Below are 144,179 nucleotides of genomic sequence, written 5' to 3'. Positions count from 1 at the left end.
CTTTTTTTCACGTAATTTATTAATATTTGTTTTTTCCTACATAATTCAAATTAATATTACGTAATCAAATGAATTATTATAATTATTTACTATGTTACTTTCAATTTAATTAATTGAAATTATTGCTTTCAGTGTTGTCTCATTTACAAAACTCCTACACATATTGAATTTCTCTTTGTGATAACGATTTTAATACTTTTATTACTAAATTAATCAAGAATCATAAATGAATCCTAGCGCTTGATCATAATGGAATGTTCCTGAAACATTATTTGATCCTATTCGTTATTGTTATCCATAAGTCCGCATGTTATGTCTTTTTATCTCAATGACCTTCGGAATTTCTTAAGGGTCATTTGGTCAGGAAGTGCCCGCACTTTTGGGTCCATTGTTCTAGTACTAGTACTCATCCCTCCTTTTATCTTTCTTTCTCCCTCGCTTTTCCTTCCTTTCCTGCTGTTCCTTTCTCCTCTTTTCCTTTGTTTAAATCATTTAAAATTTTGTGGAAAGTATGCCCTATAAATTATCAATCTTTCGATATTTCGATTTCTAGAGTGATATAGATATATTCAGGAAATCTAAAAATAAAATACAATAAGCGAAGAAAACTTTAAAAGATTAGACCGATAACTTTGAATATAACTTTTTCGAATAATTTTGAATAATGCAGTTAGACTCATTGCGATATTTATGCTCCCACCTATCAATTTGATTGAAATGATTCATAATATAAATAACGCGTAATGATATAATTATTTGTGCTTAAGTATGTTATAACATGTATTACATTTTTGTGGTTTTTTTTGTGTGTGTGTTTAGATATTGCTTTATTTGAAATTTGAATTTTAAATTAAATTGGCATATTAGAAGCTTTAGCTATATTTATGATCATTTTTCTTTTTTCTTCAATTTTAACAAATTTTAACCACGATGAAAAATGAAAAAAAAAGGATTAAAAAACTTTAGAAAAATATTATCCTAAAGATTGATAGTAATTATTGATGAATATTAAAGCAGATTAAAAAGCATTTCTCTTTTTTCTTTCCTTTTTCTCTTTAATTTCCTCTTTTCTTTAAAATTAGTTATTTTTCAAACTAGTTATGGCTTTCTTATCTTTATCTTTTTTCTCTGTTCATTTCAGTGTAAATTTCGATAAACTATTTAAAAATGACAATAAAATTAATGGTAAAAAAAGAAAAAGGAAGATGAGGGAAAGAAAAAGATGAAGAAAAGGAGGGAGGATGAGGAGGAAGAGGAGGATGATGATGATAAAGAGGAGGAAGAGGGAAAAAGGGGGAGGGAGAGAGAGGAAAGATTACAGATTTCACTGTGTAAATTTCATAAAATTAAATGATTCATTTGATGGAATTTTCACAATGATAAAACCAGGTGAAGTTGATCGTGATTTTACTTCAACAAATCATTAACTAGTGCTGATAACAATCGGAATATATTCCGAAATTATCCGTTAAAATTTCATCGTTTTAATATTGTCAGTAGTCACTGAAAAGATTAATGCTATTTTTCAAAAATTTTCAGGATTATTCTATTTTCTTTTTCCATTTTCTTTCTCTCTTTCTCTTTCCGCTTCTCTCCCACCCTCTCTCTCTTCCTCTTTCTTTCCTTCATATATTAAATTTTCATCTTAAATTTCCTAATTATTATAATTTTAGGAAAATGAATGGTTTACAGATAAAATGATCGTTGAATTATCGTGTAATAGCAAGTTCTAATTAAGTTCAAATATGTTAATAGTTTTAATTTTCATTTTAAACGATAAAATAGTATTATTAAACATTTAATTTATAATATTAATTTAATGATGTGTAGATTTTTTTGAAATTACAGCTGTACGACAGCAAAACCAATTATAGCTGGCGGTCATATCTTTACTTTATCGTTTTACTCTTTCTTTTTCTTCCTATAATAACGGTGGTGATGATGATGATGATGATGATGATGACGATGATGATGATAATGATGAGGATAATGATGATGTTAATATTATGTATTTTATTGAATCAACCTTACCTGCTCATTATTTTTATCTTTCAGCCGATCTCAGGTTTCTTCATATTTTTTCTCAAATTACTTTCTCTCAGATTACTTTCATACATATTAGAACTATACAGATTGGCAATAATTGGAAATTTTTTTAATTTTCAAATAGTCCTATTCTTTTTTTTTTCTCTTTTTTTTTTTTTTTTAAAGGAAAAAAAAAGCAAGTTAAAATTGAAGAAAAAACGTTTTATTTAAAAAGAAATTTAAATTCATACAAAATTTGTCTATAATTTAAATTAAAAATTTTTATTGTATGATAAAAGAAAAGGTATTTCACATTGTTAGGTCAAGTAACTCAAGGTAGCGGGATTAAAGTGAAGATCTCCGATATGCCATTTCCTGTACCAAATGCGCAACAACTTAATCAAATTGTTTGGACAATGTTAGGCACTGCTACTAAGGTTATATGCAAAATTTTTGTTTAATTTTTTTTATAACAAAGAGAAATTTCAAAAGTTTTAATACAATTTGTTAAAAGCATAAAATTTATTTTTAATTTATGGTTTACAAGCGAAGAAAAAATTTTTGAAAAAAAGTTTTTTAATATATTTTTGTTAAATTAACCATAAAAGAAAAAAGCAAACATTTAATTTCGTTTTTTTTTTTTTTTCAGGAAGCAATTTATTGTGTATCCGAAGCACCTGTATCACAATTGCGTTTTGTTTGTGTTGATTGTTATCAAAAAAATATCACAGATATGGTTAATGTTTTAAGTAGTGCTCAAGATCTTACACGTGAAGCTGGTTTCCCTGTAAATTTCTTCGTTTTTTTTTTTTTTTTAAATCATTAATTAATTTTGATAAATTTTGTTTATTTCAAAATCATCGTAATATATACTAACTTTTACTACTAATTGCAATAAATTTTGTAAAAATTGCAAAATCCAAGATATACAAGTTAGTTGAATAAAAGTATAGGAAATGAAGTCATTTAAAGAAATGAATGCTAACAAATTTTTATTTAGTATATTAACCTTGAATTGAATTTATATATTAAATTATTGAGCAGAATTTATTTGCACTCTTCCTCTTTATTATCATTTAATTTTTTGATCTTATTTTTGTTAAATTATCCAATATTTCTATAAGGATTATTTGAAATGACTAGACTCTCTTTGCTCTTAATCAACATTAACTATAATTTCTTTAGTATTATTTCACCGGTGAAAGACCTTTTTCAAAGGACATCACAAGATTATATGTAAATTATTAGAGATAATTACCACTTTTATCTTATTTCAGTAAAATTTTAAAAAGTTATCTATTGTATAAGTCTAAATGTTCCACTTTTCATTGCATAATAAAGGAAAATTTAAATTAAATGTAGTGAAAATGTCTGAAGTAATTCTAATACATTTTAATGCCTTTATCTATTTGTTTAACAATAAGTAATTCAATTCCTACCATTTATATCACTGTAAATTTCTCATAATTTTTATCAATATTTAATCTTTTTATAGTGGTATTTTGTTAGTTTTCAAAATAAAATCATACAGTTTAGCAATAATTATTTGCAGTCTTTGTTTTACAAAATTCTTCAAAATGAACATTAATTCTTTTATGCAAATTTTTAATTTAGACTGTAGCATTACGTGGTATAGCAGTAAACACAAATTGGACAGGTGCAACAATCATGTGTCAAGCAGCACTAAATGGTGGTACCATTGATTCAGCTCCAGCTATAATCGATGTACGATACCTGAAACAACCACATGTAGTTGATACATCAGGTCAAGGACCAATACTAATTGCTAATCAGGTGAATAGTTTCCATTTTTAAATTAATTTTTGAACTAATTCTTCAAAATGAACATTAATTCTTTTATGCAAATTTTTAAATTATTAATTGATTTTTTTTTTATTTTTTTTATTTTAATTTCATCCTTTTTTTAGTAAATACTATAATTTATTTTATCCTAATTTTAAATATTTTTTTAGACTGTAGCATTACGTGATATAAAAATCTTTGTCTTCAGAAAAAACATTAAGATTCTCTAATAATATTATGCTAAAAATATGCTAGTTTTTTTTTTTTTTTTTGTTTTCAAATATTATATATATATATGTGTTTTCAGGGTTATCGATTTTTTGTTGAATGTATACGCACAAATAATGGATTATGTCAACAAAATGGTCGACGAAAAACATTACGTTGTGCGGTACAATCTCATCCACCAGCTACCATATTTAGGTGGCTTAAAAATGGCATTGTTGTTAGGTAAATTTTTTTCATTTTTTTTTATTTCTAATTAGTAATTATTATTTATTAAATTAACTTTGAAAAAACAATCAAAAATAATAATGCGGAGTCTAGATTAATTATTAATTAAAGCTTATTATAAATATTTTTAAATTTAAAAATTTTGAAATTTAAATCAAAATGAATTTAATTGTTTTTCCAAATTCATAATACATTAATATAAAATTTAAAATTGCAATTTTTAATGTTGTAATATTGTAATATTATAGTGGTAATGGTGCCGATATTACAATTGGTACAGAAATGATTGGTCAATCAATTCAATGTTCGGCTAATAATGGTCTTTTTTCGGACGGTGAAATGCCCACTTCACAAGCTGTACAAATTGATCCCTATAGTAAGCTTTATATATTTATTTATTTATTTAAATTTGAGTCAAACTTTAGAATTACCAAATCTAAAATTTAAAAATTGGAGAAAAAATAAAGAAAGGAAGACATAGAAACAAAAATATGAAGAAAAAAAACGAGAGTGGAAATTTTTTTACTTGTTATATTTCATAATTTTAACATTTCACATAAATGAAATGAATGATGTTTAAAAAGAGGAAGAAAAAAACTTACGAGATTTTGGATCAAAATTTGATTTTTTAAAATTTTAACTTAATTAATTTCAGGAAGATAACTGATATTAATTTAAATTTATAGCAGCAGCACGATTGGTACAGGATAATTTTCAAGCAATGCAAAATGTAGCACCATTTCAAAGTGGCAGTCGTATTGATATGAATCAGCAGATTAACTTAGGTTGCCAGGTGGAAGGTAATCCACGACCGGTTGTTTTCTGGAAATTGAAAAAATCAAGTGGTCAGGTAGTTGATGCAGCTTGTCCACAAGGTTTCGAAGGGCAATATCAGGAAGCACCATTAGAACAACGCACTAATATTGTTTGTTATTATTATTTTTTAGCTTCATTAATTAAAAGATAGATATAAATATTTTTAAAATTTGACCATTAATTTAGGCAAAAAAGTCCATCCTGAACAATCTTATCATAGTAATACATGAATGATACAATGGAATGAAATTGAAATATAGCAAATGTATTTATTTTAAATTATTTAAAATAAGCTTAGCCAAAAGAAAATGATCCGAATTATGGGTAGTAGTGGTGATTTAACATTATGATCACATTTTCAATATGTCATTACATAATCATTTCTATTGATCAAAATAATTCTAATAAATTTTTTCATTCTCTTTTTTTTTTTTTTTGAATTCTGTTTCATTTTTATTTTTAGTCTTTTAATTATTTTGTATTTTTAGCGTCTTAATGCAATTTGCTCATTACGAATAGCAAATTATACATTTTCGGGACAGTACTGGTGTGCTGCATGTTCATTTGTATCACAAGGTGCACCAGAATGTTCACCATCACTTGATTCACCTGGTACTACCTATTTAAATGTACAAGTGCAAGGACCACCAACTCAGTCGGATACTTTACCTTCCGTTCAAAAGGTTTCATCTCTTTCATTTTACTGATATTGCTTTTCTCTCCTTTTTATTTTATTCTTTTTTTTTTTTTTTTTTTTTACAACTAATTAAATGTGTTATTATTTCAAACAATTATATACATAAATTATTTGAAATCGTTGTTTTTTTATAATTTTATGTTTCATTTTTATGTTTAGAATATAAATAATATAAACTTAAACAAAATTTAGATAAAAGTATAAAGTAGTATAAGTCTGGAATATAAACAGTGAAAGTTTATTTTTTCCTTTAAAAAAAAACTGTAAATTAGTAAGAAGCTATACTTTAATTTTATTAAATAAATATTATTTATGATTATTTGTGATTGCGTATTGTTTCTGTCTACTAAATTATTAAATCCGAAAATTTAAATACTAAAATTTTTTAAAAAATAAAAAACTTTTGTAGCTTCCCAGTTCAGACAGTGCGGTTGTTGTGGTTCATTATTGTGCGGAACCATTACCTAAGCTACCCCGTGATATCGTCTTTTCGGTCGATCAAAATGAGCTACAAATTGGACAAACATGGCAAAATTTCCGATTTGAAAGTACCACCCAGAATAACACCGTACCAAACTGTCATCTAGCAAAATTACTCATTTCACCGATATCTGATACAGATACCAATCGACAAGTGGTTTTAAAAGTTCAAAATACATATGGCAGTAAACAGTAAGTTTTTTTTTTGCTTCCCTTCTTAATCGCTTTCGCATATATTTTGTAATTTATTGAAAATTTTCTAAATTCACAAGAAAAAAAAGAAGAAAGGAATGAAATTTTCTTTCTTTTGCTTTAAGTTGATTAGATACTTTGAAATAAAAAAGAGTTAAAAATATTCTTGAAAATTTCGAATTCATCTTGGTACTAAAAATGATGTAGTATTGTAATTTAAATTAGGTGATAAATTTTAATTACTTTATTTTTCTAGCATTACTGTACCACTTGGTGCTTTATTTGGTGGTCAGTCAACAACAATGAGTTCATTCCCAAGCTGGTTTATGGCACTATTAATGATGATAATTTTTGGTGTATCACTATCATTATTAATAATGTTTTGTATCAAAAAGAGTTTATTCTGTTTTGGAAGTAAGTTAAATAATTTTTTATTAATTAATTAATGATTTGATTCAGTTGGAATTTTCAATCCTGCACTTTTTTTTTTCCACAATTTATTTTATTTTATTAAAGATTCTCTTGTTCCGCATAATTATTCGAATTCACTGAACAATTTAGACTAAGAAACTTACAAGAATCGTTGAAATTTTAATTAAACTAATCTTTGGTTTAGTTTTAATTAACTTTTTTTCAATAAATGAAAGATTAAAATTTTTAAACTGTTGTACATCTCAATTTTTAGAAGTGAAACCGACAGTAAATTCTTATGATGACAAAAAGAAAAAAACGAAGTAATTTTTTATATTGAAACATTTGCCCATCATTTCAAAAAATTTTCGGAAATATAAAGAAGGTCAGATGAAAGCTTAATACCAAAAAGAAAAATTTTTTCAAACATTTTAGTTAATTTTATAGAAAATTTTTTTCCCATTAACAAATGTAACAATTCAATTTTTCGTTTTTCTCTTTATCAAATTCACACTCCATCTTTTTATCTTTGTTCTTTTTTTTTTTCAGTATGCGTGAAACGTACCGAGAAGATGGTCCTCGGTCATTGTATCAAGCATCCGGTCAACCAGTCGAGGTAATACGAAATGAGAGTAGAACCGACTCTGCTTATCGTCTATATCTAAGCAAGGAGGCGGTTGTTTGATACTGTCCCTTTATTCATCCTCTTTACCTCTTCCGTACAATTTTTTTTCTAATTCAAAAAAGAAATTTAATCCTGTATCTCTCTAAACTAATAATTGCAATATATAAATGTTAAAATTTAATTTCTCATCCATTTCATGAAATTAAAGTTTTAAATTAGAAAAGAGAAAGAAAAATGTATTTTTTTTTTTTCAAAATTGGTTTTTATCATCGAAGTTAGCATTTATTTACATATCTTTCTCTCTTCTTTCATGGACATTCATATATTAGCTTGAAAATTTTCCAATAACTTTGACATTTTTATATGAATTTCAGTGTCCGCTAGATTATGAGTCAGCCGTGCAAGCAGCTTATTGTGATTCTCGAATGTCCTCTGTTTAATTATCTTTTCATCCTTCTATTAAAACAGGCTAAAACAAAAATAAAAAAAACAACAAAAAAACAGAAAATATACATAAAAAAGTAAATAATTTGCTCTTATTTTTCACGTAAGTCACAAATTTCCTAATTTGCTTATTAATTAATTTCAATTTAATCTATTTTCTTTCTTTCTTTTTATATCGAATTGATAGCTGCAAAACTAATGAATGTTGTCATATAAATAGAAATTCTATTATTTCATCCATTATCAGTTTTTTTCTAACTTCAAAATAATTGCAAACTACATGGAAATTGAGTTCTAGGGAAAAAAACAAAAATTTTTACTTCCTTTTTTATTTTAAATAGTGATTTTTAGAATTTGAATCAATTGCATTTGTAATATTTATTATTATTCTTAATAGCAGTAGTGTTATCATTATTATTATTATGATTATTATAATTCGCTATGAATCAGCATGCTCAACAGAAATCTAGAAGAAAGTTATTTTGATTTTCACAAATTTTATGGAATTTTTCCTTTCTTCGTTTTTTTTTTACAAAAAAAAAAAATTTATCAGTCTTTTAAATTGCTTGTTGTTTCATTTCCAGAGCAAATCTCGTTAGTTTTGCTATTATCAATTTATGAATTGAAAGTTTTTTATTTTTTTTTAAAAAAAAAAGTTTTCTAATATATGAGAAAATAAACATTCATTTAAATAGCTCTTATGTTATTTTTTTTCTTAAATTCATTAATGAGTGAATGCCATTACTATTCATCGGAGATGAAAAAAAAAGAAACGAAATTATTTACCTCTTTTTTACCTTCATTTTATACATACTTTTATTTGTACAGTTTTTTTCCCTCTCTTCTTTTTACCTTTTTTTGTTTTTTGTTTTTTTTTTTTGTTTTTCCAAATTATTAGTTGAATGAAATATTATGGTGCCACTGTTAAGACTATCTCATTAATATTATTATTACTATTATTAGTAGTATTATTGTTACCATTACTATTAATTATGATGATTTTTTGTATCACCATTTCTGATAAAAAAGTGTACGATTATGGATGCAAAGGTTAAAAGTTTCCTTCCCTTTTCCCTTTTTTCCCTCTTCTTTTTTTTCAGCAATCTAAAATTGTATATAAATTTCACTTTTAGATTGATGAAAATATATAATATAATTAATTATTGATACTATATCCATGAAAAGAAAAACAATACGCAAAAATTCATTTTAACAATGTAGAGAAAATTTTGTCACTATATTTTTTTTGTCTACAAAATTTAATTTTTAATGTGAATATTTTGATTACAATTTTTTTTATTTCCTTTGTATCCTTGCTTTTTTCTCATCACTTTCTTTTTTTTTCCAAATTATGTTGAAAAAAAAAAAGAAAATACTAAAGAAATATGCTAATTCTTTGTATCTACCGGAACCATTTTGTTTACGTATGTGCTATTGTCAAAAAATGTTTCCTTTATTACATGAAAGGTAAAATTCAATAGTTATTACTTGCATATGAAAAAAAGTCATTGTTATATATCAGTAGGTTATATTTAAAAAAAACAAAAAACAAAACAAAAAGGAAAAGGAAATGAAACGGAAAATATTTTCATTTCTACTAAATATTGTATTTCGTGATATAATATTTTCGTTATGATATTTTGTAAAATTGATTGGAAGTTTAGTTTTTTAAAAGAAAAATTTTATTTCCATAATTGATAAAAGAAAGCATTTTTCCCTAGGAATGGAAAAAGAAAAGAAAGGGAAAAGGGATTTTTTAAATTTCTTTTCGTCATATCTTCACCCCTTTCCCTAAATCTCTGCGCTTCTTTAACTCTTTAAGTTATCCGGTTTTCTCCATTTTTCAGTTTTATTTTCTGCAGTACCAATGAAATTTGTGTACTCAGGGACTGTTAGTTACACACATCCATTTTTTTTTTTTACAGATTTCACAGACCTCATACTACATATGCTTGTTTGGTTGCGAAATATTCGTTTTGAGGATTTGGTTTTTTTTTGTTTGAGAGTTTTTTTAATGAGATCAATTTTAGAAAGATAATGATAAAGGATAGAAAATAACAGATCTGTTATAATATGCCTTGGATTTGTCATTTATCTGTTTAAATTGGTACGCATTAATTCTCAAAATAGCAATGCAACCAATGAACATACCTGTATCTTGTGCAAACGCACTTTTGCTATCGTCTGTTTCAACTTTGCTCGAATATTTGTATATTGGCAAATGAAAAGCTGCTGCAGTATGATAATGCTCATCAGTTCATTAATTAGTTAAATGAGAAAAATGCTTAAATGCTAGCATCGTAGTTCTCATTTCCCTCAGATATTTACGTAAGGCAACCATAATATCATAAAACACAAAATAACATAACCTATGTAATTCCTAAAAAAATTTAGGAAAATTTAAAAAAATTTAAATTATGAAAGGATAATCACTGAGATTTTCCATTGCATAGTTTATTTATTGCCGAATGATCAATCATTTACAAGGGTGCAACGTCTACCGGTAGAACTGTATAACATTTTTGAAATGAATTTCAGAGATGAAATGCCATTCATGAATTCTACAATAACTTTTACAAATAAAATGATTAAAGCGGCTATGAAGAGAAGAAAAGTAATTATTCCTACTGGAAACTTATCGAGATAATCGATTTCGTTTTTTTTTTTTCCTAGATTGTACAAGCATTAACACAATGATTTCAACACAGAACTATGGCGAAAAAGAAAAAATGAAAAATGCAATGTGATTTTTCTGATAAACTTCGATGAAACTGCCTTTATTTATTTTTTAAAAAAAATGAAGTATTAACGGCCGTTACAATAACATCATTAAAGCTGAGTCACGATTAAGAGATTATAAAAGATCGCAAAAAAAAGTTGACTTAATAGTGATTAGAACGAAGTGGCGCAGAAGCGAAAACTTGAGTCAAAACTGAAAATCAAGTTTGAAAAGAAAGCAAAAATTCAGAATACATTAGATACAAATGGAAAACTACCCGATAAGTCACGTGACTATGTTGAAAAAGAAAACACAATAGTGACATCTGTATACTACTCACTACTAGCTCAAATGAAAATTTACAGTGAAAAGGGTAACAAATCACGATAACAAAAACATACCAATACTTGCAAAAAAAAAAAAAAATCTCCATAAGTCAAGGAGAAAATTCCTTTTAGAATTGAAACCAAGCAGAAAGATAGAAGAAAAATTCTGAAATTAATATATCCCCTAGGAGTGGGAAAGAAAAGAGCAACCCTTTTTTTATATAATGCACAGGATTTTGGCAATTACTACCATATAATCCACTCTGCAACAGCACAGCACTGCTAATATTAATCAAATTTAGGACAGCAAACAAATGAACCAACAAATGTCAAAAAACTGCATCGAGATGTTACGAAACGATTAGTTGAAGCTTAATTCATTTGGTCATCTCGAAAAAACGCATTGCCATACAAGAACGTTAATGCAAATGCAAACAAAAAGATTTAGTATCCTGAAATAACTAAAACATTAAGAAAAAGCTCAAAGCTAATAAACAACAATTATGAAGATTATACAGACCTTAGGATAACAGAATAACGATATGTCAGAAAGAACTAGTACCAAAAAGCTTCTCAAGATTACTCCCTTTAGATTGATGTTTGACCATACCATCCAGTATTCAAAATGTTGGTTATATATACTTGTTTTTAATTACCATATTTCTCAAGTATCAAAACACATACACCAAGAAGTTTGAAAATGATCTGTCCTATGGAGAATCAACTGGTGTCGCCCACGAATCCAGATAACGTTCAAAATCGATGATTGGTCGCATGTCCTCAGAATGGCGCCCAACTTCCCTCCATGCACGAAATGAACGAGCGCATAACAGACGTTGATTTTCAAGGCGTCTTTGTCGAACGACACTATATTTTCTGCAATGAACATTTGAATATATTTTAAATCGGGATCATAATATTTTTCAAGAACTTTATTAAGCAGAAACATTTTGGCAAATGTAAATTACGGATTTTTCTGAACTTTACAAAAACTCATTTTTCCTGTTGAGTTTCAAATTATATATACCGAGACTATCATATGAAAAAAAAAAATCACCTTCGCAAGCTTACTGCTGCAGCAAAAAATGAGCTAACGCCACTTACTGCAATGGACACTGATCCTGCTCCTACTGTTACACCCGAAAATGGATTCATCGAATAAATCATTGCTCCCATAAGAAAAGTTATTATACACGCTAACACTGCCAGCATCACTGAAATTTCAATGTTTCTTCTAAAGTTTTTGAAGTATGCACTCGAAGACTTTCGAGAAATATAGGAACAGCTTACTGCTACTCATTTCGAGGATTGTATTTCGCTTAAGCCAATTAAGAAATCCTGATGATGTTGAAATGGTGCTCAAAATGCAGGCTAAAGTGGATTTTACAACAATAACAAAACAGAAAGCGATCAAGACATAGAATAAATTGGCGATCAAAGGTGTGAGACAATCCATACGCACTGCAAAACAGGATTATGAGGAAAAGACTAGAAAATTACAATTTGAGATCCCAAGATAAAAAAAAAAATGAGTAGAATGCATTACGATGCAAACTTAATCAAAAATTGTGCTACTCGCTATACTTATATATGACAAGTTACAAATTTACGAAAATGTATGCGAGTAATTCCACACATTTAACAACTTTTTCTATCAGTTTTTTTCCGATTACAGTTATTGAAGTGCTACGATTAGAATAAATTTTAAAAGTTAGATAAAAACTAGGTAGAAAACTGAATAACCATTTCCATCAAAGCGATATGTTGTATGATAAACACCTTTCATATTTACAAAGAATCCGAATTTAGCGGTACGCCAGAAATGTCGAATGTCAACCCTATAAACTCAAAATAGTTACGAAATGTGGTAATAAACCTGGATTCCCGTGCAAATATTCTTAGTTCAGATTCCAAAAACTAAAAAGTATTGCAGATTTTTCCAGCATTTTCATAACATCCACATCATTAATTGCAGCAAGATTTCACTACTTTTTTAATCCTTTTTTAGGCTTATTCTGTCATGTTTCCACCAATTTACAATCCAGAAAGTTTGAACCAATTTGATTGGCTAAATTTACTACGCGTGCCGAAAAAAGTCAATCTCCTACTTACCAGTTCTTTTCAGCTTAAGTTTACATAAGTACACCAGGATATTGCTCTGATATATTCTCTTTTTCTGGCTCAAAATAGTTTCCAGTTCTCATTGTTTATACATGCTTGAGCTTCAGAAACGTCTTTAAATAAGTTAGTGCAAGAGAAATAAATCATCAATCCACAAGAATGAATTCGTCATCAATATACGAGACGATCTATTCTAAAAGTTCTGATATCACAGAACATAACACTCCCAAGATCTCAAAAACATTAAAAAAAAACCCTTTGCAGCGACCCGCTTGTGCAAACGATGAAGCGTAACTGAAATGGTTATCGCTGCGCACTGAACTGTTGTCATCCAGCTGAGCTACATTTCGGCTTTCTTTGCTGTTATCATTGATGCGAATCCACTCATCACTGACTAAAGCACAGATCGCCTAAAATACCAATTATCTAAAAAATCACAAATTTCTGGTACTAAATAATCCATGAAAAAAACTAGTGAAACAAGTTTCATCCTTTTACCATAATAATCTCAACTAATGAAATATAATAAACCCTGAGATTGGTCTAAAATCCATATAGAATTAGTCAAGGTGAATTATACTATATTTATCGTATTAAATACCTACTAATATTGATCAGTGTTGTCACTACGGACAGCGACAAATTCTTTGCATCATTTTGAAACATTTTTGCTACAAAAAGTCAAGAAAAAGAAAAGAAAATCTGTTACGAAATATAACAGAAATGACTTAACGAAATAGCGGCTAATAGACTGAATAGCGCAGAGAGAAAATCCGCTTCAGATGCATCAAAATACTTGCATTTTAATCCGATCAACATGAACTAAAAATATATTCCAAACTTCGTTTAATGAAGAAAACTATTAAAATTATTATACCATTTGTAATTTAATTGATTAATTCAGAAATAAATCAATTATCTTTTCGAAATAGCCAACAAACAACCACCTCAGAGTCAACACAACGAGAAAATCGAGAATCATTCTGGATTAGCTACGCTAACTCTAATCGAGGTCGCTGTGCAAAATGCTTCCCAGTGATAGAGTAAAATATTCGGATTTTTGAATTTAATTTCTTCCAAAATTCTACTTGAAATGTCTGTTTATTATCAAATTACAATAACCTCTTTATAACCTTTTAACAATTAATCATTTTTGAAGGCGTTTTTGAAGAAATCATTTGAAAAATTACCAATATTAGGAAAACATATCATTGTATTTTGCAACTGTATTATTATTTCCATGTTTATTTATTCATTCATTTATTATTATGATATTATTATTATTGTTGGTATTATAATATATATATTGTAACATTTGGTAGAATTGTTTGTTTAAAATGATTAAATCTACTTTCTGATATATATCACAAAATACTACTTTATATATATATATATATCCGTATTCACTGTAAATTAATAACTCACTTTTAATTTTGTCAGATCTTTTTTTCTTGTTTTCTTCCTCTTTTATCTTTAGTATTCATAAGTTTTTAACAAAAGATGAGAAGAAAAAGAAAGGAAAAGAGAGAGGGAAAGGAAGAGAAAAAAATAGAAAGAATAAAAGATTTATAAAGTAATCAGAATGTTTCCATTATTTTCTTCATCTGTTCTTCATATCTGTAAGCCTGAAATGTCTTGTAATTTAATTCTGGTAATCAGTGAAAGATAAAGGCTGGTTTTGTTTTTGATAAGATTTATTATATTGTCATTTCAACCGTAACTTTTTAATTTTAACATTTAATTGATGAATTTCAAATAACTTTTAAGGGTTGTGCTATTTTAGTGTTTACAGAAGCGATTTCTCGATTCGCAAGGTAAATTAATAATAAATGATTGTTGTCTGGAAAGGAACTGTGTAAAGTTCAACGGAATTGTGAAATGAGGGCGATGTAGTGCAGGAGGAAGAGGAATTAGAGAGAGGAAGGAGGGACACTACCATAAAAGATGAAGGATTGTTGTCATTAGTTAATGTGGTAGATGATTTGTTTCAAAAACATTGAAATTCCTTTCATTCTTCTCTTCTATCTTTTAGCTTCTTTATATTCTGCACTTAATTGAAATATTTCCGGATTGAAGGAGAGAAATTGACAATTTTGAGGAAGGAAAATAAAATGAAAAAAGAAAGGAAAGATGTTCCTTTAAAACAAAAAAAGTAATCAGTAATTTGATTTTTCATTTCTTCTTATCCTCCTACTACCCGCTCTTACTTTCCCTCCTTTTTTTCCCACTATCCCTGACTAACTCCAGTTCAAACTCGAAAAATATGATTGTAAAGATTGAGATGATTGCAATGGAGGAAAGGGAAGAGTATAGAGGGCAATATGACCGACTAAATGATTGTTTGACAATTCATATAGGTACGAGAATCATCAAATTATCATCACCATTTTGTATCACATCATTAAATATTGTTCAGAGGTTATCAGCAAAAAGTGTCAAAGGAGGAAGACGAGGAGAAAGAGAAGGACGGTATTGAAGAAATGAAATTTTGTCAACTGATTTGTTGACCAACAGGAAAGTGATGAGCATCGAGACTATTTAACAAAAATTTTTCATCAGGTACTGCTTGCTACACCTTCATTCGTCTAAAAATATCGCCTCCAGCTCAATCAAAATCTCTCCGTCGTTGTAATATTTGTTGGTTGATGGTTTAACGGGGTCGGGTGAAAATCCCGATGGGTTGTCCTCAATCCCTCTTGCTATGCTCTATCCTCTCGTTCTAACTCTTTCGGTATCCGTAAAATCCCCTCCACAATCTCCTCCTCTACCACTTCCTAGTTTCCTGTCACCCTGCTACTTCCTCCGCCCTACTCCCCTCATCGCTTCCCTCTGTCCTCCCTTTCTCACCCATTCCCTCTACCCCTTCCTCCTTTTCCTCCTCTCCTGCCAACCGCAAAACAAAATTCCATTATGGTCTGACGATGCATTACGAAATGCCAAATTTTAGAATTGTGTAAATTTTTCAAAATTTACGGAATCCATTTAAAAAATCGATTCAGCCTTGTTCTAAAACGATAAGCAATTAATTTTTAAACTGACAAACTCTAAAATAGATTTTAATCCATTTTTAATTATTTCAGATCAAACCTTACCTTGTTAGCTTTTAATAAGCAGGTGTATTTATCACTCTCATTTCTGTTTCTTTTTTTCAATGACTAAAAATTAAACCATAGGATTTAGCCCCCAAAAAACTGTATTATCATTCCAAGTTGTGTTCTCCAATCAGTTACTCTTTACATATATATATATATATATATATATATAAGAATATGTAAAATTGATTTAAAACAATATTAAACATATTAGAAAGCTGTAAACTTCGTTTAATTGCAGTCTCGTTTTATTAACCTAAAATGAATTAAAAGCGACAACCAAATTATAATATTGTAATGCGGTGGAAATTAATGATTCATATTTTACCACAGACTTATTACGGCAAGAATATTAGTACCATTAGTGAATCATACCATACTATATTTCAGTATAGTTGCTGATGCCAGCTGAACTTGTTCAATATTTCAGTAATATTTCATTTCATTATAATATGACATAAAATGTATATATATATATATATATTCTGTATAACTAAGAAATTAGATTTTAAAAATAGGGAGAAATTAAATGAAAGAGGTAAACGGGTAGCAAAGAAAACAAAAGTAATTGAGGTCGACATAAATCGAGATTCCCGGCCTCCTCTCACTCCAACAGTATTACAGCAACTGAGAAAAGGAGCGTTTTTGAACAGCCGGAGGGGATATTTTAAGGTAAGAGAAACGAAATAGACTATATTAAGATGGGACGAGGTTTCACGGAAGAAGGATGACAATTTGGGTGGCAAGGAGAGGGGATAATGAAGACGAGGCGAAGACGAGGTTAGAATGCCTTTTATGCGACAGTCTCATCATTCTTTCTTGAACGAAATATTACTACCTATCACCACCGGTCTGATATCAAATTACCACATTCCTCTGAAGTTACGAAAATTCTCGATAACTCAAAAGTTGATGGCAATTTAATCGAGTTGACAAAATCACCAAAACTCATGGATACCTTTTTGACAAATTTATAATCAACCAAATAGCAAATAATGACAAAAAACCTTTCTCTTGCATGGCTTAATTAACAATTTTACAACTTTGACTTTAACTCAATCATTTGGTATTTACTCTTCATTCTCCTCTTATTGATATACTTTGTCTCTTTTCAAAATTATCCCTTATTGCAAGTGCAAGCAAATTAAAATGACACCAAGCTGTAAATTAAAATAACCATAAATTAAGTAAAGTATAATATATATATATATATATATAATGAATGGAAATCAAAAACTTGCACACAAAATTTATGCACTTTTTTAATACATAAAAAAACAATTAATGTAAGATAATGCAATTAGTTAACATAAGAGAAGGGAAAAAACACAAATATATTAGTGAAAACAAAAAAAAAAAAGGAACAAATGGCAAATAAACGGCACATCTAAGTGAGGGGGAGAGAGAAAAAAGGAGACAGAGAAAATTATCCATAAATTTTGAATAGTCAAAAAAAAAAAGAATCAGACTTTCTTTTTTTTAAATATCAAGAAATCAATTGAAGGGAAAAAAACAAAAACGAAATAAATAACGAAATAAATTTGGGTCATCTAAAATTATCCGAATGATAACATACTGATTAGAAGAAAGAGTAACTAGTGATTAGGAAAAAGAAAAATCAATTATCACAAAGATGTAAAGTAATCAAAGTAATTTATTTTTGATTACTTGTAAAGTAATCAGAAATAAAAAAATGTAAAGCATTTTACAATTATCGCATTATCTTATCTCTCCTCCTATCCTAATCATATCGTATCATTCCGAGACTAATTTCAAACAAAACAAACAAAGAGATACAATTCAATCCAATTTTAGATATATATTATTATTATAACCAATGGCTGCGCTTTTACAACTACTCAAAACATTTCAAATAACTTCAGAAATCCTTTGTCATTATTTTTTTTTTGCCTATTGATAATTTGAGTTATTCCTCAAATTTCACTGCTTTTTTCTCCTGCAATAACAAGAATAAATAAAATTTACTCCACCCTTATTTTCTAATTATAAATATTATTTTATCATCTTTATAGTATCCTTCTCATTCATTCCATTTGTTTCATTTCATTCATCATTTTTAAAATTACGTTCAAAAAAAAAAAATCAAGATAGTAAAAAAGGATATAAAATAGAAGGAAAATAAATGGTAAAATAAAAAAAAACTCCCTCATATCATCCAATCTACAAAATATATTTCACTAGCTTTGCTGTTTATTCATTTCAAAATAGTTCCTTTTTTTCTTCCCTCCTCTCTTCCCCCTTCTCCACCTCTCTCCACCACCTCCTCTCACTATCATCCTCCTCCTCTTCCTCTTCCATTCCTTCTCTTCCACACTTCTCTCTACTCTTTCATCCCAAAAACCATACCTTATCACAAAAGATAGTAGGAATGAGAAAGGAAAGGGCGCCATGCAAATTAATCGTATTCAGAAGGAAAGCATATCAACAATTTTTCCGACTTAGCTATAACAGTAAAAAGAAAAAACAGATGGATGAAAAGGAGGTACGGAAAGCGAGAGAGAAACGATATAAGGGAGGAGGAAGAGGAGAAGATGAAGAGATAAAATAGAAGAACTACCTCACATTTATCTGGAATTTATTCCTGAAAGCAATTCAATCATTTATTTTAGTCCTTATCAATCTATCATTATCTCATTTATATTCATCCTTCTATTCATCCAATCATAAACTTTCTCTTTTCATTCTGATTAAATAAGTACTGCTTTATTCCTTTCTTCCCCCTCTCTTTTCTTTTATCCTCTCTCCAAATAAAATCTCCATTTATTTACTATCATTTTTTTTTCTCTAAAATATTCACTCCTCACAACTTCTTTCTTCCTTTTCCTCTCCCAACCCTTTCAATTAATTACCGAACTTTTATGATAAATGATATTTTTCTAATCAAAAAAAGAAAACTATAAATATGACTAAAATTTCCCTATCTTTCTCTTTTCTTTTTACCTCCTTTTCTCTTCCGATTTCTTCCCTCTTTTCCTACCATTTTTGGTAATAAATAAAAATTCATTTAAATTAAAAAGAAATCTTTATCTGACTTTTCATAATCAATGAAGGTTCGGTGTTCAAACCCTTCAATTAACCATTATCTTTTCAAAAAAAAGATGAAAATAGGAGAAAGAAAAGAGATAGTTGGAAAAGGAATGAATCAGCTAGTTGCATTAAACAGCATAACACGGAATTTAATGCCATCTCATATTGAAATGAAAATTTCAAACCCTCCTTTGAAAATAGGCAAATGCAAAAAAAAGGCATTATCAAATTTGCACAAATAAAAATGTTCCATATCACACAGTTCACAATGAAAAACGCAAACAAACCTACACCTATACCTACACCTGTACCCACGCCTTTTACCCATACCTTTATTTATATTCACATATACACAACTAAAATGAAGCAGAAGCCATAAAATCTCGTTCCTGATTCCATCACCATTATAATATACAGTTTTCCGGAAAAAAATTGTCCAATACAATAAAAAAATATTTAAACGAAAAAAAGACAAACTTTGGTGTATTACGCCAAAAATTTCTCAGAATCATAAGCTCATCTAATATAAACCATGCCTTTTCTTTTACTGTCCCATTTTAAAAAAATAACTTTTAAATTTAAATTTTCATCTAAAAATATTTGACTTCAATATATATATTCAAATCCATATAATGTAATTATAAATTTTGCATTTCTGATTAAAATTAATACGCATAATAATAACTAAATTATTTTTAACTTTTGTTTGCTTCAATTAAAAAAAAAAACGAGAAAAGAAAAAGAAAAGTCTTTCATTTTATAGTAACCACCTCACTTCGTGGGCTTTTCGTTTTGTAGAGCTTAGATTCTGAGAAAAAGACTGCAAGGAAAAGAAAAAACAGACAAACAAAGATAAGAATCGTTTTTATAATATGAAGATTTTTTTTAAAAAAAAAACTATAAAATACCAATAAAATGATACAAGGATTATTGTTTGAACCGAGATGAAATAATTCGATTATCAAGAAATAAATTGATAATTTTAGGGGAAAAAAATTTAAAAAAAATAAAAGACAAATTGAGCGTCCAGCGCAGACGAAGGCACATTATTTTCGACATGTACTGATGATTAACTGGACAGTAGTGATAGGATAAGGATAGTGAAGATAATCATATCATAACGGTGATAATGGCAACACTACGAAAAGAGAAGGCACATTTTACAGAAAGCACTTTTTTTTCTTTTACTTGTGGATGGAAGGGGAAGAAGAGGAAAAAGAATATAATGAATAATTATTGATAAAAATAAATAGAAAAACAGTGCTAACAAATAACTGGTAGAAAAATAAATGAAAAAGAAACAATTTAGTAACAAAATTCCAAAAAAAAAAAATCAATGAAGTCAAAGTTTGAATAAAATATTTGAATTTGTAATAGAAATTGCAAGAAATGAAAATAAAAAATGGATGTTCCAGAAAAAAACTTCCGGAAAAAGCGATAATGGCACATATTTTCAATGGATTATCAAATTGATAGAAATGGCAACATGATAGTTGAAATAGCAGCAAAAAATAAAATTACACTGCAAAAAAACTTTTTGCAGGGATATATCTTAATATAAAATAAATTTAAAACATACCCGCCATAGTAAAAAAAAAAAAAAAAAGAAAAAAGGAATTCCTAAAATTTTATAATCTATTATATAACAGCTGAAAATTTGAATAAATTTCCGACATTAGAGAAAAAATAAAATACCGAATCATTTTATAACCTTAAAATTTTATCGTATTACAAAATGTACAAGCAAAATATAGCATTTTTTTTTTTTTTTTTTTTTTTATGTTAAATATGAAAAAAAAAAAAAAAAAACAGAAACTAACGGAACAAATGAAAAAAGATTAAACAGCAAACAAATGGAGCAGTAATATTTTGAAAAAAAAAATTAATTAATTAAAATTCCAAACGTGAAACTGAAAATAGAACTGAATTAAACTGATAAACAACTCTGTGCCCTCCAAAAGAAGTTATTTTCAGCAATGATAAACACATGTGACTCTCTTTTTTTTCGCTCAAAATTTTCAAATTTCGCTCTCCTCTTCTTGCTCATTGTCAAGCTTAATTGTTGGTTTATCAGCGCCCAAGCGTAGCAAGAAATCATCGCTGCTTAATGCGCTTGTTATGTCCGTACCCTTCAATTAGATGCTTCTTAAAAAAAAAAATTTTTTTTCAGGACGATAAAACAAGAAAGAAAAGTTGAAATAATATTTTACAAACTTTTAAATGTAAATATATAAAATATTCCATCATTTCTCTTTTTTTTTTCACTGATAATTCATAAATAATCTGATTTTATCATAATAATTAAAGTTTGGGAAAGTTGTAATGACCAAAGCTCACTACTAGTAACTACATGATGATAAACTATTACAGTAATTTATTGCAGTCTATTACACTTACAGCCTATTTTAATATTTTTTATTTTAAACTATTACAGTCCGTTACAGTAAATTGCACGAAATTTCTTGATTAATCAACTGAAAAAGGTAATTTCATTAAATTAGTAATAATAATAATTATTATTATTATCACTATTATTGCTACTACTTGTATTACTATTACTATTGGTATACGACAACCATAACATGAATATCTAAATACCATAATCATAATTTTCCAATAATTAATTTAATTAAAAAAAGAAAAGAATATAAGCATATATACATGTTAAAGTAAAAAGAATAATACTTACCAAAGCATTAGCAATATGTGTTTTCTTATGGCGTAATAAATTATCTTTTCTGTTGAACCTGAAGTAAACAAAAAGCAAAAAGTACCCAATTTGAATATCAATTAATCTGTTGTAACAAGATGAACAATAATGTCAAAAAATATTTGATATATCAAATTCAAAGCTAACTTACATATCGGTCCTATAAAAAGATTTTATAGTTTTATGTCATTTCACGTTTTATTTATTTCTAAATGTCACAAAAAAAAAAAAAAAAAAAAGAAAGAAAAAAAAACTATTCCACATGTATGTTATTACATTGATATATATTGATATATTAGAATATTTTGGGAGTTTCAGAAAATTTAACATCAAATTTTTAGAAATCTTAGAATGGCCAGAAAATATCGTCCACTTTAACCTTTGTTTCAGCATATGAGTATATATACATACCTTTCTGATACCTTTTGCCGTATATTTTACTTTTAGAAAAAGAAAAAATGAGGCAAAAAAATCTTTCTGATACCTTTTGCCACAGAATGGACAACAATGAGGCCGTAATCCAGTATGTATAAATTGATGCTTCTTCAATAAAAATTTATTTGCAAATCGCTTATGACAACTGGTGTGTTCACATGTGAATGGTTTCTCTGCTAAAAATAAAAAAAAGGAATTTGAAATTTGTAACAAAAAAAGTTTGAAATCTATAGCAAAAGAAAAGAAAAGAAAATTCTTCCTGAACAACTCCACATTTAAAATTATCAATTATTGAAGGTTTAGACAATTGTGAATTATTAGAAACTAATGCAAGCAATGTTTACAGATTAACTATGGAAATTACATTTCAGGCAAATTAATATAAATTGTTTTTCTAAAATTTCTTTTTTTTCTGAAATCAAATTTTGAACTGTTCAAAAAAAAAAAAAAAAAAATCGTACTCGACTGAAATATTGTGTAAACTTAATATTCATGAAAAAACATTTTTTTTTTTTTTTTTCGAGTAGAAAAACTATTGGATGTGACTTCTCAGACTTTTAAATCCATTTTTTTTTTTTACCTTTCTCATTTAATACTTTTTGCATTTTCAAATAAATTAAAATTAATATAAGATAATAACCGAGATCAGCAGCAGTATACATGGTATCATCTACATTATTGGATGAATCGCTTGGTGAAGGACTTGATTCATTTGAATTCTTTTCAGCCAATTCAATACTTCCATCTTCTAAGCTATCACCAAATTCCGTTACGGAATCGTTCTTGGAACTGAAAAAAAAAAAAAAAAAAAGAGGTGAAAATCGTTCCTCTATTTAATTTTCAAGTTAAAAAAAAGCAATAATTTATCTAGCGCAAATCAAAGATATTTTTCTTATATTAAAATCACTTATAATCTAAAAGAAACCGAAAATAATCCACCCAAAAATTTAAGTTTTCGATTAATATACAAAAAAATTAGTATTAACTTTATATAATTTTATATTTCATACTTTTTTAAAGTGCAAATAATGACCAATGAATATAGAGCACTCAATTATCAAGTCAATTAAACGAAATTAATGCCAAACGTATTTATTAACCGGATATGACCTTGGGACTTTTTAAGTGGAAAAGAAAAACGTAGGGATGAGATGATGCGGAGAAAAGAAAATTTTATCATCTTAATTAATCAGACATTTCAGAAAGAAAAGAAAAAAAAGCACCACTAATACATTACTGATAAAAATCATTAGTTGTCCAACAATTTCACCAAATTTATGATCTTAACCACTGAATGATACAATATAATGATCATTAGCCTAGTTAACTATTTTCGCTAATTGTCGATTTTATCAATTTAAACTTATTTATTATTTGACACTTTACAACTAAGCAACACTGTCAAATATAATTAATTAATAATTAGTTTGTAGTAATTACACCTTATTTTCTATTTTGATAATCGCAAAGAAAAAAAAAATTGAATATCAATTTTCGAAAAAAAAATCTCCGAAGTATAATTATTTTATTTCATTATTTCACTTTTTGAATTCTTAAAAGTTTATTTAATAATCATAATTATAGTACATATAAAAAAAAATAATAATTCATTAATTTTTTTGAAAAAAAAAAAAGGAAAGAAGAAATCAGAGGAAGAAAGAATGAAAATATGAGTGGGACAGAGAGAATGGGGAGGATATAAAGAGAAAGAGAGAAGGGAATAGAAAGAAAAAGAAGGCACATTTTATATAAGTATAAAAGAAATTAATGAACAAACAGGTTGAAAAATGAAGATACTTCCCCATTTATTCTCTTTAAACACTTTATCAACTGATAGATGACAAGGTCAAAAGTTCCTCAGACTAACATTATCAAATATGTTTGATTTGTGCTGTAATAACTCTATCATTCATTTGTTTCCCGCATTTTCTTAACTTCAACTTTTTCTTCTTTTTACCTCCTTTTTTTTACAGCAGTATAAAATATATGGTATATAAATGATTTATAAAATAATTTTGCTACAAATATGCATGAAATAGAAGTAAGATGCAAATAAAAGTAATATGATGGGATGAGTAAAATACATAAGTATAATAAAATAAATTTAATTTTGTAAAATTTTTATAAATTAAAATTCCTTCACAACAATTTTTATTTTACATAACTGACAGAGAGAAAATTTGATAAAGGCATTACTGAGAATTGGAAAATAATAAACAAAAGTGAAAATTTAACTAGGATGAAGTTTTATTACTTCTTGAAATTATAATTAATTTCAAACAAATAACCATTTAAATAATGCGGTCTAACATTTTAATGCAATAAAAAAAAGCCAAAATTTTTTTAGTTTCTTTTCGTTTTTTTAATAAAAATTTCTGTCATTTTACGTTAAAAGAATATTGTTTTGAAGAATTTTTTCTTTCATTTTTTTTCTTTTTAAAAAGGGAAGTTTTAATATAATTCTAAATACTACATACAAAAAAAAAAAAAAAATCCTTTTTCTGATATATTGCAGAATGATGTAATAATTGCACCTCAGTTACGGCAAATGAGATACATTAATTCATTATTTCCATCCATTTTATTAAAAAAAGAAAGAAAAAAATTGGAAGAAGAGTGGTGTGAAGGAAGAGAGAGAAAAGAAAATAGGAGGGAATGAATTGTAAAATTGAACGAAGTACATTTAAGTAAATTACGTATAAGTGATTTTGTTTCAATAGAAATACTCAAAATTTATGGTCATAAAACTAATAAATTCTCAGTTAATGATCAAGAATGACATCTTAAATTTAGTAATAATCAGAAATGATAATTTAAAAGAATTTAACAAAATAACCGCGAGATTTCGTCGTTTTTCTCTTTCTTTTTTTAAATTATTATCATAAATTAAGACAAATTCATCCAGTCTCTATCTCTTTCGTTTTCGCTTTCTTCTCTAGCATTTCATTTACCTCCCATTAAAATGAAAAAATCAATTTGTAACTTTCAGTAGTAATTATATCATATTATGAAATTAAAAATTAATCGACTGTATGCTTATTAAAATATTCCAATAATTCACAGCTGATAAATAAAATGTTTTGAAGTAAAATAAGAGAGGAAGAGAGATAATTTGAAGACAGGTAATCTATTATTTCAAGAGATTAAAATTGTAGAATAGCTGAAAAGAAAAAACGATAATTTAATCAAATTAAACATTCAACATCTAATGCTTCATTTCCAAATTTAAAAGTATGATCGTCCTCTTCCGCCATTACCTTCCCAATTCAATAAAGAAAAAGCCAAATATTGAACAGAATAGAATTTACAATTCGAATCACGAACTTTCGCTTTTTCTTTTTCCTTATTTTTTTTTTTTAAAGAAAGTGAATTTTGAAACAATATGTAAATTATAAATTTTCAACAATGATTTGATGAAATATGAAACTGATATCTCTTAGAGTTAAAAATTACACATAACAAACTGATAAGGAGAAGTGAAATCTGAAAATTTTTTTGAAATTGATGTTATGGAAAACTTTATCTAATACTGTTTAAAAACTACAAAAAAAAGAAGGGGAAGAAGGTTATTCAATTTCGAAATAATGGAAATTGACATTCTGTTACAAAAGTTTTTGGAGGAAATTACGGTAGTAACAAAAAAAAAAAACTAATAAAGGACGTAGAGAATACGAGGACAGAAGGATGAGGAAGAGGAGGAGGAGAATGAGGATGTAGAGAATGAAGAAGAGGAGCAACAAGAGGAGAAGGAGGAGGAGGAGGTGAAGGAAGAAGAGGAGGTATATGGTATGTAACAGGATTTTCAGGAATGTTGTCGGAACATCATTTTTCAAAAACTTTTCACCAATATACAGACATACACAGACGAAATGAGTTTTAATAGAATTTTTGAGTGTAAATTACGGTAGTTTCGCGCATTATAAATAATCTAATTTATAAGTCTTCCTATAAATGTAGCAATTAATTATGTTAATAAAAGCAGTAAAATATTTATTAAAGAAGTGATAAGTAATAATAATAATTAATTATTATTATATTAATAATTATTGTTGACAGTAGTATTAGTATAAATAAGGAAAATAACGATAGTAATTAGTATACAAGAAATTATAATATTAATATGATAATATATAAATGTCATTACTGTGTTGATATTATATTATAATCAACAAATAGTACAAATAAATTACTATAATATTAATGACAGAAAAAGTCAATGCAATCGTACTAAATTATAGGATGACTATCATCAATTTATGATATCTTTCATCAATATTGTAATATATCATAGAAGAAAGAGAGGGAGAAAGAGAGAGAGGAAAAAAGAGAATAAGCTAGTTTTCAGATCAATTCTCTTTCTTTTTCTTTTTTTTTCTTCCCTTCATTATCCCTCTATCTCCACCATTGGTATTCCCTATATCATTCATTTGTGATTTCAACTCTTACATTTTTTTCTATTTAAATTATTCTTGTAATTATATAATCCATAGTTTCTCTAAAATATTCTATTACTACAATGAATTTTTGATTGAATACAAGTAATTAATTTAATTTTTTTTGCTAAAACATTTTTTTCTCATAAATTTCTTCCTACCACTACCTTTTCCTAAATATTTTACATTATTTCAATCTTTTCTTTTTTCTTAAAAAAAAAACAGTATTATACAAATAACAATAGCAGATACTGATAAGAAGAAATGATAATGATAATTAGCTAATAACCTGATAAACGATAAAATAAAAATAACAAAAGAATAAAAATAAAAAGTTGCTATGACAATATGGTTTTATCAATAATTATATGATGGAGTTGTTAGGATGTAGTAAGTCTATTAACTATATATAGCGATATTTACAATTATAAAAATAATAATAAAGATGTAAATACTGTAGCAATAATATTAGGAACCAAAAGACGGACAAAATTTGTAAACTTCATTAAATTATTGAAAATTTTAATTTCACAAAATAGGAATGGCCGTTCATTTTGTAAGGTAAGCGATATTAAACGAACAATCGTGCGGTCGGAACGAGCTGCTTAGAATTTCTTCTTTTTTTTCTTTTTTTTTTCTTTTCAATTTTAAAACAATCTGCTACTGCTCCTCCCAAGGGTAATCACATTAATCGCGAAAAATGAAACTGCAAACAATCTTTAAATATTTTCTGCAGCAGAACAAAAACACACAGAGTAATAATTAATATAATAATAGTAGTAATAACAATAAGTAATAATAATAATAATAATAATAATAATAATAATAATGATAATAATAATGAAAAATTGCACAAATCAGTCATTATGTTAAAAATTATTTAATTAAAATGAATTTTATGTCATATAATTCGTTAGTTACTTAGCGTATCCTTCTGCTGTCCTTTTTTTTTTTTCAAATATCTTAGAAAAATTCGCGGAAAAGCAATAATTAAATTTTATAAGTGAGAAAAATTGGAACAACTAACATTTCCATTCAGAAAAAAGAAATATGAGTAGTAATAATTATAAATACAAAATATAGAATTTTAGGATTACAAAAAAATAAATCATAAGATGAAAAACATGAAAGGAGAGAGAGAGAGAGAGAGTGAGAGACAGAGGAAAAGGATCGTAGTCAAGATCAGAAAAAAAACAAGAGTCAAGACGACGACCATTAATAGAAAATGAAAAACACAGAAATACAAGGTAAAAAAAAAAAAACAGCGGAAAGAAATGAATGGTGTGCGAATTGATTAACAGAAGAATAATCATCTCTCATAATCATAATTATGATTACAATCGTAATCATAAAATTAAAATTACCCATTACCATTTAGATATTAAATAATGTTAGTTTTTTTTTTGTTTTCTCTCTCATACTTGAAATGGTTGAAGAGAGGAAGAGAGGGGAAGGAAAAAAGAGGTAAAAACCGGAACAGAGAAATGTAAAGTGTGATAAAATACTTAACTTACCGATGATCATTTTGCATCGTTTTGTTGATTGATGGAAAGATTGATGAGGGTGACGAAATAGCAGTTACCGCCGCCGCTGCAGCAGCAGCACCGGACATTGTACGAAGCATACTGACATATGCAACCGGATCAATCATTTGTGTATGCCAAATAGCCTTAGCCGGTGGTGTTAATTGTTCCGGTGGTACCACTAAGCTTGCAGTAGTAGTAGTAATGGTAATGGATGATGATAATGATGATGATGATAATGGTAATAATAATGATGATGATGATGATGATGAGCATGATGATGATGAGATTGTTGATGTGATTAATCCGGAACACATGGATATACCAGATGATCCATTAGCTAATATTGCAGCTGCAGCAGCTTCTTTTTCTTTTTGACGACTAGCTAATTTACGAATCATAGCATCAAGACGATTACCACTACCATCACGTTTACGTCGATTATAATTATTGGTGGTGCTAGCTATGGTAGTGGTCGTACTATCCTGATTACTACCACCATTGCTTAGGCTACCATTATCATTTAATGCAAGTGTACTATCAAGCATACTATTATTTAAACCAATAATACTTTGATTATTTTCCGGATAAGGTGAAGCAGGTGATGCCATCGTTGTTGGAATTAATGATGAACATGGTGTACTACTTATTGAACTTGTTGATGCTGGTAATTCTGGTGATGATGTAGAGGCATTGGTGGCTGATTTGAAGCTTGATTTTGGTGATGTTAAACAATAACCAGATGATGATTGATCATGAAAGTCACAATCTGGCTGTCTCTCACATATTGTTTGTACACCACTGTAATAAATTAAATGTTTATTATTAAATGAATATCTGATGAGGAGAAAAATTCGAAGAGAAGTTGAAAATTTGTAAAATTATCAATTACACTTCAATTTTAATTTGCAAACAGATATGCTTATGAATAGATGAAAAGTTCAAGTATTAGAAGTAGCCCGTTAAACAGATCTAATTTTGAAGATTGGGTGATTGCGTCTCTAGCAATATGATAATTTCATCTAAAAATTTAAAAAATCGTTTGTAAAGAATAAGGTATAAAAGAGGAGAGAGGAGAAAAAATACCTATCAGCTTGGTTTATTGATGGTTCATCAACGCGTCCGTTGAGAGCATCCTGGATAAACCGTTTCAGTTGGCGGATTTCTCGCAACAGCTCACTTTTCGAATCATCCTTGTCGGTAATTAGCTGAAGCGGTAAGATATTCAGATCAGCGGCGACAAATACCGGTGACTGTTCTGAACCGGTAATCCGGTCGTACAAGTACAACAGATCACTGTCGTTATCAACATGATCATCGGGATCAGTTGTGTCTGCCGGATATGTGGCCGTAGCCATTTCCGGTAATGATATGGAAGGTAAAAGCTCGGTAAGCGTTGCACGAGCCATTGATCGGGCGCTTTTTGAAAAGTAATTGTGGAGAAGCGCCTTTAATTGCTCCGGTAACAGGCTATGGCGGTAATTGTGAATAAAACAGAGGAGCGAATTGACAACAATGGGCCGATCCATTTACAGATTGATGATGATCGAGAGGTGATGGAGGTGGAGGGGGAGGACAGGGGGGCAGGTTGACAGCAGAGAGGACACACAAGAGGGGAGGAGGAGGAGGAGGGGGTTCGCTCGTCACACGGAGGGAACGATGGCGAGGCGAGAGGCAAGCAACTTGGTGTAATGTCTTCTCTCGGGACGACCGACTGATGGGCACAACTCCGTTCCGTTATCGCCACCCATCCATCCATCCAACCCCCCCAACTTAAACTCGTTATCAGAGGGAAAGCAAGGAGAGGGGGAGAGGGGAGGGGGCACACAAAACGAGGGGAGGAGGAAAACTGTGCCCAACCCACCCTCCTTACAAATGCACACACACACATACAGACACACACACACGGATACGGACATGGACACGCAATACACGTACCTCGCTATCACCCTTTCGTGCACTTCTCAAAAGGTCGGTCACAACTCAACCAAACGGTCACCATTTCTCCCAAAGCAGTTAAAACTATATGTCTTTCCAATCTCAGCCGTACTGTCCATCATCGGAGCATGACGTCTTTCTACCCCCTCTCCTCTCCTCCCGTAAGCTTCTTTTCCCTCCCTCTACTTCTCTTCTACTATTCCATCTTCCCTCTCTTTCATCATTTATTGGCAGCTCCCTCCTCCTCTTTTTTTTTGCTAGCCTTTGAAGCTATTTAACTTACACCAAAAATGAAACAAAAGAAGAAGGAAAACAAGAAAACGAAAGAGAGAAAATAATGAATGCATGGCAGTGACATATACGAAAAAAAAAAGAGATGAAGAAACATGCCAGAAGTCTCATTTGTGATGATCACATAATGATCACATCATCATCCCTCATCGTTCCTTAGGAAGGAATTCATCAATTTTCATTTATTCCTCTCTTCACCTCTTCTCTTTCATTCTCTTTCCTCCATTACCGTAATCCTCGGTCAGAGTTTTCGCATTTTATACAAAAGAAAAAAAAAACACACCTCGTTTCATCTCACTTTTTTTTTTCTCACACACAATCCCCTTTCTTTCTATTATTACTTTTATTGTTATTTAGTTTATATTATTATTACTACTATTATTATCATTACCATTGCTATTTTAAATAATTAATTAACTATCATTATTATTATTATTTATTATATAATTGTTTATTATTATTTCCGCTATTATTATCATTACAATAATTACAATAATAATTATTACTATCATTATTAACTATAAACACTTTTTTCCTTTTCCCCAACCTTTACAAAAAAAGTGAAACTATCAACTTATAATTAAAGTCATAAATTAATCATTTCCCAATTATCATTACTATTACTGTTACTATTATTACTGTCAATATTTAAACTATACAATTAAAAGTTAAAAAGATGAAGAAAGAAGAGGGAAAGAATGAAAGAGAACATTCGATATGCAAATGTACCATCCATATGGCTACCACCAACACTGTCATCACCTCATTCTTCCTGCTTCCTATCGCAACCATAGTTTTGCTGCTGATAACACCCTATCATCGGCTCTATTCATGTATGTTATAGCTATGTGGTATGTGTATGTCTGTATATGCGTGTCTACTACTACTACTATTATTATTATTACTACAATACTAATTCTTAACGAGCATTACTTATAATTAGTAAAGGAAGCGTAATCCGCGGTAAAGATGTCAATAATTTATCTATACTATCAACTGAGAGATATGCAATTATAGCCTAAATCAACAATGGTATCTCAAATGATATGATAGATCGCATCGCATTACTTACCTTTTCTTTCCAATCAATTCTTCATTCGTTCATCATTTTTCCCCTTCTCCTCCTCCTCTTTTCTTACAATTATTATTATTTTTTTTTTGTATTTTACATTACACCTGCATAATTTGCATTATTATTATTATTATTATTATTATTGTTAATACTAATTATTATTAATGACCAATTAATTATTAATACACAAACACAAATATTTAAAAGTTATAAAGATTTTATTGGGTTAAAATAAGTTGTAAATTATATACACATATATGTATATAATTAGCAATATTATTATTTTATAATACATAAAAAGTTTGTTAGTATAAAAAATGGTTTTACTTTATATTTGTTATAATTACATTTTTTAAGCTTATATAGGAATGGTCAAAATTGTTTGTTTAAAATGTTTGTTTATTCAATGATAATGTAATAAAATTGACCGTAATAGCCATTCAAACTTGAAATAATTTTTTCCTCTTTTTTTTTCTCTTACTATTATTTTCTTTTAACTAAATTTACAACTATCTGAACGATAATTTAATCATTTAGCTAAATTAGTCGAAGCACATCCAATATTATGTAATCTAAAGTGTATTATAATTTACAAATCTATTTTTCTTCCTAAATTCCTTTTAATGGTTATTAATTAATAATCACTAGTAGTAATAGTTATACATACAGTAACAAAAATAATATGATGATAATGACAATGATAATAGTAATAATAATAAATAGTAGTAATACAAGTTACATACACGCAAATATACCGAAATTTTTAATTAAAGATTTTTATGTCTGGAAAATACTTTCAAATCAATCTATTTGTTCCAAAAAATTTAAGATTTTTGATAAGCCAAAAATTGATAATTCCATTTTTTTATTTGCAAAAATTTGACTTTTCCATTTACAAATTTGATATTACATTTACAATTAAATGAATAAATTATATCTAACATACACACACATCCATAAAACTGTGAATTCTTATTTTTTGATTTTTGCTTGTTTATATAATCAGTTTTTTTTTCTTTTTTTAAATTTATTTTTTGTTATCCTTACTCCCACAGTTTCTCATTTACAAAAAAATATTCATTCCTTTTTCATCATTTTTCAAATAATATATCGTACTGAAATGGCTGAAAATTTGCATCAAAATACGAATGTTAATTGGCATTTGAACATTTCATATGCTATCATTTCAATAATATTTGAATATTTTCAAAAACTTTTACAAACTTACATAAAGATTAGGAGAGAGAGAGAAAGTAAATTGTAATCAAAAAATAAAACAAAAAAATTCGCTTTTTTAAAATAAAAAAATAAAAACAAATAGTAAATAGAAAAATTAAAAAAAAAAAAAAAAACAAAAAAATATCGAAAGCATAATTTATTTTGTTTACAAAATGGTAAAAATTATATGGGAAAAAGAATGAAAAAGGATAAATAGTAATCACTAAGCAAATAGATTTGGATATGAAAATGGTATTATTAGACTGCAAAGCATATATTTATTCTGAACAAAAAAATAGAAAAAAAAATGAAGCTATTGTGTAACATACATATGTCTATTTGAAGATTTAATTAGTTTAAATTTTAAATTGAATCAAGTAATGAATTTTTATAAGTCATAAATATTGTATCTATTTATAAGTACCACTTCTCAATTTTCCAATTCAGTTTATGTTTTATTTTTTCTCCACAGCAATAAAATATCTTCATTTAACAATTTATCAAAAAATCTAGCACTAAAAGAAATTACCAAAAAAAAATTTTTTTTCATCCATCATTAAAATTGGCTAAAATAAAACATTTTTAATTGGAAATGTTTGAAATAAATTTCATTACGAATTAATAATTATTAAATTTAGTAATAATAATGAATGATAAAGGTTATATCTGTAGCACATAATTGTTAAAAATTGGAATTTTATAATCAATAACATAATTGGTTTCTTCTTCCTTCATCCATTAAATTTCAGATAAAAAATTTCCACTTTATATTTAAAAGATAAATGACAAATTGATTGTAATTGACAATTCTTAGCAATAATTCAATCAGTTAAAAGGATGACAAGCATGTATAATTGATGATGACATAAAAGAGCAAAAAAAAAAAAAAACATTAGCAGCTTCTTCCAGTATTTCATTTATCATTTTATTGAAGGAAAAAAAATGATGAAAATTATTACTTAATTTAAATTCGAGGTTCAAATTCTACATTGAAAAAAAGTTCTAATAAAAATTTTCATTTAGTTTTTATTTTTTTATGCAATATTATACTATTCACATATTTTGTTAAACAACAAAAAGGGAAAAAACATGAAATTATTACTATCATACATAATGATTGAAATATTCATATAAATATTATAAGTATTAAATTCCAAATTACAGTACATATGTATCTACTTTCGACTACAGTAACTCTCAACAGAGGATAAGTTATTCATTTTAATTGTTCGTTTCGGCAACAATTTCCTCAATAATTTTAGCCGTATTTACCAATACATGCATACATACATATACATACATACATACATACACATGCGCATACGCAAAACCAAACATACATACATGCACGCACACATACTTAAGCATATTTATTGTTGTATATTTGTTTTAACAGATAATCTTCATGGAATTTAAATAATTGCAAAATTCTAAGGAATATTGTTATATTAAAATCAAAATGAAAACTTCTCTCTTTTTAAGAAAAAATAAAATCATTTCACCAAAATATTTTAATCTTAAAAATAGCACTAAAAAAACAAATGATTTTTTTTTTTCAAAAAACAAAGAAAAGAAACATGAAATGAAAATGAAAATAGCAATAGAAATGAAAGACAATGTACAATATTTTCATTTATTTTATAAAGAAATGAAAATGGAATTTCTCATTTTGAAAATAAATAAATTTTTACGTATTGAAGTGAAAGGTGAAACAATTTGTTGTTAAATGTGTATGTAATTACTATCATTCTTGTCGATTGTCTTTTATCATTAATCAATCTTTCGCCACAATTTTCAAAAATTTCCCATTTTCGTAAAAAGAAAAAAAGAAAGAATAGAGAAAAGAGAAAAAGAGAGAGAGAAGGAAAGAGGAAGAGAATGCAAGGAAAGAAAAGAAATAACAAAAACAACAATTAAGCCTATAAAATATTTTCGAACTTATTTTTTATTAATATTTAAGTGGTATATTGATAAAAACGAAAATAGATATGCTTGTTTTCTCTTCTTTTTAAATTAAAATCTTGATAACTTAATGATGTTAGTGGTATACTGTTACACTATTCAAGTGTATTAACAATTTACAAGTCTGAGGATAGTATTACAGATAATGATAATAGTGATAATGATTACAATGATAATCAAAACTCCACTTCTAGATTGCTTCTTTAATTTGTATTGTAATATAGTTCTATTTCATTTAAGTGGATTTTCTTCGATTCTTATCATTAATAACGGTAAAGGTATTACACGATAAGTCATGAATGAAAAAAAAGGAAATCGGAAAATGATAATATCGTCGCACTACCGCCATAGAGGGATTTTGAATATTTGAAACAAAACGACCAAATGAGAATTTAAGATATGATTGAAAAATGATCCCAACCTGAGTTGTTGCTGGACATTTGTTCATTAAATCTTATCAAATATTTCATTTCTTAAAACAGAACTTTATTCCATACATAATACATATTGGAACGTATTTTCTTTATTTCATTGTTATCAGCATTAATAGTTGATAAATTTTAATTGACTGAACATAGCATCACTCATTCACATAGCCAATTTTTGATCACATATCTCTTCAGTAATATTTTAACATTTATAAATTTACCCATTTGTTTAGCTGTATACAACCGTTTGGCATCAACAATTTACACTAATACCACTCTGCAAAATTTTAACCTCTTATCATCATTTAAAGCGATATTAATCAAGTGTTCCTTTTCATATTTTGGACGAAATCTACAAGAATTTTCGGATAGAAAACTGTCAACAGTATGTTCATCTGATTTAAACAAACCTATAAATATACTCATAGCCAAAGTGATACCATTTTTGATGCAGTTCAGAAATATGTTCCATCTCATGCAGTAAACAAATACATTTAAAACGCGTTGGAGCAATTTTAACTTTGATGCTAAAACTTTTTTGGAACGAATAGGAGAGAATGATGAACAATCAATAGCAATTATAACATGGATGACATGGTCGGGCCACGCGAAACGAATTTCTTGTATCGGCAGGCATGAATGTACATGCACACATATGTACATGCATACATACACATGCACACGGACAAGCAGACCTACCACATATAAATCACTATGACCAACTGTATTAGAATATTATTCAAGATAAACGGTGAGCGAAATCCACGGCAGTCGTTGGAGAGTGATCCCAAAAAGGTCTCACTGGAAATGAATTTCGGAAAAAAAATATATTGAAAGATGAGCTCCGGATGGTTACATGAAAGGAAGGTGAAAAAAATCTAGCGAGAGAATTATTTCAAGCTTTTTTGTTTTCGCAAATGGATATTTAGAAAGATATTTCATTCCAAGACTCATCAAAAGTTCAGGAGAACTTTACCAAGAGATGCTTCCACATGAAATTGCAATAAAGATGTGATTCCTGAGGGGAATTTGCTAGGCTAAAATCGAAGAAACTTCACTAGGGAAAAAAAACACAAACTTTTACAATTGCAATTCACAGTATTGAAAAGAAAGAATTTAGAGATGAATAACATAAAGATACTTAAAATAATAAACATACATATTGAAAGAGCCGCGCTCCAAAGAGAAAACAATGGCGAGGTGAAAACGAATCAAAAATTTGGTTAGATCAAAAAACAAAGAAGAAAAAATCTGTGGGAGAAAAACTTTTTAAAGATCAAAATAAAGCGTTAACGGCGCCATTGAATTCATATTTTCCTCATAATACGACTTCAAATGAAAAATGATCATATCGTTGCCATATAGCTATATTCAGAATGCATCTGAAGCAAAATTGAATCCTAACTGGCGGCGTAATGGCAGCGATGGTCCATTATATCCACATCCACCAAGGCTTCCTCCGCCATTACCACTACCTTTCAAATCGCCATTCATCCGATTATTGTTACCACTACTGGCATTTCGAAAACCACGCGACATAAAGTTGGAAGCACCACCTCGACCACCTAAATTACCGAAACCTTTACCGCCGTTGCGAGGTGCACCACGAGAGTTTCGTGGACCATCGAAGTTATCACCACGTTCCTGACGTCGAATGCCAACACCACCACTGCGACCACGTTCATTATCTTGACCTTTTCTGAAATCGCCTCCTTTTGCATCGCCACTTCCTTTAGCGACACGCATCTGACGATGTTGATCATCACGAGCTTCAAATCCATTAATTTGTTCTCTGTCATTAATAAAACTATCTTGAGCTCCATCCGCACGCCGCTTCGATGACACCTCTGCTTTCGCTTCTGAAAATAAGAACTGTTACCGTTGTCTTAAGGAGTCCAATATCAAAATATAAAATCGGATAAAGGAATCTGAGTTGATTGGAAACATTACTAATTTGCTTAAGTATCTCTATTCACATAAAATAATTAAGGCCTAACATTCTCGAGACCATACTATTAAGCATTAAACGTTAAGTAGAAATTGTGTGAATATAGATTATATCACGAAACAAACTAATTCATCCTTCAAAATAATACTAAAAACTAGTTACCCATGCTTTTGTTTACTAATTCTCCTATGAGTCATTGATCCAAAGATTAAAAGCCACTGCCCCTCCATTCAAGCAAACACACTCTTTTCGTCTATGGAAAACTATTATGAAATCATTTATCTTCCCTCATATTTATACAGCTTCATCATAGAGCTAAAGTAAATCAGAGAACAAAAAGAAAAACTTTTTCTTTTCATCTAATAACAATCGTTTAAAACGAAAAAAAGTGGGGAGATTTCCTATAAAAATCTAAGAAACATTCAAAAAATTAATGAGCAAATCTAACCTGTACGCCACACATCACTGTGATTAGGACCACTGGTAGTATTTGTAGGATCTTCTGGAACAGCCGTAACTGGAAAAGGAATTGGTGGTGGTGGGTCACGCACAAGCGCTTTTGGATCAATTCCATTCTCAAAACCAAACTCCGTATCCCCTGCTTGATTTATATCGCCTTCTGCATAGTTCTCCACTGACCCATTAGAAACATGTACAAAAACCACCTAAGAAAATTAGTAGTTCCAAATAAAATTAGTTCTCCTCAAATAAAAAAGTCTGCAAAGTATCAAACCATTGAATTATATACAATGCTCAACTATATTACTGGTAATATGATACCTTGTCCTACAACAACGATTTTAGATTACAGGTTTTACCTTTGGATCTTTCTTCGGTTGAACAACTCCAGATTCTACGGTAGACTCGTCAGACTTAACATATTCATCTTCCACTTTAGCATCATGACGCATATGTTCGGAATTTGCAATTTTCTCTAATAGTTCCCTAATTTGAATTCCTAAAAATACAAATAATAAAGAGACGTGACTGGAGATCAGTTCCACACGCAGGTAACAACATGGATCAAAATCCTCCTTTCACATTTAGGGCAGTAATGAAGAAATTACCTGAGAAATCATTCACAACTTTTTCTTTGCTCCCTACAAGAATCCTATATGCTAACATTGAGCTAGTAGCGCATTTCTTCTTGAAATCCATAAAGCTATCGGATTCACCGCATTTCAAACCGAACGGTTCAGACAAATCCTCAAGCAGTTTGTACTCCTGCTCGGTAATCTGAAAATAAAGCATTGGTGGAATGAGAATTTATTGAATGAAAATTTGCATATCGTCGTCACATTTCAAAGCACCATGACATGTAGTGGGATTAAAAAATACTATTGCCTGCATCTAGTAGAATTCTGAGACTATTTAAGTAGATGAAAGCACAAGAAATATGGAAGTATTCAAATTTACTTCTTCATTATCCATCCCACTTAAGATTTCTTTGATTTCCACTTTGCTGAAACGCTCGATAACATTTTGAAAGTAGATGAAGTCCTCCAAACGTTTCTGCTCCTGTTCAGTAAACTGAAGATTTGCAGAAAAAAAAAAGCATAAAACATATTATTCCCAACTTACTTTTAAAGTTCCAAACCAGAAAATTGAATTACAAACTCCTTTTCGAAACTTCTACTCATACCTTTGGTAGTTTTGCCTTCAAAAACACAAATTTTGAAACGATTAGTAAAATCTCAAGCAGATTCAGTACTATGCTCAAAATCCTAATAAAAACGATCGTATGTCAAATATAGACATACCGCACTCACACAGTCCCAATTTATCTCATAATTATTTGCATTAGAAATTTCGAAAACATTAGTTACCAATTAAGTGATTATCTTTTTTTGCATGCTTACAACCCAACAAAATGGAATATCTAGCCCATGTTCAGATAGTAAGCAATGTTCACTTCCAACGAATTTTGTTTTGTTTTGTAACTGAAACAACATCTGCACCAGACTTTAATCCAAAGGATCTCGTATATAACTCAGACGTGATATCCTAATATAAATCTGCAAAAATTAAAATCATCCGATTCAACTTACATCTTTCTTCATCCCATCATCCCGCTGTTTCACTCCGCGAAGGTATTCCTTTTGTAATGATTGCACGATCCTGCTGATATCTTTCAGGAAATCTAGCTGTGTATCAACTTCTCCAATACAATATCGAGCTTCAATTTGTTGCTCGCTAAGTTTCTTACCGTCTCTCAAATCCGCCTCGTATTGTAACAAACGGCTCTGAAATGTCGCGTAACGGAGATCAGTAGTAAAAATTTTTGAGATGATTGAAATTGAATGTTTCAAAGAAATGAGTCAAGGGGATACGAGATTCCAAAAAAAATGAAAATTTTCATGATGAAAGCAAAATCTTTTCGACTATAAATGTGCACAATTTCAACACTCAATTACTGATAGTATATACCTTACGCTTCTCCAGGTTTCGACGTCGTTTGTCAAATGCAAACTGAACACCGGAATAAGGATTCAACAAGATGTTATCAGCACAGTACTGGCTGCTTTCTGGTCCTTTCATGTCTGGAAGAAAATTTTCTGAAACACCACAGAACAGCGAAACAATCAACAAAGCTGCTTGTCCAGAACGCCTAAAGACCGATGACAATCACGTGTCATCCTCACTGAAATCTCAATCTCGATGTATAGTTTGAATAAAAGTTATTGAAAAATGTTAATTCGGAATGTACGACAAGAGTTGCAAAATTTAACATCATAAATTGATTTGAAGAAAAAGAGAAAGGCGGTAAAAAGTAAAATATTTTTTTCTTTCATTTATTTTTACTCCTCATGGATCCATCATATTCCACTTATCCTGCACTCACATATCTGAATTGGTCTTTGTTTCCAAAACTAAATTTTCTAAGAACTTTTGAATCTAAATCAACAAGAAATCTCTCCTCAGAAGTTAACTGCTTCCTAGTTAGAAACCAATCTTTCTTACCAGCAAAACAATGGCAAAGGTGATCTGCCCCATAAATTAAACTTCGAAGCAGAAAAAAGGAAAAAGGATGCCAAAATACCACTACTTGGTAAGTGTAATTCGGCCGAACGGAAATATACCATATCGCGCCAGGATAAGAAACGACAACCAACTACCTTCATGTTGGATAATGATAATGAGTGTTAAAGGTGGGTGGACGAAAAGGGAAAAGATTTCAGAAGAAATGGAGCATAAATTTGTATAAACATACAAAAGTACAACCCGGAAACCGTAAAACCAGCTTTTCTCTTACCCCTTACCTTCTTTTCCACCTCGCTGCTATATTCAACAAAGGTGGGACACATATACTGAGCAAATTTTCCTGAAATCTGAAAAATTGAAAACGAGAACCAGTTTTATTAACGGATTAAAATCAAAGAAAGGTAGCAAAAGCAATACAAGGATCTTTAATAAAAGGACCAAAATTTATAATTTTGACAAATTGTGCAGTAAAAGAAGAATATGAATGTGAATCGACATGAATAGGCCGCACTTGCTTTTTTTGTCGAAAATTCGAAAAATTATAAGTCAGGAATTCACTGTGGAATCCTGGATTTGTTTGTTGAAGTATTTCATAGAGATTAAGAGATAACTGAAAGTTAAATACCAAAGACGGTAGAATTGATTACTTTCCTAATCTCTTATCAGCAACACAAACAAGCTGAATATTCCAGCCTATTTCCCACAGCTTTTGACCCCAAAACAACTAGCACACCTCAGTAAAGTTATCAAACTATGCCCTACCCTGCCTACACATCACTTCAAAACAGTCCACGCCCAATTGATGATCAGCAACGTCGAATTATGAAACGGCCTCGAAGTGCAACGAAATTGTCCATACATTAAAACATAAATTTAAGCCATGATAAGCTATGAATTTTAAATTAACGGGTTTATACATTTAACTAATTTTATTTCATTTCATATCATAATAATTAATTCTAAGGACCAAAAGTTGAAACAGTTAAATATCAATAAACCATTTTTAAAAGTACCAAAAATTTATCGGATAATATTTAATAAACAGGAATGATGATAAAATCGAAATTTATGCTAATTTTTGCAATGCAAAACATGAATGATAAGTTATGCATTACTATATGATTTTCATTAAAAAATTCATTTCTAAATTAATTTTTAAATATATGCGCAAAATTTGAAATTTCCTTTTCAAAAAAAGAAATTCTAATGAGTACTAATTTATTCTCGAGGTCCATTTTAGAAAACATGAGTACTTGTTCAAATTATGAAATCAAATTTAGTCAACGATAATCCAATCATATTAAAAGTGGCGCTCTACGAGAAAAATTAGCAATGGAAACGGTATCTATGAAGGCGGTAATTTAAGCGGGTTTAATTATAAATATAAAATTTTTATTGGACCAAAAGGAAATTCTTAGGAGCATTAATTTATTTTTGAAATTCATTTCAAAAAGCATGAATATTTATTTTCATCGTAAATATTTAATCGTTTTTTCTCTTCTTTTGAAATTATTTTATTCTTTTTCAGGCAGATTGGAAGAGGGTGGGGAGGGGGAAGGGGAACAAAGAGGTATAAGAAGGTAAAAAGATGAAAAAAAGACCACAAAAGAAGAGAGTCTGAGAAATTTTCATTACTTATTAAACTTCTTGGAAGAAAAAACTTTTTTTTTTTGTGGCAAATATATTTAGGAAAAAAAGGAAATTATTTTTTCCTTAATTTAAACTCTTCAAAAAGGACAAGTAAACAGTTAATTGCTAGTAAAAATTTGTGTTTGTGACGTACGAGTAAATTACTCCATATATCATCATTTCAAAATTTACACGATTTTATCCATGTTTATATAATGTAATATTTCACAGTTTAATTCATTATAAAATAATTTCATCTTTTGCTTTTAATAATTCCAATCTTGTTTTTACTTTTATAAATCATAAATTATGACTACATGTATATAATATCTTTCTGCGTATAAGTATATTATGCTTTCACGCATAAACTACACGTTATTTTATCTATATTCAATACTTAAATTTTTTAATTCACGTCACATCTATAAGTACATCATACGTATAAATTGAATGCATAATACGACAAAAGACACACACAGCTAACCCTTTCTGCAGTAAACAGTCATTTGACAGCAAAAATCAATGCATTGCAACGTGTCTGTGTGTCGTGCATGTATGTGTATGTGCGTATATGTGTGTGTGTATGTATGTGTGTGTAGGTTATGTATGTATGTATACATATGTTCGCGTAGCATCCCAAACGATTGCATACTGAAATAGCAAACTGCACCTGTTCTGTGCTCATTAAGCGGTGGGTTACATGTATTGGTTGTGCGTTGGGTGCACGTGTGCATGTAATTCGTGCAGTTGTTATATTTATTTTATCATGTTGTGGGATTCGCTCAGTGTGACAACAATTCCTGGTTAAGGTTGGTAGTGATTTCTGGATATGCAAACAAACGTGAGAAAAATGAGTGCAGCAGGCACTTTTCTTTCATATTTTCTGAAATTTGCACAGTTTAATTTCAGGTCATGGCAGATTATACACTGGTACTATGAAGAGAGCGGATCGTTTACGTGAGGTTATTTTGTTAAATCTTGTAATTTTTTTTAATCATAATTTTCCACTTTTAAAGCGATAATTATTTTCTCACCTATATCCGTATGATCATTTGCTTTAAACTGAGGGATTGGGTTGTTTAAGACAAGTTTAGTAGAAACCTGAATAATTCTTGTGCAAATTTATAAAGAGGAAGCAAGAATGCATGCTTCTGAGCATTTTTTTTTTTTTCCGAACATTAGTCAGATTCCACTTTTCGCTTATAGGAAGAATTGTCTTGTCATAATTTATTATTTGGTTCCAATCATTTTTTCGTGTTTAAATTCTTAGCTTTAATTTAGCCTAAATGGGCAGGCACAGTGTTCCAGAACTTTTAAAGAGAACGGAAAGACACAAGGACACTAGTACGATAATATACAATCTATTGTTACATCAAAACATCTAATATGTGTTTCTAGTTTTGACATTGTTGAATTAAGGTCGAAGAGGCTGATGATGTGGTTGCTGAGAAATGCAAAATTTTGGCTGATTTATTGAAGAAATCGAAATGCACTGTTGTATATACCGGAGCCGGAATCAGCACGGTATAATTTCGCTTAAAAAAAAAAAAAGATTTAGCAGAGTTTTCTCGTTTTTTGCATAATAGCTTTTTTCTGAGTTACAGAATTGAAAATTATGAAAAGTACGAAGTTAAATAACTTCAAATGATGCAGGTGAATTTTAATAGCTTATGAAGTAGATTTCGGATGGTAGGTTTACTCATGAATTTACTGGAGAAAGAATTTTTGACAAAGTTTCTTACAATATTCCAGGCAGCATCAATACCAGATTATCGTGGTCCTAATGGTGTTTGGACCCTAGCTGAAAGAGGGATCGTATCTTTAAAGTTTGTTTTTAATGTTATTCTTGGCGTTGTAAAATCATTATTTTGTATCTCTACAATATCATCCTCTAATTTGTTGCGTAGATGTAACAAATGGGTTATATAATTTGTTTAGTTTGTCAGATGTCGACTGTGTTTATTAATTGTGTATTATTTTTGTGTCCTTATCACGTTATTAATGTTAAATCTACTTACAATTTAAGTTTTAGATGTGCAAATCCAGTGGAATCAGGGCCAACTGCAAGCCATATGATATTGAAAGAAATGTGTCGGAGTGGATTAGTGCGTCACATATTGTCACAGAATTGCGATGGTCTTCATTTGCGTTCTGGTTTACCACAAAAAATGCTTTCTGAAATTCACGGAAATATGCATATTGAAGTATGCCAGCATTGTGAACCACCACGACAGTACATTCGGCCTTTTGATGTCACCGAAAAAAGTCAATTCAGGTTAGCTTTATTTTTTCTTAAATTTCTTCACAAATTTTTTTGTGTAAACGATATTTTTCTCATAATTGTTCGTTTAAAATTATACTGAACGCTTTATAACATGCCATGAACTACATATTTCTTCTTATACTCTTGCTTTATATTCTTTTTTTTTTTTTTTTTTTTGATGTATTTTTACACTTAAAAACAAACATAAGTTTCTGTAATCCACAGAAGCTTTTATATATGAATTTCTTTAACTAAAGGCAATATGCAACACGAATAAGAAGCTTGTGCAGAATTATTAATTTTGCTGATTGACTGTGAATATTCTCATAACTTTAGACGTCATGGTACTGGTCGGATGTGTGTGGTATGCAACAATGAATTAACGGACACAATTGTACATTTTGGTGAAGCTGGTAAAGTACCATGGCCATTAAACTGGAATGGAATTATTTCCTTAATTGATCGATGTGATCTCATATTATGCATAGGAACAAGTTTAGCTGTCCTTAAGGAATATCATTTTTTGTGGCCGAAATCAAGGAATGGTACACAGGTTCGTTACAGCAATGATATTATTGATTTCTGTTTCTTTGTTTATTTATAATCTTGTCCATGACATTACTAGTTTGTATCTGATAAATTATGCTTTTATAGATAGCTATTGTAAATCTGCAATGGACACCAAAGGATAGGTTATCCTGTTTAAAAATTAATGCAAAGTGCGACGTTGTCATGGAAAAATTGGCAGACCTTCTTGGAATTCCAATTAGTCATTATTGCAGGTAAATGCTTATGAATATATTTTGAACTATTTATTGTGACTGTTGTATATTTGAATTTTTTCGTGTAGTTTTAATATTCCGAAATGTTATAGGAACTGTGATCCGGTACTTAATCCAAAACGGAGTGTACGTATTTGGGAACTAAGAGAACGTTTAACAGATTGTACTTGTCGTAACCGTATATCAGGTTCAAGCGTTCAACAGCAACCTTCAAAGGGTATTCCTGGATGGTGGGCATTTGAGATTCAGAAAGCAATAAAGAGATCCTCATGTTAGTTTCGTCAAGTTTTTCTAGTTATAACTGTTTCAGTCAAAGATAAATCAGGACTTTTTTACTGTGCACATCTGTTTAATGAATTTTTTTTAGCATCTCGTGGAAGCTCTGGAAAGCGTCATTGCTCGAACAGCTCTCATCGTAGTGATTCCTCAGGTGCTACTTGTGATTCAGTTTTGGGAAATTCAGATGATACAAAGAACATCTTAGATAACACACTCTTGTCGACAAAAGAACAAAACAGAGAAACAGTAAGTGAAAAAGAAATATTGCTAAATAGCAGCGAAACAAAGCCAGAAATTTTGACCAACAAAAATTCTAGCGGTTTGTCTGAAAACTCCTCGGAAACATTATGTATGGATGAGAGTGTTGTGGATCCAGCAGTTGCTGAATGTTTATGTGGTATTTTGCTGTCGCTTAAGAAAGAGCCTAAGTCATTATCAGCGTCAAAGGTGCAAAATGTTGTACCTAGTACCATATCCGTCTGCACATAGCTATTTGTCACCACTTATGCATAGGAGTTTGCTTCTGTAACTATTTTGTTAATGGTATTTAAAATTTTTGGACTATAAGAAATTCTTTTTTCCTGTGTTTGTAAAGCAATGTTATATGTTATCCTTTATGTAATCGTTATGATGTTTCATTGGAAAAAATGATTAGTGCGATCTATTTCGCTTATCAGTGTTTTGTCTGTTTGATAATTTATTTCTAAAAATTTCTGTGGATATTTCCTTTTGTACTTATAAATGTAACGACATTAATAAGCTTTAGGTTATTTCAGGATAATTGAAAAAATTGTACTTTTGAAATACCTAAGAATTCTACCATCAAAAGAGATTAAAGTATACAGGGTAACTATTCATAGATATGCTTTGTATGAATGAAAAAAATATGGAGCCGGGTTTATTAGCGAAGTTTAAAGCACAGTTTTTTTTTTTTTTTTTTTTTTTTAATATATCATCATCTTTTACTTTCCCATGAACTGAATCGAAATATCTTGATTGTTTTCCTTTCTCTTACATTTGTTTTGCAATAGATGTTATCCGTAATTATTTTCTGCATGTGTCGTTTGATTTCCATCTGTATTTATTTTCATTCCCTATTATTGTTTCTACTTTTGTCCAGTGTACCGTTTATACATACAGTTGGTATTTTTTTTTTTTTTTTTTGAATTAATTATAAAGTTTTTTTTTCTTTTATTGGATTTTTCCCAAAAGTACAGTGCATTAATTATCGATTTAAACTAAAATTTGACAAATGATGTCTAATGTAATTGTATTTAACAGTAAGAGCATTTCTAAACTTTAGTTATTCAAACATTGCACACTTGCTTTCAACAAAATGCTTTGTATTTTCTTGACCATGTGCTAATGTTCAGTTAATTAATGAATCAAATAGATAAGGATTAGAGAGTTGAAAACATAAAATTTAGTCCTATTTTATTGAAATTATTCATGGAATATCCAAGTTTTGAAATTGAATTATTGATGATATTCAACTAATCTCAATTGTATTCGGTGAAGCATTCTTTTCTAATACTGTTTAAAAGCATAGAATGGCATCAACCTTATCAGAGTAATTTTGCTTTTATACCGTTAATGTATCTCCATTTCCCCATTGCAAGAAATTTGGTCAAGATTAAAATCAACTTGTGATAATATTAACAAACCTGAAAAGGTTAAACTAATTGATAGTTTGAAGGGTGAAATTAATAATTTTGCTAAACAAGAATGTAGCAAATCATATCTTTTATCCATCATTTATTTGAAACCTTAATAATGTCATTTGTTGAATCTTTTAAAATTTCACTGAAATATAAATGATTTTTGTGAAAAATCTGTAAAATTGAAAATTGAAGAAAAAAGTGATGGATTCATCGTGATTGTAATTCATTTCTTTTTTTTTTTGCATGCGTAATTGCATTAAGCATAAGAAGCTTTTAAATTTCAATTAGCACAAAATGATTTAGTTTATTTAACAATTCATTAATTTTTATTCTTTCCATCTTGTCTCTCTCTCTGCTCCTGCCTGTTCATCTCCCTCTCTCTCATTGAAATAGAGAGCGGGGAGAGAGGGAAATGGCATATGTAAATGGTGTTTTTGGAAGATGAAATTTCTGAATTATTGCTTTGTCAATGATAACATCATATTGAATTATCACAATCAACAAATTAAAATATGCTATCACCGTCAATGGAAGTAAGTAATTTTAAAACGGCGACGTATATGCAAGAAGTTATTAGCTTGCAGGGATTTTTACATTTAATATCAGTAGGATGAGAAAGATCAAAAACGGAAATGGAAGTTTAATTGTCAAATGTGTGCATCGAATGACTAATGAAATGTTCAAATTCAAATAATCATAACTAACATAAAACAAGCATCTCCAAAAAAAAAAGGCAGAAAGTAGTTTTACATAATGAACAGATAAATGAATTAATGAAATTTAATCATAAAGTTTGAGAATTTTAAAGTTCTTAGTCCAACTTTTTTTCTAGCTTTCAAATTAAATAGAATTAAGTTTAAAAGTACAAGAAGAGTTTTTATTCAATCCCTTTTTCCACCCATCATTTTTTTAAACGTAAAATAAACTGGAAAACAAACCATAAACAATTTCCAATTTATCATTGGTGCTGCTCCCAAACTACGGATGTTATTATTGATAACCGCGGTAAAATTTTGAGGAAAAAGTAGAAAAGCGGCGATAAATGATGAAAATTTTGAAACGAATTATTTATTTATTTATTTGGTTTTTCAAAAAAAAAGAACAGTAGTTAAAAAATAAATAAAGTTAAATTTCGTAAACACCACTTTTTTTTAAAAAAAGGAGAAAAAACAGAAAGCAAAAAGCAACGAAAGTTAAATTAAGAAAAAAGGTAGAGGTAGTATAAATTAAAATGCTCCAAATATTTATTAAATTTAAAACAATCCAACTTAAAAATTAATTTCGCAAACAATTTTTTGTACTATGTAAGCATTAAAATTTAGCATCAAAATTTTACGGTTTATTGGAATGGAAAATTTTTTTGCTTTGCATCTTCTCATATACCCTAAATGTTAAATCCATAATAAAAAAAAAAAAAATATTAACTAAAAATACCATCGTAAATTCAACTCATACATGTGCTTTTCACTTTCCTATTGGTGCAGTATTACTGCGAACATATTGATCCTTTAAATTATCAAAAATAATTTGAATTAAAAAAATAATTATTGGAATTTTGAAAAAAATCAAAGAATGTCAGAAACCAAAGAAAAAACATCGTTATATATATATATATATAAAAAAAAAAAAAAAGATCAAATTAATAATCTATATATAATCTATATTGTAAACTTTTTGCGGATACTATAATCATTGCTGAAAAAATAAAACTTTCTCATTCCATTACCATAATTTACCTCAAATCGTTCTTCTAATGTTGTTGCACGCAAAAAATTGTCATCATTATTTCTTGTCATCGCTGTAATTTTGCTTCGTTGCCATTCTCTTAGTTCTCGAGTTAGTAGCATTTTCCTAGAATGTGTTCGAGAAGTTGTGTTATGCACATTTCTCATATGACGTGGATTTTGCAATATTGATTTATTACGTTTTTCTATGCTAAATCAATTTTTTTATTTAATAACAATAATAACGATAATGATAGTAATAATGATGATTTATTACAATAAAATATCATAATAAACATAATAATTTAGAATTTTTGTAAAATTTCAAATGCTAATTTTTCAAATTTCCAAAAAAAAAAAGAAAAACATTACAATATATAATTACTGAAATATTTTCAGATATTTTTATCTGATTGTTTAATATTAATTATGATAAAATGATAAGTTAACAGTTACTAACATTACAAATATGATAATACGTAGAATAATAAAGATCACAGAAATGCCAAGAAAGCAACAAAGTACAATAGTCCAAATACGATATTTTGATGAGACAAGATTTTGCTAGATTTATCAAAAATTTGATATTATTAAACAATTCAAAGAATATTTAAAAGAAAAAACTCTTTAAAAAAAATTTTAAGAAAATAGAAAATAAGCAAGCATTTTATAAATTAATTTTTAAGCTAATAAATACTGATAAAAAAACTGAATTTGTATTACTTCAATTAATCTATAAAATCAAATTTTTTTGATTCTTTCACTTTTTCATAATTTATATTAAGTAATTTATTGTGAAACTAAAAATGGATAAAAATTAGAAATAAAAATTGATGAATTAATTAAAAATTTAGCTAACATAAATAATTCTATCAGTAATTGGTGTATTACATTTCGTTTGATTTATTGCTAAACCATATGGGCATGATATGCAATCTAATATCTAAAATATTATGAAATTAAGTTTGAGAAAAATTTTTTTTTTAATGTTATTAGCTGGTTGGTAATTTAATTTAGAAAAATTGATGCAAATAATAAAAGGGAATTAGAAATAAAATATGAAAGCTAAATTTAATAATAATAATAATTGATAAAAGATTCGTCAAAAAATTAAAATCTTTTTTGATAAAAATCATTATGATAAAAAGAGATCATTTGCACATCTACAGATATAATGCATTTCTGTAATAATATGGAAATTACTGAATGATGCTGGTGTACATTTTAAATCACAATTTAAACCATATTTACCACCAATGCATTGAATACTGCATATAAGTTGCAACCTAAAATTTTGCGCTAATATTATAATTTTAAAATTGAAAGGAAATCTAAAATTTATGTACTTATTAAATTTTTCCGATTTATTTGATATATTATTAAAATTCATGATTTATTCCACATCGTTTTTTCTTTGTTTTATTTAGTATAAATCATAATTTGTTCAACATATATAACAGTATGTACATACACGTATATACAATATATATACGTGTATGTATGCTTTCGCTCTGAAATTTTGTTTTCATCCTGACAACTCTCTTTTTTTTACAAATATTTTTTTTTTTCTTGATCCCAATCAATTTACCAATTTGTTGCAAATAATTAGCGTAAATTTTTTATTGCAGAAAACTAATAAAAAATGATATATTCTTTCATTAAAAAAAGGTAACAATAATAGATGAGCTTTTTTTGAAAAAATACAAAAAGAAAAAAAAAAGGAAAAAAAAAAACACAAAAATAAATAAATAAAACAGAAACAAACGTTGTCCCTAAAATTCGACTAAAAATTGCTTTTTGTATAAGATTTGGCGTAGTACCATAAAATGTTGATTGACAATTATCTAATGAAATAGCAAATGTATCAATGAAAATTAAATGATTAAAATATTCCAAATTTCCTTGATTGATTACAACACCAAAATGATGAGCAGTTATATCAATAATATTTTGAAATTATTTTCAATTTTTTTCTTTTTTCTTCTTCCTTTTATAATTTTAAAATTTAATGAAGATTATACAATTAAAAATTTTATGTTTATGTACAAATGTTATAAATTTTAAAGCATTTGTTCATTTTAATCTACTTCTAAAATTTATTGCTTATAAATTGTGTAAAGACAAAAAACAACAAATAAAAACAAAACTAATAAATAAATTTTAGTAATTTTTATTTTTAATCAGAAATAAAACCTTACTGGCTTAACTGTCATATTTATAATGTTATTATTTGTTCAAATACCAGAATTAATGGATGATTTTGACACCATTACAAATGGACTTCCAATTATTTGTGTTGATTAACTGCAAGAAAAACAAAAATAAAATGGAACAGTGGTCACATTTTACAATTAATGTTGTCATAATTTAATTAATTAATTAATATTATTATCATCATTATTATCACTGTTATTATTATTATAATTAAAAATATTAATTTCTCAAAGTAACAATTGCGTGTTTTTGAATTTAAAAATTAAAAAAAAAATGAGAGGTCAAAAATTTTTTTCAAGTATTGTGTGTTTTTACAAATAAATTATAAGTAACTAATGTTACAACCAAAATTGTGTCAATGCTACAAGCAAATACAGCATTTTATTTTAAAGTAATAGCAAGTAATGATAAAAGAATGGATGGATTATGTTTTGAATTGTCATCGCATCTTTAAATTCTAAGCGTCAATATATTAATGCGAGATGATTCAAGCCTTTCTTTTTTTTTTTCTCCCGTTATGTTATATACCCAAACTCATCGATATGGAAAAAAAATGTGTAATATAAATGGTTATAAGCATGAAAATAGTATTTCAATTGTTTATTAATAATTTTAATTTTTATCTATTATAAATTTTTTATATTTGAAAAAAAAAAAAAAAAAAAAAAAAAAAAACAAAGGTTAAAAAAAGGAAAGAAAAAAGTAAATAAACGAACTTTGATGCTGATGTAATGATTGTAAATAAGAAGAAGCATGTTATAGAACCCTCTTGAAGATATGGACATTGTATACCTGATGGACAAGCACAGGTATAACCTTTGGTAACGCAAGATTAGGATTACTGTATTGTTGCAGTTGAATTGTTACCAATGCACCAGTAGTACCATTAAGCTAAAAATTTGTAAAATTAATTAGGAAATGAAATGCTTTTAAATAAATTAACAAATTTCTACAAATTATCATTTTAGTTAATAGATTGATTAGAAAATTTTCAATTATAGCATAATTATTTGTTCATTATGATATTTTTTTAAAAATAGATTCAAAATAGTTTGGTCCCAAACTATTTTGAATCAATAAAATTTGTTGACTGATTACAAAGGAAAAAAATTTATATATGTAAAACAATGCAAAACAGTATAATTTTATAACAAAATAAAATTCAAAAACTTTCTAAAATAAAGTTTACCATCAAGTAACTGTTAATCTACCTGTATAACAACAATCGAAGGTATCTTCTATGAAAGTTGATGATAATATTGATTAAATTTACAAACAATGAGAAAAGACAAATTAATTTTTCCTTTTAAAAGAAGACGATATGATCAATTTTATTACGTAAAAAGGAAAATGAAGCAAAAATTTTCATGTGTTTAGATAACAGTTTTTGCATTAATTTTTGTATTGAAAACTCCAATCAAAAATTGTAATTAAATAAGTCTATAATATTAGAATTTTTAACATCATATTAAAATGTTTAAAAAAATGAAAAAAAAAATTTAAGCGTGGTTCATATAAATTAAACTATTAAATTTGTATCATTTTAAAATGACAACAAAAAAAAGAGAAAATAATTGTGTAATTAAAGTTCCAGAAAATTTCTAATCTTATAGTAATACAAAAAGACTGAAATGTTGTGGTAATATAAGAAAATAAAAATTTTCAACTACTTACATTCTTTAATGGAATGTTTTTAAAAATTGCGCCGGGATTATTTGGTAATTTTAGATTGATTTTTTTCAAATCTTGTTCTAAATAAGGTGTTGTTGATATTGAAAATTTTTTTGTATTCCTTGTTGTAAATGATCAAATCTAAATTTATGTGATGAAAGAAAGAAAAAATAAGCAAAGAAAAAAGAAAACAATTATTAATAATTATAATTCAAACAAATTCATTACATTTGATTGCTTTTTGTATATTTATATTATTATGAAAGTAATAATTACAATGAATTTAATTTTAAACTTCATAATTATTATAGCTTTATTAATAAATGTATTACAAATAATAATTATTAATGAATAAAAACTTAATTAATAAAAATAAACATAAAAAAAAAAAAATAAACCTTTGATAAAATTGTTGAAATGTACGATTGAATAATTGTTCATTGATAGCGACAACAATAAATAATGAAAAGAATATTTGTGCAATGAAAATATATCGTATGGAATAATTTAATTCAAAATGTTTATTGAAGGAAATCATGGACATAAACACATATACATACCAAACATATGCATAAGCACTAGCACATATATACGCTTCTTCTTAGCTCTGTAAAATGCAAACAATAAGCAATCATGAAATATGAAATGCTTAATGGACAACAGCGCCAAATAAATTGGATGCTAATATAGTAATGTTATCACAAATATGAATAAATATTGATTAACTACAGAAAAAATCTAACATTGAAGATTGTTATCTTAACGGAAAAGACGACGAATGATACTAACTCTTCGTATTTAAGTTTTCTGTGTTTTCACATCTTACTTTTGTCGCCAATATCACTATCATCTAATTCGGTTATCACTATCATATCATAACTACCAACTATCATCACCATTATCGTCATCATCATCATTATATGCGTAACATAGTAATTGCAAACAAATTTGATGTACAGATAAAATTGTTTATCAGTAATCATTACTTATCATACACGTACATATGCAAACAGCATAGGCATACCGCAAGTATTATAATATATATATTGATATATTTAGTTAAAAATATTTTTAAAATTCAGCAAAATTAAGGAATGTTTAAGACATTATGGAAGCATTTAGTGTTACTATGAAACATTTTATCAGTTATCATATGTTTATCATATTTCATTTTTTTTCCATTCGATTTATTTTATTCCAAAAAAAAAAAAAAAAAAAAAAAAAAAAAAAAAGGAAAAAAATAAGCAAAACATCAAATTAAAAAAAAAAAGCAAAAAAGAAATTCGTTATGATGTATGTATTTTAAAATCAACGTAGTTTAAACTGATCAGTATCAGCTTGATTTGTTTCCATGGCAGTTTATATTCTATCATGCGTTTTATATAGTAAATGAATAGATATAATATTGAATTGAAATGGATATTTTTTTAATTTTTATATATTTTAATACCAAATATATATTGTTTTGAGCTAAGTAAATTATTTAAGGTAATTTTGAGATATTAGATAGATATTAGATTTAGATATCATTTAATTTTTTAAACTAAAAATTAGGATTAGATATTAATATTGAACATGTATATCTTAAGAAATATAATAAATGAGACTGTTCTATATTTTTTTAAGCATTTCCTTTTTCATCACAGTGGTGTTTAATTTTATTATTTTTAATTATTATAATTTTGAAATTGGTCATTAATCGGGATAGAAGTAGAAAATTTTGAACAACTTTTATATTACATAAAATAGTTAGATGTCAAGAAAAATCATTTTTCATTTGCAACAAAAAACCCTTTAATTTCCACTTAGTTTTTGAATTGATTTGAAAAATTAAAATTTTAAAGAAGAAAAGATAATGATGAGAAAAAATTATTCAATCAAATCAGGAAACATTGCTAATTTAAAGGAGTTTACTGTCAAATGATTAAACTCAAATAGCGCGAACTTATCTTGACTGTAAATTTAAAAAACTTTCATGTTTACTCTTTATTGATTATTTCTCGTTTTTGTAGCTTTTTTATGGTGCTGTGACAAATTTAAACATTCCAGTAGGCTAAATTTGGGGATGAAATTTTGATGACAGTTTTAACTATTAGCTTTTTTTTTGAAGAAGAAAAAGCTTCCCGAACATTTGCAGTTGTCTTAAATTTCTGAATGAAATTTTTTAAATCGCTGCTTGTTTTCACCATTTATTTATAAAATTTCTTGAACTTTCATTACAATGTATGAAATTTGATTAATTAAAATATAATAATGCTTACCATTTCATCTCTTCCTATCCAAACCTAACTTTATATCTTCCAATTCTTCCAATTATCATGAATGAATGTGGAGTAAAAAAGATGATTTTATATTAAATACTAAAGTCAATGATGGATGAAATTTCAATATAATAGTGGATTTATAATCATAACAATATAATAATCCATAAATTTTGCTGTTATCAAATGATTTATAGATTTTTACACGTTTTTATCCGATATATATATATAATTGATTTATACCATATGCTTTAAGATTCTATTTTTTTTTAATCTTTTATTTCGAGTATAGTATGGCAAATTATTGTTTTATCATCTACTCATTTCAGTATTATGGTTTGATAGTATGGATGCAAATAATTTTGTAATACATATTTCAAGATTTGATAAAATAAGTTTGGTACTGTCATTTTAATAGATACACTGCAAGTTTAACAGTCTGATTTCTTAAGAAATCTGATGCTATCTGATACTGTAAGAAGTCTGATACTGCAGGAAGTTTACTACTATAAGGTTTACTACTATAAGCTGTATGAAATCTAATGCTCCATGTATCAAAAAAAAAAGAAAATGCTATCCATAATAATAAGTCATAATGAATATTCGGAAATGATATTAATTGTATATGAAATTGTCATTGATATATTTATAAATGAACCGCCAAAATTTCATTAATTGAAATGTTGTCTACGCAAATGTAATGCATAGTATCAATATTTTTATGCCCACTGAACTTCCACAATACAGTTTTATCACGTGAAAAATATCGAAAAGACATAAACGATACTATCGACGACCAAAACGTATAAATTCAAATTTGTTGCGTCGTTTCTCCATTTGTAGTTGATTCGAATCTACAAAGTGTTTTAATTAAACATAATTTTAAAAATATGGTATAATCAATTTGCATTAAACTTTCGATAAAAAAATAGTAGTAAACTCATAAAATTTAAACACTTATTTTCATAATTATTTATAAGCAATTCACATATGTCAATATATTTCGAGTTTCTAAATTAGAAGATACTTTTATTCTTAAAAATGAAACTTTACCATAAATAAAATATTCATGTAAAATAAAAAAAAAATGCCTTTAAAAGAAAAAATTATATAAATGTAAATGATATATTTTGATTCTATTTTTTTCTTTTTTCTTCCTTTTTCCTATCATTTATCATATTAACTAGAATTCAAAAAATTCTCTTTTCTATCATTGCGATAGATTGTTACTATCTCAAAAAAATGTCATCATTTGTATTCCTAAAATGTATCGTGAAATAACGACATTTACTTAACATGCAACAAGGCCCATCAATGTAATTTTAAGTGCTTGACAAGTTAAATTTAGAATGACGAATAGGAAAAGAAATTGGAAAAAGAAATGATCAAAATTGTGCAATCTTGTGGATAAAATCATAGAACTAATGACATTGCATAAACTAATTCTTAATTGTAATAAATGCTGGAAAAATGAAATGAATTGGGTAATTTATTACTATATTTAGTTTATTGACTAATATTCTTTAAGTTATAATAAAAAATCTTTAAAGTCATAGTTAATAAAATAAGCTAATTTTACGATAAATTTATTAAATTGACGAAGTTAAATTTTCCAATATAATTAGGATGATCATTATTTCTTTTGAAGAAAATTATTTTTTAAAGAAAAAAGCAATAAATGCCAAATTTCGAAGTTTTTAAAATAATTTCTTCAGATATAAGAATGAAATTTTATGTAAATTTATTTCTTCCATAAAATTTGACCATTTTTAAAGGTTAGAGAAAGGGAAAAAAGAGAAAGAGAGAGAAGAAGAGAAAAAAGAGAAGTGGATAATTACAACAATTGTGCATCGTTTATCAAAAAGAAAAATGTATTTCAGAAATTATGTTTTTACTGTTTATCTACCATAATATTCATGATAAATTCAATAATATGCATGAGTTAGCCCAAATATATTTTGTAAGTATTATAAGATTTTCTACCGCTATTTCCTAGAGCTATTATAAAACATCAATAAATTTTAAAATGATTAATAATTCTTATAAATGATACGAAGATTATTTTGGATAAGATAAAGGTTTAATTTCATTTGTCATTTTTGTATTCATATTATTATACAAATATGATTTTGTAATGTTTGGAATATCTTTTGAGACTTTTAAAAGTTATTAAAACGTCGTTTAGAATTTTTGGCGCTCTAACAATATCTTTTAAAATTTCTATAATATTTTCTGATTTTTTTTACGTTTGCAGTGCATCATATAAATTTTTAAACAAAACATCTGAAACCAGTGAAACAAAAATTAGATAATGTAAGTAGCACTGGTGTTTTCTAATGAATAAAGTAAACAAGATGTTTTTTTTTGTTACTAAAAAAGAAAAATTAATCATTTTCTGAAATTGAAGTTTCTTTCGATTTGAATTTTGCAATCATCATAGTAATGAATAAATTTATTCTTAGCTTCAGTTTCTAAGCCATATGATTTTTCATTTCTATATTTAATCCGTAGATGACTATAAACTCAAACTACTAATATCATAATAACCTGATAGATGGTAATTAGTTAAACTAAAATATTAAAAAAAAAATGTCAAGTTATCCTAAGCCTTTCGTGAAATTCAATCATAAAATGGTATTATTTCTAAAAAAAGCTTTTTCAAAAATCGAATTTCTTTCACTTTATTGAAAGATAAGCATGCATACTTCATCATTAACACAAACATTCACTTAAGAGTACTTCAAAAATTCTTATTTATACAGACAAGAAAAAATAGAAAAAAAATCCAATTGTTCTTTTTTTGAATTTAAGGATAAATAAAAATAAATATTTCATAGCTTAAAGCACATTCGAAGCACATTTGATACAATGATCAATTATAATTTGACAATTTTCATCTTTCCATTCAAACTAACAGTCATTCTTAAATATGTCGAAAAAAAACAAAATCTTTTGATAAAATACTTATGAAATACATTTCAAATTGTTGAAGTGAAACAAAAAAAAAAAAAAAAATCACTGGCTTTTTTTTACTAAACTTATTCTTTTATCCCTTACTTCTTTTCTTTCCTTTTTTCTGATTTTCTTTCTCTTTTTTACCTCAATAATGTGCAGCAAATGTTATTTTGTAAAATTTCAAAAAATTTTTATCTTATATCCTACAAAAAAAAATTCAGACAAGTTATATAAATTAAACATTTCTTTTTCTTTCTTTTTTTCTTCTCTATTTTTGATCATTAAAATAACTAACAAACATTGTAATTTTCTTTCTTCTTTTCCCTATTTTTTTCATTTACCAATTATTTATGAAATCATAATTGCAATTACAATATCTTATTATTTGACATTTTAAAACAGTAATAAATGAAATTTTTTTGTTATATTAAAATGTTTGCACTTTTAACTAAATCAGTATTTTCTTATTAATATAATATTTTTTCAGAATATTTGAAACTTACAATTTTATATTAAATATTATTAGGTAATATATTAAGCAATAATAAATAATACATTAAGTAATAGTAAATAAAATAATATCAATTAATTGATGTTGTCTTTTTTGTTTGTTTGTTTACTCATTGCCACAGAATTCAAACAACAGAAAGAACATTCACGTGTTCTTTGAGCAACACACACAGCTAATATAATTTGAACAAATTTTTATAAAATGTTTCAAATTTCAGAAGAGAAGGAGGAGAAAAAGTGTTGGACAAAGTATAGAATCGAATTTTTTGGAATTTATAATGTTGGATCGAGAAAAAATTTAACAAATTATAAACTAAAGAATTCGAACTTTTACATCATTCATTTGAAGGTTATGGAAACTGAATGTATAATTATAATTAATGCCAAATAACTTTAGATTTTAAAATAATGTAATAGAAGTGCAAAGTAATGCTATTAATAGCAATAATAAATGAATGAATGCTAAAATAATAATTGAAAATATAAGTGATAAGAAATTATGATAATGTGCAGTGAGAATAATAAAATTATAATTTGTTGCAAAATAAAACATTTGTAATTTTTGTGCTAAAATTATAATCGTCTTTATAACTTTTTCCTGAAGCAAATAACAGAAAAAAATTAATTATTGACAATTCTAACGTGAAAATTATGAAAAAAGTTTTAAATAATATACTGGGAAATATATATTGCATTTGATCACATTCAATAATTAGAAATTATTTCATCAAAAATTTTAAGAATTTATATTTTATACCACTCTATCCACAAACTAAAGAAGAAAATTTCATACTGATATAATTGAGATAACAAAATTTATTTCTCCTAAAAATACTGGAAGTTATTTAAATCTTTGTTTTAGAAGGTTGAAATTTATCAAAATGAAGTAATCATTAATTTTTAGTATAAATAATAAAATGCCATTTTTTTTTTCGAAATAATATTTCAAAAAACATGAACAAAAGAGGAAGAAAAAAATTTACCGTCGACTAAAGCTTCAAGCAACGATAAAGTATTCAGCAGTTGTTCTTCTGCTTTTGCAACAAGTTCACGATCACTTCCTCTATTGTAAGCTATGGGTTCTAACAATTCATGTGTTCGTTTACCTTCTGCAATTATATACTTAAAAAAATTAGAATAAAAATTTTTTTCTTTCATTTGAATAACAATAATAATTATTATTATGTAACAATAATAATAATGGTAACAATAATAATCAAAATTATAGTTACATTTTCATTAAATAAATTATTAGAAAATCTCAATTAATTATTAACAATTGTATTGGTTTCACACTTCATTTAATAAATATTTAAATCAATTTTTTTATATTAGTCATATTTATTCATTTTGCTTTGCTTCGTTGATTGATTAATTCAATTAAAATGATTAATTTTTGTTTCTTTGTTTAATCAAAACTATCGTTTTTCTCTTTTTCATTTTTATTTCTTTCAATTCTATTTGTTAAATTTCGTCTAATTTAATTAGCCTTGAAAAAAAAGAAAACAAAACTTACGAATTTTTTGAGAAAAAACTGCCGAAACAAAAATAATGAAAGAAATAAACGTGGTCATCATGAAAAAGCTAGCAGGAAATGTATGACTACAAGTTTGAATTGGCATATAAGGATTGTTTTAGGGGTAAAATGGGCGGAGGTTTTAAACTGCTCTCAATTCATTCCCTAAAATATGTTTCACCCACTCCCAAAAATAAAAAACAAATGACGACCTTGCTTAAAACATAATTAAAAAAAAGCAGAAAAAAGAAAAAATTAGCCTCAACTATTGTTTAGTTCAATTTTGAATATTATTATTACTTATCATTATTAATATTAATAATAATATTATTATTAATATTGTTATTAATAATAGTATGACCTCGTTTTTCTATTGTTATTATTTATTATTATGTTAAAAATAATATTATTATCACTAATAATAATATTATTGTTATTATTAATTATTGTTGAAACTATTGTTGATATTATTGTTATGAATATGGTGAAAAAAATCGGATAAATTTAGCTAAATAATTTTATATTTTTTAAAGCATCCCTAATTAATTAAATCTATTACTGCTGAAGAAATTTGCCATTATTATAATATTTTTAAAAAATGCTTAATTTCTGTTACATTTTCTAAGTTTTATGAAATGCAAATAAATTTTGGTTATATCTTTGATCTTTTCGTTGAAAATAAGCATAAATGGTAAAAACTGCTGCCATAAAATAAGAATTTAAACAAAGTTAATCATTTTTTCCATTTTTTGGTAATGTCGTGTAATTGCACTACAATGTAATTTTCTTTTCTCTCAAGTAACCATAAAATGGTCCAGCAAGAATCTTGAAAGCTTTTTAATGAGTGAAACTAATTATTCTTAATTGTGAAAATAATTGCACTTATTTCAATGCATCATCAATCCATTTCTTTCACCATCCACCATTACTATTCAGATTTCTATTTTTACGTGTTTTTTTTTGTTTTTTTTAGAAAAAAAGATTTCTGTAAATATTTTGGACATTTTTTATTTAATAATTTCATTCCATAGCATTTTTTTTCTCTCCCTGTTTCTTACAAAAACAAAAAAAAGGTGTTTGCGAGACAATTTTTTAGATATCATGGGAGTAATAAGTTTATGTGAAAATTAAATTTGTTATAGAAAAATTTTTTAAGCTGACTGATTTTTTTTTTTTTTTGTAAATTAAATCTTGTGTAAATTAATTATTTTGTGTTGTATCCGTGACATTCTATTTTTAGGGAATAAATCAAGCAATAAACAAATTACTAAGTGGTTATTCAGAGTTCAATTTTGAAGAATTCATCTTTTTCTTGTTCAGATAGTGATTTTATTTGATTTAGTTATTTTATTATCATTTTAGTACAGAATGTGAATAGTGCAAATAACCAGAAGATTCGTGCAGTAAAAAACTGTATTTAAATTTTACTTTCTGAGCTACATATAATTTATTCGAAATTTTTGTAAATTGAGGAGAAAACAAAATGCGTAGTATTTTTTTTGCCGAAAATTCTCTTTTCTTTTTCTTAAGTAACAAAAATTGATAGGTGAGGAATCATATTCATTTTAATTAATTTAATATTTAACTTAAAATAATACTTTTAGCTCCGTGCAAAGATAAAATTTTCTGTTCTTATCAAATAAATATCATAGTTTTCAGAAATTGCTGAAATTTATTGTTCTGAGATTGCAAATTATGGACATAAATTCTAGTAATTATTTATTTGCAAAAAATTACGGGCCTAACATTTGATCTGAAATGTGTATTTAAATAAAATTGATATATTTATTCATATTTATGCGTTAAATCACTAAATTTTAATTTGGTTCAATTTATTTAAAGTCATATTTCTAAAAACTAATAAATTTTTTGTAGGATTGTTACTTTCTTAAATATTTAATTAATCTTCTTTAAAAGATATTGCTATCTAACTCGTTATTTCACTTTACCCTTATCTCTTTCATTTTCATTTCAGGTGTGATTTTGAAATAAGATCTATATTATAAGAAATATAAGATAACGCATCAGGAAAACATTACATTAATAGATGAATTGATAAATTAGCTAATAACCATATTAGTGCGCTCTGTGCTCGATCTCTTTGCCATCCACTCTGTTCAAAAGAAAATTTTTTCTAAAACGAATTACGGTAATAGAAATTCTTGAAATTATGGTTTTTAAGTCTATTATTTCTGTACATTTTCAAGTAATTGACTAAAAACTCTCCTATAGATTGTTAAAATCAGAAAAAAAATGCAAAAAATTAGCCATAAATAGGATTTTTTTCCTCTGTACTTGCATTAATGAAAAATAGTTAACAAAACATGGAAAAAACGGAAAGAAATTTTTTAATGATTTAAAATTAGAGCAGTAATTTTTTAATTTTTTTTCTTAAAAGGCATAAGTTAAAAGCTAAAATTTGTGAAAAAAAAACATTGTAAATGATTAGTTTTTCGTTTTTCATATTTTTTACATTAGCTACTTGTAAATAAATCATTCATTTTTATGCATTTTCCAATAATAGTAGAGTCAACCATAATTTAGATCAATTTGTTATTAAAATACTTTATTTAATTCATAAAATGATTTGATTATTTGATAAGGATTTCAGTAAAAATATTTGATGAAAAATTTAATTGAAAAATAGAAATTGAAGTTTTTAATGTAAATTTATATTGTTTCCGTTTGTTTATCATTATGTTTATTTGTAAAATTGTTTCAAAATGTAAATTTAAATGCAACATAAATTAAGCATATTTTAGAAATCTCATTTTAAAAACCATAATTTTAACCATAATAAAAATCATCCATAATTTTTTACTTATGATTAACACAGCGTGAAGTGATGAGGCTTTTAAAATCATTTATTTTCCAGTACTTTTTTTGAGAACATTTTTTGTTTAGCATGTACTAATTTGTGTTGATTGAAAATAAAAATACATAAATATATTAGATTATTAAGTGAAATAAAAATTATTAGTTCATATTTTAACTAATAAAAATTGCTAATTCTCATAAATTTTTAAGAAAAAAAGAAAAAAGAAATGGGAAATAATTATCGTATAATACATAATTTTTTTCTTTTTGAATTCAAAACAAATTATTTATTTTATATCATAAGAAGTTAACGAAAATTTGATGAGAGAAAAAGTAATATAATATATATTAATTATGCTTATTCTTCGTATTTATATCAAACTAATTAAGCATTATATCATTTTAGCTAAAGATGATGATTGCTTGCATTATGCGACGTTCCTTTCGCTTTTTTTTCTTTTTGACAATTCTTTTTTCCTTTTTTTTTTTCCTTTTCTTGAATTTGAGCAAGAAAGCAAAGCAATTTTTTAAATTTTTCTATAAAAAGAGAAAAAAAAAACCTTATTTATTTATATAGCTTTGTTCGATTATTTTGTCAAATCCATCAATTTTTTAAAATTAAGGAAATAGCTACTTGGAAATATGAAAGGTTAATGTTTTCATTTTCTTTCCCTTTTTTTTTTTTTTTTTTTTTTAATTAATTGTACAGCTAGATAAACTTAATCGAGTTAGTGCTTATTATAAATTATATTTAAAGGTTTGGATACGGAAAAAATAACGAATAATTCAGTTATTGAATAATAAAATATATAAAACAAAACCAAAAGGCTTTTTTGAGTTATATTGCTTGATATCAGACATGGGCAAAAAAATTTTTGACGTTAAGTAACTTACTTTTTGTCGATTTTTTTGATCAGTTTTACTAGATATTTTGATTTATTAAAATAATTTCGATTTGTTATCAATTTCTTTATCATTTTCCCACCAACAATTTTTGTTAATTGTTATATACATTTATTATTAATATTAATTTATATTTCAGATATTTCCACAAAATTGTTCAGAATCAAAAATTATAATCAAAAATTGTTTAATTTTTAAAAAAATTAAAATAGAAAAACATTATAGTTTAAAAATTTCAAATTTAATCTTGAATTTTTTAAGGAAAAAAAGGAAAAAGAAAAATCATAAAACCTTAAGTGCAAAAAGAAAAAATTTCGATAGTAATCAAAATGCCAGTGATAAATTTTTAAATAAACTCAAAATAACAGGAAGCTATTTTACAATATTTCTAAAATGAAAATTACAGCAAAGAAATAGAATTATAGCCAGAAAATATGAAAAAAAAAATCCTTTTTTTGGATTAAAATTTAATAATTAATTTAACAGAGTTATGAAATGAAAAGAAAAAATAGTAATAAAAAGCGTATAAAAAGACAAATCTTTTGCTGTGATATTTCATTATTTGAATTACTGAACTACATGCATGAAGAAAAAAACAAATGAATATTAATATTTTAATAACAAAAATTAAATTTCTTTTTTAATTGTCAAATTAGAATTCTATACTCTACCTGAAAGTGTTAGAAATAGTTTCAAGAATGTGACGAGAGAAAAAAGAGAAAATGAGAAGAGAAGAGTATTCATTGACTTGATGAAAATTTTTTGCTAATTTTTAAAATATAATTATACGTGAAATAGATAGTTTCATTCGTTCAATTCATCATAAACTGTAAGTGAATGTAAACATGCATATCTGTATGTATGCTATTCATAAATACGAAAAATAAAGACGATTCAGGCAGTGAATAACAATGAATTTCAGGAAAATGTAAATTTTATGTTTTATTTGAAACCAATAGAAATGCTATTTAAATGTTTAAAATGCAACTTCCACAAATTTAATGTTGAACATAATGATATGATGCGATTTATCAAATACAAAAACCATAAATCCGTGAAATGAACCGAAATTTTAAAAACATCTTCAGTTGATGGAACGTTTACCGAATCGGATGAATTCATTCTTTCGTTTATTAAATCTGCAAACAAACTTAAATGCGATTTAAAATTATTAATTTTTTTCAAAAATTAATAATTTTAAAATTGTTTTGTTAAAATTGTGAAATGTGCTGTTATGCTACACCTGACTGAAAATAATCATAATTATGTTAAATCAAAAGTTTCAGTTATTTATTTGGAGTAAATCATGGCGTAATACACGGATATTTGGATGTGCAATAATTTGTTTGTTATTGATTCAAGTGAAAAAAAAATTTTTTTTGATTTTTTTAATTTTTGAGTTTTATAAAAATAAAAATTTCGTAGTCTTGAATTATCGAATTTTATAAAAACAAAAATTTCGTATTTTAGTGAAAATTACTTATGTTAAAAACTAATTTGTGAGGAAATAATTCAAACTCATATTTGAATTGCAAGAAAAAAAAATGCAATATGACAGGAAAACATACTTCATGAAATCATCTCTTTTTCCGAAACGAATAAATTCGTTTTTGCGTTTGTCAGCTCGAAATGGCTCGTTCATCCAGTCACCATTATTCCTCAATCCTACAACATTTTAAATTTAAGATTAATTACATAAACATCAAAGCATAAAATGTCTTATGCGATTATTCTAGAAATTTGGCTAATTAGACATTTTGACTGCTGCACCAAAAAATTTCTCTTAAACTGGTATCATGTTACATTTGAAAATAACCAGGTTTATTTTAAAATATTACACCTGGCAACAGTGTTTGCTTAAAAACATTTCTATCATTTAAAAGACACGATTAGATCTAATGTTTATTTTTATATTTTTGTAACGCATTAGATACGTTTAACGATACATTTCAGTTTTCTTTGATTGAGAAATTTCTAAATTTAGAACGGATTTTTTTGAAAATACAAAAAAAAATTTCCTAAAGCTAAATTTGCTTATGCAACTCTCACACTGCTTTTTTATTCAACATTATTTAAAGAAATATAGAAGAAATGAAGAAAAAAAAAAGAAATGGAAAAGACGAGAAGAGAAATTGATACATTTACAAATTAAAACAGTTGTTTTACACTAGTTGCATTCACAATTAGTCGTTAGGATTTTCCATATGTATGAGTAAGACATTTCTGAATCTTTAGTATTGCAATATTTCAATGTATTATAATACTGTTGAAAATTATACCTGAGTATGGCACAAAGTTATAATCAGCCAATGGTGGCTCCTGAAAAAGTTGAAATTATTCAGACAAATAAGTATTAAGCAAGTTACTGGATTTATCTCGTACTTTTAAAAATTTCTTTGTATCAATTAAAACACTACAATTAGACTTAATTGCAGCATTGTCATAATCAATTTAGCATATTCGTATTTCCTTTATGCCCCATATCACTCATTTCTAGTTGTTGCAAAAATTCTTCGTTTACCCTTTCTTAATATAATTTAAATCTATAAACCGAAATTAAAAAAAAAAAAAAAAAAAAAAAAAAAAAAAAAAAAAAAAGGAATATGGAATCTTCAATGAAGTAACAAATCTAATTGTATTTGAATAAGACAGGTGTCGGAATTATGATATAATTATAAAATGCATTAGATAATTTCGAACAATGATACAAGTGAACAATGATTCTTGTTTTTTTCATCCTTCTGCAGTTTAAAAATCTCCGAAAATATAGTATATTTTACTCCAAAGCATCTTTTTTCTAATTTAGCCTAGAATATATTTCATGAATACATGCATAAGCATATTTATATGAAGCATTTTCGTAAAAATTTGAAAATATAGAAGATGAAAATAATTCGTTGACATCATTTCTAGTCCTCTCTGTATCAGTTTGATCCACACTCGATAAAATTCTTGAAGACTTAGTAGAGAGATTGTGACGTGTTTGCTAATTATGTATTTCATCTCACTTATAATCCAACTTTAACTTTGAAAATTATTTTAAATCGTAAAAAAGAAATACACTTAAATTCTGCTAATCATGGAATATATAATATTATACCTCATATTTATCAAACATAGAGAAGGGTGACACTTCTGAAATCAAACCTGTGTGATTCAAGAATTGGATGATCAAAAGCAAAATGGAATTTTCAAAAGATGATGCTCAATGATATTATTAGCAGGTAAGATTTATTTTAATCCATCATTATAAGATGGATTTAATATATTTAACTATATTTAATATATTTAACATCATTATAAGATAGATTTAATATATTTGACTAATAAATAGTGCGAAATTTAAATCGGAATTTTATTAGAGATAAATTTAACCTACATCATATAATGATTCATACACGGGAAGATGGGCTGCTAACGGCAATGGTAGCACATGAGAGACCAAAACCATAACCAAAAGCACTTGAATAAAGGCATTGGAGACAGAAGGGACACAGGTCATCGCTTCTTGAATGTCGAAGTTTATTTGATGAAACGGTACTATGGATATATTAGCTTTTAAATGATCCCCTGAAAATCATTGTGGGAGTGTTTTAGTTATCAATTCGTCTGTACTCACTAGAACTCCACCTTTCGATCCATTCAAGTGCTCCTTTTTCTATCTCACTTCTCTCCGCATTCCTCTCCCACCCATCATCGAGTGACATTTTTCTTGAAACTAAGTAAACCATCGCTTTATTAATAATAATAATAATAATAATAATAATAATAATAATAATCATTTTTACATGCATTTAACTAAAAATTTTTCCTTCTTTTTCTTTTTGGAATATCATTAAAATACCATAATTTTGTCATGTAACAATTTTGCACAATCCATTATTGATTATACCGTTAAACTTCTACAGTTAATGAAATGCAAATTAAAGTAACCTAATTGGTCAAATCATACATACTATCATTAAGCATTAACAATTAATTAATTATCAAATGAAAGAAGAGTTCTTGTCCTGAAAGATTTTTCGTCAATTTTGTTTTCAACGATATGGATAATCCTGTATTCAAGAAATGAAAAATACATTGCAAGGATTTATTTTTTCGTTTTGAAATATAAACTTAAATGAAAACTATATCAAAGTTTTTATCAAGATATGGGAGAAAATTACCACTGAATAGATAACCCCTGACTGAAACTTTTGCGCTAATTATGCTATAAATAGATGGATTTAATTGAAAGAATTGTTTATTGGTAACTATAACAACAATTTCATTTCGCTGGATTTATTTAATTGATCATCAAAATTATCAAAAGGAAAGATTATCTACAATTAAATCAATCACAATGACTTTATTACAATCAAATTAATCGAAAAAAAAAGGGGAGCAACTTCATATATCACAAAATACATGGTAAGGCTTCATCCACATGCACTTTATTCAACACATCTGATGCAAAATAAGTGATGATAAATAGAAATATTGCAAGAAACGTAACACTGTCATTACGTAACTTTACGAGGACTGAGCCGTCAAATATTTAATTACTTTGCTATCAAGAAAACAAAATTGTCATTTGCGAATTATTGATAATGCAGCTAGACGACATATCAAATAATTCTCACTAAATCTGTACGACCAAAATGTATTTCTCAAAAAAAAAAATTAGTCTTATAAATAAGTTATTACAATAATAATTGTTTCCGATGATTCGTATTGTATTTGACAGAAAATTTGTGATTAGATTGTAAGGATTGTTAAGCATCATAGAATAAGTGTAAATCTCTCATCAAATACAATATCAATGCATGGAATACCTATGATATCAAGCATAAACAAAAAATTTCATTTTTTTCTGTGTAAGTTTAAAATTACTCATCATTTTAATTGAAAATTCGAGAAAAAATTTTGAGAACTTGCTTATCATTTTAATTAAAAATTCAACAACTAAGTTTTTCGATATGTGTGGTGAAACTGACTTTCTTGAAATAGAAAGGTATGACAAATGTCCGGTTTTCTTGCTTTAGGCTTGCGTGTTCATTTGTTTTTCCCTTTTTTTTTGGCGGAGCCTTACATTGATATATCGTTTTGCTGCTAGATGAATAACAAATTTTGCATTACAAATAAGTGCAGAAGTTGGTGTAAAAGTTTTAGGAAATTGAAGCCCAGTAAAGATGTTTGGTTTTATGATAAGAAAAATAGCTATTTGAATGGAATATTTTAGAGAGATAACATTGTTAATTTACGAAAAATATTAATGCAAAAATGTTTATATGGCTGATTCTGAAAAATACTGCATTAAAACTATATAAAAAAGAAAAAATTAGTTGAGATAAAAAAAAAAATCAAAATCTTTAAATAAAAAAACAATAATAATAATCGCAACAAATGATCAATCTAATCCGCAATTTTTCTTCTCCATCCTTAATCCTCTGCTAATAGATTATATTTAAAAAACATTGTTTCGAAATGCAATAAATTTTTCTCAAACATTTTAGAATTTTAGAAGTTTACATAAAATAAATATCCCAAATAATGTTAATTCGCATTTAATTAATAATAAAACAATAAAACATCCGAATTTCTTATTTTATTGAAATATGAACTCAAAATTCTGCATATATGTAAGTGAATGGGGACAACTGATTGATTAATTAATGTAAACAAGCAAATTCCCAAATCTGAATAAAACTAATAATTGCCATTTTAAAATGCAACTACAAGTAGTTTGAGACTTAATTTTTTCATCATGTCGTCTGCGAAAAAATTCCCATTCATGCATTTCCGCTTTTTTTATTGTATTGCTCAATTGGTCTTAACTGGATTTTCTTGTGTCCCGTTTTTTTTTTTTCCGAATTTTTTGTGTTTTTTTATTTGTTTTCCGTTGAATATGGTTTTCCGATTAATTTTAGAATCAATATTCCCGGATTTCCGTTTTAGGAATTAATCCATGAATGAAGGATGTGATACGCTGAAGAATACGCATAAAGCAACAGCTTCAGATCATTGCACTTCATTCGACGAACTTCTGAAAAGAATCTCGAATTTGAGACAAAATCAACTAACGTTTGGTTAGTTTAAGTTTATTTTTTTCCCGATATTCATACTTGAATATAACATTTCCCCGAATTCAGTCATTCATATATTCATAATTGTCAAATATTTTACTGCGTTAAAAAAAAAAAAGGAAAAATGACACCACTATTTATTATGTGCGATTACTTTGGACTCAGATTCCAAGTGTCCAGTGGCCGAGTCAATCAGAAAACAGCACTGTTTTATCTCACATGATTTATTTTTTAATGCAGATAAAGGTTATGAAGTTATCTCAAATCATGAACGAAAGTGGTGCAAACTTTTTGCTGATTTTATTGCTGGAAACGCTTACTGCAATGCAAAAAATTATGCATCACATAGTGATGATATGCTTTGGTACGTATCTATTCAACAAATCAGTCGAGACTTTTGCATTGGTCAAGGAGTAAGTTGCACATAACCTCGTTTTTCCTGAGTTCGAGACGAATTGAAACAGAAGTGTGTCTGAATTTATACAGTAGTGCAAATTTAATGTTTAAGTGCAAAATTTTATTCCGGTCTACACTACCTGTAATTCATAGCTACATGTTTCTTTATGAAAGATTTTTAATTCTACTTTATTTATTTTCTGTTTGTTATTATTTTGCTTTTTCTGTTATTTGTTAATCAGTGAGTCTATATATGTTGCTCTGTAGTTGTGGATGTAATATTTAACTTTGTTTAGGATGGTCAGCTTCAAGTATACAGACGTGAAAGTCCTAATAAACCGGTGCTCAATGATCCTTCGATAAACTGGGAAGAAACCGTTTGTTTAAACCTTATCCTTCAACAGGTGCGTTCCACCGAAATGCTGCACCCAGTAATGTGCAGAACATTTGATATTTCCCAGATAAGTTACTTAAGGTTAAAATGTAAGGTGGAGTTTATGTTTCTTACATAAAATTGCAATTTGATTACCATAAAGGAAATTTTCATTGGCATATAGGCATAAAACTGCAATTAGTGTGTCATATTTATTCTCATTACTTCATGGAACTTCTTAAAGTGATCAGTTTTTAGAATTGAAAATTAGGTTGATTGGTTTTGGCGAAAAAAAAAAAAATAGTTTTCCCAGAATTTGGAGAAATACATTTCAGTTGGATTTCCAAGTTACTTGTGCTGTTTGTATTAAAACTAGTCCACAGAATTTGCAAATTTTGCGTAAAAATTGTCAAGTAAGGTTTCTTCAATATTCTTTTTTTCTTGCTAGCACATCCGAATTCAAAAAATTTCAGAAGTTTAGAAAAGGAAATTTTTTAAGTATATTCAGCTATACAAATATATAAGTATATCTAAAAATGTTTTGCTAGTATATCTAAGTTAAAAAATTTTGCCAATACATCAAAAAAAGCATATCTAAAGTTTTATTTTGGAGAGTCAGTCAGTGTCTTGTAATTTCTCGTAGGAGATAGATGAATTTTCAGCGGGTGTACCCTTCACCAAGTAAACGACGGATGGATAGCAAGGGCGAATGTGAAGAAATTACTTATCCAGAAATTTATTTTGCAATAGATGATTTTGAACAGGTTATTTTTCATTTGATTCCCTGTGAATCTTTTTAGTTTGTTAGTTTTATGATATTAAAAGAGTAGATGTCGATTTTTTGTTTATTTTTTGTTTATTAATCTTTGACGTATTTTCACGTTGACTTTTCATTAGTTTCAGATCTTTAGTGATATAGTTGTTCGTGATGGTGAATGCGTTTGCGTTGAATTAGTAGCGAAGGATAGATGCAAAAATTGTGAAGCAGTTATTTTTCTCGGTTCAATTCGATACGAAGTTTTGAAGCAAGCATACGATACGCGAGTATGCTAAATATTTTGTATTTATTTGTTTTGACTTTGTTTCTTAGACGGTTGCATTTTTGATTTGTGCTGTTTGGTTGAAAAAGAAAGTTCACTTCTATATTTAGGCATCTTTCTCTTGGCAGTGGGCACAGAAACTTATTACTCCGAATCAGCGACGCCGTGAATTCGTTCGAATGAGAGGTCCACATGGGAAAGGTATAATTGTGCTTATTTATTTATTATGCTTAAAGGATTATATTATGATTTCCATAAACGTATGGAGTGCTTCACTTAATTTATCATCCTTATTTATTTAATTTAGTGTTCTTAACTGCTGTCACACTTAAGTAACAAAAATGATGCAATCGTATTGCAACAGTTTTTATGTTAGGAATGCTTTTGTAGGCTATGCAGAGATGGCAGTCATGCGTCTTCCAAATTGTGGCTATGAAACACCTTTGTCAGAACAGTCGTTAAATTTTGAAGGTGTAAGTTTTTAGTTCTTCCATTCGTTGCAGAAAATTTATTTGAGCTTGCATATAAATTTACTGGTTTTTTTTTTAGAGACACTTCGCCTTGATTTATTTCATTGAAACTTCTTTAATTCTTCAATCCTTATGAAAAGCTTTTATATAAATTTATTTGTAATATCACATGTTTTAAGTTAGGACAGTGCGGGGTACGACGCATGTCAGATACGAATTTAAGTCATTACCCGCAACGATTAATGGTGACATCTGGATTATCAAATGGGCATGTTGCTAGTAGAGGACGACGTTGGCAAAGTGAAACGAACACTTTAAATCAGTATCGAGAAGTTGAAGCTAGTAGTATTGACGATGGTATGAACTTTTATGTTGGACCATAATCATAATTCGTTGAAATAATAGGAAACGTTGCTTAACTATCATTTCAGATTAAAAATGTTATTCCTTTAGAACATTAGTTTTTTGTGGTTTGTCAGAAAGATCAATGCATAATGTTCCAATGCTCATCATTTCGTTTTTCAAATAATTTTGATATGAATTTAGCAATTTGAAGGCAGAGAAGACGGCAAATCATTTTTGAGTTCTATAATTTTCACAGAAAATATCAAGTAAATTACTGGGAAGAGATGAAAGCAAATGATACAAAACATAAAAACTGAGAATATATCGAGTAAGGCGAAACATCTTTAACATCTTCAGCAACAATTTCTAAAGAAATGCGATTCGTGGAGCGTTTATGATGTGAGATGACTACTTGTTGTTGATTCGAACTTTTCTGCTAGGTAGCTCAGGCTAAATTTTGTAATTGGTGGCGTTGTTCTGTTTTATTTTTTTTTTCTAGCGAAAAGCGCTGCTGCAGCTCTTTGAGTTGCTATTCTGTAACGTTCTCTTTAAGGCCAGTTATGGGAATGAGTACAATTTAAATCCATTAGTGAGGGGAAAAGTCTGGTACTAGCAATCACTGTAATTCCAGCTCTCAAAGTGTATATCGTTATTGCTGCGATTAAAAAAAATCTAGTTGGCTTTGCGATAGTTTCTGCGAAGGATGTTAGGAGTAATATCCTGGTGTAATATTTTTTATTAAATATTATGATAGTGATTTACAGTTGTATTTGTTCGTTTAGTGCTAAATGAAGGCATGATGAGCCGTTTGTGGTCGGTTCGAGGCTTTGGTCAAGCATGGCATTGGCTTCGAGAGAGGCGAAGAGCTGAAAGTACGCCACTGAATGCTTTCTTAACGTACATCACATTACCATGGTCGACAGTCCTTGACGGTAACTGGATATTATATTTACCAAATCGAATTTAATTATGTATTAAGAGAGATTTACGATTTTTTGCTTATTTCAGTGGCACAGAATAAAATATGATTAATTTGTCGAGTAATTTCCAGAAAAAATTGTTGTTTTAGATTTACTTATGGAACGACCTCGGCGACCAATTCTTACTTTTGACCTCGGCAACTTGGAAGTAAAGTCCGATCAGTAGTGTTTAATAGTTTAAAGTTTTTAGGTATTTTTTTGGAGATTATGAATTTTTTACTTCTATTTATTTTGTAATATGTTTTGTTTTCTCAAAGATATCAAAAATGTTTTCTACCTTTTGATAATGAATGATACAACCTAAGATCAAATCTCAGATCACATTTTATTACATTTTAATCTATGTCCTACATACTGAAAGCTCTTGTTTTACCAATAGCAACGGTATGGGATTTAAACATGGATCATATTACTTTAATTTTTTTTTTTTTCAGTGGATTTAGAAGAATTAAGTCTTTTTAAATGACAAGATTCTGGATTGTAACTGATGGATTTAACGTTGAATTGCTTTCAGGTTTTGAACCAAATTTTGTTTTTCATATGTGCTGTGCTTTAATCTAAGGATCTCTGTGCAGTGTAGATTTATGAACTCCATATATTTAATTTCCTCCAGATTTGAGACGATTAATCGCCTATGTATATATTTGAATATATACATGAAATGATTCCAGCAGTGTGAGTTCCTGTACTACCTATGGTATTGCACTTATTGTCTGTTGTATTAGTAATTTTATCCGTAAACTGTCATTCCAACTGGTTTGATTAGAATTGATAGTCTGTTTGTATTATTTCCAACCTTGCGATTTCAATTTATATGCTTGGAAATTGTTGAAAAATATACGTAGCAGATATTCTACCGTTCGAAGATATTTCAGTACCTTGTAAATCTGTACTGACTCAAAACTTCTAAATAATGATTTCAAACTATCCGTAAGTTTGCAAATGCATTTCGGTGAACGTGGATTTAAATGAAACAATATGTCAAAATTTTTAAATCCATTTTCAAATGGATGGTATGATTACTTTTTGATTTCAAATAATTTGATGAGATTTAATTTCTTTACGAATAAGAATGGAAAGAGATTTTTAGAACCATATATACATCCCTTATTAGGTATATTCTACTGTTTTCATGTCCTGTAATTCTAAAATTTGCCATGATTGTTTTTGTAATATTATGATCGTTTTACTTACGCAATGAAGCTATGAAAATTTTCGTATGGTTCATCGATTGACACACTATAACATCATCAGGAAGATTATATGTCGAGAAATTTAGTCCAAGTTAGTATTCAAAAATTTATGTTGCATTTATATTAATTCTTAAACTTATAATGTTTGAGTCATTTGAAATGGTTCTGAAGTGATGTGTTCGTAGCTTATCTAGCCTTAATTCAAGAAACTATTCAAAATATTTTTAAATTAATTAGATCAGCATTTTTTAGGTCTTCATCAATGTGATGTAAAACGAATTATATTAAAATAACTAAAAGGCCTATGTTTGAAGAAAGATAAGGATTATCGATACAGTCCATCAAATTGTAATTGGTAAGAGTCGGTGCGTCTACTGTTGCGACAAATATTTGTGCAAGCTACATTATGCTGTATTATATTAAGTTTGTCATACTAGTTTTTTTCTTTGTTTTGAAATTACGACATTTTGATGCTCAATTTACTTTCCTAACTCAGTTCGAACGCCACATTATCAATTCATCCTTTCTTGAATGGTTAGAATTCGCTAATATATATGCCATTTGTTTAATTCATTTATATATATCAAGTATCAAAAATATCAATTTTCAATTGTTCTTATTCTTTTCAAATCTTTTGAATTATATTATTCTGTTCGAATTTGAAAAGTTTTAAAATTCCTTTAAAATTTTGTTTCCTTTTTTCTTTTTAATCGTAATTATGATTTTTATGTATGTCATTATTCATGTTAAATTTATAGTTTCTGAAATTAAAAAAAAACAAAAAAAGTCAATTAAAATGCACGCAGTTAATTTGTGTGCTGCATAAAATTCAACATGGGAAATATGCAATGGTCAAGTTCTTATTTTAAGAATTCTCCTATGTATATAAATATCTTTTCTCTTCTTTTTATCTTTCTTTTTATTTTCATTCATTCATTGATATTTTGTAAAGAGAAAAAAAAGTGATGAACTTAATGAAAAAACGAAATGTCATTTTTAGGCCATTGAAAGACGTACCATTACATACAACGCCTACATATATAAATTTATAAAAAGGAAAAAGAAATCCAAAACAAAAAAAAGAAAAAAGTATTTTAATACAAAATAGGTTTTATATAAAAGTAGTCGACGATACGTTTTTCATTTTCATTCACCTGATTTATTCATCCAGTCTAGTTTTTTTTCCTAACTCATAGTGACCAAATCGTACGTTTTGCATTTATATATGTTCCCTTTTTTTTATTTTTTTTTTAAGAAAAAGTTTGAAATTTTTTTTATCCTTGTTCCTTCATTATTTTTTTGCCTTACATCTCCTTCCATTTTTTCATTCTTTTTTTTCTCTTTTTTACTTTCTTGGTTTTTCAAATCTAAATCCAACACATTTTCCACACGCTAATAGTAAAAATTTAATCAAAAATTTCATTTTTATAAAAAAAGGGGAAAAGATTCAAATTCTAAAAAAAATATGTCCATTAAACGATGCGATGAAGCTTAATTGTTCATAGTATTATAAATTAGTAATGAAAATATTTTTTAAATGAAAATTTCAAAATTTAATTAAAATAATACCAACAAGCTTTTGATTAAAATAAGTACTATTTCATGACGTGATGTTATTTTGTTACACTCAATACGTTGGTTAATTAATTATATTACGTTATTATATCAATGAAAAGTTTAACGTCTTTAGTAATTGTCCTAATAATTTTGATTGCAGCATAGATGAATTTCGTTCAAGAATTTTCTTTAAATTGAATAAGTTTCTATGTAGAAAAAATTATAATTATGATATGTTGCAGCAACATCGAATGATTCACTTTCTATTAGCTATAGCGCTAATCACTGTATGTTGTTGCATATAATTTGTTTATTTTTTTCTTGATATATTCTCTTGTTTAAAATACAATAGAATTTTCATAAATTTTAAACAAAAATGAAACGAAATGTTTTCTATTATTTAGTAATTAATAACGAATATTACTATTTTTTTTTTTTTTTTTTTTGAAAGAATTTTGATTTTTTTTCGTTGTAAATTTTTAAGAAAAATCTTGCAATAGATTATAAAGAACAAATTCATTTCAATTTATTTCAGTTACCTAAATTCAAATTATAAACAATTGATTAAAATTAATGCTAAATTAACTTTATTAATAGGGATGCAAAGGCCAGTATGGTGAAATTGCTCCACCAGCACCAATACCACCATTAAATTATGCATCAAATGATCCTGATAATATACCACATACAAGTCAACCATCATATTCTACGAATAAATATGAAAATTTAACCAAACAAATTATTCAGTCACAAAATCAATTACCATCTGTACAACTATCTGATTTAGTTGAAAATGTAACTTGTGGTTTATTAGCGGAAGGTAATTTAGTGCTATCAATGAATTTAATTCCATCAGTGATAAGACAATCAACAATCCGTCAAAAAATTTTAACATCAGCAGGTTCAACTTCATCAAAATTTTCACCAGTTAGACAACGTATTACAGCTTCTTTATCATCATCACCATCAGCAACAACAACAACATCATCAAAATCTCAGTCATCTCAATCATTTTCAACTAGATCATCATCTTTAAAAAATATGCGACAAAGAACACGTCAACCGATACACTTAAATGTTACCACAAAACATCGTCAGATTATTTCAACTTCAAAAAAACCAATATCAGTTGTAACACAACAATCGGAAATAATGCATTCCACTCAATTAGTGAGCAGGATAACTCAAAATCATACGGTACAGCTAAATGATAATTAATTTCTTGTATGAAATTATTGTTGCAAAAAAAAAATTAATTTTTATTCGGCATATTCATTGGTAAAATTTTGTGAGAAAATTTTACAAGAAATTTAATAGCATTTAATCTTGTGATCTCTCATATTCTTGGAATTTTGAAATAGTTTAATAAATCAATTAATATATTAATTATAAATATTAAATGTGAACTTGAAATTTAGAATCCTGTAAATAATGTTATCAAAAAGGAATGATGAATGAATTTTTTAATATGAGATTATAAGAAATAAACATATCGGTGAATTAATTAAATTATAGCTTTTCAGCGGGAAACATCGCGATCAACTCGTTTACCATCAACAGTACCAGTTCAACCGGATAGTACAAAAAGACCGGAAAATCGACCAATCTCATCTCTAAGCGGACGATTAGGTTATATATCAAATTGTTATATTATATTTTCTTATTCATTCGCTCGTTGCTTAAAAATTAATTACAAAATGTACATTAAATACAAATAAGTTAGGAAGATGTGCTAACATAAATTCAATTAAAATCACAAATTTAAATTGATAGTTAGCTTCTAAATTATGATATTTTAGTTCTCTAATTCAAAAAAAAAACTCCAATTTGTTGGAAATTTAGAAAAAAAGGGGGATCAATGTAACAATTGAAATAATATAATTTGTCATTTTTCACTTCAGATTGCTCATTAGCACCTTTTGATACGCTTTTTGTGGTAGATTCAACTAGCTCAGTTAGACAATTTTTTGAGGATCATCGTACTTACATTATTGAAATCATCAATTTGATTCTTCCTGAATTTGACAATGACACAAGGATTGGAAGTATTTTTTACTATTTTATTAATTCAACTTCTTGATAGCTAAACAAACTTTATTTTTTTAATTTAAAACAAAAAAAAAAAAAAACTTCTTAAATGTCCTTATTGGTTTTTGAATTGAAATAAATGGTTTCACCATATTTAAAAAGTTTTTCATCATATAATTTCAATTTCTTTATATTTTTTTTATAATTTCGTACTTTACAGTAATTGAATATAGCAGTTCATTACGACGTCAAGTGAAATTACGATTTATAGCGCATAAAAATCGAACCGAAATTGTCGAAACTGTTAAAAGTAATTTTTGCAATTTAAACTTTAAAATTTTGAATTCCAATTAAATAAAATTAATCAGTGAGCAAGTGTTTTATGGTACTTATAATATTTTGCAGAAGGAAGGTTTCCATTTTTGATAATTTAAGGAAAAAAAATGAAAGAAAGTAACTTTGTCAGATTAAACATTCATTTCAATACATTTCACATAAACTGCTTGGCAATTAATTATTTTCCTCCAGAATTACCATTCTTTGCCGGTATAACTGCTACGGGAGCAGCATTAAAATTAGCCTTGGAGATATTGCAAGATCGACGTTCCAATGTACTTACTAATGTTGTCGTCCTCACGGATGGTTTCAGGTGCGATATATATTAATGAAATTTATAAGGAAAGGAAAGAACTTATAAAATTAATCATAATTACTTATGAATTTTTAGCTCTCATTAATTGTTAATTTAAGGATCACATTTTGCTCAGAAAAGGAAAAAAAAAAAAACTAGTGGAAATCATTAAGAAAATGCGTGTAGGAAGAAAATGATAAATTAGAATTTTCAAAATTTTATAATTTAGAAAAAAGCAAAACAAAAAGAACTTTTCACATAATTTGATCCGTCAAGGAAAAAAAGTGAAAATTTTAATAAATTTTAATAAAAAACAAACAAAAAAAAAAAAGGATGAAAAGGCACGAAAACAAAAAATATGAAGATCACTTTTACAAACAAAACTAAAAATAAATACGTCCAAATAAAAAGAAGAAAAATTGAAGGAAAAATAGCTGGCACTGCATTCAATTACATTATATCATCATTATCACTATTCTTACCATATCATTATCACTTAAATAGTTACCACATATCTTATTAAAATCGTACATATATACATATACCATCATAGCAGCAAAAAAAAAGGCAGGCAAGGTAGAAAGCATTGTATTACATCATTATCACTACCCGTATCGTTACCACTTAAAATTTTATCATATTCTTATGAAAAGCATAAGTACATATAAACATCTCATCATAGCACCACACGCATACACATACAATTTTCAATAAGAAATTTTCAAAAATAATTTTGTTCATAACGGGAATTGTATTGTGCAAATAATTGCAAAGACCACCCACGACGTTTGCATCAACAATTTTCTATGGCAATTGTTGATGTTGCTGCTCAAGACCGTCAAGAATGTTCTCAAATAGAAACAATCATTTGTTGAACTAAAATTATCATTCATATAAGACATTTAATAAAATGTTCTCTCATTACACAACATTCTCTCATTATCATTGTTATTTAATAGTAAATATTTATTTGATAAGTTTTAGTTATGATTTAGTTGATGAACCGTCATCAATGCTTCATCGTTTACCTAATGTTCGAACATTTACAGCAACAGTTACTGATTCATGGAGGCAGTAAGCATTTATTTAATTAAATATTAACTTTTTTTTTTTTGGAATATAAATATTTTTTGTCTCTTCTAAAAATTATTTGAGATATTAAATTAGAATTTCTTTTTTTGCTATATAATATATATGCATGTGTTGTTTACTAGTATTGTTATTAAAGAATATTACATGACAAAAAATAATAAAAATAATAATTAGGTGAAATTTTACAATTTTATTAAATGATAATTTTGTCATATAAAAAAAAAAGTGAATAACAATAATTAGGTAAAATTTTGTAATTTAATTAAATGATATTATCAGAGAAGTGTTGTTGTTATAAGAACGAGAAAAAAATATGTATAAATGGAAGAAAAAAAGGAGAAAAAAAAAAACGATATAATACAAAAACAAATTATTTTACAAACTATTATAACATAATATTTTTATTTTAAATTACTTTCCAGATATGAATTGGAAACAATAGCTGGTGAAGGAACTAGAGTTTTTAAAGGAAAATATTCCACACGGGATTTAGCTAAAGCACTAACATCATGTGATGATGGGTCACGTCATACTGGTATACAACGGAATAATTTATTGAAGTGATAGAAATTTTTTTTTTTTTGTCATTTAAAGATGTAATTGTTTGCAGCATTAAATAGGTGCAATTGTGTTTATAATTATTGGATTCAAAATATTTACTAGAAATATGACTCATATTTTAGGATTATAATTTTTAATTTGTATTGTTATGTTTACATGTAGTTTAATACACGTATTAGCAGTTAATTATTTGAACAAGCACTGTAATATCTATTGATTAATCATATAAAAGTCGTTCAGCTAATCAAATATTTTTCCTTTTTTTTTATATCAAATCATTTGATTTCAGCAGATTAATTGCATTAACATTAAAATCTTTCGGCTTAAGTTTTTAAATGCATTTACCTCATTTATACCTCAATATCACACAACCAATATTCTATTCATATTTAACTTTGTTATCATTCTAAATGTCAATGTAAAATATCAAATTGATGAGAAAAATGTCCTACCCCTAACACAACTTGTATGTATCTTGTATGATTATCATTTTTGCAAAATTTCGATAAATATATTAAGATAAAATTGGAGGGAGAAAATTTTCGTACTTTTACAATTTTGTTTTTAGTACATTTAAATTATAGATGTTAGAAGTAAGTAATATTTTAGGACAGCTTTTTGGATTTCACGAAAAAGAGATGCAGAAAAATAAGCTGAAATGATTTTAAAACTTACAAAAGTTTAGAAAAAAGATAGTTGGAGAAGGAAGCCCAAAAGGAAGCAAAATTTTAATAGGGGAAGTATGCTTACTAAAGTTTGAACTGCAATAAAATTAAGATATGACCATTCAAACTAAGATTTAGGTAGTTAAACGAAAACAAAGATCATCCACATAATAACTGAAATTTAACTGCATTATGGTAATGACATTTTATATGTCATCATCTATTTTGATCGAAATATTTCGTACTGAAGCAAAACTGTAATATGACAACAATCTGCCCTTGCTACAGCTTTCCGAGTTTGACAAATACTGTTAAAATAGTAACTTTATCTTAGATTCACATCACACAGCATATCACCGAATGACAGAACTCAGAGATAATACAATTAAAAAAAATTAATGGCAAAACAACTTTTAATATTCTTCATCAAACATTTTCATCCCGTTTTTCCATCTTTACACCACTATTATTACTTTGGAAGAGTGAAATTTCTATTTATCGCATGAACCCTTTATTGTCCTTCATTGTGACAGTTGTACAAGTTAAGTAATACAAATCAACAACAATCCCCTTCAACTTAATGGCTCAGTTCATTGGTATTTTTCGTCAAGAACAAATGGAAAAAAAAAAAAGAAACATCAGCCTAACTAACATAACTAATAGTTTCTTCTTACATCTTCTACATCCTAAATGAAAGCCAAGGTATAAATAAATTTTGCATCAAGTAAGAAAGAAAAATACAAGATTCCCAACAGAAATATGCATAGAATTTAAAGTAATACTAATAAAAAATATTTAAACAGTACATAAGAGTAATAACTGCCAGTGCTAAAGAGGAGAAAGACTGAATTAATTCAAGGTAAACACAGGAAAAAATGTATGATAAAAATATTACTTTTCAAAAATATGTAATTTCATCAATAATAAAAATCAAAAAGACTTCATAGAATGATTACACACAGTACACGTTGAGCCCGATTAACATTTGAAAGCCGAAAATAGGAAAAATGAAATTAGTGTTTATTTTTAGCATAATACAGAACCGACAGTATATACGTGGATGACAGAAGTTAGCATCATTTTCACTTTAATAAGGATAGAATTTTGGGAATTTCAGTTCAGGTAATTTCTTGGGGCTCATTGTTCCTTGTTCAGTTGCTCCAGTTCCAGTTCCACTTTCGTCTGCAAATTTGGATTTGAAAGAGAACGAGCTGGAAAGTTAATTTATAGAAAATTCCTACTGAGGTTCTTAGTAATATGCTTCCAGGAAAAGAAAAACATAATTATTGTATTGGAAGGACGGAAATATGAAGCAAAATTTATTTCTGAGCATAGCTAATGTACTAAAGCGGTGCCTGATCGCTCAATAGAGGTGATGTTCAGCGATCAGCCAACGTACAAGTATTTGCTGTCATTTAAACAACAGGCCAAAATAGCGCATGAAGCGGCGATGCACTATGCAAATTTGACGGAACATCTAATGCAACATGCAGCGGCAGCCGAAAATAGCATCAAATATTAAAACTATAGAAGACAAAGATTTTCTTAAGGTGCAAATTCTGCCAATTTATACCTTTCAGGATTTCTTTTACCTCTCCATGATAAGCAGTTTTTTTTCGTTGGCCTTTGTTCTTATTGTCCTAAAAGGTATTCAAATATTGCAGGATATTCAGCAAAATGATAGCTCAAACCAATAAATTTATCAAAAGAATTTTACTGGTATAAAGAAATTAGCAGTGCAGCCTAGAATAAAGCCAAAAAATCCAGGCAAGTTTCTAATGATAGTAGTGGTCGAAACTTTTTGAAGAAATCAGGAAATCATAGAAAACTATTAGTATTACCTGTTTGAGAGCTAACTGACCACAATGTCTTCCTGATGGCACCGTGTGGCTGCAATTTACTGATTGAACAGGCATATCATGGTACATGTCCACTGGTTGAGGCGACATATCACGACGCTTGTCAACTGGTTGACGAAGCATGTCATATCTCATTTCAGCTGGTGGAGGAGTCAGGTCATAGCGCGTATCGAGTGACTGAGGAGCTATGCCATACTGCATGCTGACTGGTTGAAAAGGTATACCATACTGCATGTTAACTGGTTGATATGACACATTATTCCGTATGTAATCTAGTGGTCGCTCTGATCCGTTACGCATTCCTTGTTCAAGCATAGCATACTGCTCTTCAATATTTCGCATTCTGTTTTCAAGTCTCTAAAACAAATCTTACACGATTATAAAAATATGAAATATTAAATAAATATTACCTGGAAAATGTCACATGCTCGTCAGAGGAAAGCTTTTTATATGCCATAGCATTTACAATTTACTCAAGATTATTTTAAGTGTCATTAACTTCAAACTATCCGAAATTTCATTCATTTTGTAGTAAAAAGAATTGAAAATAGAAATCCCAGGTCCCAATAAAAAATTAAATTAATACGAATCGAAACATACAATCTGATCACCACCAATCTGCTCAACATAGTGTAATGCCGCTTTTATATTATATCTATCTCTCCAAAGATTTGTCATTTCGGCAGCGTACTCCTCGCCCTCGTAACTGACCCGATTTCCAATGCCCTCCATTGCTTCAGAAAGATTATCAAGCCTACTCTTCATTCTTTCCTCGGTTGCTTGAATATCATTCTGTTTATTGTCAACGACGAGAAGTAAATCGCCCAAACTGTCAATGCGCTGTATCACACTGCTCTCTAATTTCTAAAAAGAAAAAAGCTAATCTTGGACTTCCTCGTAAAAATTGGTTTTCATTTCCCTGTTTTATCATTAACTTGTCATTATTGGTAAGCAAGGATATTACTTCAGAAATGCTAAATTTATTACACACAATTATAAACTAACTGATGACAACTTGAAAAAATAATTTCTAAAGGTGCGGAACTAAAAATCTCTTCTTTTTTGACAAGCATCTTCAAGAACTAATTTTTAGAATTTAGAAGCAAATTCTTATAACTGAATGATGCAACCATTACCTGTTCCGTACAACTCATACAGCTCATGATTTTAGCAACACCTTCAGAAATTTCTTCCGAATATCTAGCATGGAAATTTTCCAGTGTGGACTCAATTTCCGCGATCACCTCTGCTTTGAAATCCTAAAATGCCCTAGTATAGTAAAATCTTTATCTAACGTGATTATAGAAGGAAAATATAACAAATACCTTGAAAGCTTTTTCTTCCGAATTGTTTTCCTCATCAGCGTTCGATGGTTCTACCGACTGGAATTTTTCAAAAATTAATTCACGATATTGCATTGAAATCCAAATGTTTTCCATATACGACAATCAATTTATTATAGAATACTACGTAATAATAGAAAATAAAATACACCTTTGTGCCTGCTCTAAACTTTGCTTCCATGAAAATTACAAGCTGTTCTGCCAAGTCTACAAGATGAGGTTCTTTCCCGAGAATGGTTTTGATCACTGTTTCAAAACCATCCAAAACATATCGTACATTTTCTTCTCCCATCCATGCAAGATCTGAACTTTTCGCTTCATCCTTGAACTTCTCCATAATCGAATTCAATTTTTTCTCCATTCGGCGATCAAACTCTTCTCGTGTCATTTCCCCGAATTGCATATTTTTAAGATTATCAGCGGCTAATTCAAGATTACGAAGTAGTTTCTTATTATCATTATGAGCCGTTTTAAGCATTGCTTCAAGTGTCACAACCTTATTCTGGGTGGCACGATACAACTGGTCCTTTCTTGCCAAGCTCATCTCTGCTGAACGTATTAATTCGCTCTTTTGTTTTTCTAGTCGTTCCACTGATTTAAGTTCCATGTCCTAAATTAGTCAAGAAAGCGTATCAAAATTTTCGATAACAGAAGATAAGTAGAAATAAAGTTGAAATTTAAGCCAAATTGGAGATTTAAGTCAAGGAATTCATGACCACATTTAATAAATAACATTTTCTAGCCAACACAGTATCTTAGTTAAGCTCTTACTAAAAGCATCTTTTTTTGTTGTATCAAAATGTTGTATCACTAAGCCCTTTCTTAATGAGATAATTGAAGGTGCACAAAAAATGTAGGGAGTCCGAACATACCTGTATAGCGTTTGATAGCGCAATATTTGTTTCTTTCTGTTGTTTCAATGCCGCTTCCAGAGAAATGACTTTCTCCTGAGCTTTGGCTAACTGAAATTTTAATAATAATTAGTTATTAGGTTCCTTTTTTATTTCTTCAGAGATCCCAGCCGCGATACTGTAAAACAAAAAAATTTGTCACTTTTGCCAGTGTAATTTGTCGTCCATTAATAGCCTCATCTATCTTCAATTGATAAGCAGACATCTGTTGCATCATATCTGTCTGTACAGCTTGCAACTTCGATTTCAATTCTGTCTGCAACAAAAAACGACGCGTGTAACTAAAATCGAAAATTTCCATATGTAAAATAATGGTATCATTAATTTTTTTTCGTCACTTTATTGTTTTACTTAGAATCGAAGCTTAGTACCACAAAATTATCATTCTAACGTAGACAATAGCTGATTTCGGATAATTTTAGTGGTATACTGAATTACACTTACACAATGAGCTTTCCATTTCTTGATTTCTTCAGTGCTGTCATGTATGTCAGTAATGCTTGAATTTTCTTGTTGTTTATCATCTGTCTGAAAAAAAGCTGTAGAAATCTTAAACAGTGTGTCAAGTCACTCATCATAATTGAAAAAGGGCGCGCAACTATATCATCCTTTCATAAATTAAAGGCAGAGTAGTAATAACATCTTTTGTATAGAAACTTACACATTTCTCTGTTCCGACTTTATCCACGTATATTATTTCATATTCTTTTACCTGAAATATATTAACCGACAGGAATTGACAATGATAAGAACAAACAAGAGAAATCGGTACTATGATTGCAGAAGTTGAATTACAACCTTGGCATCAACAGCCGATAATTTAGATTGCATGACTTCACAATTTGGACATTCATTTGGTGTAAGATTCTCTTGCTTTTCCGATTTCGTGTTGTCTACTATAATATGAAATTCATGTCAGCATATCATTGCCGCTAAACATTATCCGGAAAAAATTTTCTAAATGAGCAATCAGAAAGTTAATTCATTTTTCATCAATTTAAATGCATTATGCATCAGTTCTGATCAAAAATCGAAATTATTAAATATCAAATCAATATGACAAGCATTACTCTCTTCCAATTCTCTTTCCGGCATAATTTCTTGTTCCACAGATGCAATGCTTCGTGGAAATGATGGACTCATATTGATAAGACCGGTTTCAACCTGTGACTTTCTTGTTTGTTTTATTAAGATAAATTTATGCCTTTTTCTTATTTCATTTTTAAGAAATTCAAAAGATTTGACAAATCTTGCTTTAATCAAATCAAAAACATCAATTTCTTGTAACAATCAGCCTTACTTCTTCGCTTAAATTCATTTCCCAGTTCTTTTCCCTTTCGTCATTTCCAGTACTGATATCATCTTTGTCCATTAGGCTACGTCCATCTGCAGAAGGGTTTCCACGATCCTGCACAAAGAAAAAAGAATCTTTTTTTTGTTCTTTTTCTTCTTTTATTTATACAAAGAATGAAATATCTTCTGTTCCGAAAAAGACGTATTGAAAGTCATCTCCTTTCCATTCCGGAATGGCGCAAAGTAATCAGTACGATATTTGAACAGTGCAACATAGAAAGTCATTATGAAACATACTCAGATAATGGTTAAATTTGATCAAAATACTTCTCTAGTACGACCGATGCAATCAGGACAACAATAGAGAATAAACAATTATTACTAGCATTAAAAAAGAATAGCCAAAGCTATACTTATTGCTATCAACAGAATATTGATTAACAATGCAAAAGAAAAACCTGAACATAAAGAATGTTCGGCATAGATTCTGATAATGCCGCTCGTTTCCCTTGCTGATCGTCTTCAAATCGCTGGAAGTAATTTTGTGCATTAACATTTTGTATGAGACAATTAAGTTCCAGCTTGATAATTTTATTCTATTTCATTTGGTGTCTAGATGTTCTAATCACCAAAAAATATATACAAATGTCGAGAATAAGGAAAAATCCACGTTCAAATAAGATGATAATGGAAGAATGGTGACATAATGTATACAATTATATTTGCCGACTTATTCATCGCCTCAGTTATCACTTGGAAGCACCACTAATGTTCAATTCGTTCAGATAAACTGCAAAGTTCCATCAAATTAACGTATCGTACATAATTATAAGCAATTATTTCATGACAAGCTCACACTAATTCAGATAGAAGGAAATGAGAACTTTTCGTAGAATCAAAGAATTTCATAACTGATAACATCAAAAGCTATTTTTTTTTCACGTAACTCATATTCATAGAAACATTACTAGAGCATCTGAATTTAATTGGATATAAGTGAAAACGAAACAAAAATTAAGACCAACCGCCTCGTATCGCTTAGAAATGTGCAATGAATAATAATTGAGTCTTAAGTCCATTAACAACCCTCTCCCCCGCTCATTCGTGGATAAATGATCGTCATAGGTTTACGAATGAACAGTATCAAATAAGCTTTAGATCAAACCATTGAATCATTGTTCAATATTTGAAAGGTATGAGACGGCTTCGTACCTCTCGAAATATGCAAAGAAGCAATAGTTGAAACCAAGTCTATAAATACCCTCTCTCCCCGCTCACCTGTGAGTAAATAATCATCGTCATAGCTTTACGAATGAATGATTTTAAACAGATTTTAGATAAAATTATGAGTGATATTAAACAGTCACATTTAACTACCTACAACTGGTTGCTAAAATACTGAAAGGTAACAGTGACAGTAAACCACGCCCGAAAGATAGTTATCTTGAAACAAAATAAAATTTGCATATAATCAAGTTGTAATTTGCATACAATCAACTTACAACTTAAATGCCTTCTTACCAACTTACGTACAGAACACACCACGCATTTACAAATTATATTTCATAATAAGGCAAAAAATTACAAGGATTTGGTAAAAAAAAAGTGAAAAAAATTTGGTTAAACTTCATGAGACTAAAAAATTTTTCATTTGTCCACGTAATGTAAGCCAACAAAACTTCTAAAAACCAAAGAATTTCATGAATTGTGAACTTTGTTTTTTTTTTTTTTTCACACAGCCTCAATTAACAAAAACTCCAAAAATCAGGGTTATAACACAAAAACTTATCTTCCTATGTAACGTAAGTCTAAAGTACCTGAATGCAATTCAATTTATCGGACAAAATTGAATAAACCGTCTTGTATATACTCAAAAATAAGCAATGAAGCAATTATTAAAACTCAAACTTATTGATAAATCCACCTCTTATTCATTTGTAAATGGTTGAAAATATTTGTGGTCGACAGAAAGAAGTGTTATGAAAACGAAGTTATGATCGCAATTTAATCATAGCAATTTAAGTGATAACAATTTTATCATTATACTTTTTTCAGAAGCAGAAATTGGTGAATTAAATTCTATTGTTGATTTGATTTAAATGTGAAAGTTCTCAGAATTTTTAATCTTTTTGAAGAGGTATTTGCTTTAATTTCTCCTATTTCGTGAGACAACAGTAAATAATGATACTGCTAAAACATATTCGAAAGATATAATTGTATCGAAAATCGAAAAGTTGTAGAATCGAAAAGTTAATTTAACAAAATTTATTTAATCGGTGTCAGAAATAAATGAGATAATTGACGTTATGATAACTTTAAGTTGAAGTATATGCTGTGATTATAATCAGATAGAATTGTTATTATAATCAAACAATAAAAAACAGGTAAATTATCATAGTATGAAGGACTTCAACTTGTCTTGTTCATTAATTTTAGGATTAACATTTTGAAATTTTTAATTTAGATGATTAGGTTGAAAAATGATAGTGAAAAAACTATTTCGTCATTAAGAAAAATTTATTATTATATATGATTTTTGGCTATATATTCAGTGATCAATATATTACCAACCTTTTTTGGCATTCCCATTTTTGGCACAAAATTATTATTTTTTATGGAATTTTTCTTCATTAAAGTAATTAAAATAATGTAATTAAAGTAATGAAAAGAACAATTCATTGCTTATAAAACGACTTTGAAACAATAAAAAATTTATTTAATTAGTTAATTATTAAATTAATTAATATTCATTTACTTTGTTTTTTCTTTATTTATTTTTTAGTTCATTTATTTATTTGTTTAATTGATTTTGTGTTGTTTATCTATTTGTTTATCATTTATTTTTCTATTTATTCAATTATTTGTCTCTCATTCATTTACTTGTTTAGCTATTCATTTATCTTGTTTTTGTTCATTTGTTTATCATTTTTTTTACCGTTCATTTATGTATTTATTCAATTTATTTGTTTTTATTCTTTTATTTGTTTGTTTTAGTTACTTATTAGTCATTTATTTATTGTTTTTTTTTTATTTAAATATTCATTTATTAATTTATTAGTACAAGGTAAATTATCATAGTAGGAAAATTTTGAACTTGCCGTTCTTTCTTTTCATTTCTTTTGTTATTAATTTTAGGATCATTTGTTCGTTTCTTATTTTTGCATGTAAGAAATAATTTTTCTACTCCCTTCCATATAATAAAATAATTAAATTTTAGGTTGAGATGCAATAAAAAGAAGAGGCTAACAAAGGAAAAAGGATGCGAATTTTAATAAAAATGAAAAAGGTGTGGTATAGACTTGAGAATATCCTGCTTGAGTGCTTCGTACATCATGATTAATTAACAAATGGCTGGTTGATTAATATAATTGGTTATTATTAGAGCTATTGTTATTCCTTTAAATAAACACAAATCTTATCGCATATAGATTTATTATTAATTATTATTATTATCATTATTATATCTGGAAAGCCATTGACCGATCTCCTTTTTCCCTCCTTCTTTTCTTTTTGTTTTGTTTTGCTCTCGTTTTTGTCTTTTATTGTTCATCCTCAGTGCTTTATTGGCGGTGAACTCAATGCAGGTGTTATGTTCTGGCGATACTCCGACCCGATTATCCATCGACCTTCCTACATCATTTCTAACCTTTCCTCTTCCTCCTTCTCTTCCTCATTTTCATGTTTCAATTCTGCATCAGCTTCTATTATTGCAATAACATATGAACCAATTTACAACAGCTTACCATCTTCGAATGGATTGCTACCTATTAATTATGGTTACCACTCACTCTTCTTCCGTGATGTGATTATCTGGTTGCTTTAGTTTAAATTATTATTATAATTTTAAAGTTTAAATTGAATTGCGATTTAGAATTTGTCAAAAATATATTTTATTAATGGATAATTTATTCACAATGATCAGATAATAATTTTTGATGCATTCATGCAAATTTATCAATAGCATTTTGATAAATTTAATTGTTGTGTGTATGTAAATTTAATTGTGTCTCAGTGATCTCAGAAATGTTTTATATTTGAAAATGAAAAAAAAAAAAAAAACAGGTTCATATTTAAGAATTTTTATTAACAAGCCTGATTTACATTATTACGAATGATTACTTTCATCACGCATTCATAAAAAAGAAAATTAGTAAAAGTAAAAGTGATTTCAGGATATCAGTTTTTTGCAAATATCAAAAAAAATTTTGCAATATCAAAATAAAAATTACCAGATTATTTTCATTTAATCAAGTCTTTTAGTTAGATTATTCGACAACTATAACAAATTGGTATTCTATTTTCTTCAGAATACATATCATTTGTAATCGTTTATTTTTAATTTCAAAAAAAAAAAAGAAGAGAAAAGAATATTGAATTAGATTTTGCGGTCGAATTTGAAATGTTATACTAAAAATTAAAAAAGAAAAAGCAGGAAAGTAAATCTAATTTTACATTATAAAAAAAAAGAAAAAACGAACAGAAAAAAGATAATTTATTCAAAATTATGCACACAAAAAAAGTAGAAATTAAAAGAGAATAAAAAGAAAAAAGAAAAGAAGGACCTTCATATTTTATATTTTTTTCTCCTTTTAAAAAATTTTAATTCAGGTAAACTTGTTGTTAAAATTTATTCAAACATTTTTCATTGTATTTTTTTCAAAAAGAAAAAAAGCGATGAAGAAATGAAAAAAAGGATGTGCAGAATGTAAACAACGAATGCAGGTTACCTGCGTTTTAAAAATTGTCACACATCACATTACATGCTTTTTTTTTTCTTTTTTCCTGCTTCGCATTTTTTGCTGCGTTTTTTTTTTTTTGCAATGTTTATTATTTTATTTTGATGCATATTACCATATTTCACTGATAAAATTTTGAAATGATTTTTCAAAAATTTTCCATAAGTACTACATATAATTTATTCATCTCTCGAAAAGAAAAGCAAAAATTTTACAAAATAAAAGAAATGAGGAGAAAGAGAAAGACAGGGAAGCAGAGAGAGCGGAGAAAAAAGAGGAAAGAAAAAGAGAGATGAGTTAAAGAGGAAAATGAAAAATGGAAGTGATGATAATGAAGTAGAATGGTAATATTACTTAAAAAAAAAATTTCAGCAATTTCAGCAAAAAGTATTTCCATTTATAAAATACAAAAATATAATCGTTTGATTCAAAAAAGAAAAAAACACCTCTCTTTCTTTTCTTTTTTTTATTTCGCTAACATCAATTCTAGCGTAAATATTTAAGTTATATATATGTATATGACAAGAAATATTATTACCTAAAATAACGCATCTTTTTCCGTTTTCTCTTTTTTTTTTTTTTTTGAAATTCTTTTTAATTTTGGACTGAAATGAAAAAAATTGAAATTATATGATATATGAATAATGTCAAATGCAACTGTATGATGTATCATCTTTTCTGACATTTTATGTCACCAATCATTCAGTTCATCTCTATTTTCAATTTTTTGTCCAGCTGCTTTTCAGTATGCAGAAATTAAACAATTTTCATGTCATCATTTTACATACATTTTTCTTTTATTTGAAAAGAGGATTTTTTTTAATTGTAATTTTTCATGCAAACACAAATTAGTCTTGCTTTTTCATTCTTTAGCTATTTAACATATTTTAAAGCTTTTATTATTATTATTGCCATTATTTATTATTATTATCATTGTTACTATTATTATTAATTATTATTATTTATCATTATTATTATTGTTACTATTATTATTATTATTATTATTTAATATTATTATTACTAGTAGTAGTATTACTATTACTATTATCACTACTTTTCCATTTTTTTGTTGAAAAATTAATTTCATTTTTTTTTCTTATATCAAGTAGTTGAAATTACATTAGTACCTAAACTAATGTATCATAATATTTTTATTTGTTAAATTGCTCAATTTAGATAAATTGATCTTTTATCACTTTATTCCGAAAAAAATTTTTTCTTTTTTGATAAAATATTTTATAATAATTTAATCAATTTGCTCATCAATCAATCGTTCGACAAAACTTTCCATTTTATTATGCATTATTTTTTACACATTGCAGATTTATTAAATTTTAAAAAGATATCTACAATGCTTGGAGGAAACAATGAGTAAGTTAATTGTACTGGATATTAATTTTTAATTCTGAAATATTACTGAGTAAAAATAATTAGGCAAATAATAATACAATGCAATTTGTATAGATGTTATTGCTTGTTCATTGAAAAAAATGAAATTTTTATCGAATTTCTTTTTCTCTCTCTTTTTTTTTTTTTCACTTGTAATTATAACATATTTAAACGATTATATTTTAGAGATAAAATTTCACGGTGTTTGTGTAGAATTTTTAAAAAACATCATAGAAATGATGATAGTAAAGCAAAAGGTATCGTGGATATTTGCCTTCAACGTAGCATTAATTGTCCGTTTGGAATTGGTTTAACAGGTAAAAAAAAGAAACTTCTTTTTAAATATTTTTTACAGAAATATTAAAAACATCGGTTAGAAAATTTAATGCGATAAATTTAATAAAAAAGAAAGTAAGGGAAGAGAAAAAAAATGTATCAATTAATAATAAAATAATTCTTCACGTTGTTAGTGCGTATAATGTAGAAATTTGTAAAAATTATTTGTTACAGGTGGAAGAGATCAACTACACCCGCCATCAATCACATTTCTCAGACCGGGAAGTATTGCACATGTCAGTGATCAACTACGAATAGGCGAACAATTGAAGCAAGTGAACGGAATTGCAGTAAATTTTAAAAATTCTGAAAATCATTTTAATAGCATATTTATGCTATGATAAGCGTTTCCTTTTTTCTTCTCCTTCTTCGTCTTCCTTTGAAATTTTAAAACAGAAAAAAAGACAAGAAAAAAAAAAACAACAAATTTGAATTATTGCAGCTAAATAATCTTACACATCAGCAAATAATGACATTATTACGAAATTCCGGAAATTGTGTTTATTTACAAGTTGAATATAATCTTGATGATAACGGTATCATTATTAATTTTTTTCATTAATTTTCGAATATTTTTTTTTTTTTTTTTTTGTTTTTTAGCAAATAGAAATTGTTTCATTATATTAAATATTATAAAAATGACATTATTGGTATGCTAAAATGAAATAATAAATTTCTAAAAATTCTCAGTGCTTAAAAATTGGCAAATTTTAAAACGAAAAATAACATTATTAATGCTTAAATCAATTAAAGCCATTTTGATATTGCAATTAATAAAAATTTTAAAAATAGAAGATCTTAGGAATAAAAGAAATGAGAAAAAAAATTTCTTAAATTTTTCAAAAAAAAAAAAATTGTTTTAAAACAACTAACAGATTTCAAACAACCAACAAATACTCGACTAGCATATGCGGATATTCGGTTAATAAAAGAAAATAATCGAATTGGTATTACATTACGCGGTGGCGCTTATGGACCTGATCGAGAGAAATCACGACCTCTTACAATTATGAATATTCGAACCGGTAGTCCAGCTTATCAGTAATTTTTTTGATGGATATTTTTTTTGCAACATTTGTTACAATCTAATAATTTTTCACCGATTAGTTGGTATGGTTTTTTAAAAATAAAAGTTTCTTATTATTCTATTTTTTTTCTTTTTAAATAATTTAATCTGAAAAATCATATATAAACAGATAAAAATAAAAATTAAATTTAGGAGAGAAAAAAAAGTCGGAAAAAGAGGATTTTTTTATTGTAAAGAAAAAAGTAGTGCTTTTTAATAATATGATGATTAAAAGTAAACAAATAAAAATTAGAAGGAAGGAAAATATATGAAAATATAAAAAATAAATAAAAGAATGATATGAAGTTTTTTTCTTCTTAAATCAAATTTTTATAATTAATTCGGAAAATATCATTCATATTTATTTCAGGGAAAAACGTTTACGAATTGGTGATCGTGTACTTGGTATTAATGGCGCTGATGTATTCAATGCTACCTTAGCTGCAGCGCAAAAATTACTTTTTGAAGCTGTTAGTACAGTTGTACTAACAATTGAATATTACATCAATACAATTGGTATATTTCAATACATTCAAAAATGTATGACAATAAAAAAAAATTTTTTTTAAAAAAAAGAAATGAAATGTAAAAATTTAATTTTTATTATTATAGAAAAAATATAACATAAGTTTTATTTTGATAATTTATAAATTAGCAAAATAAGAAATGAAATTTTTGTATAAAATATTATATCTCAATAATATCTTATAATTTGATATGATATAAATTGCAATAATGCTATTGTTATAATTCAAAATTAAATTAGAAAAAAGATTTTTTTTTTCAGATATGACATATCGAAACAGTAATTGTTTTTGCGTGAAAATTGAAAAAGACTTCCATTTGGATATTGGAATTGAACTTATTTGTGAAATTGATCATGCAAATAAGACAACATATGCATTTTTTATCGATCATTTAGTACCAGCATCGGCTGCTGATAGGTCTAAAATTTTTTCTTCTAAATTCAAATGCTAGTAATGATTGTTGTAAAAATTAATTAAACTAAATTTTTAATTTGTCAACTCATTGCAAACGAAATGAATCTAAAAACAGGGAGGGAGAAGAAAAAAATGGAAAAATACAGTGATAGCTGATTTGATGAAAGAAACTTTTTTTAACTTTCCAAACTATTCAACTTTCAACTACTTTCTTATTCAGTTCATGCTAACTGTATTATTTCTTTTGAACTTTTCAAAAAAAAGAAAAAAGTTATAGTTTCAAATTTATTCATTTTAATTAAAAAAAATTTTTTTTAGAAAATTGCGAAAAGTTTATTTATAATAATTTCAGATGTGGTGCATTATTTCCCGGTGATCAAATTATAGCAATAAATGGATGCAAACTTGATTTTATTCCATTTCCGGATGTCTGTCGTCTTCTTCAAACATCATTACCAATTATCTATCTGGAAATTATACCGGTTAATCAACAGCGGTATCCAATTTTCCTCAAATTTCTTTTGCATCTGAAATATTTTTTGAACAGTAATTTATTATCATAAAAATTGATTGATAATAATTTAAAGAATATATTTGCAACTTTTAATTTCCAATTAATTATAATTGGAATCTTTTTTGCGTATTTAAAGAATCATTTCGATTTTATTATAATCATTTGTGGCGAAAAGTTTGCGGGATAATTTATTTCTATTTCCAATACAGCATATAGTAAATATTAATTAATAGATGATATACTACTACGAATAATTAATTTAACGAGTATTATATTAATCGAAGATGTACTAATAATTTTGAGTGAAATCAGTTGAAGATAAAAATTCAGATCGAATTCAGAAATTGCATAAATCATTTTCATTTTGGAGATGAGTCTGGAAAAAAAAAAAGAAATTATCCAAAAAAAAAGTTACCAAAATAATTTAAGCTTATTCAAAATGAAGCTGAAGCATTAATTCAAACTATATGCACTTTTAAATGGGAACAAATAATTTTATAAGATATTAAGACTATTTGAATTTTTTTCTTTTCAAATTTCAAAAAAGAACAATTTTTCTTTTTTTTGTTTAGTAAACTTTCTTACATTAGTAGATTAAATTTAATACTATCCTTCTTTGAAAAAGGAATGAAATACTGAAAATATATTGATAATATGCAGTTCTTTTCTTTCCGAAAGACAATTCATATGTATTATACATTTTTGTCCGGATTATATTAACATAAATATAATTGTTTGGTATACTTCAATCAATTTTTTACCTCATTTATTTACACTAGCGGGTAAAAAGATTTATATAGTTTAGTTATTTTAGCTGTCCGGAAAAACTTTTTTTTCTTTTTCTCTTCTTTTCCCCCCTCTTTTTTAAATTATCGTATTTATTCACTTCATCATTTAATTTGTTTTTCTCTTTCTCTCCTCCTCTCTTTTTTCATTTTTTCCTTTTTCCTTCCTCATATGTTTTTTCTTTTAAATTATTTCCATTTTTTCCTTTCTCTTATACATTGTGCGTGTGTGTGTGTGTGTGTGTGTGTGTGTGTGTGTGTGTGTGTGTGTGTGTGTGTGTGTGTGTGTGTGTGTGTGTGTGTGTGTGTGTGTGTGTGTGTGTGTGTGTGTGTGTGTGTGTGTGTGTGTGTGTGTGTGTGTGTGTGTGTGTGTGTGTGTGTGTGTGTGTGTGTGGGTGTGTGTGTGTGTGTGTGTGTGTGTGTGTGTGTGTGTGTGTGTGTGTGTGTGTGTGTGTGTGTGTGTGTGTGTGTGTGTGTGTGTGTGTGTGTGTGTGTGTGTGTGTGTGTGTGTGTGTGTGTGTGTGTGTGTGTGGTGTGTGTGTGTGTGTGTGTGTGTGTTGTGTGTGTGTGTGTGTGTTGTGTGTGTGTGTGTGTGTGTGTGTGTGTGTGTGTGTGTGTGTGTGTGTGTGTGTGTGTGTGTGTGTGTGTGTGTGTGTGTGTTAAATTTCCAACATTATTCATCTTTTTTGAATAATTTTTATTGCTCATCCCTTAAATATATCAAATTTAAAATTTTTGAAAGTTTTAGAGGTAAACAATTTTTACCATTAACAAAAAATTACATTGTTAATGATTATTCATTGGATCGATTAAAATATCAAAAACAATCAGGTAATTAATTCATTCATATATTTCAACTTATTTTTTTACCCTTATTCTCTGCCTTCTTTTTTTCTTTTTAAAAAAAATCAACAAAGTATTTTACACTTTATTAACAATTAAATGAAATATTAATCTTATCACATATGTATAATCCCATTATTATGTTTTTTTCTTTTTTCAAGAGTGATTGACTAATTTAATGAACTGATTATTTGTTATTATTATTTATTATTATTATTATCATTATTATTGTTGTTATTATTATTAAAAATTAACCCATACATAAGATATAATTACAAATATTTTATTGTTCAAAATTATTGCTTTTCACTTTTTTACAAGCAGGAATAGTCATAATAAATTTAGAGGAAAAGAGAGATAAGAGAGAGAGTCGGAAGGAGAGAGCGAGAGAGAAGGGGAGAGGAAAACGAATGAAAAAGAGAATAAAAAAGGCCCTGTTATTGATTATAACAAGCATGCTTTTATCAAAGCCATTAAGCATTCCTCTTTTTTTCCTTTTTATTACAGGTGGTGACATTTACCAGCAATGCATTGCCTTATCATCGCAAACTGCTTCATATTGCTTCCATTTTTTAAAATTTACAGATCGGTAATATTTATTTAATGACTTATGATTAAAATTGATTGTGAGATAATAAGTAAAGTATAATATAATTATTTTTTTATAAACAAATCAAATCAATTAAAATCACTATTTCTAATAATATCATTTCAAATGTTTATATGATTTATCATAATAAATTACGAAAAAAATTATTATTTTGCTAGTAATTATTGGTTAGAAAATGAAATCTGATAAAACATTTTCTTTTTCTTTTTTGCTGTCACTTTCTTCCCTCTAATTAATATTACCAAATTAATGAATTCGTTATTTTATTGGAAATTAAATAGATGTATTGAAAATAACAACAAAAATTTTTTTGATAACTTTTTTTTCGTATGTTTATTCATTCATTAAATTGTTTATTTCATTTCCTTTTTTCTTTTTTCTTAATCATTAAAATTTAAAACGAACATATACATTTTTTTCTCGCCCTGTTATTCTTTTAATCATTCAGTATGATGTGATAAAAAATCATAATAATTATGTAAAAATTATAATTACTATATAAAATTCATAACTTTTTCTTTTTGTAGAGAGGAAAACATAATAATAGTTTTAACAATAATATTAATTTCTTGCTATAAAATTTAAAAAACGAAATTTTTTTTTCTTTCTTTCAGACTGACAATGTTACGTCGAAGTTTTATGAAACGTACTAGCAGCAAAAGAAGTCAAGCAAAACAAAATGAAAACGTTGTAAAGATTAAAATATTATCAAATAATGAAAAATTTTCAAATAGTATAGTACGAACTGGTAAAATATTTCATATTTTTTGCTTTTTATTCCTAATTTTTTTCATTAAAGTTTTTAACTTAGGGGAAGGAAAAATTATTCTACTAAAATTTAAAATTTTAATCATTTTTTTTCCTTTTTTTTATTTTGCTATTTATTATTAATATTTGTTTATTTGCTTACTACTGTTTATTTTAATTAACATTAATCATTATTAATCTTCTTAACTTATTAAAAAGAAAAAATAAATAAATTTGATTAGTGAGCAATTAATTATGGGTTTAATTGCTTGAAATTTTTGCAAATTCTAACACTTATTATTTTTTTTTTCTTCTCCTTAGCCATACTAAAATTTCATTCAGAGACAAATTTAATTTAATGCGTATTCTCATTTCCATTTATCTGACGAACATTTATGTGAAATAAATTAGAAAATAAAAAACAACAAAAAGAAAAATAAAGTAGTAAAGGATAGAATAAATTTTTACCTTTGATGATTACATTTTTTACTTTAACTGTCGCTTCTTTCAAGAGTAGTAAAGGATAGAATTAAAAAAAAAAGTAGTAAATATAAAGTAGTAAAGGATAGAATAAAAATTTTTATTGAAATGGAAGAAAGAAGGAACATAAAACGGATATTTTAAATTTAATTTGCAGTACTTTATTTGAATTTTTTTTATTAATTAATTAATTATACAAAAAATGTATACACGTTCATTTACATTACAATATATATTGCATTAGAATGGATGAATCCAATGATATAAAATTAATTTGTTGTATTAATTTATTGATTAATTGAACAAATAATTGATAAATTGTTTTACTTTTCTTTTTGCAATTAAAAATGAAATTAAATAAAATGAAAATTTTGATTAAAAAACTTAAAAAACAATTTCTTCTTTTCAAGCATATTTCAAATTTTAATACTTTTAATAAAAAAGTAAAATCAATATTTCACTTTCACTAAATGATTAGTTTAAAAAAATAGAAATTTTAGAATGTTGAAGAAGAGAGAGGGAGAGAGAAAAAGAGACTGAAAGAATAGAAAGAAGAAATGATGGAAGATTAAGAGTAATTTGAAAATTTTTAAACCACTTGTTTGCTTATTCGGACAAAAAAAATTCTTTTTTTTCTTCCTTCATATATTCTATGAAAAGTTTCACATTGTTTTTATCTCATATCTATTTTGACAAAATATTATTATGTATAATATATATGTTGTATATGACTTGATTGATTGATGATTTATCGATTGATTGAAATGACTATTTTAAAAAGAAATACTTCAATTATTTTCAACGAAAAAAAGAAAGGGAAGTGGAAAGAGAAAAAAAAAGTTTATTCTTATATATCCTTCTTTTTCAAATATTAAAATGAAATCAATGAAAGAAATAAGTAAAATATTTCATTTTTTTTTTTTTTTTGCAAACAACAAAAATTTGTCATTCCTTTCTTCCTTTTTTGTTTTCTTTGTTTGCTTATCCAAATCCTTTTTTATTTGTATTATTATTATTTTTTTTTTTTTGAAATGAACACACACATACATAACATTCTAAAAAGAATGTAAAACACATAAAATTTATAAATATATGACATACATCAACCATTTTCAAACATTTTTTTTATTCATATTTCCATTCGAATATACCTTTTGTTTACTTTTTCTTCCTTTTTTAAAAAAAGAAAGAAAAAGGGAAAGAAAGAAAGAATATGAGAAAAAGCTATGCGAATATTCTTTTTTAATCTTATAATATTAATTCTGCTTTTTTTTTCTTTTTTTGTTTTTTTAAAAACAAATAAACAAGTGGATGAAGAAATAAGTAACTGAATAAAAAAATCGGTAAATAAATTTTTTTAGAAAAACAAATAATTATATTGGTAAATTAGTGAAAAAAGAAGCTAATTAAATAAACAAGTAGATGCATAAATGAATATATGAATAAAAAAATGAGTAAATAAATTTAAAAAAATAAGTAATTACATTATTCGTTTCAAAAAAAAGCGAGAAAAAAGGGAAAAGAAATATGATAATAATTTAATTAATTAACATGTGGTATTATTTTGATATATTTTTTTCCTTTTTATGTTTACTAATTAGTTACATATGTTGTAGAAATGTATAATTTTATACTTGAAAAAATTTTTCCACTATTTGGTAATTAGTCACACGTGTTACACGGATATTATCCTTACGTGTGTGTGTGCATGTGTATATATATGTATGTGTGTATATATTAGTTATAAGTATGTAATATAAGGTGATAAAAGAAATGCATTAAAAGTTACGAATGATAAATATTTAAATTAGATAATAAATTTTTAAAATAATATCTCAAAAGTTTTAATTTCAAAGAAAAATAATAAAATTTCTCCTTCTTCTTTTTCTTTTTTTTCGTTCCTCGTATTTTTCAAACAATCAATCAGTTGCTATATGATTTATAAAAGCATTTAAGTGATTTATTGTAATCATTAATTTCTCTAAACACAGCTAACTTTCATTTCATTTCATTCAATTCATTCATTCATTCATTCATTCGGGAAAAAAGAAAATTCAATAATTTTTCAATAATATGAATTGATTTCATTTTGAAGAAATTATTCAAACTTTTGTATTAGTTTAAATCTAACTCAATTTATTATTGATTTTATGTCGATTTCATATATCAATATCAATTTTATATATTATATCTAATTCAATTTTTATCCATTCATTCCAATTCATCTTATCTCCTCGCTTTTCCATATCTTCGCTATAAATGATAATAAATAATAATAATTCTTATTAATCATTTTTGTGTTAATCAAATATTTAAAAATATTTTGTTGCTACGTTTTAAATTTCTCATATGTATACGTGTACGATAGCTCTATGCAATATATTCATATTATATGAAATTACGTGAAATATTCAAATGAAACTTTTCATTTATTGAAAATAATTATTTATATCAGTTTGGAAGAATGGAAAAAATAATTTTAATTTCTAAAATGAAAAATAAGCAAGGAATTACCATTTCTTGTTTATTTTTAATATTACATATCAAAAATAACTAATGATATGAATTATTAATAAATCAAGAAAGAAAAAAAAAGAAAGGAACGAAAAAAGCGAAAAAAAACGAAAAGTTTAAGAGATGAGTGATAAGAAATGAAATATCACAATGATGTAGTGATTAGTAAGTTTAGTGATAAAAACTAAAATCGTTTATGTGTGTTCTAAAATGTGAAAAGTTTATCTTTAATGTGATTTAACTGAAAATTTATCGTGATTTTTTTCTTCAATTTATTGGATTATTTTTCTCTTTTTCATAAATTATCAAATAATATTATTAAAATTTTTTAAAAGTTAAAGGTTTCTTTTTTTTTTTAAAAAAAAAAATTGCAGTTAATGCTGTTTAGATGGAATACAAGCGGTAAATAAATTTTATGATGATTTTCAAATTCTCTTTTTGCCTATTATCATCAACTAACTATCTTCTTATTTTTTTTTTCCTTTCCTTTTTTTCTCCCGCCCCTTTTCATACCGTTAACTAATTCATTTCTTCGTTTTCCTTTACCCAATAATATCAACCAGTTGTTCCAGTCATTCATATAGTTTCTTCCTCCTTTTTTTTTTTTTTCGTTTTAAAACAAAAATTTCCTTCAAAGCCAATAATTATTTTAAATTTAACAATGTATACTACAAGATTGATAGAATAAAAAATTAAAAAAAAAATAGATAAATATTCAGGTACCAAAAAGAAAAAAAGAACGGAAATAAACATTCCTGTTAAATAATCAGATTGGCTTCTTTTTTCTTTATTTTTTCATTTCTTTTTCACAGTTACTATTGTTATTACCTATTACGACTATTATTACTAATATTATTATTACTACTGCTACTAATATTTGCAATTTTTATTTCATATTGTACTACATACTGCTTTATTATTAAACAAAGAATTAAAAAAAAAAAAAACATTTTCATTTATTCATAATGAAAAATTAATTTTATCTTCTTAAACTTTGAAATTTATTTAAATTTCGAAGAACAAAAGAAAACACACACGCTTCCGTTCAATTTTTCATGTCTTTTTTGGCTTGAAAATGTTTACGCTGTGTTTTCATTATTCAGGAATTGCGGGCATCGCAACCATTTGTAAGTTTTTCACTTTAATTTAATCTTTAATGTAATGAATAATTTCAAATTATTTGCTGGTAAACAAAAAAAGGGAAAATAAATCGGAATAAAAAAAAAGAAAAAAGAAAAGATAGTTGTTTTTTCTATAATAATTATTACTGTAGTTTTTTTATCACTAATTAGAAGTTTGTCAGTTTATTAAAAAAAAAAAAACCGGATGCTTTTTTCCATAATAATTATCAAAACAATTTTCCATTGCTAATTAAGAGTTTACCGGTGTATCAGAAAAAAGTTCGAGGCTTTTTCCATAATAATTATCGAAACAATTTTACATTGCTAATTAGAAGTTTCTTAGAAAACAATTAGATGCTTCTTTTACAATAATTATCAAAGCTTGTGTTAGTACTAATTAGAAGTGCATCAATTTATCAATGCATATGAACTATTTTTTTTCTTCTTTTTTGCTAAATATATTCAAACTATTAATAATTAAAATACCTAATGAATTATTTGTCATTAACAGTTAACATTGTACGTTTTCGTTCAGAATGTGCATATTACCATTTATATTCAATAATTGATTGATATGATAATCTAAATTCGAATGAGATAATAAAAGTTACAATTCTGAATGAAAATATTTGGGTCATATATATGAGTATAAAAGAGATGAATGAGAGAATTGAAATCGGAAGTAAATGAAGTAGTCGACATTACAACATACTTTGATGATATTAGTCATATATGAATTCAGCTTTTAAAATTTTTATCTCACACTCAAATCACAAAATTTAACTTTACAACCAGAATCTATCAATCATATGATAAATGGAAAATGTTAAAGATAAGCTACAGATAATAAAACACAAAAATAAAATATCTAATTTATTACAATATTTATCATTATTACTATTAATTATTACTATTGTTATTATTATTGTCTTTATTATTTGTTATTATTGATTATTATTTTTTATATCGTTACTATTAATTATTATTATACTTGCAGTTTAATATATATAAGATGAAAATTTTCAATTATAATTTAATATCCATTTCCTAATAATAGATTTTCTTTCCTCTTAAAAACTCACTTACTACATATGTTTCTCTTAAAAAAATTTCCCTTAAATTTACTACAAAGAGGAAAAAAATAGAAATCATTTATCAATCAGCCATTTCATTTTGAAAGTGCTGAAATGAATTGTTTTCACATTAATTAATTTTTTTTCTTTCCTCTTTCAAATGTTATGCAATTTATTTAGCTATAATCATTTATAAATCATACATTATGAAGAAGATGAAGTTTTCTTTTTTCTTTTTAAATCTATTCTTTTTGTTATTTTTACTATTGTTTGGCAAAAAAAGAGAAGGAAAAGGAAGAAAAATGTTAAGGAAATGGAAAATGAGGAGGAAGAATGATGTAAATGAAATCAAATAATTCTAGTAAATAATGAGAAGATTTAGAAATGAAATTTTAAAGTAAGCAAAAGATCTTCTTTCATTCCATTCTTCATTGTTCATTTTAATTTGTCTAACGGAACATATCAGTTTTCATAAAATTCACCCATCATAATATTCATATTCTCTTATTCGAAATGCTTCTCTCTTCCTCTCTACATAAACTAATATTTGATTATATATATATATATATATATATTTATTGCACCATAAAATTCATAGCTTAAATTCGTCTATTTATTTATATTAATTTGTAATTATTTTTACAAATTGCTATTAACTCTTTAATATCCAATCTTGAAATAATAAATTTTTGGAAGGTTAATTAGCATTTCAGTCAATGCTTCATCATTTCAATTGATGGACACTTATTATACTTTCAATCAAAGTTGAAATGATTGATGTGTAGATTTCAGTATTGGTTTTAACAAATTATTCTGCAATTACAATGCTATCGAAGAGAATGAAACTAATATATTGATTGGTTACAAGTGTTCGTATTAAATTTCAAATATGCTATGTGATTGTTCTTAATAATTAACAAAGTTTGTTCTGTACTTCAAATTTGTTTAATACAATTAATAACAATAGTAATAATAATGATAAACAATAGTGATTATTATTATTATTATCGTAATTATAACAATTAGTATTATTTTTGCCATTATTCCTAATTATCAATAACTACCATTTTAAAAATTATCATTATCAATTTTTCATTAGTTAGTTAAACGGTGATTAATATCTTATTCAAATTGTCAATTTGGTTTCATAAAAAAAATTTAGTTAAAAAAATTACAATTAAGCATGATAAAAATGACCAACAATAAATCATTCTTACTGATATTTTTGTATTTTGTTTTTTCTTTTGATTTATCATTTCATAAATTAAAGAAATAGCAATTTTTTTTCATAACTGAAAAAAAATTTTATTTAGCATCATTATTGTTCTGTTTAATAATATTTTAAAAAAAAATCAAAAAGAATACACGAAAATAAATTCGAGTGTTCTAAGAGGAAAATTTACAAATTTCGTTTATTTAAATTTTGAAAATGTTAACAATTATCAGTTTTGTTATTAATTGAAAACACATAAATATTAACAAAAATATTTTAGTACTTATTGGTTCTAGCAAAATGTACGTTTATGCATAACATTTCAAAAGTTGAATAATAATAATAGTAATCTTAATATCGTAACAATAATGAATCAATCTATTGTTAGTCTTATGTTTTATTCCAACAAATTGTTTATTTTGTCGATTTATGGCAGAAATTTTTTTTTTAAAAAAAAGAGAAAAATATATTTTTTTTTTTGTTTTGAAAATATTACTCTAAGTAAGTTAAGAATTTTTTTTAGTCTAAATAAGCCTAATATAAAATATGCAATTGGAATCATTTTAAAATATGTAAAAGTGGATTTAACTTGCGTTCTAACTAATTAACTAACTAGCTTACTAACAAACTAATGGACAGATTAAAATGAAATATAATTTATAGGTAGGTAGGATAGGAAAATCATCTTGTTCCATTCTTTACATTTTTTTTTTTTTTTTTTTCATCTTTTTAAATATTTTTAGCCTATGAGGCAATCAAATCAGTTAGAAGCATTTAGCTTGTCAAATCATTTAGCTTTGACTATAAACCAAAATTAATAATTTAATTCTTTTTTTTTTGGACCAGGAAATACGTTATTTTTTTATGACATTTATTAGTTTATTTTTTAAGAAAATAATATTATCAAGTATTGAAATTTTTTAAATGTGCATATATTTTTTTCTAATGTTTTAATGCTTACATCATATCAGATTTATCCAGAAAATGAAATAAATTTCCAAAATTTTTTAAATTTCTTTAATTTCTATAATTCATTCATTTATTGAAACTTTCTTTTATGCAGGTAATAATTCCGATTTTTTCTTTTTTCTTTTCTTTTTTTTTTTGTTGAATTTCATAAATAATTTCTTAATAATCGTGAGAAAGCAGTGAACTAAACAAAGAAGAAGCTATTAATTAATCATTCGTTTTATGAAATTTTATCATTGATTTAGTTTTTAGTTCTCTTAGTATTCCTACATAATTTTCTGAATAAAATTCATAAATCAAAAATGAGATTTAATTGAAATTCAGTTAAGAAATAATATTTATATTTAATTTACAGTGATTAGTTTTTTAGCTTTTTTTTTCTTTTGATTTGTTCAAGAAAGAAAATGAAAGGAAGGTTGATAAAAAAATCTTTAAAACTAGTAAAAAAAAATTCTTTTAACATTTTATAAAATTTAATTTTATGATGAAATAGCAAATGTTCAAATAAGAGTTGAAAATTTTGAATATACTGCATATGCTTTTTTTCTTTAGAAAAATTTGTTTAAATAAATGATATTTTTGGATAGCACATTTTACGAATTATTTTTTTTTTCGAAATAATTTCATTCAATTTTGATTGAAAAATATCATTTTCTACTCTTTTTTATTTTTCATACATTTTGCCGATGCGAATGGAAAAAATAAAATACACAGTAAAGAATAATAAGTAACTTTAATTTCGCACAGAAATTAAAATTAAAATGAACTTTATTCTTTTTTAGCTTCTGTAGAAGGAACAATGTCACGTGTGCCATGTGGTCGAATATGTCATCAGGAAAGAATGGAAGTAACATTACACAGTTACGCACGTGGTTCATTTGGTTTAGTTGTACATGATCAAATTTCAAAATCAAACATACCACAATCAAAACGTCAACCACTTTTCATTTCATATATGGAAAAAAATTCACCTGCTGAAAGGTAAATTTTGAAAGATTTGATAATAATAAAAATTTTGAATGGTTTAATTTGATTTTATAATTTGTTAAATTAATCAAATAAAATCATAACTGTGTGTAAACAGAACAAACAAAATTCAGGTCTTCATTTTCACTTTTTGAATGCATAAATAAAACAACATTTATTTTTTTCAGCTCCTTTTTCTCTTTTTTAAATACAAAAATAAAATGGCAAAGATTTGATAAATTTAAGAAAAGAAATTTTTTTTCTTTCTTATTATATTATGTTGTTTTAATTATGAGTCATTTTTTTTTAAAAAATAGCAAATATTAAACGTTTTATTATAATTTTAGCAAACATTATAATTTCATATTTGTTCAAGAATTTCGAAATTAATTTTTTTTCTTAATAGTTTGATTTATTCTTCTGTTTTTATTTTTATTTTTTTTTAATTTAGAAGTGGAGTATTACAAGTTGGTGATCGTATTATTGCTATTAATAATTGGATTAGTATAAATGGTACCGCTGAAGAAGGCAATCAAATATTAAGACAAGCGATAAGTCCGTTGAAATTATGCGTTGAATTTGATGTAATTGGTGAATTTTTTTTTCAATTATTCGAAATATAATTTTGCGTTTAATTAAAATTTTTATTAATCACTTTTTTATGAATGGTAGATTTGTTATTATTTTACTTTTTTTTGCAAGGGATTTCTTGTTTAATTAATTATTGTGATTCAAGAGGTTTGTGTTTTTTTTTTTTTTAGTTTTTGATAGTTGAAAGTTTCAGTTTTTTTTTTTTTTTATATTAAAGTCTGGATTTACATACATTTCAATTCAATTCAATTTCCATTTTTCATCCATATCGTAATTCTCTAGTACATGAGTTTTGTAAATATTTTTTCGTTCAAAAATATCTAATTTCTACTTTTTTTTAGCTGAAATTATAAATTGATATTTTAGTCTTACTCTTTTTTTTCCTAGAAATTTTATGAAAATGTTATAATTATTTTTCTTTTTTTTTTTTTTGAAAGAAAAATTAAACTAAATTTTGATTTAAAACGATTTACTAATTTATTAAGCATTTGGCATGAAAATCGTATGAATAATTTTTAATAATTTTTTATAATAATCACTTAAGTCTTGTTTTTTTTTTTTTAATAATATAATTTGAATAATATATAAAGTTTATCATTATTATATAAAATAACTTTTCATCACATTATTTTTAAATTTCTATAGAGACAAAAAGAAGAAATAAATATCATAGTTTAATTATTGATTATTTATTGATTAAATATTATCGGGAAAAAATTATTGATTAAATAAATTTTTTAATTAATAATTTACTATTAATTATAGAAAGTGCATTACCATTGGATGGTATTTTTGATGTAAAATTAGCAAAACGAGGAAATAATCTTGGTATTGTAGTCAGAAGTGAAGCAGAAAATACAAAGGGTGAACCAGTGATCATATCAGATATACAAGTTGGAAGTGTTGCTTATCGGTTAATTTAAAAAAAAAATCTCTTTAAAAGTTTTAAAAAAGTTAAATATTAATAGAATATGAGTGGAAAAGAAGAGAGGAAGAAAAAGTGAATGAAAAAAAAAAAAAAGAAAACTCTAATTAATTTATATAAAATATTTCAGTTGTGGTTCACTTCATAATGGTGATCGTATCATTGCAGTTGATGATATTCTCTTAGAGTCATGCACCGTTGAAGAAGCGATGCGTCTATTGCAACGTTCCGGTGATATTGTTAAATTACGAGTTCATAAAAATGTTACATCTAAACAGGTATTTAGTTCTAAAAAATTTCATTACTCTAATTTTTTGAAATTAATCTTACAAAAATAATTGAATATATTCCATAATAATTAATAATAATAAAATTTCACTTTTAATAATAGTGATAATAACGATAAATAATGATAAATATTTACATGGATTAATGATATCTCATTTGTATTCCTAGCATATTTTATTGATAATAAAAAAGTGGGAAATTTTATTATAAAAATTAATTGTTAGAAAAAAAAGTTTAAAAATCAATAATTTTCTATTAAAAGTGGTTCAAATTTAATCATTATTTAGAATAATCATGATGGAGTGCAATCATTAATTTATTCTATTGAATTAAATCGAAATGGTGGACCATTAGGTATAACAATTGCATCCAGTGGTGAACGTTATGAACCTGTATTAATATCATACCTTGCACCAGGTGGATTAGCTGAAAAGTATGATTATTGATTATGAAAAAAAAGAAATAAAACTTCATTTTTAATAGTTTTTTATTTTCTAATTATTAAGTGATAAATGTTTAAGTTACCACCGAAAAAAAAAAATGAACTAAGTTTGAAAATTAAAAAAAAAATATATAGAAATATATTGCATATCATGCTTTATAATTCAATTAATTAATTAATTAGTTTTATCTTTTTGTTTCAATATTTTTTTCTGCATAATCAATAACAATGAATCGTTTATATACAACATTATTTATTGATTATACTGGTTAATTAATTATTTTATTAGGTATATTAAAGTTTCTTTTCATCCTCTATGAAATTTTTTTTTTTTTTTTTAATTGAATAAAAAAAAAAAAAAATTAATGCTTAAAAATTATTTGTAAGCAACTGGTGGTCATTTTTTATATAGATTTAATTATATTAATTTTGTAATTATATTAATCATTTAATCATGCAATTATTTCTGTCAGCCTTATAGGACAGGAGCAATACATGTTGGTGATCGAATTCTTGCAGTAAACAATGAATCAATTGAAGGTATGAAAGCAGCTGATGTAATGCATTTATTACAACAATCTAACGATCTTGTTACAATTAAAATTATGCGAATTACTAATTTATCAATAAATCATTCTACAGGTTTGTTATTAATTTACTCATTAATTAACTTTTTTAAAATTGATGATTAAAATTTACTATTGTTTTCTTTATTCTTTTTTCGTTTCTCTTTAGCGTTTATTGAATTTGTGTACATTGTTTTTTTTTTTTCTTAATTGAATGAAAAAAAATAAAATTATTTGTAGGTGCTGGTGGTCATTTATCAATTTCATCACAAATGGATAGAATTCGTTTGCAGCATAATAGAGCAATGTGTGATTCATATAGTGAAACTTCAGAAAAAATAGGGTTTTATTTATTTACTTGTTTGTTTTGTTGCAACGAAAAGCAAAATAGCAACAATAACAACAGCAATTTTTAGTTTGAAAAGGATAATATTCAAAAATAAGGAAAAAAAATTTAGTTATAAAAAATTTTTAAATAAATTTATGGTTAAAATTTTAATTTATCTTTAATTCAGTTTTGAGTTAATTCATTTGCTTTTTTTATATAGATTTCTTACTTTATTTTATAATTATTAAATGTTTTATTTGTTTGACAATTACAAATAGTTTCATTTTCATTCTTTTTTTTCCTTTTTTCAGTTCAATAATAAAATATTTTATTTTATCATTTAATTTCAGTACACCAATTCAAAGTATTGATAGCGCTGTGGAAAGCTTGGATGATTCACCAAGTAATATGTCAAAATATCACAGTGGTACACAACGATATGTAATTGATGAACAAATACCAAATACTTCATTAAATTATGGTTTGTTTTAAATTCAAATATTTTTCATAATTTTTAGACTTAATTATGTTTTTTTTTTTTTGATGGAAATGACTTCATTAAAAAACGAAAAAAAAATTTCGTGTTTCACTTTTCATATCAATTTATTTATTAAGAAAAATTTTTTTCTAAACTTTTAACTTTTGAAAAGCTGAAATTTAAGAAGTTAAAATTTTAGATTAAATCAATCTAAAATTATTTATTATTTTATTTTTATAAAGTATAATAATCTTTCACAAATCATAAGAAAATTACATTTTTGAGTAACGTAAAATGCTAATAGTTTTATATTACTAGGATTAATCAAATGAAATATTAATTTACAGTTGAAGAGTCGATTGATTATCAACGAATAACTTATCCGAGTAGTAGTGCATTTCCTTCCGGATTAACCGTTCCGTTCAGTGGTGAATCACGAAAAAAGCCTGGTTAATGCATATTTGGTCAAAAAATTTTTTAAATTTTGAAAAATTAAAATAAATTTTCATCATACTTTTTAGAATGTAAAAGCAAAAATGTTATTAAATAAAATATGAAAATAAAAATATTTCCTTTTTTTTCCTAAAAAATTAATTTTTAGTTTATATTAAAAAGCTAATCAATTTTAGGTTTATGTTGGGTAGAGCAACATGGACAAGGAGAATGGGAAAAAAATTTAAGCTTGGCTACAAATAAATCACTTCCAGAACGATGTATTTATCATAAAAATACAAATTTAGAACCGGAAAACTGGTATATATACATATTATATTAGCTTTTTTTGAAATATTTGCATTTCTCTTAAACAATATTGTTATTTTTAATCCTTAAGAATTTGAAGATTTGAGCTTACTTCCTTTTTTCCACCTTACCCCTAAAAAATTGACAAAATTTTGCGTTTTATTTTATTCGATTTTTTTCTTTTATCTTTTAAATATAACTATTTATAAAATTTAATAGACAAAACAAAAAAAAAAATTTCTTTCGTTCTTTCTTTGTTTACCTTTTCTTGTGAAATAACTTTATCCTTTTTTCTTCCATTTTTATTATTTATTATACTTTTTCATCTTCTTCTTTCTTTCTATTCTATGTTTTTTTTTTTTTTTTAAAATAAAAAACAAAAACAAAGTGAATATTAAAAATAGAATTTGAATATTATAATGATTTAGGATTGAAGTATTAGAAGCACTTGAAACAGTTGGTGAAGCAGCAATGCTTCAGAAATTAGAGGAATGCACAGGTGGAAGCGGTAATGGAACGATAAAAATTCATAGTAATCCTTTAATAACTAGGTTAATATTTGTATTTTTTTAGAATCTTTTTAAAACTTAATATAAAATTAAATTCTAATTTTATATCAATAAATTAAAGGGGTGAAATGGTGAAAAAAAAAAACAGAAGTGTCAGAAAACAAAAAATAAACAAAATGAACAATATATATTAAAATTATATTTATTATAAAATTACGTTTGAAGATGAAATGATCAAATAAAAATAAGCATTATAAATATATTATATATGCATATTATTAAATTTATCAATTATCATTTATTTAAATGTAAGCATTTTTTTTTTTTGAGGCAATAACAACGGCAACGAATAAATTAAAATTAATTGATTGATAAAAGAAAGTTTTTGTATAAATTTTGAAAACAAAACTTTAGGATAAATGAAAAAAAAGAAGGCTAATTAATTTTTTATTTTATTAGTTTATATTTATCTTTTAAAAAATTTTTATTTACCTTTTTTTTATCGGTAAAAGAGAGAGAGAGAGGGAAAGGAAGGAAAATATATATGAATTCATATTATCTACAATAATGCTTACATATTTAAATAATTTTGATTTTGACCAGTTATTTTTGTATTCATTACAACATTTTCCTTAAAATTATTAATCATTACCTACAGATTTTAAATCATTTAAAATTTAAACATAATAAAAAATAATTTTATTTATAGATGTAATGAATCTACTGTCGTTCAACGCTCTGATTTACGCTTACCATGTGGTGGTGGTGATACTACTGCTACTACCACTGGACGACAATTTTATCCGTTTACATCATCAATGACAAGTGCATTAGTTCGTCCTCTGCTGTCACCTTCCGCAAACCCGAACTTCACAAATTTCGGAACACAACGTATGTTTTTATGATTGACTTTTAATGTTACATTAATTAGAAATAATTTGTCTTTTTGTTTTTGTTTTAACGAAAGGAAGGAAAAATAATTTTAATTCAAAGACTTTTCCTAACTGTTTGTTTATTTATTGACTAATCTATTTTTTTAAATTGCTTTATCATTAATTTCATTATTAATATTTATTATTATTATTTGATTTATTATTAACTTGCTTTATTACTAATATTCATTATTTATTTATTGCTTTATTATTATTAACTTTATTATTTATTATTAACACTTCTTATTATTAATTTGTTAGTTTATATTTATATTCATGTAATTTACGTATGAATTTGTATAGGATTTTTTTCTAAATTATTTATTTATTAATTAATCTATTTTTTTTTAAATTGCTTTATTTTAATATTTATTACGATTATTTTATTTATTATCTGTTTGCTTTATTATTAATATTTATTATTTATTGTCATTTATTATTATTAATTATTATTATTATTATTACTAATTTATTAGTTTATATTCATGTAATTTACATTTGATACTGTATATTTTGCAGAAAGCGAATATTCTAGCACTGATCGAATGGATTCGTTAAGCCTTTCAAATGATTCACAAACCAGTACATCACTTGGTGATATATCATATCATATTGTACCACCAAAACCACCACTTTATGGTACTAGTGATATACAGCATGCTTTATCAGTTTTATCAGAACCGTCAAATGTTAGAAATAGTATTTCAGGTCGTGGTTTATCACCACGTTCAATGCACGAATTATCTTGGGTAATTGATTACATATGTAAAACATATAAATGTTTCATTTATAATTTTGAATTTCACTTCTAAATGTGTAAATTTTAATTGATTTCGAAGACAATAAATTTCATGATTATTATTTGTATAAAATTGCTAATCAGTAAATTGAATTTTGTTCATTCTATATGAGAAAACAACATATTGTTATTTTTTTTTTTAAAAAAAAAAGAGAAAAGTAAATGAAAATTTTTTCGATTTAAAAGTTTTTATCAAAGTCATTTCAATGCTTTAACTATATGATTATTTAATAAGCAAAAAAAAATTTAAATAAAATAACTAAAAAATTTTTCTTTCCTTTTATTCTTTTTTATTTCAGTCAAAAAATATCAAACTGTCACCACCATCTACAGCACTTGTACTTCATGAACTTAGCAGTAAAACATTTACAGCAACTAAAAGTGGAACAACTCATCAAATTCGGTTACGTAAAGTTAGTTTTAATCTTTTATTTGAAGAAAAAGAAAAACGAATCAAATTTTTAACAATTTATAATTATTTAAAATTTTACAGTGCCTTAAATAAAACAATTTTTAGAAATTTAATAATATCCTTTTTTCAAATTTGTTAAAAACAAAGGAAACATCATATAAATTTCATAATTAATCATGCATATAATTAACTGACCTTGGTAATTTATTGCGCACACAATATAAAATAATTTGATTTTTTTTTTCTAAAAAACATTTTAATAATTATTATAGAAGTAGAACAATAATTTGTGTGAGAAACAATCAGTAGAATTGACAGGTTAGGAATTTCAAATAATATTAATCAATGAATTTTAAAGTACTAATATTATTCTATATGTTAATGAATTATTATTATTATTTTTTTTTTTTTAAAGGATCCATCAACGAATAGTTTTGGATTTAGCGTATCAGATGGTATTGGTAATAATGCTGGAGTTTTTATCAATGAAATTTTACCAGGTGGTCCAGCAGATAGATGTGGCCAAATTTTACCATATGATAAAATTTTACAGGTTTATAGCTTTCTTTTGTTTCACTTTTTTAAAACTTTTTTTTCTTTCTTTTTTACATCAATTTTTTAAATTTTTGTTTAATTTTTTTTTTGAAATGAAAATTCGTATTTTTTTAAAAAACCGTTTAAACAAAAAGTTATTGGATAGTTTGATGACGTAAATATATCATAATCAAATTTGTGGTAAGCATTTATCAATGAAAATTTTACTGATAAATTCATTTTACTGATATTCATATTTCAGATAAATGATACATCGTTGCAGTATTTGGATTGTGATTTAGTTCTTCCATTGCTTCAAGTGGATGAAATTGAAATGGTACTTTATCGTGAAACTGATTCATCAACAAATATCATTGATGACGATGAAGAAAGCTATCGTAATAATATTAATTTAAGTTTACGCTATTCAGCTGTATAATTTCATTTTCTTTTTTTTTATTAAATAAATTTTCTTACCTTTTTTTTTAACACTTCGTTATTTTTACCTAAAACGGGAAATTATTAGCAATAATAATAGTAATAATTGTTGTTATTATTGTTATAATTATAAATAATTGTGTGCATTGTATTTTTGCTTCTGTTTCCTTCCTTTTTTTCCCGTTTTCTTTTTCTCAAGTTGTAAAAATGTGAAATTAAGTTGCAAATTTTAATGTGCAAAATTTTTTCTGCGATCTCTGAATATTTGTATAACTCCATCATGTTTTTTATTTTCTTTTATTATTATTACGTTTGATATTATCATTATTATAATATTTTTCTTTCTATAACTAAGCAGCATGATAATTAGCTGCTAAAGAAAAAGGTCTTTACTGAAAACTATTCTATCCTTTTTTTTTTTTCTTTTTTAATTTTTAGTGATAATGATAAAAAACATTTTTTAATGACAAATTTTTTTACTTATATTTATTATAATCCTTTCATTTTTTATTTCAAATACTATTTTACACAATCATCATTATTTCACTCTTTTTTTCCCTTTTTTATCTTATTAAATGATATAAATATGTGTATAATAGATCAAATATTGAAAAAGAATAGATTGTTATCTAAAATCATAATTTATAATTATTTTTAAAAACATTTGGTGTAAACTGTGTTTACGGTTTAAATAAAAATGAAGTGAATTTATGTTGGAATGATTTCATGATATTAATAAGCATTTATAAATTTTCAAACAATTTCATTATTAAAATTTTATTGCAATAATTGATGAAATGTTTTGTTTTAATGGAATGAATTTTTTCATTTATATAATTTTTTTTTTTTTTTGAAAATGAAAAAGTAATTAAAAATTTTTACCAATTAACTGAATATTTTTAATTTTTTCTTTTTTATTGTTTTTCGTTTTGTTTTATTTTTCTTTTCTCTTTGTTTTATTTAATCATTTAATACATCAAATTTTAAATGCATTAACGAGGAGAACGATTTGATTGATCAAAGTATTGTTGTTGTTGTTGAAGGTATTGCTGTAGAAGGTGTGCTATTACTTCTGAATGTTCATCATCCATCACGTACCGTTTACCAAAACGAATTAATGGACTTGTTTGGAAAGCCTATAAAATAAAATTTACTAATATTTTAATATCATATAATTTTTTTTATTACTTGATTTTTATTAAGAAAAATTTTTTTGCTTTATGTTTTTGATTGATTTTTATGCTTAATAGTGCAATGTATTTATGAATTGCTCATCGTATGTTTTAAAAAAAAAAAAATGTTCGAAAAAAAAAATTTTTTTCTTCAAAAATAATGAATAAAATGACTAATTAATAATTTTAATTAAATTGTAATGAATTTTTTATGAAAAACTCGAAATTTATTAATTTGAATAAATGCAATTTAATCTTGAATTTTTCAATTTTCTTTTCTCTTATTTTTTTAAAAAAGTTTTCTTTTTCTTTCATTTATCTCAATCAAATTTTTGTTTAATTTTCACTCTTTCTCCTCTCTCATTCCCTTCTCCCTCTCTCTCTTTTTTTTTTTTTTTTTTCAAAAAAATGATATCAGAAACTTTAAAACTTACATCATTACGAGCAGTTCTACCAAAGGCATAATCAGCTCTTCCAAACCCATTACTGTCTCTCACTAAATGATCCATCATATTTTGATTTCGTCGTTCAGCTTGTGTTATATCATCTATATATGTTTTTTTTTTTTTTTTTTTAAATTAAATATTTTTATTTATGTATCACAATTACGTATATTATCATTGACAATTATTAACTTATTAAGTGAAAATTTCGTGGAAATGTGTAAGATATGGAAAAAAATAACAAATAGAGATTTATAACGATAAAATAAAAATGAAATCATATATTTTTTTGATAATATCATGGTTAACATTAAAAATAAACATAATTATTTTAAAAGTAAATCGTTTACCTATTTACAAAATTAATATCAATTGTATTTATTAACTGTAAACTGAAAAAAACTGTGTAGAAAAGACAAAAAATTTGAAAGTACCAGATTTTTGAAAAAATTTCTGAAATTAAGTCATACGGTAGCTGATTAATTTGTCTGCAAATTTGTTTGGCAGGAAAGAAAAATAATAAAGAAATGAAAATTTTGAAATGTTGAAAAAACTTTGGAAAACAATTAGTGAAGACTGAATTCTTGAAATAGTCTTGAAATTAAAACGAAAAAAATTAAATTATGAAGAAAGAATTGAGAGGATTTTTTTTCTTTGTAGGCAATTTTACATATGTTAGTTGTATAAAATAAGCGGAAAACTTTTCAAATAAAATATTTGCAATTATATTATCAATATGAAATACCTATTTGAATTCATTAATATAATTTAACTGATGGTTAATCGATTTTTTATTTCTTTCTCTAATTGCAAATAAGGAAACATTTGTAAATAATGATAGCAATATTGAACATTTTTTTAAATTTAATTTTCATAGCAAATAATGTAAAACAATTCACCATATTGATTTAAACGATGGTAACTTATCTTTTTATCAATTAAAAAATTTTCAAAAAATTTAAACAAAAAGTTGTTTGCGAATTTGTAACTATCGTCGCCATTACCAGCATCATCATTTTTTGAATTTATTTTTGCTTAAATTATTGATTATAATTATTATTTCAATTAATTGAGCAAAATTCTTAATCAAATATAAAAACTAAAATTTTCCTGAATTTTAGAAAGTGATATTTTTAATTTAAAAGACTTGAGAAAACTATAACGTATCTTATTTGTTAATTTACGCAAAAAATAACAAAAACTAATTAATGTATTTGTATATTAAAAAAAATTTCTAGAAAAAACTTCTTTATAGACTTTTTCATCTATTAAATAATTTCATTTCAGTTATTTATTTCACTGTTTATTACTTCTTGATTGTTACCGCTTTAATTAAGTCGTTTCCTTTTTTTTTTCCATTAAGTTGAAAAAAAAATTTTTTTTCTTCAATTTAGCAAAATAACAACTAGCAAAAAAAATTCTGTTAAAGTGAATATGCAATGAACAAATGGAAATTTGGAATAAAAAATAAAAGGGATAAGAGCAACAAAAGAAAAAGTTAAAAAATTTGTCAATAAATTTAAAATGACTAAGAAAAAAAAATGAAATTTAAACTTTACATTCAGTTTGAAATGTACGTATTCCTGTTGATCCCAATGAATGCATCAACGTTATGCATATCAATGCTATAAGCAAATAATTCATTGATTGAAAAGCAATTGTAAGCATTTTCAAATCTATAAATGAAAAAATTATCTAAATAATTTTAAAATGAATAATCAAACAAAGACCAAGTATAATATGTAATACACACATGTAATATGCAAAATTTTAAATTTTAATTGTAGTAGCATAAATTTTTCGTTAAAAAGAAAAAAAGAAAGAAAGCAAAAAGTAAATAAATAAATAAAGTGCTAAAATTACTGATCAACCATATCAATTTTACAACAAAATAATTTTTCAATTATTTAACAAACATATTTTACTATGTTTTAATGGTGATTATAAATTACATTATATGCAACAAAAGAATTGTAGTCATTTTTATGGGTAAAAATGATTAATCGTTAATTCTGAAAACGATTCTCACCGGTTCATAGTTATTTATTTAGTATAAGTGTGATTACAATGATTATATATATATGTTATTGATTTTTTATTTTTTCATCATATTAATTTTTATTATTAAAAAAAAAAAAAAAAAAAAATCGTTTTTGATTATATATTTGAATTGCTTAGCTAATTGTTAAAATTGCTGATATTTAGTTAAATTCAAATTTTGAAAAGATTAACCTAATTATTGTTGTGATGTATCAAAAGGAAAAATTATTTTAGAAAAACTTCTAACTTTTTAATTTCTTTTTTCTTTGAAAAAAAATCATTTCAATTTTAGTATCAATAAAATTATATTGATGAGAAAATATTTTGAATAATATAATATTTCTTCTAATAAAAAAAGAAAAAAGAAAGGAAAATTATTCTATTTAAATAATAAAATAAGAAGAAAGAGTATAAATGTCAACAATTTAAAAATATCTTGCAAATTTATATTTTTTTGAATTAATAAATTTAAATACATGGAACGAAAAAGAAAGAAAAAGAAAATAAGGTGATAAAATTACTAGGTGAAATGTTAGCAATTTATTGGATATTTAAAATGCTTAAAAATGATGAAATTATCAAATTATAACCGTATATAAATGTAATAATTCAGATTTCAAATTTGATTATAACAATTGGAAATGTCTTATTATTGCATTAAATTCAAATTATTAGTTGTCATGGAATTATTTGATTTAATCTTCATACTAAAAAAGAAAATAATTATGCTAGTAAATTAATGTAATAGAAGTAGCAACAACAGCAAACAAATAACAAGAACAACAATAAACAAATGACAACAGTAAACAAAATAATATTATTACAAAGAATGTAAGCAACAAAACAACATTATTAATAAAAAGAAAACTAAAATTTGTCGAAATTTAAAATATTTTCATTTTTTGCTATTTATTATTACAAATTGTATTTCTTCTCTCTTTTTTTTTTGCTTATTTATAGGTTCAAGGTAAATAATGCAAGTCTGAAGAAGATGAGAAAAAGAAAATTGAAAAAAAAAAAAAAAAAGTTTCCTAATTTAGTTTTAGCTTTCTTTCTTTTGCTTGTTTTTAAATGATAAAACTAAATAACCAAAATGAAATTTAAATGACATTTATTTATGCTTAAAAGAAAAGGAAAAATTGACTAAAATTTTTTGTGATAAATGAGAATGATAATTTTGGAAATTCATAATATAAAAAAAATAAGAAACAAAATTAGAAATTATAATTTTAAACAAAATGTTAATTTAAAAAAATTGGGAATCATAATTAAAATAATGCAGCAATTTAGAAAAATTAGGAATTATAATTTTACATAAAATGATAATTTAAAAAAAATTAGAACTTCCAATTTTAGGCAAATTAAAAAAAAATCATATGATGAATATCATATATATGTGATATTGATTCATGATAATAATTATTGATAACATCAAAGTGATAGATAAATTTTATTGTCTGAAACAATCTTAGAAATTATTATGATCATGCAAGGTATTCATAAAATATTTGATAATAATAAAAAGAATTTATTTTTTCTTTGAAGACTAATATGAAAATGTAAAATGAATGAATGATTGAGTGAATATTTATAGTCATTTTTTCCTCTTAATTTGATACACTATGAAAATTTTTCCGTTTTTTCTTTTTGCTGATAAACCTAAATTTAATTCATCCAAGCTAATTTTTATGTCTATCATTTGAGATTTTTGTGCCTAGTTGCAATTACATTAATGACAAATTTATATAAATTTATATTGGCAGAGAAGGACCATTTTTACTAATGGATCAAATCATTTTACGTACATATAAATATGTTTTTTTCTTTTTTATTTTTTATTCCATTTCAATGCTTTTAAGAAGTAATAAAATTATATATCACCCACTAGAAGATACAATCGCAATTCTTATACTTTTTTTAATGATATATGCATGCAGTTTTTTTTTGAATAAAATAGTATAAAATTTAAAATTCATTTAATTAGAATAATTATAATATTATTATTATTATCAAATAAGCATATTAAAATTTCTCTGAAAAAAATAATATGTAAATTGTTTAATATATTAAATATTGGATGATTTTTACAAATACATTCAATGATATATGTGTGAAAAAAAGAAATGGGGAAAGAAAATTTTTTCTTTTTAAAATGAATATATTGAACATTTTAGGAATAGTTCATTTTAATAATATTTAATAATCAAAATGACTGTATTTTAATTTAATTAATTTAACTAATTAACAACCATTATATTTTTTAAACCTTCTTTTTCTTTCATTATACAAATGATTCCTTATTAATTTGATTATTTTAAATATTGTGAATTTTGCAGTAAAATCTTCATTTCATTATTAAGTTTTTTTAATTAATATGTACGATTTAAATAATATCATAGATGGATTGCTGTTAACGTTTTGTATCTGGGTTTTTTTTTTGTGTGTAAATTATTTGAAGTACTTTAATGTATAAGTTAGTTCAAAACTATTTGCTGAATTTCTCTCTGCCACCCTCCCCCCCCCCCCCCACCCCTCCCCCCAACAAAAAAAAAAGAAAGAAACCGAAATTTATATAAAAAGATGATATGTAATCAGCTGTAATGTTAATTAAAAACCTTTTCATCTTTCTTCAAAATTCACAAGAAATAATTAAAATGATACTTAATTTCATCAGAACTAATGGAATTATAACAGAACAATTATAATGAAAATATTACGACCAAATGAAACAATTTCAACAAAATTCGGCTACCATCTTAAAAGCAGTTCACCTATATTGATTTAAACAATTTTAATTCCAGAATTGTAAAAAAGTTTGCTGTAATTTCAAATCAATAATTGAAATTACTCATCAAAAAATGAAATAAAATTAATTATGAGAAAAGAATTATCCACCAGATTGATCAAAATATTAATTTAGTTCAAACTTTTTCATACCCTTCCTGCATAATTTGATTGATAATTTTGATTAATATGGATAAAGATGATGAATGATATTTTTTAATTTTTAAGAAGCAGAAAAAAAAGAAAAAGAAAAAAAAATGTAATAAATATGTTTCAAAAATTAATACAACTGATAGCACTAAAAATGTTTTCATTTACACTTATCTCTCAAAAATAGTATCATAAAGTTTATTAAATAAAACTATTATATCATTTCATAGCTTCTTCCCTCTTTTTAAAATAGTTCTTTAATATGTTAAAAAATTTTTAATATCAACCAACTAGCCTTTTAATTTCATGATTAAAATTATTTGATAAATAATAAGGGTATTGTGATATATTAAAGAATAATCACTGCTTTTTCCGTGTTATAATCGCTTGCGTTATACCTGCATATGTTTACCTTAATTAATTAAAACGATAATTTCTCGTCCCAGTCTAATAGGTAGTGGAAATTATGCTTTTATATTTTCTCAAAAACAATCAGCCTTGTTTCTAATACATTGACAAATGAATGAAATGCATGATAATGTTGTGACTTCTTGTAGTTATTAACATTTGTTGTATGTAGTAATTAATAATGGGAAACTTAATCCATTAACCAAAAATTCACATATATCTTTTTATAGCGATGTTTGCATGCATAGAGATGTATATTTTATAATTCCATGTATAAATTATTTTAAATAACTTCAGTATATTATTTACATTTCTTCTCAATGCTATCATTGATAGTAAAATAACTAAAAAAGGCGAAATTTTATTTGGAAAATTTAATTCATCAACCATTCACAATAAAGTATTTTAATCGTCGAAGAAAGAAGTCAATCATTTTGAATTAAAAGAAAAATGGCTAGGAAAGAAATTTGAATGAGGTTGCAGCTAACATTTCACGCACTTTTAATGTGATAATGAAAACAGTTCCAGATGTCAAGGTACGAGTAAGGGAAAACGGAGTAGAGTAACCAAGGAAACAAGTCACTGCAAATAAAAAAAAAAGAGAAACCCTGAACTAAATTCGATTAACAGAGCAAAAAAAAAATATTCGAGACCAATTTACCAAGGAAGCGAAAAAAAAAGAACTACTGGAAAGTGCACTTTTCCGGAAATGTTTCCTGTAATTTTTCACCACTAAAGCTTGCCTCAAAATTCAACGTTCGAACTCTAATATATAAATTAATATAGTGAGTTCAAAAAGACTGAATTCAAACGATTTCTACCAGTTAAATCTGAAACATACATCCGCATTTTTAATGTTTTCGGTTTTTTAACCTCGCTACCCGCTAACTGAATTTCTGTTTTCTTCATGGAAGTCCCACATCATTATCTACATAGCATATTAAGCCCTCTAGCACTGAAAATATCCGAAAATCATTCAGCTCCGTTTTCTTTACCTTCTTGGAGTTTCATTCTCATAAATTATGAATGCACATATAAGACTGAAATGCAACACAATACAATAAAGAGATGAGCATCACAATCATATAATAAAGTGTGATTGCAATTTACATGACATTTAATAAATTAGTTAATGATTTTTCTCATAACTTAGAGAAGGGTAATTATAAATTTAAGTGCAAAGAAAGTGTCAGAAGTGTCTTATGAAAAAAGATCATTATGCATGTGCTAGATCAGTCGTCAGAAAATCAAATAAGAAATAATGTCGAGAAATTATTACTAATAAATCGTGATATAAGATAAATCAGCTCTTTTTATTCTTGACGACAAACAATCTTCCTCGAAGTAACTGAAAACAAGTCACTGTTATGTACAAATTAAGATAGCGATGTTAACATGGACGAAATGAAACTTTATGTCAAGAAGAAGCATCCACCTCATGCTCGATCTCATCCATGTGATGTAACATTCATTAAGACTAACATTTTGCTAGCAATAACTTAACACCATTAAGCCTGAATGACAACATGCGCTTTTTTAAATAATTCCTTGAATATATTCTACGCTTCATTTTTCATCAACGCATTATAATGAAAAATGTGATCGAATTCTACGGTCAAAATTTCAAATTACGTCTCTGAAATCAACCTCATTATTTGAAAATATTTTAATTACACTTGAATGGAAATTAGCTTACAGATGAGAAGAACTTATAAATGAAACAGGAAGTATTTGGCCCAGTGTCGAAAAAGTGCACATCTGTTGGTTTTGCCATCTTTCTCTTGGTTCGGGAATGCAAGGACATTTTTGGATTTGTGATGAAATCGTACATCATGTAAATCCAACTTGAATGCACCATATAATCTTTGTAGTATTCAGGAGCTAGAGCACTAATCTGCAAATTCAAAAATATAGTTAAACAAATAAAGACTGACCTCAACAATAAAATGAATTTAGTAACAATTAATCTGATCTTTGAAAACATCACACAAACGAAAAAAAAAAAGTGACTAAAATAAATAACAAACAACGAACCTTAGGAAGGTTACTGCCACATACATATGGAAAATCATGATGTTCAATGTGATAACCAACGTTGAATGTTACTAAATTTATCGGTCCATAATAACTAAAGAAAACAATATTGATGAGCACCTATACTGATTAATAAACAAGAAATACACAGAGCTGACATTGCTAGAGAAGGTAAAACAAGGATTACGAACAATTGTAAAACCTGAATAAACATTGTTTGAATACCTTGAAATATCGTAGAAAAAAGTTGAGTAATTCAAATATTCAAGCAAACAAAACAAAGATCTATTTTTCTGTATAAACACAATATTTGTTAGTTACTAATGAAGTCGTCAAACAATTTTTTGTATTTCACTGGAAAAATTTATGCATTTACTTGACTTACCTGTACGTTTCTTGACCAGGATTAAAGACATAATGATCAGAAATATAATGACTAGCAAGTGGATGAATACCTGATCCAACAAAAAACCCGCCTAACAGATATGCAAAGGCTTTCCAACCGAAAAAACTGATTACGACATAATCAGTAAAAATTTGAAGTAGCGCATTTAAGATTTCTAAATCTGTGACAGCCTAAAAATTAGCGCCTTCAAAGTTTGAACAAAAAAGAAGTGAAATAAATAATATCGAATAGCGAGACAATAATAAAGTAATAGTGGTAAACAAACTGGCCTAGATACTTCTATCTTCTGAAGAGAAAAGTCTCTCAAAAAACTATATATATTCATTCACTTTTTTTATCAACATGAAAGGGACATTTAAGATCAAACTTGACCAACTTTGGGATAAATAAGAAATGGTCTGGAAGCATAAAAGAATGGTTGGAGAAAGACCCATAACAATTTCCCCAAAGTACGACGGAAGTATCGTGCTTCGAAATTTGTCGGTATGTCAGTATCTAACACTTGTTCACCTGAAAAACTGAACTATTCAAGACATAGCATGTTCGTTTAGTTTCATGAAAATATGAAAAAGTTTATATTTGGTAGTGCAAATAAAATACAAATATTCCATGATGTTATATAATAAATTATTACCCATGTAACGATGGTGCTCCAAATGATACTTCTTAAAAGAAACCGACATAGGCACCATCATCGGTAGATTAGCAATAAATCCAAACAAGCGGTTCTTAAATAATAGCACAAGTTTAAACATTGAAAATAGTTTAGGATGAAATAGTAAGCTTCATCAATTCTTTCAGCTACCAATGCCAAATTACTTTTCAATCGTTGCTAAGAACAATACTTCCTTCCGTTTCTCGCCTTCCGAAACATGCCTATCGTTTTAACCAACAATATCAAAATGATATCAAAAGAGTTCGAAATCTAAACCAATAATTCAGCTATGTTCTCTTAAACCATCCTCCTTGCTCTCTTTTTTCATTACTTTCGTTAAAATAGTTGCGAAAATTTTGCAGTGGATCATTTTCTCAGAAAAATTTAGCGAAAAGATTACAATTACTATTTTCTTTTTCCTTCTCCTTGTTTAATATATACTCTTTGCAGAATTCTAGACTAAAACTCAAGTAACTGACTGCCATCATACATAAGAACCGATAAGAAAGTCTACAACTGAACTAACTGAATTTTTTTAAATCACTGCTGTTTTTTTCTGTAACCAAAAAAGAAACGAAACAAACTGCAAGAGGATGAGCACAACCAAATGCCATATTATGTGATATTTCATGAACAGCCAATGTAAGTGAATGTCCAATAGTACCACCAGTACAATATGCTTGCAAACAAATCAATAACCAGTCTGAATCTGTAATAATTACCTGATTTTTTATAAACAAAATGTAAATAAGTTACACATAACATTTGTAAAACCTTAGTGCTCCCTGCAGCAAAAAATCACTTTCTTCACTTGACTATTCTGTCCAGTGATCTACCTTTTTTTTGGAGATACAGAGCCGTACCTACTACATATAAGCAGTTGTACTAGATAATTTTTCATTTTAGGACATACCTCAAAAATCAGTAAGTATTAAATTGAAGTGTAACATCTTAAAACCAGTCCAATTTTCATCCAATTATAGTCCATAAGTCATTCATAAAAATTTTAATTAGGATTTCTTATATATATATATATAAATATGAGGACAGGGCAACTACTTATATCCTTCCTTATCATTTGATAATAATTTGAGAACATAACGATTGAAATCACTTCCGAATTTAAAAATGGTATTAATTGGTATCAAATGGTATTAATTTAGTTAGAAATATACCTCGCAAAAGCCAAGCAATGCTAAATTGTGCTAAAACCATTGCCAATACGACATATTTGAATGATGGATCAATACCAAAATATTTCTTGATTTCCGGATACTTTTGGATTATCTCATTTCGTCTGGAAGAATTTACAGTGATATCGTATCATAGAAAACATTCCAATCACTTATATGTTTTCTCCTACTGTCAAATTTAGATTTAATTTCAATTTTCTCGAAGCAACAAATTAACCTGCTTGCATGTGGTTCCTCCGTATAAGACCAACCAAAGTCCTGCACGTCAACCCCATGCATTACCAACAATTTGCTTCTAAGAGATCTTCAAAAGATTTGTGAAAATATTTTTCCTGTCAAAATGTCGGACAAAAATTAATGATGCCAACTGGAATGAATCGCCCACTCAAAACCCAGTCCAATTAGCATCTTAAATCCCTTCAATTTTTTTTCGCTCACTTTGCTAAGTAGCTAATATATTAACAATTTCACAAGCCCACTGAATTTCAAAATTATAAATATCAAATGACTCGTAATCATTCATTAAACAACGATGATTTAATGAAATTTTTGAAGCAGAGATTCCCCTTTTTTCTATTTAATTCTTCCAAACATTTAAAACTGCTAATTTTAAACTCTACCTTCTTGCAACAACAATCTTCCAAAAAATTATGACATTCAATTTACTCCGTTATATTCCTACTTAAATTCTAAAAAATTAACATGCACTATCAGCACACTTCCACCACTTTATCACTGTGGTATTTCTTGCTCGGGAATGCGACCAACGATTATCAAATGTAAACATTGAACAAAAGAAGAAAAAAAAGGGACTGACACGCACACTTTCCTACTGCTAGTGTTTTAGAACACCAACCGGTTGGCTATCTATGTCACCAAAAATACACCTTTTATCCGGAATAGTTATCCTACCTTATTCTAACAGACTCAAATTTGAATTAAAATCAAATTAAAAATTTGAATATGTATTTATTGTACGTTGGAAAAAAAAAAAAAACGTCTTCATGTAGATAATAAGGACACGTTACGGTTTATTTCATTTTTTATCATCATTGTTAAACGTTGAAAGAGAATAAATTCATCCGAATAAAAGTTTATAAGTGACAGTAAATATTGCCATACAAATTGGGTAAGGCTATTGCTAACAAATACATTGATAATAGGAAGCGTACGTAATAAAAGTATAATAATAGACAGGTATGTAATAAAAGTACAATAATTATAGAGACTTTGTTTGCTGAGGTTCTAATAAACAATCAAAGCAATATTTGTTCATAGTTGATATCAATATCTCTTCGTTACACATTAAATTAGTATAAAAACAAAAGGCAATGTAAGGCTAACTACAGAGAAGACATTTGAAATAGCAAATTAATTCTATGATGAAAATTACAGAAATACAATAGCTATAAAAAATCCAATTTGAGCTTTCTAGAATCAAATAAATAAATCACCATAAAAAAAAAAAACGGGATTGTCATGGAAATGATTATCCAATTAATGATATAAATGAACGATGAATAATGCTCAGCATTATTCCCACAACAAGAAGATTATCTATATCAATCACTAAAGCTACCTACTTTAATACTATTTTAATCCATGCAAATTAATAGCTTGTTGATAATGTTTTGTGCTAGATTAAAAGGACGATTTTCTACTGGCAAAAATTAATCATTGACCAAAATGGCATCCGAATTTTTCCAGCAAATTTTAAAATATCAAATAAATATTAATAATATAATGAAACACTTTTTTGATGGAAAATTAAACCAGCTATGAAGAAGCATGGAAAATTTTCCAAACAGAGAAGATTACAAATAAAAATAACAGGAAACAAAAAAAAAATTGCATCCATCCCTCTCTCCCTAAAAAAAAAAAAAAAAAAAAAAAAAAAAACGAATCTCCAATTTAAGTTTTAAATATTCGTCAAACTTCAAACTTAATATTTTTAGAATACGATAAATAAAAGAATTATGATGAATGCTAATGTTTGTTCACATAAATAAGTAAAAACTTATTGGAGATAAACGGAAATTCAGTGAACCCTATAAAAGTATAAGAGGGATATTCGTCCATTATACTTCATAAGATAATTCATATAACATGAGAATTTGTTTGATGAGGACTAAATACATCCAAAACAAATCTATTTGGAATGACTTCATAAGAGAAACAACATCATGAAACTTGCTATTGCAAAACTTGAGCGGAATTTGGATAACTTCACTATAAAGACTGAGATGTCGAAGTAAGATTTTGTAATTTGACTTTGAGAAAGGAGCTACTACTTGCAACCATCACGTATGATGCGTCTGCAACTGAGATTCTGCAATTCAAAATTATGAAAATTTTAAAATCTGATCTTCATTCATCGTAAAAATTCATTATTAACAGATTGAAAAGCATGAAGCAAAGAAAAAAAGAAAAGATTAATAGATCACACTTACCGTGTAATACCTTTGTATGAACCTAATGAACAATTCTTCATAACATGGAAATCAAAACACCGAGCTAATTGTGATAGTGCATCCGTACTTTCATCATATATAATAATGATGGTACTGAAATTTACTCACATGTTATTCTTGTTCTTCCGAAAGAATTCAAATTATAAATTAAGCTTCGAAAAATTATGCATTATAATTCCTTAAAACGACATATTTCTAGAAATCTCAAATTGAGGAAATAGAATTAATAAGTATACATTAGGACAAATTAATATTAATGAATTAAAGAGTATACATTAGAATGAATTAATCACAAGGATTTTAGAGTTAGCATTAGAAAACCTTTTACACTAGTTTAACGATAGTTCTTTCAGTTTGAAATTTCAACAACGAATTTTATTTGCAACGCGATGAGATGAACAAAGGTTTTCCTTTTTTTCCTTTTTTTTCATGCGCAATCATAATCATGCTACCCTCTAAGAGTGAATAATCCTATATACAGAGTACTTTCACCTTCATTTAGTCTTAATTAAAATTTTTGGAATATGTGTATTTCATTACAAAAATTACTTCAATACAATTTATTTTCTGCTAAATATGAATAGTACTGATTTTAGTCATAATGGAAGAACACTTACGGAACAGTCACAATGCTGGAATCAATACCACCACGTCGACTAAAAATATCATGACAATTAACATAACCCTTCACGTAATATTTCCAGCTATTATCAATGATTTTTCTCAATTCTGCATCATAACTTTCTTCACTTAATCGATCTGCATTTTCGACTTTTTCATCGCCATTCCTACAGCAAAAATTTTTCCTCAAATTTTCGCATAAAAATCCTATCAAAACAAACACTTAAAAATATTGATAAAAGTAATTTTTCCGATCAAAACAATACAAAATTCAGTGTAATGGGATCATAGCAAAAGGAGAAACATTTATAACAAAGCAATGAGGAACATATATAAGAAAGCGAAAGCAAATGTTTTAACACTAACAACAGATTGTTCTTGTTATTTCCCGCTAGTTTCATAGGTGTGCCATCATTGTTTGTTAACGCCACCAAATCAAACGTTTTGATAAGTTCAACACGAGATACAGCAGGTATATATGAGACAGCAGAAATCAGCCAGCCAAATTTCGTTCTTTCACAACACTTCAAAAAAAGGTATGAATATTATTGTAACATGCAAAAAATATAAAGAGTTAATAAGGGATAGCGTCTTTTCATGCAAAATTGTTCGGCATGTTAGTGGTTTCCAAACTATGATAAAAAGTTACTTGATGTTTTTGAATTTCTTTCATCCAATTCATATTCTAATCAATTTCTCTTATTTGAACTATACACTATAAGTCACTCCTCCCTACTCAAATGACTGATAGTCGTATAAATAGTATTCAGTCATATTCTAATCAGTTTCTCTTACTTGAACTACACACACTTACCTGTCGATTTTTTATAAATTTATCGTGAAATGACTTTTTCACCAAATAAGCACCAGCTGCTACACCATTTTCGATACGATATACAGACGAAACATCCATATCACGACTTTTAACAACTTGAAATTGTAACAATCAGGACATTTTTTCTATGTTAAAGGATAAACGATAACTTTGAGTGATTTATACTATGCTATTATCGGTATAAACTAAGATCCCACAAAACAAAACAAAAAGTTTTACTAAGCCAAAATTGACAATAGATGCGCTATCCTTTGACACTCATAATGAATGTAAAGTAGCTAAACAAAATTACTACTTTTCTATTTCAAATAACTCACCTTCATATGCAGCACAAAGTTATATATGTCTTCCAAAAGGTTGATGATCGAACTACGACTATACTAACTTAGATGCTCAAAATATCAGCAAAAAAGAATCTGAATTTACAGTACACTGACGTACAGCAGAAGAGTAGAAACATTTACAAATATGAAAACTTACTGTTTTCATTGAGCAATAGAATAAAGCTTGCAGTGTTATCTTTCATGAAGTGTGGCAATAGTTGCGCAAGAAAATACAAAAAGCCAGGTAATAAAATCATATCTTCCTCAACAACAATTAGACATGGTGCATATGGGAATAGTGTCATCATATTATCAATGCCTTCCAATACGAAATCTGTAAATAAATTCGATATGTTAATCGAAAATTTTGGAAAAAAAAATACGAAAAAGTCAATGGTAAAAACACCTTTATAAGAAGCTGAACTGTTGATTGGCAAAGCTCTAACATGAAACAGTGCACTCAGATCTGATATTTCATTATAAATGGAATCAAATGCCACAACTACATTTTGTGGATTAATACCGTCTTGATCATAGATGCTTTCCAGACATAAACGTATATTATTCGTATTTAAGCCTATAATTATGTAACTTCAATTCAAAGTTCACCCAAAGCAAGAGAGTTATATAAATTCATACGTATTAGAATGTTCCTCAGTTTATCTCATATTTCTCGAACTACAATATGTTATGCACAGTCGGCCATTTTTACAGTACATAAAACACTTGAAAAATACTGAAAATACCATTAAAAAAAAAAAAAAAAAAAACCTCCAGCAAGTAATATTGGAACCGAATAAATGCGATCAGTTGATGGTAAATAAGTTTGACTACTACGTGGTATTAACGGCATATCGATATGGCTTTCTGAAAACAAAGAAAACTGCAGCGAGTCTCAAAATCCTATTAATTTTATTCTTTAATCTTTCAAAAAGTAATTAATCATAAAAGTAGAACAGTTTAAAACAAACTCTAAACTACTGTAAACATCTGAATACAAATACCATGCTACAAAAAACAAATTTGTTATCAAAAGGAAAAATCAAAAGTATAGAAATGCTTAAAATGCTATTTTTAAAATACGTTTAATGCAAATATATAATAAAAGCAAACAAAACTTATAATATATAAAGTGAAAAAGAAAACAATACAAAGCAAACAAACCATCACAAAAGTCTTCATAACCATCATATCGGGAACAAAAATGTCGCCGAAGCATATTTTGTGCCTTTGGCAAACGATTTTTTACAGTTTTCAATCCATCCACTAAAAAACTTCTTCTTGAAACAACAAAATAAACTAATATTGTACTTTAAAATACCGTGAAATTGATTGAACCTACACACTGAGGGTACACAAATCGTTTGCCTAATTGGTTTAGCCCAGTCGTTGCCGGATGGTAAATTCATGTCCTCGAATGGTGTGTAACCATCAATTCCTTTCTGGCCAATAAAATACCATGAAGCACGGAATTTCAAGCGATGTATGAGGCTTGAGCCTAACTCGTAAAAAATATGCTTTGCCATGTCTGATAAGCTGAAGAGAAAAATGATATGTTTTTAATAACAATCTATAAACCACAAATATTTTTGTTAAAATATAGATAACTAACAAACCTATTTGATGCTTCGTCAAAACTGATCACAGCCACAATCTCTCCAGGTGAGAGTTGCTCCAGAAACAAAACTAATGCTGAACTATCTGCAAAGATTAAATTGATTTATACAATGCAGAAAACAGAAATGTCACAGTACTTATAAAAAAACAAGAAATGTCACAGTAGTATAATTAAACCACTTTTACTAGAAACATTAAATTAACAAAACAAATTTTTGGCTGTCATTACGAAAATCGATCCACAACAATGGTTATGTACCTTCAAGGTAAGTATCATAGTGCCCAGTGCGCATTACTTGATGAGTTTTAGAATCAATAACAACTAAATTCAACCCGCGACCAGCGGAATTCAGATCTCGATCTATTATTCTGCAATCATTAATTCAAGTACATACAAAATTATAATAGCACTGCAAAAGGTGAAGAATACCAGAATAGCGACGTAACAATAAGTACCATAGTAAGAAGAGCTTTGAAGAATGATCCAAGTTACAAGGAACAGTTAAGTGGTAAAGCACTAAATAATTTCAAATGATTTTTATTTTACATACACTAAAAATTCCAATTAAAAATACCAAACACTTACAATCTTCCATTTACACACAACCGAGGAGAATCATCTTTGTCCTTTCCCGAATAAAAAAGCATCGGAATTTCATCTAAAAATCGATTCACTACCAGACTACTTATATTCAAACTGAAATCAGTGCCTATACTTATCCAAATATACTCAACAAATGTTTCGTGAAATGAACTTTTAACTGAAAGAAATGATGGAACCTTCAGGACATTTCTCTGGATGACCACAGTTCGGTAATTCTACACCAAATTTCACGTTCATTTCTTGTCCTTTTACAGCTGATAACTGAGCGACAATATGCTCATCAATGTGGTGCACTTCAGGTACTCGTATCGTAACATTTGATTGCTCTCCCACTATAAATATACAAATTTTTACAAGAAAAAATAGGAATATAAACTCTAAAAAGTGCTGTAAGAACAATTCACGCAATGCAGTGAGTAGGATTTCACCTTGTCATGATGTATAACCTACGAATGAAAGAATAACAATGAATGTAAAAAATTATGGAACTACACACTTCAAATCATACAACAATTTTCTTTAAATGATAACTGATTTTAAATGCAGACGATAGAATCTGGAAACTTTCAATAATCCAGCTGAATTTTTTTCACATTAAATAGCCATAAAGATAACTGATATAAAAACGAGAGAAGTGTAACATACTTGGTGCCTTCAAACATCTGACATAATATTTCGGCTCTACTATTTCCAGTGAAACAACCTTTAAAAAAAAATACAGGGAAAAATTAAGAAAAAAAATGAACGTTCGATGGAGTTTTATCGAGAATTATAAAACTCCTAATCTCAAAAAGTTAATAAAAAAATTCGTGTTCGACCAAAGAACAACAGCAGTTAGAGCAACAACCTTTTCAAAAGCTGCTGGAACCGACAGACCTAACTGCCCAACAAAAAGTAAGCTGGTCTCTGTTTTATACTGCGCAAGTGATAAACCAAACAAACGCAACAAATGTCGTGTTTCAGCTGATACCCTGCATTGTTTATAGAGTCATCATTGTCCAGAAAGAAAAAAAAAGTGATTGCATGCGCAATTTTCAAAAAACAAAAATTAGGACAAAAAAATTTCTCCTGCAAAAATCTGAACGTATATAATCTTATTATAAAGAAGGTCATCTGAGTATGAGAGAGACAATGAATTAATCCGGATTATGGTAATAAATACATTAATGAAAAATATAACTTGACAAATGACATCGTGTAATCTTTCCTCTAAACCTGTAAATGACTAAGTTGCAATCATCCTGAAGATTTCTAGTTACACACACATACACTGATGTATTCGAAGAATTCTGATAAGAGCTAATAACTAAATTATTAACTGTATTGGAAAAACGAAAAATAAAAAAAAAAAAAAAAAAAAAAAAAAAAAAACACACTTTGATGAAACGTCACCATATGAAGTTCCCACAATAATTTCAGAATAATGCACTTGCGCCAACAACCTTATAAGAGAAAAATCACTGTCTTGAATGCTTAAATAATGTACACCGACAATGCTTTTGTCACCTATAATATAAAAGGTTTTTTTTTTAAATATTCTTCTAATAGCAAATAATTCTGAACTATCTATTTCAATTCAGGAAAAATCACTTAGTGGAAGTACAAAATTTTGTACATAGTAATAATAAATAGGATAGAATGTTGCTATATTATTATGGATTAGTACCTATCATTATGAATTAGTTGGAAAAAGCTTTTAACATAGTAGAAAATACAACACGTTGCAACAAAATATGAAATAGAAACCTGATACCTTATTCACATATCATTTTCCACTAGATGACAAATCTAAATGAATGCATAATAAGAAAAAAAAAAAAGCAAAACAAAAAAAAAGGCAAAAATGAGTTAAATAAAATTTACTGTTTAAAATAGCGATATTCAATCCTCTAACCAATTTCGAACTGTCGAATAATCTGAAAAATAAAATCAGCACCGAGTTTTCTTTTTATATTAACAAAGAAAAATAAAGAAACTTTAGGTAATAGAGAATTTCTCCGCACCAGAAAGAATTAATATTATTATACGGAGGTAAAATTCTACACTTTTTCTCTCTTTTTTTGTTCAGCAAGTAATAAACTAATTAAAACTGGAACAGCTTGAAAAGTAAGAACTTTTTATTATTTAAACATAGCAATGGTGGTTTCGTTCGGCTTTCCGGTCTCACTAGAATTGTCACCTCGTCATTTGGACAATAAGCTTTTCTCACGCATTCACTATCTACAACATTAATTAAAGGTTTACATGAATGCTTCAAACTAGAAGTCTCACTTCACCAGAAGGACCAAATTCATACCATTAGCATTCTGGAATTAATTTATGGATACTTTTAATGACTGCACAAAACCATTAGAAATTGAAATGATAAAAATTGAAGTAAACGTACCACCAGTTTTAGGAGGAACAATATTTGTTCGCAACTGAGTCCAATCTATAAAAAAATGATAAAAATACTTCCTATATATTGGAGTACTCTATGTGTTAGCTATATCCTCTCTAGGGATATATGGCATTATTGTTGCAGGCTGGTCAAGTAATTCCAATTATGCATTTTTGGATAGCATAAGGTCAGCTGCCCAGATGATTTCATATGAGGTCTCAATGGACTTAATAGTAATGGAAAATGATATAACGGTTCCTATCCTTTGAAAAATATACAACGATATACATATATAACAGATAGAGAAATAAATAACGAACTTACTATTTCCATAATTGGACAAATTTATGTTTCTAATAATTATCCAAAAAAAAATGAGCAAAATTAGCAGAAATGAAATCCGTTTTAGCCAATTAAAACGAAGCATTTCCTTTCACTTTAATTCGATCAATGCTTTCTTCCTCTTATTAAATCTGAAAATGAAAAAACTTTTTATACACCTATCGTTTCATTAATTTCGTATTTTCTGTGACATAAAAAAAAAGTCATATTTGGCATAAATGCTGATACATGAGCAAGAAAGATAAACACATGTGTGTTTATAATTTAATTCATCATATTATTTCTCTATTTTCTTAACATAAATAATTTATCCATAAAACAACGCATATTCCTTTACATGCTGGTAAATAACGTCAATAATAGTTTTGCTGCAAATTTGTTCAAAATCATCTCATCGTGCATTCTTTGCTGAAAAAAAAGAAAAAAAAACCTTAACTATTATTATTATCATTTGCACATTATAGATTCTATCAGTATTAGCATCGCAAAACGTCAACATAGTTATCAGTGGACGATATGTCAACATTCTGTAAATTTTTCAGCGTTTATTTATGGACAAAAATGACAGAAATGGAAAAAAAAATATTAAAAAAGTAATTTAAGTTCAAAATACTTAACTAATCATAATAATAAAAAAACAATTTCCCAAAATAACATATAAGAATCATATAGTTATGTTCGCAAACAAAGGCAAATACGATTTGCTAGATAAATCATAAAAATAAACTTAAAAAAAAAAACATTAACTTGAAATAGTTTCACAGGATTATAGACATAAAGATATTAATGGTTGAAGATCAAAAGAATTCTCATTAATTTCTGGATATGCCGCCCCTAACCTGACCTCAAATCTTAACCCCAAATTTCAGACTGTCTTTCAGATTCTACATAAACTTTCATTAGCGATCGGTGTAACCGAGAAATAGATGTAGTATGTTAGGAGAAAGATTAATTAAAGTGCAAATAATATAATATATTACTACTGCCATTCATTATTAATTATTGATCATTATCATTATTTGGTATTATTACTGTTGTTATTGTTATGATTAATATTCTTGCTGTTACTGTTATTATTATTGTTATTCATTATTATTATTAGAATAGATAGAGGATCACGTGCGAAGGATCTGTATGGTCACGCGTGTCAGCGAAACTTGTATTTTCACGTCTCACGCGAGGTATTAAAGGTAGATTTTGTAGGATATCGCATGCGAGAGAGATCGCGAATCTTAAAGAGGACGGAGATCCGTATTGCCGCGAGTCTCAGCGAGATTTGTATTTTCACGCCTCACGCGAGGTATTAAGGCTGTATGGTGGATTTCGTAGGATACTGTATGCGAGAGTGTATTGTCGTGCGTCTCAGCGAGAATTGTATGCTCGCGCTCCAAGCGAGATATGAAAGGTTGGGTGAGTGGAGTTGGTAGGTTGCGTGGTGGAGTTTGGTTGCGTGATCGGGTTTGTAGGTTACGTGGCGGGGTTTGTAGGGCTGCGTGAGTGGAGTTTGTAGAATTTCACGTGCAAGGATGACCTGTATGGTGTCAACGAGCCTATATGTTCGCTTCTTACGCGAGGTATTAGGATTGCGTGGGTGGAACTTGTGGGTCATGTAAACTACGTAAAGTAAAACTGTGTGAGTGGGATTTGTAGCGTCGTGTAGACGATAGAAGTGAGGTTGCGTGATTACGTTTGATAAGATCTTGAGTGCCAGGATGACCGTATATTCATGCGCGCAGTCAAAATCTGCATAGTTGTGTAAATAACACAAATAAGAATGACATATGTGGAGATACGTAAGTGGGATATAGTAGCGTAAATTATACAAATAAGGTTGCATAAATATGCATGAAATAAGTAAGGTTACGTAAATGATATATGTAAGATAATGTAAAGTTGCATAAGGGGGTTTCTATGACCGCATAAATAATACGAATAAGATTGCAATGATACAGTTAAGGTTATGTAAAGAAGTAGGCTTGGGATGAATTGGTTACAGCGACTAACGCATTGCCTACAATCTAAAAGTACGACTAACACAAGAATAACCATTCCAAATCCACCGAACCTATTTGTGGACACATTCGAACGGGTTTGAGAACAAGTTGCTGTCGAAGTTTTCCAGTGTTTTTTTCCGCAAGATGAAGCAATAACTTCCAGGATAAGAGCGTTAATATTCAAAGCGTTATGTCTACTTTTCCCAATAGTGCAAGCGATTTTCAAGATCCATCATTCTGGAAGGAATTTTACAAAGATGCCGGAGACGCGTTTGAATGGTAAGACCATGAATTTTGTTGCATTACTTGTTTCTCTGAGCATATGTTGTTATGATTTAAGATTGAGATAATGTTCATAATTTTTCAGGTACGGTGATTTGAAGAATTTTGGGTGTGTCTTGACCAAATATTTGAAAACAACTGATAAAATTCTACAAATTGGATGCGGCAGTTCAGAATTAGCGGATCAGGTATTCCTGGAGTTGTCAGATTTCTGAACTTTTTTCAATTTTTATTTGGAATGTTGTTTCTTTGCAAAATCGATTTGATCGTCAAAAACTGCAGAACAGCTTGAACCACGGATTCGACTTCTTTTTGATTGATAAGGGGACGGAAAGATTTTATATTGTCATGAAACCATTTCGTTATATACTTTCCTGCACTATAATATAGTCTTTTGGAGTTTTGATAATCTGCGTTTCTGTCGTTACCATTTAGTGTCTGTAGTAGTGGAGATATTGCTTTTTAAAACTGATATAATGAACTTCTGACCAATTGCGCTTCCGTCACATGTTTATCTATATTTTCTTGTTTTATAGCTTTACGATGGTGGTTATCAAGTAATTGATAGTATCGACATTGATGAAGGAATCATCCGAAAACAAATTGCCAAGAATTGTTCATCAAGACCGGAATTACAGTTTATATGTTGTTCGGCAACAAAAGTAACTTTTTTTGCTCCGGCAATTACACACTTAGCAGTTTGCAGTCATTCCTGATTAAAGTTCCCAGAAACCTTCTTAAACAATTAAATGTTTAGCGTTTCAGATTTTTGATAGTATGTTAACTTAATTGCAGTGAAGCCTAGCAAATCAGCTTCCTGTATCGTTTGCCTGTTTTTAACTTGATCTGTTCGGAATTTAAGATTGAAGCGCCAGACGAAAAATACAACGTTGTCTTAGACAAGGGGACGTTAGATGCATTAATTCCATCCGCAAATGAGGACATAGTGGAGAAAATGGAAGACGTAGAAAAAATGTATGCTGAAGTATGCCGGGTGCTTGCGGTCGGAGGTCGATATGTTGTGCTTACGCTTGCTCAAAAACACGTGCTCAATTCATATATGCCATTTTTTCTGGAACGGTTAGTTTCATTGTTCTTGTGTTGGGAAGAAAATTTGGTTAAATTTAGGATTAGAATAGAAGTTGCAACGAAAATTTTGAAATACAATTTTAAGTTTCATTGAGGATTATTTTCTTGTGTTCATTCTTCTCCCTCCTTTCAATTAAAACACTGGTTTGCACAAGAGAAAAAGAACGTAGAAATGGGATGAAACAATGGAAAAAATCGAATATCATTTAGAATTCTTCTGAGATCAACATCACTATTTCGAACATAAATATAAACATGTATTTTAACTGAGATTAATGACTATAATGGCATATTTCTTTTCTTTACAAATATGAATAATGCAAATTTATAGGAAGAACTTCATTATACGGGTTGAAAAGAATACTGATGCTAATTGGGAGTTTCCTCTACCAATATTTTTGCTTATCGCGACGAAACTTCGTGTTTCTCTTGCTTCACCAGTGAATTTTTTTTTATAATTTTGCTCTGGATAAAGTCTAGATCAGTTCATATCAATTTGATGGCCTTTGAATGTTAATTATAATTAAAACTTTTCTGTTGTTTCTTGTCTTTCTGATGAGACAACCGATAATCTGAATGGATAATGAATTAACCAAAAATGGTTCAACCTAATAGCACTATAAGTTCTTTACCATATATATTTTACGATTGTTTCTCAAGCAGCAATCAATAGTGTTGGTCGTCTTATTAGTTCTCCTCACAGTATAACAATAGGAATTGGTGATTTGTTTGGACCATTCTGTTGAAATTAATATAGGACAGATATGAAGTTTTAATGTTGAAAGCATGGTAAATATCAGTCTCTATACTTGCAGTACATGGAGTTAATACTTTCACTGGAAAAGAAATCGGTTAAATTTTCCTCTTTGGATAACTTGATTAGTGCGATAAATGCGGAGCAGGAATTCTCGAGATTTCGCCATATGTGTTCCAAGTATAAATTATTTGGCATAAAAATTTCAGATGTAATTTTAAGTAAGAGAATCTTAATTTTTCAATGACAGGAAGTTTTGCATTTTCAGCTTGTGATGCGTACAGGAATTTTATTGTGGATTATGATGTTAGAGTGAACATAATGCATTTAATATTTCCCAGTTTTGCACAAATTGTATATTTCTAAAAATCTTTCAGAAAATTGGAACATGAAGTGAATTTGGTACTGCATGATAGCGATGAGAAACCACGATATCGGATTGCAGTTCTTGACGATCCGAAAGTCAGTGAATTATGTTCATTCGCTGTCTTCATCGTCCCGGTTGGCAGGTTGTTTTAGATCTAAACATTATTGCTGTAATTGGCACTTTTTGCTTTACTTTTTGAGCAGTCAGTATATATATATATATACATCATAAAATAATTCTCAAAATTAAATCTCTGCATTTTAGAGATCGCGACTGGTTTTTCGCTACTGAAAGAGGCCGTTCATCACTTCGCAAACAATGTGATAAAGATCGGTTGGCAGTTGCTACACTTTATCGTGAGCAAAAATATGAAAGTATGGAGCAGGTTAAAGATGAATTGGGTCCATATGTAATTCAGCTTACTCCATCATCCATGCTTCAAGCAGTTGAGACTTTACATTTATTATATTTAATTTTGATTACTAAATTTTGTAGCTTATATTGTATTTTTTATTTCAGATAAACATAAAATATTTTATTTCAGCGTAAGTCGGTGGTAGAATTTCTTTCTCTTGGAAAAATTGACGTTAAGGAAACTCGTGCCACAGGAAATTCCGATGTCAACGGTCCATGGGCAGTGGAAGATGTCCGCATACAAAGTTCCATATATCGAAGACTTGTTTTTTTGTCTGCCCAAAATCTAGTACAGTCTGAAGTTAAATTGATTCGTAAGTTTTATTTTTAAAATAAGATACTTGTCCGCAGTGAAAATATAAACTTGGATGTGGGACCTTAATTAGGAAATATACTTGATGTCGAATATCTTGACCTGAACTGTACAGTTTTGGGATCTCTAATTTAATTTCATATTTCAGTATGGTGAGAGGTATACGGTGCAGAGTATTGGAAAGTTGTTTTTTTCTTCACATAAGTAGATCACCCAACAGTTATTTATTCATCATACAAGTAAGTAGGGAAACCATTCTTTCAAGGAGAAAGTATGTTCAGGACAAACAGGACAGTATTTATCGTTATTCTGTTAGAAGCTACGTTACAGAAACTATCATTTGTGGTTTTTTTAATAATTTAATTTCACTGATGTTACTGTGCAGGGAACAGAAGAGGTGTCGAAATTGTGGATTTGCATACATTAACCTCGGAATATCATGAGGCGATGTTGGCAGCACTACCTTTTATGTTACGTCCTGGTGAAAAATTGAACCATGCAACTAAATTACGGTATGGTTATGCTGTTGTTCGTTCACTGTACTCTTTTAATAGCTTACGTATTTACGAGTATTAATTTCATAATGAAATTAACCACACAATATTAATAGTTTCATTTCAGATTACTTGTTCTTGGATTAGGTGGTGGTGTTCTGCCTTCCTTTCTGCACATCAAATTTCCGTCAGTAAGTCTAAACCTAGATTAAATCTAAATTTATATTTAAGTTGAAGTGTCAATTACCATAAAGTAACATTTAGATGTTTATCGTATCTGTGGAATTAGATCCGAAGGTGGCGGAAATTGCAAAGTACTGGTTTTCTTTCAATAGTGACTCGCGTTTGACCGTTGTGATTAAAGATGCTCTTACATATATTGAAGAACTGGTGCAACAGAATGGTAGGTAGTCATTCAGAAATTGAGTAGTTTCAGCATGTTTAATTAATGAATAAATGAGAATCTTATCGATATTTTCTTAAGACTTAAGATATATCAAAATTTTAGATGAGTCACGCTTGTTCGATGTCATATTCATTGATGTGGCTGGAAGCATTCACGAAGATGGATTGAGTTGTCCATTACCGTCGTTTGTAACAGAGAAAGCTCTCAATAATATGTATGCTGCACTTTGTGCAAGAGGTAAGACATATTATTATATTGTTCAGTGGTTTATGGAAATCTTATTTTCATGAATATTGTTTGAATCATTTTCAAATTTTATTTCAGCTGACTTATCTGTTGCTATTCTTAATAAGTCTCAATCGTTTTTTCAATTTTCAACCGAAATTATACATGTTCAGAACTTTTTTTGCTTATGTTGTTTGCAATCATCATGCACAATATTCTTTTTCTGCATATAAAACCTACAGATGAAACTAGACATCTAGTTGGTAACAATGCACAAACTGAACAAGTACAGCAATAAATAGTCACAATAATATTCATACGGTAACAGGAAATTAATAATGAATACAAGTAAAATATTGAATAGAGTGAAGATAATCAGTATGTTTCATAGAAATATATTGCAGTTATTTCCTTCGTGTTTCATATTTCATTTGTTGATCCCTTATGTTGTTTCAACTTTTCTGCTAATTAACAGCATAAAAACCATAGTTAATGACTGCATCGCAACGATGTAGATAAACAAAGAATTATTCCATTTATGGTGATATGGAGTATTAAAATAAAATTTCTACGCAAACTGCTGGCAAGTAATAATCTAGTAAGTCGGAAAATTAACAAATTGTTCTATAATATGTAAGAGATCCGATTCTTTATCATTTGATTGCTACTTTGTTTGCCTGATTTCCAGGAGTATTGGCTTTAAATCTTGTAACTCGAAACGACAGTATTGCTGAACAAATTAAAGACCGTGTTTTGTCGATTTTTTCCTATTATTGCAGTCATTCCAGCCAGGAAGACATAAATCAGGTATGTCTTCTTTGGGTAGAGATGCTTATTAGGAGAATAAAATTTTGTAGGAACGAAATGGCAGCTTGTATTTGATGTTCAGTTCAGTAATTTAATTTCTGCGTTCCGTGGAATGAAATTTATGCAATAATGTTTGTATTTAATTAGCCATTTTGAAATTCGACAAGTTTTTTCGATTACATGACAGTAAAAAATGCTTGGTTTTGGTTCTTTTTTTTTCCATTCCATAGAGACAATTCGAAGTGCACTGTTCCGGTGAAATGGAATTTGAAACTGCGTTCGAGGCTTTTGTATTTACATATTCCTTTGCAGGTTTTGATTTGTCCAAAAGTACGGAAGAGCTTATACGATGTTCGAAAAGCCTGTGAAAATTACAAAAAAGAGAAAGGGACACTGGGAAATTTATTCTCAAATGTTTCGACGCTGAAATTTTATGAGAAGCGAGCCGACTGACAGATCTTCACAAAACGGATTTGAAATATTTTGAATGTTTTTGAATTGTTATTACTATGCTTTAAATGAGAGATTGTTGTTTTTTTTTTTTTTTTTTTTTTCTTTCTGTAATATTTTTCTAGAAAATTGTAAGGTTGATTGAGAGGTCGATAAAATTGAAATTCATGAAGTTTAGAGGTTTTTTTCTTTTACTAAAAGCGCAAAAAGGAGAAATCTAAAGTTTTATGTGACACAGGTTCCTATTCATAATCTTTGTTTCCAAACATTTTTTCCCCTTCACATTACCAAATTAGCAGCTGATTCTTTAACATCACTTTCACTATATCTGTAATTGCTTTTCCTATTTTAGTGCACCTTCGAACGAATTTTCCAAAAATTGGACCAATCCATAGTATGTGCGTGTGTGAATGCTTGCGTTAAACGCATTTCATTTATGAACTTTTTCTATACCCTTGTTCGTGCTATACTAATGTTAGTTAAGAGAGTTACATCTGGATAGTTAAGCGAATTTGCTAATCTAATGTTTATAACATTTATTTTAAACTTTCAATAATTCTAGAAATCAGCATTAACCCTTGATCTCTTTCTTTCCGCCACGCTATCTCTCACATACTTAAATGGAATAAGAAGTGCGATTTGATCTGTTGACCTTTGTCATCTGCTCGTGTAGTATTCATCTTCTTTTTAAAGAAAAAAAAACTCGGAAGTATATATTCAAATAAAAAATAATTGCAATTTTTTGAAAAAAGATTTGTAGAGATTAAGTTTAGAGCAAATTTATATGAAAAAATAATTGCACATTTTGATGGGAGTTCATTTTTTCTGTTAGGGAAAGGAATTTCTGTTTTTTAAGCATGGAATTGATTTCAGTGAATGTACTTTCTGTGCTATAGTGTGTGGTGTGGTATAGGGCTGTTAAGCCATGTACGTAGGAAAAGCTATAGTACCTGTTAGAATTAAAACGATTCAATCATCTATCCTCAATTTAGTTGATTCCAGATTTGCAGCTTGAAGAAGAAGGTATGTAAATCCTGCCAACATCTTTATGATAAGCATAATGTTGGGCTTACTGTTTAAATATACTTCGGGTTTTCATTGAATGATGATCTCGGAAACAATGTAATGAAGGATTAGCATAGTTTTTTTTTTTTTTTTTTTTTTTTTTTTATTTAAGGTTCTTGTACAATACTACTTGACTTGTTAACTCTTATTTTAAATTGTTTTTGGAGTTCAGTTTCTTGTAAATGTAAGTTCCTCGTTTCTAATTGTTTTTTTTTCTTGTTTTGTTGTTCGTTAACGCATAAATTTTAATGAATTTCTCAGTCAGCAACATATTTAAATGAAAAGTAGGATAAAATTCATTGCAGAATTTTCATTTTCACAGAAGTCCATTTTACTTTATTTTAATTGTTTTCAGTATCGCCAAACAGATAGTAAAGTTTGGAGTAGGGCAAATTTCATTTCAAGTTACTAATTTGTCCCTATAAAAGCAGGTAAAATTTTATGACAAAGATGAGTGAGATATTTTACAACATAATTATTATTAAGATGAAAAGAAAAACCGAGAATTCCTAATATATATATGTTGGCAAAAAAAGACGCCACAAGATAGTAGTAAACGTCTATTCAATATACATA

The 144,179-nt window shown here is 27.0% G+C and overlaps 18 protein-coding genes across 23 annotated transcripts; 8 read left to right on the top strand and 10 right to left on the bottom strand.

Annotated features, from left to right (window-relative positions):
- Positions 1-1,938: 1,938 nt before the first annotated feature.
- Positions 1,939-7,942, top strand: Bma-igcm-3 (Uncharacterized protein; the record flags this gene model as incomplete). 4 transcript variants are annotated; one of them, XM_043074476.1, is made up of 13 exons in its annotated part: positions 1,939-2,065; positions 2,347-2,462; positions 2,675-2,812; positions 3,640-3,819; positions 4,136-4,278; positions 4,530-4,657; positions 4,968-5,206; positions 5,586-5,780; positions 6,204-6,466; positions 6,723-6,880; positions 7,152-7,200; positions 7,427-7,493; positions 7,877-7,942. In XM_043074476.1, 13 exons carry the CDS (start codon positions 1,939-1,941, stop codon positions 7,940-7,942), a joined length of 1,869 nt encoding a protein of 622 aa, XP_042930410.1. The 4 variants fall into 4 exon arrangements, with proteins under 4 accessions (XP_042930410.1, XP_042930412.1, XP_042930411.1 ...); XM_043074478.1 differs by lacking the exon at positions 7,877-7,942 and having other exon boundaries at positions 7,427-7,562; XM_043074477.1 differs by lacking the exon at positions 1,939-2,065 and having other exon boundaries at positions 2,391-2,462.
- Positions 7,943-11,701: 3,759 nt separating this feature from the next.
- Bm5799 (Uncharacterized protein) lies at positions 11,702-14,094 on the bottom strand (the record flags this gene model as incomplete). The annotated part of the gene is made up of 7 exons (XM_043074475.1): positions 11,702-11,867; positions 12,049-12,205; positions 12,282-12,452; positions 12,735-12,829; positions 13,368-13,522; positions 13,611-13,644; positions 14,060-14,094. 7 exons carry the CDS (start codon positions 14,092-14,094, stop codon positions 11,702-11,704), a joined length of 813 nt encoding a protein of 270 aa, XP_042930409.1.
- A 7,176-nt stretch (positions 14,095-21,270) lies between these two features.
- On the bottom strand, positions 21,271-29,882 carry Bm10487 (putative zinc finger protein B0310.2 in chromosome X, putative; the record flags this gene model as incomplete). Its single annotated transcript, XM_043074474.1, has 6 exons — positions 21,271-21,381; positions 21,942-21,999; positions 22,447-22,573; positions 23,038-23,186; positions 28,345-29,154; positions 29,440-29,882. 6 exons carry the CDS (start codon positions 29,880-29,882, stop codon positions 21,271-21,273), a joined length of 1,698 nt encoding a protein of 565 aa, XP_042930408.1.
- Positions 29,883-36,633: 6,751 nt separating this feature from the next.
- Bm10489 (Uncharacterized protein) lies at positions 36,634-39,748 on the bottom strand (the record flags this gene model as incomplete). The annotated part of the gene is made up of 7 exons (XM_043074473.1): positions 36,634-37,121; positions 37,659-37,875; positions 38,029-38,168; positions 38,278-38,446; positions 38,627-38,728; positions 39,259-39,453; positions 39,638-39,748. 7 exons carry the CDS (start codon positions 39,746-39,748, stop codon positions 36,634-36,636), a joined length of 1,422 nt encoding a protein of 473 aa, XP_042930407.1.
- A 3,008-nt stretch (positions 39,749-42,756) lies between these two features.
- On the top strand, positions 42,757-45,634 carry Bma-sir-2.4.1 (transcriptional regulator, Sir2 family protein; the record flags this gene model as incomplete). Its single annotated transcript, XM_001893225.1, has 8 exons — positions 42,757-42,783; positions 43,241-43,345; positions 43,574-43,647; positions 43,854-44,096; positions 44,421-44,637; positions 44,739-44,866; positions 44,959-45,137; positions 45,234-45,634. 8 exons carry the CDS (start codon positions 42,757-42,759, stop codon positions 45,632-45,634), a joined length of 1,374 nt encoding a protein of 457 aa, XP_001893260.1.
- Positions 45,635-48,270: 2,636 nt separating this feature from the next.
- On the bottom strand, positions 48,271-48,698 carry Bm17976 (Uncharacterized protein; the record flags this gene model as incomplete). Its single annotated transcript, XM_043074472.1, has 2 exons — positions 48,271-48,312; positions 48,543-48,698. The coding sequence occupies 2 exons, from the start codon at positions 48,696-48,698 to the stop codon at positions 48,271-48,273; spliced, it is 198 nt and encodes a 65-aa protein (XP_042930406.1).
- A 6,764-nt stretch (positions 48,699-55,462) lies between these two features.
- Positions 55,463-59,715, bottom strand: Bma-flp-12 (Uncharacterized protein; the record flags this gene model as incomplete). The annotated part of the gene is made up of 3 exons (XM_043074471.1): positions 55,463-55,530; positions 59,125-59,250; positions 59,658-59,715. The coding sequence occupies 3 exons, from the start codon at positions 59,713-59,715 to the stop codon at positions 55,463-55,465; spliced, it is 252 nt and encodes an 83-aa protein (XP_042930405.1).
- Positions 59,716-64,461: 4,746 nt separating this feature from the next.
- Bm1088 (Uncharacterized protein) lies at positions 64,462-66,879 on the bottom strand (the record flags this gene model as incomplete). Its single annotated transcript, XM_043074470.1, has 4 exons — positions 64,462-64,516; positions 64,946-65,042; positions 65,657-65,696; positions 66,757-66,879. 4 exons carry the CDS (start codon positions 66,877-66,879, stop codon positions 64,462-64,464), a joined length of 315 nt encoding a protein of 104 aa, XP_042930404.1.
- Positions 66,880-69,324: 2,445 nt separating this feature from the next.
- Bm2258 (MGC53303 protein, putative) lies at positions 69,325-73,212 on the top strand (the record flags this gene model as incomplete). Its single annotated transcript, XM_043074469.1, has 11 exons — positions 69,325-69,445; positions 69,683-69,855; positions 70,135-70,242; positions 70,547-70,624; positions 70,874-70,975; positions 71,115-71,255; positions 71,362-71,452; positions 71,642-71,724; positions 71,901-72,078; positions 72,849-72,998; positions 73,136-73,212. 11 exons carry the CDS (start codon positions 69,325-69,327, stop codon positions 73,210-73,212), a joined length of 1,302 nt encoding a protein of 433 aa, XP_042930403.1.
- A 2,835-nt stretch (positions 73,213-76,047) lies between these two features.
- On the top strand, positions 76,048-80,111 carry Bm2257 (von Willebrand factor type A domain containing protein; the record flags this gene model as incomplete). The annotated part of the gene is made up of 8 exons (XM_001893132.2): positions 76,048-76,083; positions 76,394-76,993; positions 77,320-77,425; positions 77,698-77,841; positions 78,045-78,134; positions 78,353-78,473; positions 79,440-79,529; positions 79,970-80,111. The coding sequence occupies 8 exons, from the start codon at positions 76,048-76,050 to the stop codon at positions 80,109-80,111; spliced, it is 1,329 nt and encodes a 442-aa protein (XP_001893167.2).
- A 1,749-nt stretch (positions 80,112-81,860) lies between these two features.
- Positions 81,861-86,917, bottom strand: Bm7929 (Uncharacterized protein; the record flags this gene model as incomplete). The annotated part of the gene is made up of 16 exons (XM_043074468.1): positions 81,861-81,955; positions 82,347-82,413; positions 82,615-82,989; positions 83,233-83,496; positions 83,769-83,891; positions 83,958-84,014; positions 84,127-84,585; positions 84,848-84,937; positions 85,029-85,142; positions 85,331-85,414; positions 85,548-85,598; positions 85,685-85,782; positions 85,957-86,050; positions 86,187-86,294; positions 86,638-86,709; positions 86,894-86,917. The coding sequence occupies 16 exons, from the start codon at positions 86,915-86,917 to the stop codon at positions 81,861-81,863; spliced, it is 2,175 nt and encodes a 724-aa protein (XP_042930402.1).
- Positions 86,918-92,266: 5,349 nt separating this feature from the next.
- Bm7928 (Uncharacterized protein) lies at positions 92,267-95,210 on the top strand (the record flags this gene model as incomplete). Its single annotated transcript, XM_043074467.1, has 8 exons — positions 92,267-92,286; positions 92,491-92,621; positions 92,815-92,930; positions 93,083-93,176; positions 93,516-93,681; positions 94,077-94,222; positions 94,494-94,650; positions 95,000-95,210. 8 exons carry the CDS (start codon positions 92,267-92,269, stop codon positions 95,208-95,210), a joined length of 1,041 nt encoding a protein of 346 aa, XP_042930401.1.
- A 1,485-nt stretch (positions 95,211-96,695) lies between these two features.
- Positions 96,696-98,149, top strand: Bm14096 (Uncharacterized protein; the record flags this gene model as incomplete). The annotated part of the gene is made up of 3 exons (XM_043074466.1): positions 96,696-96,777; positions 97,297-97,378; positions 98,014-98,149. Coding segments are annotated over 3 exons (300 nt in total), but the record flags the coding sequence as incomplete, so codon positions are not given.
- An 8,166-nt stretch (positions 98,150-106,315) lies between these two features.
- Positions 106,316-114,466, top strand: Bm11671 (Uncharacterized protein; the record flags this gene model as incomplete). The annotated part of the gene is made up of 16 exons (XM_043074465.1): positions 106,316-106,497; positions 106,934-107,073; positions 107,839-107,986; positions 108,129-108,276; positions 108,574-108,719; positions 109,210-109,370; positions 109,535-109,637; positions 109,973-110,103; positions 110,448-110,549; positions 110,730-110,853; positions 111,270-111,392; positions 112,060-112,241; positions 112,802-113,031; positions 113,381-113,494; positions 113,909-114,046; positions 114,290-114,466. The coding sequence occupies 16 exons, from the start codon at positions 106,316-106,318 to the stop codon at positions 114,464-114,466; spliced, it is 2,349 nt and encodes a 782-aa protein (XP_042930399.1).
- Positions 114,467-115,457: 991 nt separating this feature from the next.
- Bm17974 (Uncharacterized protein) lies at positions 115,458-116,149 on the bottom strand (the record flags this gene model as incomplete). The annotated part of the gene is made up of 2 exons (XM_043074464.1): positions 115,458-115,601; positions 116,072-116,149. The coding sequence occupies 2 exons, from the start codon at positions 116,147-116,149 to the stop codon at positions 115,458-115,460; spliced, it is 222 nt and encodes a 73-aa protein (XP_042930398.1).
- Positions 116,150-122,765: 6,616 nt separating this feature from the next.
- Bm3789 (Fatty acid desaturase family protein) lies at positions 122,766-126,029 on the bottom strand (the record flags this gene model as incomplete). 2 transcript variants are annotated; one of them, XM_001902349.2, is made up of 9 exons in its annotated part: positions 122,766-122,810; positions 123,159-123,356; positions 123,497-123,590; positions 123,882-124,072; positions 124,279-124,412; positions 124,537-124,630; positions 125,142-125,266; positions 125,733-125,854; positions 125,968-126,029. In XM_001902349.2, the coding sequence occupies 9 exons, from the start codon at positions 126,027-126,029 to the stop codon at positions 122,766-122,768; spliced, it is 1,065 nt and encodes a 354-aa protein (XP_001902384.2). The 2 variants fall into 2 exon arrangements, with proteins under 2 accessions (XP_001902384.2, XP_042930397.1); XM_043074463.1 differs by lacking the exon at positions 125,968-126,029 and having other exon boundaries at positions 125,733-125,772.
- Positions 126,030-127,979: 1,950 nt separating this feature from the next.
- Bm5123 (uncharacterized protein) lies at positions 127,980-135,028 on the bottom strand (the record flags this gene model as incomplete). Its single annotated transcript, XM_043074462.1, has 21 exons — positions 127,980-128,079; positions 128,201-128,314; positions 128,839-129,009; positions 129,209-129,366; positions 129,657-129,772; positions 130,158-130,334; positions 130,407-130,577; positions 130,772-130,867; positions 131,165-131,266; positions 131,343-131,536; positions 131,617-131,701; positions 131,877-131,986; positions 132,204-132,276; positions 132,398-132,553; positions 132,867-132,924; positions 133,069-133,192; positions 133,598-133,727; positions 134,085-134,137; positions 134,336-134,441; positions 134,608-134,652; positions 134,926-135,028. 21 exons carry the CDS (start codon positions 135,026-135,028, stop codon positions 127,980-127,982), a joined length of 2,442 nt encoding a protein of 813 aa, XP_042930396.1.
- A 2,099-nt stretch (positions 135,029-137,127) lies between these two features.
- Bm1866 lies at positions 137,128-142,541 on the top strand (the record flags this gene model as incomplete). 2 transcript variants are annotated; one of them, XM_043074460.1, is made up of 15 exons in its annotated part: positions 137,128-137,216; positions 137,305-137,407; positions 137,756-137,881; positions 138,082-138,299; positions 138,640-138,748; positions 139,124-139,242; positions 139,440-139,571; positions 139,694-139,874; positions 139,974-140,157; positions 140,542-140,668; positions 140,778-140,841; positions 140,915-141,053; positions 141,159-141,293; positions 141,970-142,088; positions 142,401-142,541. In XM_043074460.1, 15 exons carry the CDS (start codon positions 137,128-137,130, stop codon positions 142,539-142,541), a joined length of 1,986 nt encoding a protein of 661 aa, XP_042930394.1. The 2 variants fall into 2 exon arrangements, with proteins under 2 accessions (XP_042930394.1, XP_042930395.1); XM_043074461.1 differs by lacking the exons at positions 137,128-137,216; positions 137,305-137,407; positions 137,756-137,881; positions 138,082-138,299; positions 138,640-138,748 and having other exon boundaries at positions 139,127-139,242.
- Between the last annotated feature and the right edge of the window lie 1,638 nt (positions 142,542-144,179).

This window comes from Brugia malayi, assembly GCF_000002995.4.
Source record: "Brugia malayi strain FR3 genome assembly, contig: Bm_v4_ChrX_scaffold_001, whole genome shotgun sequence".
NCBI lineage: Eukaryota > Metazoa > Nematoda > Chromadorea > Rhabditida > Onchocercidae > Brugia > Brugia malayi.
This window is presented reverse-complemented; position numbering and strand designations above follow the sequence as displayed.